Here is a 117,633-nt window from a genome sequence, read left to right on the forward strand (position 1 = left end):
AGCTCACAACCCTTCCAAGTGCAGGCTCCCTTCTCCAGGACGTAGCTGGAACAGACACCGTGTCCCCAGCCTGGGGGTCCTGGTGGACACCCTGACTCAGTGGTGCACCCCTGCAGCAAAGAAAGGTTGGTTACCACATGCTGTATTAACAAGAGTGCAGCCAGAGGTTTGAGGGAAGAGATTCTTACATGCCAAGTTTCAATGTCATGTTGTGGGGTTGTTTTTTTTTTCTTTGTTTTTCTCTTTTTTCCTTCTTCAGGGATGAGAACAGCTGGAGTTAAAGTGATGCTGAGCAGAACCCAGTGCTATCTGGGAAGGCAGAAACCAGCCCATATTGTCTGCCTCCTGTGCCTTTTGCAAAAACAATACAGCATGTGATGAAAAATCTGAAATCTAGGAGAATGTCCTTCAATTCTTTTTCATTATTGCTAAGATATTACTTCACACGCTGTTCACTGCACATCAAAGTCATGTGCTGCAAGTGGCACTTATTAGAAGGGAGCAATGGAAATATTAAGGGTTGCCCAGAAAATGCCATCTACGGGATCTGCTGAAGATGGTAGCAAAAGACTGAGTTAAGCATTAATCTTCAGATACACAAGGAGGTCTCTATGCAGAGGACAGAAATAACATAATGGTCCTGGAGGGCAAGGATTTACATCGCCTGTTACTAGCCAAGGGTAAACTCATTAAGGCTGAAATGTGTGTTGGGGCAGTTGTAGAATTTCAGCTGATGTTAACAACTGCATGTCAGCAGATGCATGCTGGGTTTGGTACAGGTGTGATTTATCATCCTGTGGACTGACAAAGGAGCACGTGGCCTCATGAACACCAGGCAGTCCTAATGCTTGTTGCTGACTTCCCAGCCTCTCAGTCATTGTGTACTGAATCATGAGGAATATATAGTATACAGTATAGTTGAACTGCAGAGGCTTCAGAAAACAAGTAATGGGTTTAGCTTTGAAAAGGAGATGATAAATACACCCTGTTATTTTCAACTAGCTGAAGTTAAATGGAAACCATGATGTCTTTCATTAAATGCCAATACAGCCCAAAGTTTCCATCAATCACATATTTATCTTTACTAGGGCTGTCTAGCACCACTAGTGAGTGTTTTATGCTGACCTGAATGTGACTGAGAAGCCTGAAAAAGCAACACTGGCACTGTCAGTGCTAGCTGCTCCAAAGCAGCCTGTCCTATTTCTAAGTGCAGTGTGGGGAACAGCTCACATTTTGCTCGGGGTGACAACTGGATGGCAGTTTTCCTGCTCTGAAACAAGATTCCGTATTTCACATGTGTTTAATGAACTGCCCTATACTAAGGCTTCTCAAAGCATTGTACATCTGGGAAAAAATAAAAATAAAAAATCTTAGATGAGAGTTATTTAATGTATGTGGTTCTAAAATCCTGTAGAGCATGAAAGGTGAAATATTCACCTAAATGTTTGAGAGCAGAATCGTCCACAGCTCTCAAATGCAAGTGAAAAAATCTGAATGAAGAGTGCTTGAACAGAGGAAGGAGGATCCCCAGTCCCTGGGGATTTACACCTTGCAGAATGCTTCCGAACTGAAGTCGGGCTTTCTAGAGGCGTTTTGAAATGGGAATGCAGCGGTGTTTCGCCACGAGGAGGCTCTGTCGGAACGCGAATTGCACAGCACGGCCAGCACGAAGGGAACGATGCATGGGGTACCATGGGCAGGCGCACACACAGCTGCTCCACACACCTTTTTCTCTTCTTTACGCCTTACAAATTGCCTTCCTCCCCCTCCAAATCTTTCACGACTGAAAACGTTTTAAAGCATCGGTTCCTAAAAGGATTGCAATTTTTAAATCCTACCAACTTTCAGGTTCCAAAACAGTGTAATTCTTCAACACAGACGCTTAAAGAATTTCTCTGCTGAACACTTTTACTAAAACTACGTGAAGTGATAATACAAAGACATCAAGGAAAAGAGAATATAGCAGCTGGTCTACTTCTTGCTGATAACATATTAAGAAGATCAAAGCCCTGAAGCAGTGCACCACACACCTTGTATTTATGTGTTTGTGTCTCTGGTTTGAATGAAGTTTTCTGACACTTATAACAGCAATATAACTGCCTTTCAATTTCCTGGTAATTGATTTTGATTTAAATTTGCTGTGTTGGCTCTTAAAAGTACAGTTTCACTTCAGAGTTGGGTTGTTTTTTTTTTCAGGTCTTGGGGTGTTTCGCTTTTTGGGGGACTTTTTGGAGGAGCAGTAAAACACAGGATTGCTTCTCCAAGAAGCAACAGTAAAGTAGACCAACATCTGCCCCACGTGGTGTAGTCCAGATGCCATCAGGAGCTTTTTGTAACTGTTGAAAGTGGTAATAAAAATCAAATTTTGTGACAGCACCTGCAGCTGCATAGTGCATATCTGTCTTAAAACTAAGTGACTGAGAACATGCATGGGTTGCTGAGCTTTGTGGCTGAATTAAGGAAAAAGAAAACAGAAGTCTACAAATTCAGTTAGATTGGTATTGATCCAAAGTAAATAAACGTCCTGCTGACAAAACATACACCCTTCAATAGCACACAACATTTTCTAATTTGTTATTATGAGTTTGCAAGCAGTATTTTCTAGTCCAGGCAAAAAGCTAAAGGAAAGACAGAAAAGAAGTATCAGCAAAATGCTGAACGTTAATACATAAATAAGAGATAACCTGTGACAATTCTGGTAGCTTGCAAACTATACAGTAGCAATTAAAAAGTTTCTGTATTTGCATGAAGGAAAGTTTGTATGAATTAGAAGCTGTGCATTTGGCTTGCTACCCTTGTTCAAATAACTGCTTTTGTCTCAGAGCCTGGATTTCCAAGCATGATCCACATCTTCCTCACTGGCAAGGACCCCTCTTTCTCCAGAGCTTGTTGAAAAATTCAACACTGCTCCTCCTCGTTAGTCTGAAACTGAAGGAGTTCCATGTGCAAAGTCCAAAGGTTGATGCACTGTCACAGACCCTTGCAGAAACTGAACCAAGTGTGCTCCCCTACACAGTTAATATTTGTGCCTGCTCCATGAAAACCTTCAGAATGGTATGTACAAAGTAGGAGGAGAACAAGCGAAATAAAGGTTTGACTTACTGTTCATCACAGGTTATTATCCTTAAGTACTTCTCATTTTAGAGCAATCTGTGGAAACCCACCTGTACTGCTGTCGTCCCAGTGCATGGGTGAAGCTTGGGTTGGAGAACATACAGAAGTTGGTGGCTTGTTTCTAACATTTCTCACATGATCAAGGCATTCAAAATAATCTTAAACACACAGCTTTTCTGCCAATGAGGAAAAGAAACCTTACTAGTAACTGTCTTATCACATGTGGGTCCTGCACTACATGGTAGCTATTCCTGTGGGACCATGCACTTACACATTAGTACACTGATGTTCTCTCTACTTACCTGAAAGCTCTTCAACAAATGACAGTACAGGCAGGAAGAGTTCAATTTTACCCGTTCATACAAATCCTCAACTATTTCTCATCCCAGCTTGTATAAATACACCCCAAGCTTAAAGACAAGGTCAGACTGCTGAACGTATTGAGCTTGCTAATACAAGAATTTTTAACTTTATTTTCATGTACAGTTTAATAATATATAGAGCATAGAAAACGGTATATTTTAAAGGCATATCAAGTAAAAAGAATATTCTAAAATATGTTTGTCCTGTTAAAACTCTTGTTCAAACTTTTTGGCATTTATTTTCTTGGTACTTCGAATATTGACATATGTTCTCTGTGTGGCACCACCTGCATGCTGCTGTTTGTACACTGAAGTGTGTGTGCTTTTTACTTCTAACTAAAGTGACAGAGCTTTCATTGTAGAAGTAAGCTGAGTTCATGTATATATACATCTTTATCTTAAATATCTGCTCTATAAATGACCTAAGCGCTATTAAGGCAAGAAACTGAAGAAGCATCTCTTCAAGTCAGTGGCATTTCAGCTTAATTTACAGTGTTACAGAATTATCTTCTAGATATAAAATAGCTTTAATGCACATTTGTTTTAGAATTTCACCCTTAATATTTCATGTTTGAATAAGACTAGCCAAACACCTAATTTACAGACTACTTTCAGCCTTAAACCCATATCTGTTTATTTAAAACAAATCCTGCTTGCTAGCAAAACTCAGGTTTTGAATCTGAAATGTATTCAGCAAACAGCAGAAACACTTTTTTAAAAAGTAGGGTAGTAATGCCTGAAATTCAGTGTTCCCACTAAGAGGAAAAAGATTAACAGAACAGTAGCATCATGCAAGACTGGGAAAGTGAGAATGCATTCCTCTCAGACTGATCTATTGTTTTAACTGCTGTTATTTTCACTTTTTATTTGCTGTTCTGCTTACTTGTCTAATTAATTTCTTGCTGGTCCTGTTGTGCTTTCTTTGCTCCCTAATAACAATGCTACTCGTTAGAGCATTTTAGGATGGTCAGGGAATGGAGATGGAACAGCAAGACCCATTACTCATGTCAGAGACAATTCCCATACAGTTCTGTGAGAACTCAAGGATGAATTACCTGCAGCAATGGCTCAGACTATCAGCTGCTGTGTAATAGGCTAAGTTATCAACATTAGTAGAGCTATGTTATTTTGTAATAGTAATTTTGTTCTACATTAAGTGTAAAATTTCATTTAAAATTCATTTATTTTTATTGCCTATATATTGGGTCAGCTGTAGTGAATATCATGAAATGAATACATGGTTAATGCTTTTACAAAGTTAAATCTACATTTTAACATCAAAGGTGTGACTAACCAGAAAAAGCTACTTTATTCCCCACACTGGTCTCCAAACCCTGAAATCACCACCAGCCAAAGCCAGTATTACATTGCTGAGCAGTTAAATCTGGTATTACAGTAATTCTCTCACAGAATTATTGAAAAGTAAAAATCACCAAAAATTTTGAAAACCTACCCTGGAACTCCTATGCATGGTAGTTACACTCTGATTTCTTTAGTAAGAATTTTTATTCAAATATAATCCAAGTAGGAACTTAGAATGAATTTTGTAAAGGCCAATTTCCTAGTGAGCAGACACAGAAAAATAAAAATAAAAATAAAAAAAGCTTTTCTAAATTACATATTAGCCAACATGATATATCTAGCCAGATCCCAATGTAATAAACATACTGAGTTTGGCTGCAAAAAAAAAAAAGTTAAATTTGGTACAGCACAATGCAAAAATAAGGGGCTGCAGGACTTGAGTGGAGCATCTCTTTCTGCTCAGACTCCTCCAGTCCCAAGCTGTGCGCTGAATTTCAAATTTGCTTGTAACTTTTCCTGCCAAAGGCTCTATATGCTTAAATTAAAAGTGAAGAAGAATAAAGAGAATCATTTGCTGGATTACAAAAAGGAGTTGCTTTCTTTTGCAAAGCAAGTGGTTTTAATAAAAGCTTGATGACACTTACTGCACGATATAAATAGCAGAACGTTCGTCCTCTGCTGGAACAGCCACATTGAGTGCAGCTCTGGGCTTTTATACTTGTTTGCTTTTGCACCATGATCTTGGCCTCATTTTTCACTTCCCCTGTATTTATCCCATCCCAAAGGGCTAGATCCAGGCCAGGAATATGCTTAGCATATTGCTTCCAAATTAATTTGCAAAGATTTTAATAGTAATCTGACAGAGGCCAGGAACTGTTTATGCCTAGAAAAGGGAATATGCCATTTCACCACAGATGATGGTGAAACAAGTAAAAGAAAACTAGGGTCAGTCTTGCTCAGATTGAATGCCAGGCATTCCATTAAACCTGCTGTTGGTTGGCTTTTTTTGTATTCTGTTTCGTATCAAGAACACAGTACATTTTTAGAGAAACAATACCTTTACTACAAAACCATGTAAATGATTATATACAAAATATTGGAATTTGGTTTTGTACTGTCATGACAGTAATAACTAGCTGCCAACATTTATTTACGTTTCCTTAATACTAGGTACATAACACCACTGATCAGAGTAAAGGCAAATGCAATCCAGGCTAAGACGAAGGAATAGCCATACTGGCCTTTAGAAACTTCAATGGCATATTCAATGCTCTTGTGCAGTTCTTCATGCCTATCTGTGTAAATGGAAGCTGCAATCATCACGCACAGACCTGGAGGAGAACAAACAGCAAAGGTTAGTAATTTTAGATAATATCAGTACGTATAATAACCATCCACTGACTCTCATCTGGCAGCCGCTTCCAGCAGTGTCTTTTTTGCAAACACTTACTTTCCATCTGCAAACTAAACTGGGGGCATTTCAGGACATGCTCTCAGTTTTTTTGGCAGGGACTGAATTTTAAGTGCTGCTGCATATTCATGTAATTTGCAATGAACACAAAATGATTCTTAACATCTGGATAGTTTTAAAGACTAACAAAAATTAAGGAAGTACCTGCCTGCAACATTTGCAGAGTTACTTAATTTGATCAAGATGCTCAGAATCTTAGATTCCTTCCCTCCCGGATTTTTACTTCTGAGCTGTGATGTTACCCATGTTTCCACTGCCTAAACAGTACAGAATTGAGCAGTTCCATGTTTAAACATATATGCAGGACAAGCTATGACCTCCAGAGCCCTACAGAGTTCTCATACAGCTCATTCTTTTTGAAACCTTTTTCCCCTTCCCTTTCGTACTTTCATGTAAACATCACTGAAGTCACAAGTGTTAAAAAATCACTCACATGACAGGAGCTGGATAACAGAGGTTAACACAAATCTTTCTCCTTGCTTTAGACGGAAAAGTTGGAGAATGAAAACCAGAAACGCCACACAACAGAAAATAGTAGATAGGACCATGGAGGCCTGAACAGCCTGAATTGATTGATATTCTGCAAAAATAAAAGCAGCTTTGATTAGAAATAGTTATCCCCCCTTGCCTATTCCAGCAATGAGCAGAAGGGCAGAGCTGCACTCTCTAAGCAGGAGTTCAGCAGACAGTAAACCAACTGTGCAAGCCTCAGAGGGTTCTTCTCACTTTCTTTTTATTTATACAGCCAGTGACTTAAAGACTTTTAAAAGCTTTTCAGAAAACTGAATAAAACACTGAAGAGACCATTTCTCACATACCACATCCTCCACTACCCTCTATATACTAAAACGGGGTGAAACTCAATTGTAGGCTAAATTCATATTAGATCAGATGTGCCTTACATAATGGGATTGTCTCCCTGCAATATAGATATGACCTGACACTCAGACACCAAAATTACTACAGGGCTACATGGCTCTTCATTTACCTATTTGAAATACATACTAACTGAAAGTGTGGGAACATAGTTAAAGTAACTCTTGAGAATAAAAAAAAATATATATTTTTTGGTAAAGCAGGGTAAGGTAGGTTGTACTGTATATTAATTCTTTGCATAGATATTAAGTACAATATCTATGTTAAAACTTCAGATTGTGTTCTCATTTTCTTTCCCTTTTACCCCTATGCCTGTAGAACAGTGTATTTATGTTCTTTTAAAGTTCAGTTCTGAGAGGCAAGTTCCACCGCTGCAGAGCTACCTTCAGATGTCTTCACCACTTTTACTTGATCCAGTACTTTAAATGTTCTGTGGCTCTTGCTCTTAATTCCTTGTGTTTAATCCCTCATATTGGGCTTTCAGTGTACCTAATAGTTCCTTCTGTTCTCCTATGAGAGAACCAGTAGGAACAGTTTGCTTTTCCAAAATGGAAATCCAGTATTGAAGAATTTAGAAGACATGAGTAGTTAGAACATACAGGTTTTTGAACAAGTATATATTCTTGTCCCTGTAAATTTTATGCTGGTTTCCTCTATCTCCTGCTAAAGGAATTGAGACATATGCATGCACAGATACTCACCTCTGAATTGAACAGTAATAGGTGTGCAGGTGCTATTATTTGTGGCACATGCACTCCAGACATCTGTAGAAAAATTATCTCCTACCCACCAGGCCTGCAAAATAAAAGTAAAGGCACATCCACTGTAACAAACACCTGTTCACTAATCTTTGAAACTAAATTTCAGATGTAATGGACTTAAAAGCATTTGTACAGGCTAGGTCTCAAGAACAAGAGGGCAAGAAACTTGTTATTCTTCCATATTTGGAGATGGGATGGCAAGCCAACAGCATTAAGAATTGGAAAATAATTCTGCATTCCCAGTAAAGAACTGAAAGCTTCAGTGCTTCTGCTTGAAATCAAGATCTAGGCTTGGGAAGTAATGAGCAGAAGAAAGAGGCCAGAGACCTTTCTACATTTTTTCTGATAAATTTGCACTGAGTCATGTACTGACCACAAAACTGAAGGCTGCATGTTATGTGCTCAATTTTGGAATAAAAGGTATTTCTTTATTCATGTATCATTTTCATTTTAGACCCATGTGAAGTAAGAAAGGAACCAGATAGCAACCCTGAAGCACAAGGGATTTTCTACTTTTCAGACAGAAGTCTTGGACGTTCAAAGATTGCTCACTCCATAAGATACCCCAACAAGCTGTAATTTGTTCACCCAGACCTTCTTCGGAATGTAAATTCCCTTAAGGCACAACACTTTTTTAACTCATGGGAAACAGCAGGGTAATAAACCAAGAAACAGAAACCCTGTTTACAAATTTTCTGGTTCCTGACACTGAATGAATTAATCTCAACTAACGTAGCTGTGCTGTCAATGTGCAAATGCAGTTCATGCACTGTGGCATCTGACTGGAAGTAACAGCAATAAATTAAGATCTCACTGTGGTATTTCTATTTCAGTGTTTTAACATTTAATGCAAAATAGTACTACAGTGACTGAACAGATTTTTACGGCAGCCTGGGAAATGCTGCAACCACTCCACACAAGTGGCATTTCCTCAGGAAATCCACTCCAATTCCAATAGCTACGCAGGCCTCAGTTTTGAGTAGTTTCTGGAAAAATAGGACTTTTAAATATGACTCCTGGAATCATCAGCTGCTTAAAGAGACGTACCAGAAACCTCACAGAATACCAGGCAGATTTGCAGCAGTACAGCAATAAGGACATCCGTGTATCACGACGGTAGCTATCTCCATCAGAATAACACTGCATTACTGTGTTAAGAAAAGCACTACTTTCTCAATAGCACTAAGCCATTCATTTTTTTGCTGTCCAAGTGGAATAAATTATTTTTCAGCTTTGAAGGCTTTTTCATATTTTGAGAGTGATTTTCTTGACAACATAAAATCTATGAAAGTGCTAAAACCAAGCAGAAGCTGGTTGCATAGTTTGTTACTGCTTAAAAGTAGTTAATGACACAAAGCAGAGCGCGTGGTTTTGGAATTCTGTAATCCTTTGTATGTAACTGACCTGAGCTAAGAATAATTTGCCTGTCCACTGTCCTAGTTTTCTAAATATTCAAAGGAGCGGGGCAATAAAACTTGGTTTTAGTGCTTTTAATTGATTATCTACTCCAGCATATCAACTAGTTGGCTGAAAAATAACATGTCAGTTCATAAAATTTTGCAATGAAGAGCTCTGGATATCTTATCATTTTACTTAAAGCACAGTCTTCGGAAAAACTATGGGATTCAAACCAGCTTCACAAGTAAAGTATTTCCAGTAGACTTCTTTTTTTTTTTTACATCCTAAAAGCCTGTGGACTCATTCAACCTGTCAGAGAAAGAACCTAATGCAGTTAAGAGTACCAGTCACTGCCAGCTGTTTTGGAAATAAGTCGTTCATATTAAGAGCTAGATGTAAACACTGGAAAGCAATCTTTTTCTTGTCACAAAAGTAATTAAAATAAATTTGAAAAGAAAGCCACACGATTCTAAAACTTTGAGCTGAAATTGCTTCAAGTGAATTGAAACTAATTCATAGCAGAAATTACACTCCTCTGAGGGTGGTTTGAAGAAAAGAAGCCAAATCTATTTTTCAGTTGCATAATTTTAAGTGTTATATAGGAACTAACTTTAGGATAACACGATTTTTTTCTTAAACAAACGTTTGTTTTAATAAAGTTGGTGGAAAACTTCTAAGGCTCAAAACACATCTAGCAAATTATCTGAAACACAGCAAGTAATAAAAGACTGTAAAAGCAAAGAAATAACTGGGTGCTTGAGGGACAAGAAGAAATGACACTTACATTGTCAATAGTTGAGATGAACAACAGCGCTGCTGAAGTTATGTGAAATATAATAATGAAAGCCAAAAGAATCAACATCCTTGATGCGAGGAGTATTTAGTTCGAGACAAATCTGTTAAAAAAAAAAATTGAAAATGATCATTCTTTAAAAGCTGTTAATTAATCAACCCATCATTATACTACTTCACTGTGGCTGTAAGTGCCCACGGTCATTGCAAGTGTATCTCAGAGCACAATACCATTGAAGAGTTTGAAAGGTTGTATGTAGTTTGGCTGCAAGGCATGTATTCTTTCTCCAGAGGTAAAAGACTTCACTAATCATGCTTTATACCAGTATGACAGCTTTCTGTTTGTTACATGTGATACGTAGCTAGCACCACGAGTGTTTAAATGAATTTCAACTCGAAGCAAAGCCAAGAGGTGTGTTTTCATAATATGCAAGTGGGATGGCTGCAACGAGTAAACACAATTTTTTTTCTGCAAGCTTCTCCAGCGGAGGTATAAAGCACTCTTTCACGTTGACTTTCAGATAATTACTTTTCAAATGACAGCCTCATTTCCATGCTATGCCAGAACTTCCACAGGCTTTTTGGTAAGGTCTTGTTTCAATCATGCTTTTGAAGTAGGGAGAACTGTAGATTTCAGTAGGATGCTGGTAGAACAAAATGAAGTGTTCCATGAACTATAATGTAGATTTAGGAATAGCTATGTTGTACCTTTGGCTTTGTACAGACTGTCCTTTGTACATATAATCACAAGATTTATCCATTGGCGAATGACTTAGGGCTACCATTTTCTCCAGTAGAGTTAAATAACCAGTTAGCAGTGCAACAATCCAGTCATCTTCTGTTTAGTAACTTAACACTCTCTCTAATGCCTCTATTATCTACTTACTATACATGGCCCATTTCATATCGTTTCACATCTCAAATGAAAAAAACAGATATCTTATACATAGTGGAACCACAAACATTTCTTGAAGTGTAATCCCCAGCAAATCTATGAGCAGGCAATAGTTATGGAAAACTACCATATTTTACACAGGAGTGTGCAATTACTTGGCACAGCCATTGTCTTTTTCTTATCGTACACAAAAGCTTTCCAGAAGCTATAAGGAAACCCCAGTCTTGCAGATATTTTCTTTGCATTTAAAGTAGCACTATCATTCGTAAGGACCTTATGTACGTTTCTTTACTTCCTTAGCTTTGGAAATTTTCTCCTATGTCAGATGCCCACATATTTGTAACACAGCCAATACATGGAAGAAAAGGTAATTATTTGAAGACTTCATTTTTTCATACCCAACCCTCTCTTCCTTACTGCTGATTCTAGATTCACAGGCTGTCACAAGTATGACAAGCAATGCAGATGGAGTGTGTAATCAAATAAAGGGACTACTTCGACAGCATTTTCAAAGAGAATAGCTGCTCCACTGGCATTTTTATCAATCCAAAATACAACTGTACTCTGCAAAACTCAAACAAAAAGATAACAGCATATAAACATGCTGGAAACAGACTAGAAGTTCCAGATCAATCCTTCACTGTACACACTGCAGCACAACATTTTGCTGCAGTACCATATTACAACGAGCAAAAAGCCAAAAAACATTAACGTGCTTTTGAGATGCGGAAAACTGATCTGATAATACTTATTTCTGTATCAAACTTGAATGACTGTACTGGAAAACTAAGTCAAATCCTAAAACAGAGAAAGCAGCTAGTCAAATTTTATTCCAATTTTCTCTGCTAACTTGCCTTTTCAATCACAACGAACAACAGAAGTAGTAACTTCTTCCAAAAAGCCAACTCTGCCACATGAGTCAGGATCTTCAAATCTAGCAGCCACATTCCGCTTCTAGAAATGTCATTCATGGCTGCCTACTGAGACTTTCTTGAATGAAAGGCAGGAAGAAGGAAAAGAAGCTATCTTGTGGGTTTGTGTAATGCCACATCAAAATATCTCCACCGTAAAATGTACCAGTCTTCACACACACTTCTCTTGTCTTGTGGTTAGGTTTTCTTCAGTTTCATTTGTTCACAGATGGTATCTAAGCAGACAATAGTCATCTGCCATATAAGGAATGAGAATCAAACTGCACTCTATTATTTTTAGGCTAACAATGCATCTTATTACATGATGCATCATAAAATGAGACAGAAAAAATGTAACCTAATTAAAATCAACCTTTCAAAATCAAGACTTGCCAGCTCAGAACTTGCTAGTTTTAATCAACTGAATGGTTTTGTTTTGCTTCTTTTAGCCATAAAGAGCAGATTTTTAAACAGGGTGGATGAACACACACAGTAGATGAGGAGACATTGTATGTTTGTCCAAAATAAAGCCAAAATTAAATGAAAGAGCATTATGTTTTATTTCACACATATGCACACACACAAAAAGGTAGTAAGAATAGCCTGATGCTTCCCAAGAACCTTCCTAAAAGCCATGTTTAGATAATTCCCACTAACTTGCTGGCAATGGCTCCTTTCCTGAGCTGCAAACACTAGCAAAGGCTACAAACACTATAAACAGTGTTTATTTTAATGGACATTAAGCCCTTTGGGGGAGCTAGGCTAATTCCAAGTAATTCATATCAGGGAAGACAACAACTTGCTCCCCACTCCCAGAAGAGCACAGATAAATCTGCAGGCTTCAGTCACTCCTGGCAACCTCTTCCTACGGACAGCAGGGAGGAGCATAAGGAATAATGAGAGAAGGGTCTTCCAGCTGAACCCATACATCTAGGCACAGGAAGCACACAGCAGCTCCTTCCCTTGAAGGTGTAGACAGCAAAGAAGCTGCTCCAGTATCTGCATCCCTTTCAAGGCAGAAAGACTTCATCTCTCAGCACACCCATAAGCAACCACTCTTCATTCGCTCCTGACAAATCTGGGATTTAAAAGTTTATTTTGATTACTGAAGATTCTTCTACTCTCTAAACAAGTTTTTCTTTCACTGGCTCTCTGAGGCCTGTCTGCGTACCTCTCCCAGAAGCAGGCAGCAACGATCCTCTCTCATAAGCTGGCAAATGATGTAGTTATGTTTTTTTTATGGAAACTTTCTGAGAACACTGTTTGCATTAGCATTCAGAATTCTTAATATTTTAACTATTTATTACTAACCAGATGCTTTAGTAGCTTCCTATTTCTGCTTGCTAGCTGTGAGTCTCCCTGATTTTTATTCACTGTTCCTCAAGGGTTCTTTCCCTTCAGGCTCCCAATTGGTTCCAGTTGTTCCAGCAGCTGAAGCTTGCCAAGCCAGCAGCGTGCCACCTGGCAGCATGATCAGCATCTGCCTTCTGCCTCGTCTGCAAAATGGAGGGCACCTGCAGGAACAGATCAGCCTGCACCACTGCTTAACCCGGCTGACCTAATTCTGCTCAGCAGAAGCACATATTCAGGTTAGATTAAAACTCTATCTTTCACATTTAATTTATGTAGCCAAGAAGATACTGGCTCTTAACATTGATTGCTAATAACAACAAAAAATACTTTTTCTAAAAAAGTCACATATATTCAATGCTCTAACACTTGTATTGTACATGAACAAGAATCTACAGTTACGTTAAGAAGATGCACAGAAATGATCAGACACCTCAAATAAAATTTTAGTATCGATGTGTGATGTAATGGAGGATTCTATACTTGGTTGTTGTTGTTCTTTTTAATTTTTTATTTTTTTGCAGAATATCCTACTTACCCACTGCTAGTACACGCTGACACGGAAAGCTTTCTTGCCCTTCCAGGATTCTTACTCTCAAATTGTTCAACATTTCTATTTTTGTCTCTTGATTATAGGGAAGAATACTGGCATTGATGAAGGCCGTGACTGGGTAGGATCACTTTTAATATCTATCATTTGAAGCAATGTGCATTATGCTTTCTAGTTGAGGTGCTTATAATTAGGTCCACTGCCTTGAGGCATGGATGAAGACCAGGATGGTGCAAAAGATATTGTTCATGTTCCCTCAAACTGGCTTGATTTCTTCTAGCAGTTCTTACACCGTGGACGCAAGTTTCAACAAGGAATGTCCCAATTGTGCAAATGCTTTTGATATATTCAATAAGCATGATTAAATACGGGAACACGGCCCAGAGGCTGTGGAATCTCCATTCTTGGACATGCCTGTAACTTAACTGAAGCAAGGCCCAGTGCACCCTGAGCCAGCTCCCTGCTCACAGCAGGACTGCTGTGGAAAGAGTGTCAGAGGCCCCTCCAGCTCTACTCTGCTGTGGTTCTGCAGCTGCCACAGGAAACCCCCAGGCTCATCTCCAGCAAGGCCCTGAGAACAGAGGGCCGAGTATCTGACTGACTTCATCACGTGACATTAAAAAAAAGAGATGTCGGGGTTGCGGTAAGAACGGTATTGGAAGTCAACATCAATTCTTCAACTGTCAAACACAGCATTTCATAGCACATCACTAAGTATGTAGCAAGGCAGAAATGCATAGGTACAGCTGAGTTAAAATTACTTCCTACCAGTGAATCCAGGAAAGATAAGTTATTAGAAACCTACTGATCACATCCACCCTTGCTGTAGCAATAAGGTTTCCCACAAATGCTGTTAAACTGCAGGACACCAGTTCTACATACACACATGCATCTACATATAAATATAGATTTCAGTTACCACAAAAGAACTGTCCCTGAGTAACGATCTAATGCCGCCTTATTTTGCAGAGGAAGGATAAATGCACCAGTCACACTCATCTCTAATCTTCTCAGTAATACAGCATATTGGAAATGATAATTTGCATGTTCGCATTAGAGCCTGATGTACTTTTCAAGAGGCTAAGGAGGACTTCTGTTATTATCTTCAAGACATGCAGAGACAAGAACTTTTTTTTTTTTTTTTTTTTTGGAAACACGGTAAAACGATGAAACACACAGAACACCACAAGGGGGGAGGAAGGGGAAGCATTCAATCCATGTTTCCCAACATTTCTGTTCCGTAATAAGCAAGCACATTACAACACTGACTCACTTCTCATTGTCTAACTCCCCCCAATCACTCCAACTTTAAGATAAAGTTTATCTTTATTGTCCAGCAGTATTGAGACATGCCTAAATGAATTTCTTCTGCTTAGTACAGAAAGCAAGAACAAAAATAGCCTTGATAGCTCTCAACAGCAGGTTTTATCACTACCTCCCAGCCCAGATGTGATCTCTGCAACCCATGTTTTTCTTTCTTCCCATGTGGTTACACTCTGCTGCCAAGCTACGGCTTGTGTTTGTGCATACTTAACTTCTGCAACCAGAGCACCATGTACGCAGCACTGTTTATCCTGCACTCGTCTGCACTGAGAAGACCAGAGCTTATCTCATAATATGGTCTCTAGCTCTCACTTCCTAACATCATTTATTTGTATCATACTCAGTTGAGTCCACGTATGTAGAAAATCTGAGCTCAGGCAGTCGTGGTGCACGTTCCCAGAAGCAGGGTGAGAACAGCACAGAACAGCTCCAGCTCTGCAATAGCATGGCTGAGGTGTGCAGGCTGCCAGTCACCCACAGCTGGTGTGCAGAAAAGGCACACCCAAAGCAGGGGCAGAGGATCCAGCCAAACAAGTCAGCATACCTGCAGCCTTCTGCCCTGAGATCTTTCACTGCAACCAGCGTGGCAGGTCCTGGGGCCATCAATAAGAATTTAATTCAGCTGAACCTTCTTGAGGTTACTGCTGTAGAACTGAATAAAGGCAGGCCTTCATTGCCAATTCTTCTGTCCCTAGGTGCTATAATTAAGACCATATATGTGAAGTTAGAAGAAAAATCTTGTATACTGGTCACATGAAAAGTCTATCATCTTGTGATACATCATAAGATGTTTGGATCTACATGACAAGTGCTTCATTCTGCTCAGAGCTCTTGTGCCACGTCTCATTGTGTCTCATGACAAAGACAGAGAACTCAGGAGTCAGTGCATTACCTCTAGCCCTGCCTAGTATTCTCTGCTTTATATGGAGGAGAGTGATACTGTAAAATCCTTTTTTTTTTTTTTCTTTTATCAAATACAAATTATTCTGTTTTTCCTGAGTGATTCTCAGAACTGGAACCTGAAGGGAACTAAGTTTAGACAGCAAAAGTATCAAAAGCTTTGAAAGTTTCAACAATGCCTAAACTACAAGAAATTCAGGAAATTTAACATGAAGAAAATAATTATACCAGTTGAACCAACCCACTTCAGTTTCATTATTCACTTCTGTCTGAGTTAATCAGGAACACCAACATTAGAGGACAATTACTGGGTGATATTCCTTAAAACAAGACAAATAATATTCAAACTCATACTCTGCCCTTCAGGTTCTCCATGCTGACTACACATAAAACTGGGCAGCGCAGTATTGTTTTTAAGCTTCACTCTCTGCTAACTTGCATTTTTTCCAGTTATTTCTTTTTATGCAGGAGACTCCAGACTCCTGCAGTCACTTTTCCTCCCTTGCCACCACTCACATTTGGTGAACCAGTTAGGTAAATTTTAGTGGTGCATATTGCTTGTTCTCACCAGCTGCTCTTTCATTTTAGTGATTCTGGATTAAAACCTCAAGATGCCTAGAATATCATTTGCTTCAGGCTAATTCTTCTAATACCAGTTACACTTCTATTTTCAACCTTCAGTGGCTTACGAAATACTGGTGCCCAAGACTGTATTTATGTTACTCTGACCCTACTCATAGTCCGTGGTACCTGTAGGTTGCTCCACCATTTGAGTAATTCCCATTGGATCGCTTCCCTGTTGATACTGTTGCCATGGACTTAGCAGGGCAGCTGGCATGTGCTGGAGCTGCCCTCCTGCCTGCTGCCATGTCTCTGCGCAGTAAGTCTGAAATGAATAAGCACATCCTTGCATCTGTCTTCTTTTTACCTGTATTATCAATGCACGCTGGAAAAGAAAACAGAACTTAAACCATCTAGTTCTATTTCAGACAATGACTTGGGAGCCTTACTTTAAAGAACCAACTTCTAAACATCTCACAGGACAGGAACGTTAGTCTTGAAGTTAACCCTGCAGGTAGATTTATAAACTGCATGTAAAGACTTTGCTGCTAGTAAACCCTCAAACACATACTGATAGCTCTGTGGTGTATGGTGTACTGTTAGAGATCACAGGTATACAAGTTGCAAAGAAAAACGAGTTTTCTCATTAAAATCTTATTTGTAAGAGTAATTCAGCACTTAAAAATACAAGTTTACCAACATCTGCAGTCTCTGCGTTGATGTTCACATATTCTTCATTATCAGGGAACTTAAAATACTGTAGAACTGGACAAATGTGAATCCATTAAATCTAACAAGATTCTAAATGCTTCTTTTTATATAAAGCCCATTAGGTCCATGTACTGAACATTTGTACGTAATGTCCATGTAGACTTGTTCTCAGACAGGTCTGAACTCTGCTTCTGTGGGTAGTACCCCATACAGCTACAGGAACACGTACTTAAGTAGTAGGTAGTAAAACAGGCAACCTCACTTGAAGGACTTTTTGGTCTTGATGCATCTTGAAAGATCTCCAGGGACCCCACATGACCTATTCTCCATGCACAGGGGTAGATTTAAATTGAGACTAGTTTTAATGCTCAGGTATTACATGGCTAATAGTCAACATGGAAACAGCACACACTTTTTGAACCAGGAATCCGGTCAACCAGCAAACAAACCTCTAAGTGCTGACTGGTTCAGATTAGACCTCCACAAGACTGAATGGGATCATGAAAAGGAAGTGCAAAGAAAGAGTAACAGTCTGCACTGCAGATAGGCTCTCATACCTTCATATTAGGAAAAGTTATACGTATGCTTGTTATGGAATTACACTTCAGGTGCTTGTTTGATATTGGACTTGGAATCAAGGAGGCAGAGCGTACTGCCAGCCTTTACATGGTACAGATGACATAAGATCTTGCTCAGGAGCAGCACTTAGAGAGCTCATAAATTGGGAAGTTACTCAAGCTTGCAGCTCCTTGTGCTATCAATTTTATGTAGAAACTTCTCACTCATGCTTCCAGCTGCTTTTCAAAGTCCTTCATCACAAAGCAGGGAAATCAGAAGGAAACGAAACAATGTTGCCCACATACAATGACTGAAGGCATGCAAAAATAATAAAAATAATACAGCAGAAATGAATGACTAGAGTTTGTTTCATGTAAGTTACACTACTTATGTCTTTTCAATTAAGTGGAAGAAAATGAAAATAGAATCACTCTCCTGACCTAGATTTTATGTACAGCAAGCTGTCTTAAAACCCATGAACTTCAGCTGAACTAAACCAGTCAATGTGTTGTATTTGACAGGGAAATACAGAGGCTTGGAGGCCAACTGGCAAGATAAAGCATGGAGTTTTTGTTCAACTTCCTTCAGGAGATCTTGCCTAGAAACCAAAGCCCCAAGGTCTGCTTTATCTGTGTCTTAATAAAGCCTTTTCTTATTATGGCAGTTAAGTGTTACCTGGGACTGCCTGAAGAATAGTAAACTTGGAATTAAACCCCCCGTCCTTTGCCTATCATTCACCTACACGTGAGTGGATCCTGAAGCACCATTTCAGCTCCATTTTACGTTAAACCTTAACTTCTCTTCAGACACCCTACTTGGCTACCAAAGGTAGAACAAACTGCTTACCTGTTAAGTCATCTCTCCTCATTAGATCTGTGCTATTAAGCCAGAACTTCAAAGACTGGGAAATTATAACCCTGCTATCCCATACATTTCCAATCAAAACCAAGAAAAAAAAACTGCAGCAAAATAGGCTAACTAACTGCTAGCTTTGAGTACCAAGAAACAAAGAAATTGATGCTTCTAATTTCTCAGGAATGTTTTTAATAAAGTTTTGACCTAGGAATGGCAGCGTTGCTGCCACTTCTGTAACCATGTCGGTCATTTATTTGCAAGCAAGTTCAGACTGGGTTTAGACTTGCCCTACTACTCCTTTCACTATGACCTTAACTATTGCTGCTTGAACTACAGAACAAAGTCAGTGTGCCATGAAAGCCATTGTGGGCAGACAGCAAAGCAATCAGGCAGTGCCTATGGGAAAACACAATCACAATGCCTTGCCACAGGGTGGGGAAGTGGCTCTCACAGAGAAAATGAGCCTTCTGACAGCGTACCTGAAAATCCTAAAACAGTCTTGAGCTTAAAAGATTCAAGATAGAGTTATTCAAATACTCCAGAGAAAAAAAAAAAGGAATGAGAAGCCCAACAGCCACCATGTGTTGAGAAGATCATTTAGCAGGTAAAAAGCTGCAGTCACAGAAACCAGCTTCCTATGGTGGGCAGACAAACCCTTGGCTGCAGGTACATTTGACCAGCACTGTTTAAGCTTTCATCCTTTCAAAACTGCTTTTTCGATGCTTTTGCATGTTCAGCAGGAAGACATCTGTCCTCTTCAAGCAGCACAAAGAAGCACTTTCTTCACAAGAAAATCTTTTCAATATTCTTCATTTTCCCTAAGACCACTATGTAACTGTATTTTTCTGCTGGGTAATCATAATCTGAGGTTTAAAACCATTCAGCACAATCCATGCTGGTATAAAGTAGGTGGCTGAAACACCATCTCTTAATCCCCATCAAGGCTATTGTTTGTGTCCTCCATCATCTGTTCATCCACCTTCAGCTTATGCTGAAATAGTCACATGCCTTTGGAGAAATGATAACAAAAACCTGTCTTTAGTGAAAGATGCCCCATGGCAGCAATCCATTGAAGAGATCTGTTGTACCTCAAGAGGTACACACTGTTTGGGAAAACCCAGCAGTAATGCGAAAGAAGGAACAGCTCGTATACTGCTGGCTTGGGTTTCTTACAAAATATGCATGTGTTCTCTTAGTTTTCACAGAGGCATCTAAAAGTACTACGAAATTCCCTAAATTACATATAGGTTGAGCTTCTTAATATACTTACAAAATTGGGAAAAAAAAATAAACAGTTTCTTACACGTTATGACACATAGAAGGGAAAAGAATAATGTAACCTAAAGATGAGAACAAATAGCTATAAATCAGGTATGAGCACATTCAGGAAGGACGTAATAACTCTCAGAGCTCTCAGGTTCTTGGAGCAACCTCACAATCACCACAGCAAGGAAAAAAAAAAAAAAGCCTGTCTTTTTATACTATATATGATAGTGTGTTAACCAAGGAGCAGGTCTGGGAGCCCAAAAGAGCCCTCTGGTTCTGTACTCCTGCAAAAGATTGTCCAAGCAGTCTGATTTAGGCCTCCACATTTTCTGCAGCATCCTTTTGCAGGATCAACATGGCCTTGGCACAGTAGAATTATCTCACAGTTTTCAAGAACTTCAGGTACTGCTGGGAACAAAGCCGACTGTTGGACTGTACACTGGAGTAATAACAGAGTGTGATCATGGGACCAATAGCAGGCAGCCCGCTTGAAGGCAGAACTCACTCCTCAGGTGGGCAGCAAGCTTCAAAGAGCAGTGAGGTCTGGCCTCGTGAAGGTGCCCTCAGGCCCCCACTCCTTCCCACATTCAGCAGAACTGGTCTGGAGCAGCCAAGCTCAGCACAGGCTACCAGCACATCCCCGCCTCCAGCCCCAGTGAGTGGGTGACCTCATGGAGCCAGGCAACGACACGGGAGCACCAGTAACGCTTTGCCAGCTGTAAGACGTGCCTGGGAACCCAATCCTGCAGCAAATCACTGAGCCAAGGTGTGGCCTGACCTCACCCGCACTCCATCACCACGCGGCCATGTTCTGGCACCGAGGCTGTCCCCACTCAGTACCTGCTGGGGCAAGGAGGCATACACCAAGTGTAACATGAGACCTTCTCATCAGGTCCACAGTTTAAATGTGTCATCGGTCTGATCCAATAAAGAGCAAAAAGAACAAAAAACAAAAGGCACCTGCAGCATTAATTCTAGACAATAATAGAACTCTGCAAGCAAATCTCAGAACCTGGGTTTCACTGGTTACAGGCTCCTGCTTATCCAAAGATTAATCCAGATACAACAGAACAGCTTGAGTGATTTATGTTGTTCCACCTAATTAACCAACAAACAAAGGCAGAAAAAGTCTGTCTTTCCAGATTGAAAGCGATTCATTTAATTCAGTAGAAACGAAAGCTGATATTGTTTTAACTTTGGCAGATGCTCTATGGAAATTGCTAGCAATTAAATGTGTTATATTCACTGTCGTAAAATTTTCAAACTGCTTGTTTTGATTTGGTGATGACTTGCTCTGTATTGAGAAATTTTAGTTGTAGTTATTTCAGAGTTTGCACATCATCTATCAGGAGATATATCCCTATTGACTGTAGAGCACTAGGCTATAACATGAAAAGAGCAAATTCTTCCTCTATTACTACTATTTTGTTTCACAGCAACATGGTAGCATTTAACTGGTCTTAATACTCAACCAAGTAATCAACTTTCTGAAGGCTGCTTTTACATTCTAATTTGCAACCAGCGCAACTGAAAGTAAAGCTTGAAGATTGCCAAATGAACTTTCCCAGCTCAGGTAGCAGCATTTTTCTAGCACCTCTTCACTGTAGAGTTTCATGCACCAGTCGGCTGCTTTTTTGTATTCTGGCTGCTCTGTGGCAACCGAGCCCAGCCAGCTCCTGCCTGCGTCAGCCTTGTTCTGCCCCACAGCCCCTCCTTGGCCAAACTGGCTGCCTATACAGGGCCTGCTTCACCACAGGCTGACCTGCCAAGTAAAGGCCCCATCGAGCATGCTAGCACACGATAAAATGGGCAGGCTCATTCTCTTTAGGCCTGCTTTAGGCTCTTCCTGCAGTCTCCAGACTACGGTTTGTTTTTGTGTTTGAATTACACTGCTGATTTGTTGCTCCCGTGCATTGAGAACTGTCAGCCCTAGAGACCAAGGGAGTCTGTAAACTGACTGAAGAGCTCAGCAGCAGCACACACATCTCAACAGGGATATCTGGGTACTTGGAAGGTCCCTTTCTGCCTGAAAGAAGGGCGTGAATTTCATGTGCCACTTAGCACCTCCATTACACACACTTTGTGTCATTCCAGACACCGTGTCATGTTTAAGAATTGGAGAAGTCACCCATAAATGTATGTCCCATAGCCATCTCTAAGGTGTGCCTGAGTCAGCCCACTTTCTGCCCAACCTAAAGTCTCCTTTGAATATCTCTCCACAGCCAGAGGGCTGTATTTTGAGGTCACACCCAAATTATGAGGCTTCATTTGGCATACGCATACCATCATTAAACTTGCCCATGAAACTTCATAGACAAAATAAAAAGGTGTAATTACATTTTCCCCATTTGGTGAAGAAACAAGAATTCCTTTGATGGATGAATTCAAACCATCAGGCTTTCTCTTGAATCCCACCCAGCAAGATCTATTTTCTGAAAACTGAGATGCTTATCTTCCTGATGAAGTCATGAACACTACCTGATGTACTGAGATACGTCCTACGAAATTATCTCCTCTCTAAAATAGTAATGCTTTCAACAAGGATAGTGAATACAGAGCCCACATCACAACAATCTTTAGTTTGTTTTGAGCATCCAAAAAAAAAAAAAAACAAACAAAACCTAACAAATGCTGAACAGCTCCACGAATGGAATTCCTCACCGCTGTGGCTTATGCTCCCCCCATTTTCCCTCTGAAACCAATGTGATTTCAGTAAGTGTGTTCCTTTCTCCTTTCACATTTGTCTGCTTTCAAGTATTGAGTGAATTTTATACACGAAGTGTTTGGTACACTGCAGGATAAATCCCTTTCTTATCAGTTCTTGAATAACACAGTGCCTTATTCTGCCAGGTCTTCTTCCAACAGGAACATGGCAGCAGGACCCGGAAAGTGCATCTTCTGCTGGCTAGCAATACAAGTGGTCTTGTCCCCAGAGACCTACTTATCTCTTTAACTAAAAGCATTCTTGTAGTGATTTATGGGGTGGTGTCATTCAAGGCAGAAACAGAACATGAAGTCTTACTGGAAAATCAGAATATATACAAAGTACTAAAGTGAAAAGAAGCCCCTTGTGCTGCCTAACACCTCATTTCTAAATGGACTGGCAAACAGCAGTAAGAAGAGACAAACTACAACTGATATAATTAGCAAAAACTGAGGAAGGCCTTCACTTCTAAATATCCGAATGGGACTCCTCAGTACAACATTCTTCTGATCATTCTAAGAATTTCAAGCCCAAGATGGGAAACAACCCTGAAATAAATAACACCATAAAAGAAAAGTCATGAAAATGGAAGAGAAAGACACAAAACAACTGTGAAGCAAGAGATGCTAATAAGTCATGAAGCAACATTAACCAGCAGTGGGTAATAGATGAAGCTGGTGATGTTGATTTCATTTAAGCTGTGTTTGCCAGAAGGAGTAACTACAGCATTTGAGAATTGCAGTAGAACTCATCTGAGAGCCTCCAACCTTGACTGGCTCTGTCTGTTGAACAATTTCCATTATTAGCAAGAGCTTTAAATCTGTGTAAGCAAATAGAATACAGTGCCTTTCCTCTCTGGCAGATCCACAGCATAATCAACACTGTTTGGGTGCTTACAACAGAAGTCCTTCCAGAGACCACAAATAAAGAATACACCACCAGCAGTGTCTTGTCTACTGGTATTATGTTGTTTTTATTTTAAATTATACCAACAGACTGTTTTCCTTCCCAAACAAGTATGCTAACAAGAAACCGGTCATCTTGCTACAGATCTCATGATATAATTGTATTTCACTTTGAGTTAATGTTGGTGACTCCCCGGCTGGCAGAATAATTCCTAGTTTCATCAGAATAAACCTAGCAGGGTATGCAGCTGACTTGGTAAATCCATGTCAGCCATGCAGTTGACACGAGACAAACTATGCACAACTGTATTCAGCATGAAGAATCAATCTTCTTCCAGGTACCCATTCTACAGATCTATTTTACAAGTTCACAAACGAGTGCAGAGGACAGCAACACAGCTTAATGCCTTTATAAAGTCCATGCCCAGGCACCCATCACACGCAGGCACTGCTGCTGCCTGCCCACCTGCAGCCACCTGCCATCCCACTGCCAGCAGGGCTTTTCTGGGGAGCAAAGCCTTCAAAATCAAAGCAAGAGAGCAGACAGAAGAATCACAACTTAGCACTTCATTTGACAGAAAAAGTATCTGCTCGGCAGGAAAGAAGGCTTATGTTACATAGCTAACGCACAAACCTTGTATGTATGGAGTCTGAAAGTAAAGGAAAAGAAAGTGTTTTTTTTTCTTTTTGATGGAGACCAGCCAACCCTAGCTGTTTCTTTTCAAAGCTCCTACAGAACTCCGTGAAAACGTGCCTAAGTGAACAGCTATTCTCAAGAGTTTCTCCACACACCTGTAATGAAGTCAGATACTTCTAAGATGTTCAACTGCAACAATCATTCATCATTTACGAAGTATTCCCGGGGGAAAAAATGATATATATACAAAAAAATAATAATCCAGCACCATGTGAACAAGTTAAGCTGCCAAGAGCTTAACGAGGAGGCTGAGCTGCGGGTTTCTCGGTGGCAGCAGGCTGTAAGCAGCGCCGGGGAAGCGAGCTGAGGCAAGGAGGCAGTGGGAGCTCTTCCTGAAGATGTCCAAACAAGGAGCTGACCTCCACAACTGCGTAATGAGAGCAACCCGCCTTGCTGAAAGCCGCCTGCCCGGAGCAGGCACCGAGCTCCAGGCTGCCAACACCGCCCTCCCGGTGCCACGGGGCTCGGCAGCCACCAACGGCCCCTCTGAGAACGTCGGAGCGGGTTTTTGAAACCATAGTTTGACTCAAGTGGAAAAAAAAAAAAAACCAAAAACCTAACGCTGGCAAAAAAAAACGAAACTTCACAAAGCGAAGTCTGCGCCGCGTTATATATAAAAGTTCTTCCACTAGGGGGGGTTCGGCTGCCAAAAACAATCAAGAGTTACTGTAGTACACGCAAACTCCACTCAAATAACATCAACAAAGAAAAAAAGAAAAAAGAAAAACGAGGGGGAAAAAGAAAGAAAGAAAGAAGAAAGGACCCTGAGGAGAGGGCGAACTCAGCACGGGGCGGCTCGAGACATCGTGGCTGCCCGCTCCCCCAGCGCCGCTGGGGCCGCGCGCCCAAATCGAGGAGCGGAGCGGGGCGGCGGCTGCTCACAGCCGGCACTGCAAGCGGCGACAGCCGGGCCCGGGTGGTAGTAAACAAAACCCCCTCAACTTTTTGATATACATATAAATTTTACTTTTTTTCTTTCTTTCCTTCTTTCTTTTTTTCGGTTTCTCCATCCCCTCGCCGGCACGGCCGCCGCCCCCCCCCCCCGCACAGCCCCGCGCACCCCCCTACCCCCACCGGCCGCGGTACTCACGGTGCGCGGGGGCCGGCGGAGCTCTCCGCGACCGTCTGGCGGCGGGGCTGCTCCCGCCCTCCTGCAGAAGTGATGTCAGACGAAGGCTGGGTGTGGAAAGAAAATAATTTTCAAAAGTGCCCCTCATCCGCCTGCGGAGGCAGAGGTGCGTGTGTGTATGTGTGTGTGTAGAGGGAGGGACGGGGCGAGCACGGGAGAAACTTTTCCCCGCCCGCTTCCACTCCGCCCCGCGGCCGCAGCAGTCCCGTGAGTGCGGCCCTGCGGGTTGAGGCACCTCGGTGAGAGCGGCGGCTCTGTGAGGAACCGCCCATTCTCCGTCCGGGGAGGGCAACGGTACGAGGAGCTCCGCGTCCCGCCAGCGGCTGTGGAGCGAGAGCCGCATTGAGGCAGAGCCTCCTTCATAGAGACCGTAGCTCCGCTGAAGGGGAGCCCGCAAAATTCTTGTCTTTTTTCATTCACGGAAAACAAAAACAAACTTGAATAAGGAGAGCTGAGGCAGGGTTTAGGAAGCCATCTCCGCGCATCCCGTTGGTGACCGCACACCTCACGAGCTCTGAGGAGATCTGGTCAGCGCCATCACCGCTAGTGAGTCGGTCCTGACACGTGTCCGTTCCCAGCCTTTCGCAAATTACATGACAGAATAGACCAAATAATGACTACTCACAGGTAGGCGATGCTGCTTTCAGTCACAAAGAAGACAACTTTTGGTTGCCTTGCAGATTTTTTAGAGCCTCTACGCTTGCTCAGATTGCTGAGAGATCCCATGTGCTGATCACAATCAGTTCTTACCACTGCTTAAGGTTGGCTCTTAAAGTCTTTGCACAAACAGCTGCTGTTCTGCAGAGCAAAGCCCAGTTAGTGCCTAACCAAAAGCTAACAGCACGACCTGCATTTCAGCCCCTCTGAAGGGCAGCACTGGTGGCCACGCGCTGCTGTCAGCAAGCTCATGCACTGCTAAAAAGCAGAATTACAGCCATGTGGTGAAAAGATTGCTTCAGCAGTCTAAATTCCATCAGCTTCAATCAATACGGGCAATTCAACTGAGAAGATGACATTCTCTGACATAGAAATCACTCTGGGTGTCTCATTTTCAGTCTGAAATTAGCTTTAACTCTGTTACAACTACAAACATAAAAAAAAAAAAAAAGAAAAAAGAAAAGTGTTCATTAATCACTTCAGAATCACAAATATGACCATCCAGTGTCATAAACAGTCCCATCTGTAAAACTTTGGATTTCTACTAGCAAATAAATTCCAAGTTCTGGGTAAGAGAGATTGGCAAAGTGCTCTAGTGACTGCTTCCTTTTGTTCTTCCAACTTGCCTTGTAGTTAAGACAGGATTTGGAACACCAAGTGGTTATAAGAGGGATGCTCATAGCTCTGAAGGAGCAAAGGGAGAAATTTGAGAGTGGCAGTGGAAGATGTGGCACTGCTTGCATATGCGCAGGGATTTTGGGAAGGAAATATGTCAGGCTGAGCACTGGGAGCGCAAGCACCTGACCAAAGCATTAGAGTTGAAATCATTCCAAATATTCCCCTCAGGTTTGCCAGTGGAATTGTGGTATTAACCAAAGTACTTGATTTTTAAACAAAAGATGTTGTTTCTTACAACTTAAGTGACTAAAAAGAGGAAAAGTGACTGTTCTACTTCATCATGTACTGCATTAAAAGCACTGCCTGCTGTTAAGTGTATAATACTGTTCCTATAAGAAAACAGAGCAATATTTAGTGGTAAAAATAGTCTCAGTTCTTCTTCTTCCTTAATTTCTCTTACCTGTTTTTTTTAATTGTTGTATAGTTGTCATCCATAGTTCATTCTTAGCTAGAAGCTAAGAATAAATATTTTTAAAGCAATATCAACACAGTGCCAGAACACTCCAGGCTTTAAATGGAAACAAATTATTCTTTTCTTCAGGTTCTATTCTTCAGGCTTAATGTTGGATTGATGAGCTTTGAGTTCTTTTTTTAGATAATGCTGTGTGTCCGAAAAATGCTGTTGACCTTTTTTCTGATTCTTGGCTCCCTTGCGTGAAGGATGGTACTGTGGAGGAAAAGGTGGAAGGCCTCCTTCTCCCTTGGCAAGCTTACCTGGAAAGATACACTTCTGAGAAAAAAACAAAACAGTAGAATTCGTACTGAGAAAGCACAAGACAATCATTCCATGTCAGTTCTTCCTGCTTGTCTTGTCATATCCTAGACTGCATCTTTAAAACCAGATGGGATTTGTAAATGAGCAGGTGTATCTCTCCCACTTCTCACTACCAGCTGCTGTACCATCAGCATTGGACACAATTTACCTGTATTTTGAGAGAAGCCTTTTTCCCAATGTATATAGTTCACTTTCATAATTGAGAAGCTTTTGGAACAGGGTCTTGAAGTGCAGGCCATCATGACCTGACCATCATGAGTCTATATAACATAAATTCAGGGTAAAACATTGGCCTTACTGGTAAATATTTATGTACTGAATGTTGAAATTTTGATGTGAAAAAGCTAGAGGATGACTGCAAATAGATAAAATGAGACTGTGACATAAGTGTTACTTTCATTAATTTCTAAGATAGAGAAAGAAATGGAATAGTAATAATTTTATTTTTATCTTTATTTGTTTATTTGCATACACAGCTACAGCCAATTTGTTTTTGTGGTTCTTATTGTATATCAGTGAGCGAGAGAATAAGCACTTCATTGCAATTTTTCCTCTTTTATTTTTTTAGGAGTAATTATCTCAAAATTAGAGTGTAGGTTGCTAGTTTTCTCTTTGTTTCTGTTTCCCAACAGAGCAGATGATGAATTACCTCCAAGTCATTAAGTCCTTGCAGGAAAAATAGAAGTGTTTGAGAATGAACTCACTACTTCTGTGTTTCACATGAAGAGGCAGTAGTTGGGGGAGCTGTAGAATGAACTTGAAAACGTTCTTAAGAGAGCACAGGCAGAAGAAATCTCATGTGTATTTCAGGTACAGTAATATGGAAAAAAGAACCATGCAGCTTTAGGTATCTGAAAGATCGATCTACAAATGTGTCCACTTAAAAAAAAAAAAAAAAATCCTCTGTAATTCTTTGTCTAGGACTTATGGGAACAGTAAATGTTGCCTGCTCTACATAGTGCTGCCATTCACAGAGCTTTCTATGGAGCATCTTTAATCCTTCCATTGCTGGTTATTACCTTTTCTTAATGTAAGTTCTGACAAGCATAAAAGCTTTGCAGAAGTACTGAGACACCTCTGTTGTTTTTCTTTATTTAAAGTTAAAAATCCTTACCGAAAATTTTGTAAAATAGGGTCTGGAGAGTTCAAATGTAATGTGAGTCATAGCCATGATTGCTCAGCATTGGAAAGTTTGGCAATCTGGAGCTGAGAAACCTAAATTGTTTGCTTGGGAAGTATCCACACCTTATCACATGATGCACACAGTGTAAGGAATAGAGATAGAAATAGCAGTTGATTTACTGTAAACTCTTTTATTTTGCTTTTTGGAGCAAAATCACATTCTTCTAATGCTCAAAATCCAGAGGAATGATTTCTTCTACCTTGGGAAATATGCTGTAGAATGCTTCCATCATTGGGCAACTAACTCTGTGAAGGAAGAAATTAACAAAACAATGAGAAAATAAGAAAACAAGCTTCTCCTCTCTCAAGGTTCTTAAAAGGCCACAGAGAGTGAGGTGCCAGACACAGAACATCATCATGCTGATTTCATTAGCCCTTTACTACCCACTGAGGCACACCTGGGTTCTCTTAGCTCTGCCCTCACCCCTTCTCCTTCAACACTGTAAGAGCAAGGAGGCTTTTTGCTTTCGTCCCTTAGAGCGCTGGTATACCTGTAAGAAGGGTCTCACACCTTTACAATCCTTGGTGTGTCTTTAGTAAACACATACTCCTACCTACTCCAGCCTTAGGAATGTTTTCACCACCCTCTTGCAGAATCGTAACGAGATTAAGTAAGAGCTGCAGCTTCCCAGCAATCTCTGACTTCTTGAGAGCTGAAGTCCATGTTTAGGCTTGCTGAGTTTAGAACAGGGCTGTTGGAAGAAGTTCTGAAAAACTTAGGAAATCTTGAGAAATGTGAAAAAAAATTCTTATTCCCCTCCTTAATTAATATCAATTAATACACTTCTACAACTGCCACTTATTTTGCTGTCACCCTCTGAACCAAATGATGTGTGAGTCCCTCCATCACAAAAAAAAAAAAAGAGCCAGAAAATAAATGAAAGCCTTTAGGTAGCTACAACAAGGCTTCACTGAAAAGAGTGGAAGTCTTGGACATAAACAGCACAGCATATTACAGAGCTCTGTTCCATTGTTAATGCAGCAAACATGTATGGTATATATTAATTCCAAGTTTCCTTTTGTTTCCCAAGCTGATCTGCAGAACCTGCAAATCAGTCAAGAGGATTTAAATGAAAAGGAAAAGCTCACCCTTCCTTTTCATCCCCACTCTTGTGTGTTCTCTTGAAAAATGCTCTTTTTGTATTAACGTTGTAATTACTTTAAGGAAACCAATAAAAATTCTGACAAAAACTAGCCAAAGCAAACTGTTGCGGCCCCTGGAAATGTTATTACTGGATCAGACAAAGCTATGTGATTTCATTAAAAGAACATTTTGAAAGCAGTATTTCAGAAAATGGTTATGGATAATGGTGACAAAAGCACTGATTCCAGGAGCCTTTAAGGCCGGAGGACATTTTGGTTTCTATAGCTGTTGGCTACAGTGTCACCTTTCTCAAGCCCATTCGCAGAGCCTTTCTGGGTCTAAAGTTGTAAGGACTATGGTAAATTACAAAATGAGCTCAGTAATTGGATCTAGCTATTAAAATTCTGTAATGTTAGGATTTGTCAGCCCTAGCTTTGTTTGGAAAAGGAAAGGAAAGAAATTGGCAAGGACTAAAGACAAGCCGCAACAAAAAATAAATTGTGGAGTCTCTGAAGTGCCGTACAGCACGTCAAGGACTTCATACATTACAAATAAATCTGTACATTGCTTTCAATCCTGCCAAAACAATCACAATAGCAACCCAACCGTCTAAACATATTAGCTTTACAAATCAAATGCAGAAGAAAACAAATTCTAACCAGTCACTATGCTGGAGAGATGAAAACTGTAGCCTAGATCTTGTTATTAACAAGAGAGGTAATAAGGACTTGGCCAGAGAAAACTTGCCATTGTTTGAAATCTGTAGAAGTGTGTGGTTAATGGTAAGACCAGGATGTGATTGGGCAAACAAAATTCAAAACAAGGTCAAAGTGTCCACAATAAAAAACTATTTTGAAAAGTAGCCACTTGTACTGCTTAGATAAAGGATCTATTTCGTCAGTTGGTTACTGACCTTGTCACCCAAAACAACACAAGCCTCGAACCACTCAGAAGTCCTTAAGAGTGAACTAGAAAACATGCCTGTTTGCTCCTGAAAAGAACTGATTACTCTCCGCACATTTCAAGTAATATGAAAAGTTTAGAATGTAAGAAATGAATAAATGATTTCTTCATCTGAACTGTAAAGTGAAATAATCTACTTAGCATTTTCATTTCTTAGTAAAGTCCAGACACATGAGGAGACTTAATCCATTCACAGCAAAAGATGTGACAAACAGCTCCACTCCTCACAGTGCTATCTTTCTGTATGAATCTGCTTAAAACATACCTGTAAATACACAGCTTTCAACTCTGACTTGCCTCCAAGACAGTTCTGCTGACAGGCCCATGCAGCAAACTATAGCATTCCTGCAGCTTTCTCACTTGAATGGCAAGTCTGCTGTGCAAACATACTGCTTCCCCTATAAATTGGTGCACACATACATATACACATTTCCAAATATCTGAACAACAAAATTCCAGTCCAGGAACCTGATCATCTGAAAAGAATTTTGGGTTAATATGTTGACTGAGGACTAACACACTCCACAGAGTCCATGCGGAAATTCATTATCCTTGTTTATTATTATAGCATGTCTCCATCAGAATATTGTGCCTACTTAAGTCTGATGTAAGTTTCAGTATTTTAATGACCACTTTGTTAAATCTCAAAATAAAGGCATTACAGAGAAGGGAGAAAACAGCTTCTACAGGTCTTAACTCACTGAAGTCAGTGCAATAAGCCCTTAACTCCTTGTGTGAGCATTCAGCAGTGAAACAGGTTCTGACCTCAGATACACATTTCTAAATCTCATTGTCTTAATTGGATGTTGCCACAGGCAGGATTTGAACCTGTGCGCTTTTAACACATTTCACAGAGTGGAATTTATTTTCGTAGTGATTGCAAGAATTAATACTAAATGGACGCAGCATGAGCCCTGCCATTAATAATCGCCATAGTTTTTAGTGAGCTACAGGCAACTCTAATAGAAAGCATAAATTAAAGGTATTAACAAATCTTGCAAATTTCACATTTTATCTTCTACTACATAAACGGTGCATAAGGGTATCGGGAGACGGCGGCGTGTTGTAACTCTTGCAACATTATTAGGAGTCTCAAGGCATTTAATGTTTTCTCAAAGACAATCATAGGAATATGAGAAAGCCTTTTACCCTCATATCCAATTAAAAAAAAGACAAAAATATGTTTGTCATATAAAAGAAGGCCCAAATTCATTTTTAAAAGCTGTCATTTTTTAAGCCAGTTTTAAAATGCATTGTGACTTGACTCCTGTGTTTTAAATGTAGGCACTTGCCAATGCTAAGATGCAATCATACCGGTGCAAATACAAAAAAAAAAAAAAAGAAAAATTCCCCCAATACAGCAGGCAAAGCTGTATTGTAATAACTGAGGCCTATATATGCATTCTAATTTTAAATAAACTTTGGGAAGGTAGCAAATGTTACAGTGCAGGAGCAAGCTGTAAAAATCAGTTTCAGATAAAAGATATGGGCAAGAGATACTGATTAATTTAAATACAGACTAGTGGAAGAAGGTTTGAAGCTGAGGAGGAAATTACTAATTGGAAAGGTCTGCCTGCATTGCTTGAAGAAGTGGCTGTGCGTAAGCCCTCCTCCTCTTTCCCTCTGACACTCCCTGTTTCCACTGGAAGGAAACACATACATGCAATTCAAAGGGAAATCTAATTGTGTTCCTCCAGACTGGCCATCAGCCTATAGCTGACATCTGCCTTTCATGACAGGTGTTCATTTAGCTGGGCAATCTGAACAGCAATCAGCAGGAGTGAATGGGACAGTAGCAGGATTTAGATCAAGGAGCAGGACTTTGTTGAAGGTAGGAGTAGCACTGTAAATTTTAAGTAAAAGCCATTAAAACTGTAATTTATAAGAGGTAGTATCATTATGATGATCAGGAAGTAAGATAAGAAAAAGTGTGGGGTTTGTGCAAATAAGTGAAATAAGTGTGGCATTTGTGCAAATAAGTGGTAACTGAAGGGGCATCAGGAAAATGCCTGAAAAAGGAGGTGAGAGTGACAGTGCAGGGCATAATCTGCTGTATTTAGCAGAAACAGAAAATGTTGAGTGAGATTAATGTAGATGACTTGTACAGTAGCTGTGTTCAGGACCCCGCTTTTCAATGCGATCTACACATACTTTTGTTGAGAAATGGGGAGTATTTGTCTAACAGAGACGAGAACAAATTCAGCTAAGCTGAATTTCTCCTTGATGGGAAGTGAATTCTTCTCTGGAAGTGAGTTCTCCACTGGAACCAAAAGCACTTCTGGGAAAGCTGTTTCTTCTTCCCTCCCTCCTTCCCACCCACCCCATTCTAGGGCTTGAGTACTTGCAACTGTTCCCTTGCCAGGCAAATGTCATCCACCACGCAGTTGGATCCACTGCTTTACTTCTTGCATTTAGCCCAAGATCAGTCTAGACTTGTCTAGTATTGCTTTGCATTCCTGGCAATTGTAAGGAAACATATGTCTTGCTGGCTGCATGTGGGCTGCTCAGATTGAAAGAGATGTGGCCAGAGTGCCCAGGCTGGGCTGCTTTCTGAAAACCACAACAGCTTCAGCTCTCTTCCTTTTAAGAATTCCATCTAGACTGTGTTGTTTTCTTTTCTCTGTGGTTAAAACATCACGTAGGGCAGTATTTACAATCCTCTGTGTGGAAAAGCGTATGCTCAATAACATCTAGCCTTGCAGTTCTTTCTCTTTTAGTAATGGAGAGACTCTGTATCTCAATTTTGCTCCTGCACAAAGCTCCTCTGTGGATGCATATTCCAGAACAATTAATAGCAGATAAAATCCTAATTGTTTCTTCAGGAAAGGAATAACAGGAGTAAACATCTCCACATGGGTTTTGTAGCTCACTGGATGTGCTTAGCCAGTAGAATTACCAAATGGGTCAAGGTCATTTCTTGAACCTGTTCTGAAACTTAAAAGCTTGGTAAAAGGGCACTTTTTTTTTTTTTTTTGTGAACTATTCTCTTGGCTTAAGACTGCACAGATTTTGTTAGATTTACCCTTTTTATAAAGCTTTGTTGATCACAGCACTTCTTACTTATGAAGTGGACTTTGCACCTACCTGCCATCCAGTTTTCTTATGAAGCTTTACCAGTCTGTCTGTGATGAATTCTGTGAATGTTTGAAGACAGTGGTTATAATTATTTCCATTGACCTGATACAGTTCTTACTGTAGCACATTTAATTTTCATGGTGATCTGAGATTTACTTACATCTGAAGAACGATAGAGTCTGAAAAATGTTGGTTTGAAAAGAAAGGTAAGACTGTCTAGTTATTTAAATCCTCCAAGGATGGAAATCCCACTGCCTCCTCTCTCTTGGCCCATTACAGTGCTGTATTACCCTTCTGGTAAAGCAGTTTTCCTAATATCCAATCTGAATCCTCAGTGCTGCCATTTGTTGTCATTGTCATTGCCTTTGCTAGCAGTGTGAAGGAGAGTTTGGCTCTGATGTCTTCATAAATCTATTTTAAAGAGTTGTAGGCAGTTATTAGAATTCCTGTTACCCTATTTCTCACCAGCTTAAACAAATGTTTTTTTGTAGGATGTATGCAAAATGTCCTGCACAATGAAATGTGAAAGAAGAAGGGAGAAGCAGGGAAGTCAGATGAGAACATGGTGCCACAGCAGCTGTGTCTGGTGAGTAGCACTGCAACACCTGCAAGGGTGAGCTGCATGACACTTTGCTCTGCAGTTCACCAGAACGTATCTGGTAGCGAGGTTGCCACGAGGTTTCCTGTCAGTGTCTATTTTTCAAGATCAAAGGACATATTTATTTCATCAGTTCTCTATTTAGTCAGGGTTTAGATGCAGATAAGTGAATCATTACAGATATCAGGAAGCTGAAAATTCTAAAAATGGCAGTCATTCCTAGAATGTGAGTGTGTGTCAACCATTTCCTGCTGTCTCTACTTCAGTGTGCTCACATGTGCAGAGGTTACTCTAGGAATTTAGATCTGTGAAGCTATGAAGCTGTGAAGCTGTGAAGCTAGGAATTTAGATCTGTGAAGGACCTATGTTCTGGAAATCTCTATGTGAAGAGAATAATATCCAGTATAAACCATTCAGGATATATGATAGTTTATGTTTTTGTATAACCTACATTATGTCTTAGGCATAAAGAAATTATAGCCTTCAATTGCACAACAGCAATAAGATTATCTTCCTCTCAGTTATGTATAAATTCTTAATCTGAAGCTTGGTGTTTCTTTATGTATGTCATAGTATACTCTTGAAAATTGTTCCCTGTGGCACAGGACTATTTGTTATGAGAGTGCTATAATAATGTTACATAAGATCTGTTTGGCTCAGTCTTTTTTAGTTGAATCTGTCAATTTATCATGATGAGATAATATTTCTGTTTTGTTAAAGTTTACATATTTTGATTGCACCTATTTTGTCCATATACAAGCATGATGAGCAAAAGTATAGTTCAGGAAATGCAAATGTAACATCTGAATATTTTGAGAGTGGATCAAGATTTAAACATCACAAAGGAAGGGGGAAGTTGAGACATAAGAATAGTCTCAACGAAGAACAGACATCAGAAGGTAACTTGGCACACTGCTGTTGACCTAATGTCAAGGGATATATAAAAAGTATAAAGTAGGAAAAAAAAAGTTTCATCCTTTATTTACAGTCAGCATTTTCTCAAAGAACTGCAAAGAGATTAATAATGCTCACGTGCTTGTCTGTATGGCAGGAAACAGTGATGCACTGTAGTTTTTTATGAGCAAGTGAATGTGGATGTGCTAGGATAGGAAGTCATAGACAGTAAATTATCTCCTGCAGTGCTTGGTAACTTTATCTATAAAGCTACCTTCTCATTTTCCTCTGTGACTTCATAGTTTATGCAGTACATGTGGTTATTTCATTTAGTAGCAGCACTTTGTTTTCACCTGATACACTAGGTAAGGTACATGTAAAACAACACACTTTTCACACTTTCACATAGAAGCCTTTGGAAAGCTGTTGAACATGGAAGTCACAAAAAAATGTCTGTGTGTTTTTTGGCAAGTATAGTGGTGCTTATAGTGAATTGATGCACTAATCATTTTTCGGAATTAGCTTTGGAAGGTTTAGATCAGTGATACCATTTATTAGTAACTACTATGAAAGTATTTACGTGCTACTGTAAGTTATTTTTCCAACATGCTCTGTTGATAAATTTACAGAGAAGGAAATAACCTTTTTGATAATCTGGCATGGAACTGCCTTTACTCCCTGTACCTCACAAGATTCAATGTGAACAAGTGCAATGAGTTAAGCAGAGCTCATAAATATTAGATGTTTTTGTTGAAAAACATTGAAAAATCTTCTCCTCTATGCTTTAATAAACTTACGTTAACCAAGAGCATGGTCCTAAATGTCATTCAGTAATTTTACTTCACATGCTTCAATTGTTTGTGACTGCTAACTATCCATCTGCCATTTTGTTTGAAGAGCAAACAGTGAAGCAGTTTGCAATCTGCAGTTCAAATTCACAGGAAGGGTGTTAAAATTCTTTAGGGACTGTCATGTTCAACTTTTGGTTGATAACAGTAATCCCTCTTTGAAGAGATTTACTCCTTAGCAAACATTTTTCAGTACATTAATGATTTATGAAGTCACTGAATGCACAAGATCTCTCGCCACTCACAGTGGAGAGCTGGACATCATCTCAGCGTAAAAGTAAGAATGCCTTTTGTAAAGAAACATGTACAAATCTTTGTTAAGTAAGTTTAAATTGCTTGCAGTGCACTTCCACAGTAACCCTTGTCTGCTGACAGGTCTGTGCCAGAATCTCTTGAATTATTTAGCTGGTGCAGCTACTATACTACAGATTTTCCTCTCCTCTTCCCGTCACACTCTTTCTTTTTTCCAGAGTGATGGTTTGCAAAGAACTGTGAACTCATCAGTGATAAACCACAATCCCTGAACAATACAGACACATACAAGCTCTATATGTACATGTATACAATGTCTTCAATAAAGATACAGATGGTGTAGATATAGACTGAGTACTACCAGTCTTCCATAATTCAGTCAATAGAAATTGCTCATAGGAACAAAATCTCAGGAGCACCATATCATGTTTAATACATGATACAGAGAGAGAGGAATACGGAGAGAGAAGTGCCCCAAGAACAGATCACAGAACAGAACTTCCCCCTACATAACAAGGCTATGTAATGACCAGCCTACTTTTGTGTCTGCCAGCTGCTGTCAGACAGGCTGCATAGTTGAGCAGATGTTGGAAGAGATTAGAAAGTACAGGGAATAAATAATAAAGTGTGGCATGAAATAGTCTCGTTGGGGTTTTTTGTGTTCATTTTTTTTCTGTTTTTTTTTTTTTTGTTTTGTTTTGTTTTTGTTTTTGTTTTAGTAATTTCCACTTTCTGCCCTTATGATGAAGATGTTGGCCAGTAAATGAGACATCTCACACTATCCATCTCCTTCAAGAACATGCCAGTTTGCATACACAGATTGAACAGAAGAGTACTGCTAGAAAATCAGACTATAATGGCATTCAGTCTGGTCAGTAATAGTGCAATAAATATCAAAATTTAAAATGTTTAAATATCAGAGTAAAATACCTGATTTTAGCAATGCTGCTAAGATGCAATCAGTTATACTAGTTATTACTACCATTTATTTAACCTCTGAAAGGCCAAACTTCTTCCCATTCCAAAGACAAAATGGTTCTGTCATTTTCAAAGTTCTGCCTATTTTGTAATACTTATTTTAGAACTATTCATACTCAGATAAACTGGTTAGTTAAACAAAAAATTCACTGTTGCTATTTGGTTGAGTCTCTAGCTGGAAAGAAGGAAGGAAGGGATTCTTCGTCTTCTGACCCCATTTGGTCAGAAGGTGTAAGCTCTTCCTGTATTTTCTCAGTCACTCTGTTTTATTTCTTCTGCATAAGCAGGACAATTTAGCCTGTTTCTCTACTCTCCTATGACCTTGCAGGACTTCTCTAGTCTCAGCTGAAGTGCTGCTCTGCAGAAGGTGCTAGAAGGTAAAGATCTTGTCCTTACCTTTTTGGTATGTGGAAGCCATTGTAGTTTGCAGATCAAAACAGCCTTAGTTGTTGTGAAAATATGGACCTAACAACGCTTTGTAGGTGCAAATGGTTGTGGATTTGGTGGGATGTAACAAGATTCTATTATTAGCTTTTAAATTGCTCAAGCAGTTCAAAAGCTGTATGGGATTTCTAAATTGTTCCTGAAAGAATATGTAGAGTCTCTTGGGTTGAGTCATTCATCCACTGTGTTCTCATCTGAGTTTTCCCATTACTCTCATCCATTGATGTTCTTTGTTTTAGGATTCTTCCTTCAGTTCAGGATGTCATTGCAGAAGCCCCTGGGGAATTCTTTACCACATCTTAAGAAAATGTAGCATTGGCTCCCAGCATGCAAACTTCTGTTTCTAGGTGCATTTCTCTGTTGTAACAAGCATTGTCTGCTTTGAACACAATACAAATTGAATGAAGACTTTCTGTGTGTTAGTTCCCCCCATTGGGCTCTGCATCAGAGCTAATGAGCATCTGTCTGATGCTGCACTACTTGTCCTGCTCAAGAAGCTGCTGTTGCATAGAAGTACCTCCAATCATCATCCCAAAAGTTATTTCACTTCCTCTTTACTCATGTCCCATTTTGTTAAGCACATGACTACCTTTTATTCAAACTCTGTGAATGTGGCTTAGGACAAAGCTAGTGCTGCCCTTGTAGTACTGAAGGTACAACTTTTTTATTTTTTACATCTATTTAGGATTAAATGTACCTGGTATTCTGCCTTTAATTTGAACAGGTTCTACCCAACCCAGTAAGAGCAGCTTTCTACTTATGCCCCAGAAGGGCATGAATATGAATGATCTTAGAGCTGCATTAAGTTTCTTCTGCATATATTATCTTTACTCACATGATCTAGCCATCTTCAAACCAGCTTGTTTCCCAAATGTGACTAAAACTAAGTCTGCTCTTCCCAATGCATTGGGAAGACTGTACTAGAGTTCATGAAGATTTGGAGTCCTTGAGTTCTTTGAGTCTGAGTGAACCATATCAAGCAGCTTATTCTCCTTTCATTGTAAGCCCATTTATTTTCTTCTCTCTATTCCTGTTTTAATTATGTACAACCTTGCTGCCGCCGTAGTGAATGCTTTCCTCAGTTTGTCTGTACAGCAAAGTGCTGATAACAGCTGCTGAAATTCAGTCCAGATGAATGCCCTTAAACTGCCTCAGTGGACAACTCAAGTGAGTGCCTCCCCACCTTGCCTGCAGGACTAGGCACTGAGCTGGCTTTGGCAGCTGCCTTAGGGTAAACAAGGGGTGAAAAGGAACCTGCAGCCCTGAAGTAGGAACGAAAGGAGACAGTGAGTCCACTGAGGTATACAACACTACTCATTTTCTCCAGTGAGGCTTTACTATAAACAAGAAGATTTGCTAGGACTGCTATCAGCACTTTGAAAATCAGCTTCATCTTTGGAGTTAGCTGACCTTAATGCTTGCTTCAGGCTCTCATTTAATCAAAACATGCACAGCAAGAGCTCTTATGTCTCTTTTTGCAAACCACAAAATACTGTACAGTGTCATTTTAGCATCTTCTGCCCAAAGCATGCTGGTGTGTGGCAGCAATGTGCATTTGCTAATTATTACTTACACCTGGTAACAACGATTTCAGACACCCCACTAAAACAAAAAGTACAATACTGACAAAAACATGCTTTAAAGAAAGCATTTTCTTTCCACAAATAGGAGTCCATCCATGAGTGAGGGCTGTTGCGATGTTTTCAGTCCATGTTTGTGTGTGTTTGAAATGCCCTCAGTTGCGCATCACATTCTGTACAAGATGATTCACTTTTTCCAACCACTTCAGTGTTGCACATATGGAATCTGTTGTATATTGTCAGCCAGTACTGTACAATGCTTCATCCCCTTGTGTATATAAGCCATGCTGAGACTTCAGCCACTCCTATAATGTGCTTATTTCTGCAATGTTCTTCACAGGAGACAGAAAGCAAAGATGTCGGATTTGGATATTTTATTCTGTAATCCCAAAATGTAATCTAAGAATATATTAAAATTTATTATAATAGCCACTGCAGGAACACAGAAGATTACTTGATGCTATGTTAACTTGCACAGTTTAGAGTGCTTAGCTTGTGATCTCAAAATCTCTTCATTTCTGAGATTTAGAGTTTTTTAGTATTAGAAAGATTATATCGGTGCTTTTCTTGAAAAAGCTTTTCAAACTTTCGACTGTCACATTTGTAGAAGATAAAAGTCTTTTTCCTGTGATGCAAGGCCTTCTCATCTGCCTTGCCCTTTCAGTGTTTGGCAATTGAGATTAAAGCTTTCGCTTGCAGCAAAACAAAAGTTCTGAAGTAAGCAACTGCCAATAAACATGTTGTCTATTGTTCCAGAATATTCATAATCACTTATAGATCGCTGTGGCTGATTGGCAGTACTCAGCGACTGCTTCAAGAGGTTAGAAGTGGCACCAGAACTTGTGGAAATGTCACAGGAGGGGAGCGGGGGCCTTGGGGATATGCATCTTTTCATTTGATCTGCCATCTAACCCGGCACTACAGCAAGCTCTCATCTTTATTCAAAATATTGGTTGTTACTCTTTGGACTATTTCTTTTTTTCCTATGCTGTAAGTGATAGAAGCATCCACTTCAGATTATTTTCCAGTTTTTCTGTGGCTGCCCGTTGCAGGCTCCTTCTCTTTCCTTTCGTTGGGTACAGGTTAAGCACTCTGAACTTCTTGTAGCATTGTTCGAGGAAGGTTATGGCAAGTATGTGCTGTAAGTCAAGGCACAGAATAATAAACTAAATCTCAAAATGTTGAATCACTTGTGTTGTGAAAACATAGATTCTAAACATGGGGACTGAGTGAACTCATTGAAGTGCTGGTGCTGGAGAGCTGTTTCCTCACCTTCCTCCTTTATGTGCGCTTAAAACCAGCCTGACAGGTGAGAAACAGGCTTTCTGGTGTGGGTTATGTTATGCCTGCAGCTCTGCCAGGTGCAAGGTGTGGCTGCATGGGAGCTGAGCTGCCTTGTGCTGAGTTGTTTATCTTTGCTGGGAAACCTGCCTTTACCAACTGGTGGTAGGGAATGCTGTGCTTAAACATCGCGCTCAAAGGAGACCACCTATGGTGAAAGAAGCCCCATCTGCCCCTGTATCGCCCTATAGTGAATAATTAAATCCATAATGAAGAAAGAAGAGTTCGTACTATTGGAATGCTGTGTTTTTATTTTCTCCTAATGCCTATTTGTAATGCCTTTAGAATCTGGAACCCTCTCCACCCTTCCAAGACAGAGTTGTTGCTTTGTAAACTTACTGTATTACTGTTTTCTACATATCCAGAATGGTGGTGGTGCTGTAGTGTTTGCTTGTGACAAAAACAATCTCACAGAGGCATTCTGTCTTGAGGACCTTATTTCAGACCCACAACCAGAAGTACAGCCAGCTGAAAAGCAATCTTTCAGTACCAAGCCCTGTACTAAAATGCTGCCATAGTTTTACTGTTGAATGGAATATCTGCATGTGCCAGTAGATACTGGAATACAAACTCCTGTTTCATAAACAAATGCAGTTTTTGATGCAAACAGGTTCCCAGTTTTAGAAAATGGTTTGTTGTGCTAATGGGGTTGAGGACAGCAAACATTTTAATTTGTCTTTTTTGTGATCTCTAGGTTGTGTCCTGTCTCCCCTCATTCTCTCCTTTCTTCTCTCATGGAAAGACAGCTTTTCTTTCTCTTTTCTGAACTGAAAACTTACACAGTGCTATGTAGTCTTGCTTTTCATGAATGTGAGGAAGCCATCCATGTGGGTTCATCCAGTAGATGAAAATATATAAAACACTTTTGTAAGTAGTACAAAATTTTATACACAATACAAAGAATTACAGGAGTTTGTTTCTTTGACATCTTGAAGAATGCATTACTGCCTTTCAGATCTTGAACCTGTGGTGCTATATTAATATGAATTTTGCTAATGGCTTTACCTAAAATGACTGCTTTACATAAAGTACAGGAGGGAAAACACTAACTTGTGAAAATTCAAATAATTTTGTGGGAACAAAATATACACTTGGCATTTTTTGACAAGGAAGAATTCTTAGTGGTTGAATGAGAGAGCTGTCATTACATGTGACTCTGACCAGTTAGTGTGGCTACCCTTGGTTTGCAGTTCTGCTGGCAGTGTTGCCTCCTGACTTTCAGATCTTCCTCTGTCCTACTGAATTTGTTTAATTTCTTACCTATTAAACATCCTCCAGGACACAATTGAGTCTGTGTACTGCATAGGCAACTCCTCTGGTTCAAATTCCTGTACTGCCACCCCTAGAATATGCCTGGTGTTTGGCAGTCATTTGGTTGTCAAATAGGGATGGAATGAGGACAGAATTCCTGTCCTGAACAGATCGGTCTAATTCATGTTTTACCTTACCCCTAAGCATTCAGCCTCTGAGACCATTTGGCATTATATATATTATAGACATCTGTTTCCTCTCATGTCATCCATTAAAAGAAAAGAAAAAAAAAAGGCTTTGCAGCATCTCTCCAGTGTCTGCATGGATGCATAGACAACAGGCTGGTATGCAGTCACCTGGCATCATCTTAGGGAATGAAATACGATGCCTTCAGAGTTTGATTATGTACTTTTGGACTCCATCACAGATCAGACCTGAAGATGCCAACATTTTCTTACAGTGCTAGTTTCCAAGTTCAAAAAGGTAACAGCTATTGCAGTTTTTCCTCTTAATTGAAGTCACGTGGTAGAATATGCTTGATAATTTAGGACTGCTTGATTCTTTCCAATAAAGATGCAGTTGGTTGGAATAGTTTTAGACTTGCTGTCTGGAGGACCTGCCAAAGAGCTGTTTTATAGATTTTAGCATTTCCATTTTGCAGTTTTCCATAAGACACTGCATTTTTTCCTCTATCCTGGATAAATACAAAGTCACACACTTGAAATGAAATCAAAACTGAGGAGTATTAAAAGCTGACTTGAGCAGGAAAGTCTGCTTTCAGTTTGTTGCTTTCTGTTCTGATCATGAAATCTGAATTAAATTTCAGCAGTCTCACTAATTAGTGTTTATGTAGCAATGTCTGCTAGCCCCTCTTTGAGCAAGGGACAACTGTAAACTGTCTTTTAGTGCTTTAGTTTACTTTGGTGAAGATGCTTTGTTGCCAAGATCTTTGTTCTTGTTCTACTATATTCAAAACAGGATGGAAAAAGTTTTTATGTTCTCGCTAAAATTCACAAATTAAGTTTTTGGTTTTGTGGTTTATTTTCTTTTTCTCTGGGAAAAGATGGTGGATATAATAGTGTGGAAGAAAAAAGGTGTCCTTACATACTGACGCTGACATTTTGATTGTATCAAGAAAAAACAGCTTTAAGTAAAAGAAAAAGAAATTATTTTATGTTTTACACTGAATTCTTTGAGTAGCAAGATTCTTCTGCTGCACTGTAAAATGTTCGTATGTGGAGAAGATTTCGAAGGAGATTCTAAAGAAATGCTGGTATTTACCACAGATGAATGAGAATCCTATAAAGCTCTACACTTGTTCTTTAAGTCACAGAAATCTTTCTTCTGGGATTCTTCATAAAGAAATGTGGCTGTTCTCAGCAAGGTAAAAGCATAACTTTCTATAGACACATAAACAGAATTGATCCCAGCCTTCCAGTCTTCCTTGGCTTTATGAGAAGATACTTGACTTATTAGTTTCCATGTTTTCTAAGTTAGTTTAAAAATCCAGAAGCTTAGAATGAAATATGAGTTTGGCCATTAGCAATTCCAAATTCAGCAACTCTATTCTTCTGTAGGATAAACTCACTCTTCTCCCCAAATGCAGTGTGCCCTGCTTGCTTTTGGATGACTCCTTGCAGTTCTGCTCCTCTCCAGTCACCAGGAATGGGAGTTTTATTGGCACTCTTACATTGTTTCATTTGAACACCTATTGGCTGCCAATCAAAAGTTGTGTAATGATAACCACAACCTACTTCATCAAGCCTTTGTGCATATAGTGGAGAGGAGGAAAGAATTCAAATTTTTTCATTGTATGGCAGTACAAAGTCTTCCTAAGAAGGTTTAGTATTAAAAATTGTTCAGGTTAAAGCCTACTGATATTCAGTACACCTATGAAAGCCAGACTGTTAGGTGCTGGGTTCCAGGATTGCCAAAAAGTCCTGTCATCCTAATCTCTGAGTGGCATTTTTAGATGCATAGAACCTGATATTTACGCTGAAATGAGAAGGGATGTGCCAAAGTGGTGATGCCTTAACTTTACATGCAGTGAGCTCCAAGTGGACGAGTTAACAAGATGTTAGCATAGTTCAAGGTACAGTCCCATTTAATATAGAATACAGAATTACAGGATTCTGAGCAGCAAGGTCTCTGTGAGATTTAATGAGTAGTAATGTTGCTAGATGTGGCACAAAAAATAAATTACATAGAGCCATTATTCTTGCTTCTCCTTTTTACATGTGTGGTTCTAGCTATTTGTTTGAATTTTCTGTAATGACTTCCATGACTTCGTATTTCGTCTGCAGAAACAATTAGAGGCTTCATAATCTCTAGAACCTCAGCTTTTACTTAAAAAAGGCAGAAGGTTTGTCACTGGTTCTTTCTGATATTGTAAAGCTGGAGAGAGTTTGAATGTGGTTTCTTCAGTCCAGTATGAGGACAGCAAGCTGTTGACTAAACACGTCTTTTTTACTTCTCTTCATGAAACTGCTTCACGTATTTTATCTTGGGCTGAAACTGATTTTCAGCACTGAAAGCTTACTCTGGTGGCAAATCATGACATGGCACAAACTTAAACAGCCTCTAGTGTCAGGACTCGCTGGTTTAAGCTGTGAACATTTTAGTATTGGTGTCTTTTCACTCAGGAAGAACCAGAGAAGATGAAGTAATAAAGGTCAGTGTCAGAGTTCTGGATCTGCACGTTATTTTGCTGGGCAGATGGCTGCAGATAGTTCTAGCAGACTTTACCTCCCTTTCTGATTTTCTAAGAATATAAGGTGGTTGGAATTCCTGTTACCTAACTGTTATAAAGAAGAACAGTGAGCATCTTGTTTTTGAGTGTCTATGCAGCCCACACCCACTCATGAGGCTGTGATGCCAAGAAATATTCAGCCAATTACATTTAATGTTATCGATGAATTAGATTGAATAGATGAGTGAAATCACAGGCATGTAGCCTTGTGTCTTGCTCTATACTACACAGAGCTGTGAATGAATATAAACAACACTCATGCCTGCAACTATCCGCTTTGCCAACTATTTTGTCCTATTTTTTGGTATTTTTCTTCAGTGTCCTACTAGGTGGTAGCAGTAGGCAAAAGACTGAAATGAGTAATGTCTGCTTAGTTATAAACTGCAGAAAACAAATAATGCAGTAATAACTTTTGAATAATGTTAAAAGTAGACATCTAAATTAACTCATTATTTAGATTGTGCCATAAAGATGTCTTATTTTGTTGTCAGTCTCCTTAACCCAGACAGTTTCTGAAGTACTGTCAGCATTCTGCCATCTGTATTTTCGGTAGTGTCCAGGTCTTTCAGGTCAAGTTTTCCCCTGTCAACACCAATGACTGAGCTCCCATGTACACCACAGAGGTGATGTTTGCTTATGAGGCTCTGTGTATACATTTTGAAGGACTGGCTTAAACAGCGCTTAAACGTCTATTCTGAAGGAGGGAACAGCATCATTATCAAGACTCCTTCTGGCCAGTTTCTGGGTAATAACTTCATGGCAGAAATTGCCTGTAATTACACAAGAGCAAAGAACTTCCTTGCCACTTGCCAAAGCTCCCTTAGAACACTTCCTTTATAAACTTAATACAGGTATTTGTCCAAAAACGAAGTTTAATTTGAACCCACAATAAAGAAACTTAAGCCATGTGTAGCAGTGCCACCTAGTGTAGTCTGCCAATCCCTGGTGTTCAAGACTAACACATTTTTACTCCTTTTGTGTCTTGAATCTATAATGGTACAGAAACCAAGCATTACCTCTTTGTTGTAGAAAGGCTTTTTAATTTTTTTTTCTCTTGAAATCTGGGCCAGAATATCATTTTACATGAGTCTGGCTCTTAGGATGTCTTTCATTTTTGTTTCACTCTTCTTTGGAGACTAATGACAAAATACTTTGAATTAATCCATATAGAACAAGTTATTTTCTTCAGGCCATGTTTACCTTTTAAAATGAAGCAGGTAGGTAGGGTGGAGCCATGATGAAATATCAGCTTGGTATTGCTGATATCGACTGAGTATCCCAAACATTTTATGAGATTATTCACTGAATAAAGCAGCAGTTAATATGATCCACGCAGGTAGAATTTTGCATACCATTCTATAGAAAATTCAACTGGGGGGGGAAGGGGGAGTTGACAAGAATTAAATTACACACTTCAAACAAATAGTAAATGGTTTTTCCTCTGTGAGAATTTGAAAAAGAAATGAGTTTAAACACGCTGTGGGTTTTAGCAAATTGTTGTAACTTACAAGTCGCAGGCTGAGAGCTGTTACTGCTCTCTATTGTCTCCCTGATGTCTAAGAATATCTCCTAATACTCTGAGTCTTATTATAAATAAAGCCATGGAGTGGATTTTTATTTCTACTGTAACTCTATTTCTACCTATTAACTAATGAAATCTAGAGTTCATCTGGATTTTCACCAGTCTTCAGGAAGCGGGTCTAGTTCTCTTTGCCTGTTCAGCTAAGAGGAAGTACATCACTGCAGCTGGGATTTGTGTGTTTTTTCTAGATTCCCAAAGGAAACGCTGTCAGCCAAAGTTAGAAATGGCAGGAGGACAGAAAGCAAAAGGCACAACTGCTGGATTTAGACGTACGTAGGATTTGCACTGTTTGGCATTCTGGCTTAGCTGCCTCAACGTTTCCAGTTTAGAACTGTTTATCTAGTGCTGTCTAGTTTGTTAGAAACACACTACTGAGGCCCACCCACGGAACATGAAAGGTCCTGTCTTGAGATCAGGTTGCAGATATGCCCTCCTTACATCTGCTGATTGCAGCCACCATGGGGGGAAAGCTCTGCCAACAGGAAATCTGAAGGAAAGATTTATACGAAAGGCTCTAAAGATTGTAGATCTATCATTACTCAGCATCTTTTGAGTAGATAATTTATGGCATATTGATTCTCAGAATATCAGAATGTTATGCGATGTGAATTACAAGCTCCTCAGAGATAATTCCAGATGCTAATGCACTTCAGTTCTTCCTTTGAAGGCAACATGAGACTGATTACTTCATGCTTCATAGGTTTATGCTTCTTCGTAAGTGATGAGATTCACGTTCAGCCTTGCATGTGCATCAACATGATTTTTGTTTGCTTGTTTCTCCTAATTTGGGGCTTGTTTCACCTAATTTGGGGCTTGCTTCTTCACCACTTTGATCAAGGCAAAAGTAGCTCCAAAACATTCCCCCAAGAGGATGTTATCAGTGGAGAAAATGGACAGTGTTTTTTACTGGGCTGAGTTCAGTATTTCAACATGCATCTATATAAAGAATGATTAAAATTAGTAATTCTAATGCAGTCCATTAACATCGGCAGTTTTGGAAGCCTTAGAATGGGAAGGCATCCAGATAGCTTCAAGTTTGTTGCTTAACAAACTTGTTTGTAGCCTAATTTATTTATTTATTACAAATATGTGACACACAAAGATGTCAGTGGTTCCATAGCTGCTGATTCTGGGCAAGTACGAGCAACAGCAGGAATATTTGAGAGTTTACTGGCCCTGGTGGGTCGGTAATGCCCAGGTCTTCAGGTGGCATTGAAGTGCCGAATGCAATTCACGAAGTGCATTGAGGGCATATAGAGAGAAGGGAATGCTGTCGATAAATGTGAAAATGTTTGATCTTACTCTGTGATCTTGATCACTGATTTAGTGGAAGGTGATTTTTGTGGTTTACACAAAAAACAGGTGGTTTCCCATTCTTCTATTCTTCTCATTCTACCAGCATGCTTTGTTGAGAGTTGAGTTTCATCATTAATACAGAACGTTTGAGGGTTCTAGTCACTATTAGTTTGAGGGTTTGAGTCACTATTAAAATGTTGATGTTGCATCACAAGCCCTTTTTTTTTTTTTCCTAGGTTATGTAATAAAAAGTTTTGAAAGTACACCAGAGGTAGAGATCCTAATGGCAATGTCTTCCCACTACTGTTGCAGACAACCTGGTTTGTTTTGGTGTCATAGTCTCAATTAGGTCCTGCTGTAGACCCCTCCAGGGCAGTCTTCTGCCACAGTCAGCAAAGCCAGTTAGCTTTGGAAAGGAACTTCTTGAAACCCAATCACTTGGCTTCGCTTTTATTACCAAGAGGCAGCCACATCAAATGGAAAATTTACTTAGGTGGGTTTTTCCAGATCCAGGGTTGATTTGTGGATGCCAGACTGACATATACCATAAACAAGAACTATGTATTTTGGCCCGGGGAAAATCAAAGTAAACAGTAAGTGCAAGTGCAAAGTAACCCCCAGGTCATGATTTTAGACTCTTCTGGATTTCACACTGGCCTTGCATCACCCATAAGAGGACTCTGTAACATCTGTATCGTGACCTAACACAGAGGGCTTAAGTGAAGCCTTGGTGGAAAGTAACTAAAATGTTATTTTTATGTTGTGTAATAATAAAAATCTTCCATGGAAACCTAGAGGGAATTGTGTGTAATAAAAATTTACCAGCTTTCTGGGTATTTCTGAAAGCTCATGCATTTTTTTTATCTTCTTCCAAATGAGTGTTCTGCTCTGTCCATTTAAATTCTGCTGGTGGCTTTTCCCTCCATTTTGTTCTGCAGTTTAAGTAAAGGCAAATAATGATGTAATTTTACCAACAGTTGTTGAATTTTATTCTTTTTAAGAATTTTAAGGACAAAGTTCAGATATGTAGGTATAAAGGTGAAGTGTGGCTGCCACTCTTAATCTCAGTGTTGGGCTTTGAATAAGAAACCTGTCTGGAGCTGTAACCCCTGCTACATGCAGTGAGTAGCTGTGTTTCAAAGCAGGCCATCCTTACCAAAGTAGTGTACAGAATGTACCTGTATAATTGAAACAAAATTGTAGGAATTGTAATGCATGCTTGACAGCTGTACTTGAGTGCAGAACAGAAATTTAATTACTTGTAAGATATTTTCTGTATCGAGTTCAACATAGCTGCTAATTTCCAAGAAGCAAAGTGAACAATATTTTGAGGCAGCACTCATTTACAGATTTTACAGGGGGCTTTACTGGAAGGAAATTGCTTCCCAGTCAAAACACAGCCTTCCTTATCTTGAAGATGTTGTGAGCTCTGCTGGATTTCAATGATGATGAAGTAGGTAGTGATTATTGTTGTTCAGTCCATGCTGTATTTTTTTCAGTCATACGAAAACATCTCAAAACTTCTCTAAATTAATAACAAGGAGAGACACAACAAGTTTTCATACAGGATAAGGCTGGAAAATATCCAAACCTGAAAGCCACATACTGTTCTCACACTTGCAAGCTAAGCACATACAATTGGAAAAGTAGAGTGTTGTATACAGTAAAAGACAAATGTCCTCTGCCTGATGATCTACAGCAGAAATGGGTATAAACAAAAGGAGGCAGTGTCCATACCTAGAATGCACCTCTTTCCTGAGGCCAGTTTGCTTTTTTCCTTTGGCTGATGGTTTGATAAGAAATAGTTACAGTAAGATCCCAACTGACTTCAGAGGGAGCTACCACAATCCCTGTCCTTGGCCAATTTCATTTTGACCCAGTGGAGCTGTGATCCTGTTTAATATTTCCAAGTGAGCAATGATTCTAGGGCTGTGGACAGCTGTAGTTGAGTATTTTCTTTGGCATTAGTATTGCCTAGAAATAAAAGTGAGAGAGCAAAATGAGGCGAATGGGTGATTCCTCCCTCTGGATTGGCATAACTTGTTTTCTGTGATTACCAACTCAGCTTTAAACTGCCTAGATTGTGTACAGCTTAATTTTGATTGATTGATTGATTTTGCCATTACCATATCCTTCGTCACAGCATCTTACTTGGAGATGCTGCTATGCATTTCAATTTGGTGTAATTTAACATTTAGATTTTCAGCTAAATTTAACATCCCTAGAGGCGTTAGAGTTTGCAGACTTTTTTTAATTAAAGTATTATGATGCCAGGCAAACAGTATTTTCCCAGGCTGTCTGCTGCTGATGCAAAGTGGCACGCTCTGTGTCTCCTGAGCGTAGGGGAATGTCCTACTGGGAGAATTGCACAATTCAGTGAGGAGCACCTTGATTATTAGTCATCTGTGTAATGGGAACTATTTAAAATCTTGGCTGCTAGTCTAAGAAACTACTGTTTAAAAATAAAAGAAACACCCCCACAGAAAGACATTCCAGTACAATATTTTGTGCGGAAGGACCAATCTTCATTCACATTTGAAACCCAGGTGGCCATAATATAATGGTTGCAGTTACAGTGTCATTACTTTTGTTGATGCAGTAGACAGTGAATTTTGACAGCTCTGTTGTGAATGTGTAGCAGAACTGTGTATCCACATTTGTTAGTCAGTCAAGCACAGCTGTGTTTATTGCTCAGAGCACTAAAGTCAGCACAATCCACACTCCTGGAAAACATTCAAGGCTTTGCATTCTGTGCAGAAAGGATTTAAATAAAATCTGCTGCTCACTAAAGACAGCCTATCCCAACTCTCTCTATGGCAAGCCAGCAGCCCACTGCATGAAAGCCAAGCCCATTTAATTGTGAGGGGAAAAGGGGGAGGACTATGAATTGAAAACTGTGAACAGAAATGCACGTGTAGAATTATGTCACATGATGCCAGTGAGAAATTTCAATGAATAAAACATTGAGTTCACTGCAGAGTCTTTTATCCAGTAAGAAATGGCAATGCACAAGCTTTGTGAAATATATGTTAGCTTAATTACTGGTAAAGGGATACCCAGAGTCCAGTCACTGAATAATAGAGAAGGTATGTGAAAAAACTCCCACTGTCCATTCTGTCGCTTTAACCACAAAGATGTACCCTTATCAGTAGAGATTCTGACAAGGTTCAACTTCAGAATGTGTTTAACATCTGAAAGGAGAAAGAATAACAAGTTAGTGGTAAGCATGCAGTAACACACAAGGATTTGGCTTCTTTCACGTCTTGACTGTGAGTTTATGCTATAGAGGTGGATGAAAAGTAGAGACCATCCACGACCAGTCCCACACTGCATCAGTTCTCCTTTTACCTCCTGTTTGTGGCTTATTTGCCTTTTAACTTGTAGGAGAAAGGGAACATTTTTGTGGAATTCCATTTCAATTTTGAGGAAAAAGTAATAGATTCAAACCTTCTACTAAATCACAAGTAAGACACACGCTTATTAATGATGAAATGAATCCAGTAAAGGTGACTAGTCCAGTAGAGTGCTTTCCCATGTAGTGAATGCCTTCATTTGCCTTTTCCAGTAACTTGTAGAGAAGTCTCAGGAAGATCTTTTCAATATAAGATTCATCAACAATAGATTAGAGCAAAGAAATAAGTTGCACAGTTTTTATTCTGCTTTGAAATACTTCTGGACAGTGTGACTATGTGAGACTGGGAATTTTCACAACTGTTCTATTCTGAATTCCCTAGTTAAAGTTCCCCTAACAGGTTCTCTTGAAACTGCTATTTAAAATAAAAGCAATTCATGTTTTTTAAGACAACAAATATAATGCAGTAATAAAATGTTTCTGTCTTAATGTGTACTTAAGGAAGTAGTAGTAAAAGTAACTGAGGTTTTGAACTTGGATTTTTGTTTCCTCTAACTGCTGTAAATTGACCAGCCAGTGAATAGTTTAAGTTCATTATGCTGATATATGGCTTGTGTTGAGAAACTGTAGATGTTGTTTTTGAAACAGGCCTGAGTACTTCTCAAATTTCATCATCATTTCCCAGGAGAGATCAGTACAAAGAATTACACAGAAAATTACTACTGGTCTGTTGTTCAACCTGAATGCATTCAAGTACCTACAGCACAGATTCTGCTGGTTCTTAACCCATGTTTCTATTGCTTTGTGGCAGTACTGTGAACTGTGCTGATTGAGAGCTCAGTCCAGGCCAATTGAAATCATTACTGAATTTTCGTAATTTAACATGAAACCAGTGCTTAGTGCTCAAATGATCTAGGAGATGGAGGGAAACAGAAGACAAATCATCAATAAGTAATCTTCATTGCACAGCAGCCTTGAAAACCAAGTGAGATCGTGACAAGGGATTTAATTTTGGTGTGAGGGGAACAGTGCCGGAGAGGGGAAGAGGTAAGGAGGCTTGATTTACTTTGTTTGCATATTAAAATAATTAAGCCTTCTGCTCATCAAAGGAAGCAGGTGGCTGGTGTTACAGAGTTAATGATTCTTTGCAGTTCATTATTAGTAAGAGCTACACTTGAAATGAGCTTTGCACATACTGAGAAAGAAAAAATGTAGGAACTTCAGTACAGCCATGTCTTTACTGTCTTAGTTCCACTTCTGCATCTGTACAATGCTGCAGAACGGGGCTGAGTACCAAAGGCTTAAGCTAAAAGGTTACATTCCACTTCTGTGTGGGTGTGGAAGGAGTTTGGCTGCCAAGGAAAGCATCTAGGACTTAGTAGTGGTGGTTAACAGAGGATCGCTGGTGAAACAGAGATGGTGCCAATTAGGTTCATGCACTCAAGATTGTTTTGCAATCAAGTCATTGCCTGAGCCTTCAGACTTAGGAGATTTTGGCTGGACTTTTAGAAAAAAAAAATCAGAAGCTGAGAACGTCCATACTGACCCACAAAGGCCCAGGAAGTCTTTGCTTAAAGACACAGGCAACTGGAAGCGTGCCAGCTGATGAAATGAAGACGGCGTGCAATGGAAACAGGGAGCCTACTGTCTGTGCTGCTATCCAGCAGTCCTGTTACCAGCTGCAAGAGGGTTTCTGACAAGTCATGCCTGCTTTACAGCCTAATGAAAGAAGTTTGCCTTATAAAAAATACCTCCTTTATGATGTCTGGACACCTACCATTTTTCTGCATAAGGAGGAAGAAAGAAACTTGTAATACTGACCAGGGAAAAAGCCACTGAATGTGCCACAGTTCCTAGCAAACTTTTTTAATGTTTTACCTTATTTAAAGAAGAAATTTAAACATAAATAATACAATGTTTTTCCATACAAAGGAACTCTGATGAAACTAACAGTTAAAAGTCAATCCAGTTGCTCACAGTAATTACCAGTATAGCTTTTTGTCAGTGCAAATGCAAAGTCCAAGTTCTCTGGAAACATTTTAAAATGTACAATTGCTGTCAGCCAGAAAGATTGAGTCCTTCTCTCCCTACCTCACTCTGTATTTTTAGCACAAATCCTGAATTCAGGAGCTGAAACGAATGGTTTGTTTTTCTTTTATCAGTCAGCATGGTAAAGTTATTTTTCATTCTTGCATTTGTTTGCCTACATTTCAGTTTTTGTAGTTTAAGTAGAATTTTCTTTTTGATTAATGGAATCAGTGCAGCATATTTATGTACAGCAACTTCTTCCTGATGGATATTCTTTGAGGAATGCATTAAAGTGGTGAGCGCTGTAGTGCCTCTATCACATTTCTTTGCCACTGGTTCTGTGTTGCTGTTGTTGAACAGCAAAAAAAAAAAGGCAGGGATTTGGATGTTGAAGACTTCAGACAACAGCAAATGGAAAACACACAAGAGTGTCAAAGCAGGATCCAAGGGCAGAGGCCAAGAGAAAAACATCCAGGAGCAACTGAAATGAGAACAGAATAAAACCTTAAATAAATCACTGAAGGCTTGATACCTGAATGGACCTCTGAACTGCAATTTTAAGAATGTAACACTTTAAACAGAGTTGTATCAATCAGTGTCCCTTTGTGATGTGATTGCATTGTCAAAATAAATGAGACGTTCATAACCTGCATGTTGTAAAGGAAAATTCAGCCAACTGCCAGTGAAAATAAATGGCAATGCAGTGAGATAGAACCTCTAAACTCAGTACTCTCTCTCATTAAGATTAATTGGTTGCCATCAAAAACACCAGAACAGTGTGCATAGACTCACTTAGGTCTCTAGGGCATGTGGAAAGATTAATGGCCTATATCAAACGTAATAATTTTCATTGACTGGGTAAGAAAGAATGTTCTTTTCTTTATCAGAACTGTGAACCACTTTGTTCTTTATATGATCTCTCCCCATGGACTCTTAGTGTCTTCCATTTGTCCTGTTCCACCTCCACTCAGGAAATGATGTCTCATTCCTTTTTTCTAGCATGTAGCATAGTTGTCATATTGCGACCAACAGCTAGATCTCATTTTCCCAATACTGTTTGTAAAATCTATCCAGTCGTGTGCTTTTGGACTATCAAAGTTAGAGGCTGTGGTGTGCTGACAAGAACACAGTGGATTTCTTTGTATCTTACTAAGAAATTTTAATGGCTATAAGATCAGTGCATCCAAATATTTCTTATTCTTCCTGTCTTTTGCCAGGTTTATTCTGAATAAAACTACTGTATTGAAACCTGTTCATGTAGCTATTTAGTTGAGGATAGGGAAATTATAAATATTGAAACATTTCTAATTGCCATTGTTGATTAGAATACTAGCAAATAGCTTTAGATGCACTCCTCCACCAAGTGATACAACTGTGTAACAGAGGTGTGTTCTTCCATCATCTGCAGAAATAAATGTTGACTATCAGCTGGAAACGCCATAAAATCTTTGCTAAAGTTTGTCTTCCATGTCTCCTGAAACTCAGGATTCAGTACAACTAAGTTAAATCTCCCTTATCTACTTTTGATACATGACTCAGAAAATGGTTCAGTCAGATGTTTCAACTTATGTTCTGAGTCTTTTTGTTTTGGTATTGATAACTTTTTATTAATCAGAATGTTACCCTCTGTTTTGCTATACTAAACTTGTTTGCTTTTTTAAATTTGTCTAGCATTAATGACAATGTCACACAACTGTGCCAAAAATCAAGCATGTTGTCTTTTCCCCCAAATGGCAGTATTCTCTGTAGTGTAAGAAAGAATTTTAAATCCAGAAGTTCAGGAAGTTTATTTGGGGGAGTTCAGACCTTCCTGCAGAGGTTGATTTGATAACTAATATAACCAAGGGTTGAAAAGGAAAGAGAAATCCCAGTTGGCAAGCCTGTTCTCTGACAAGGACCAGCCAGGACACAATTCCTCTGATGACCACTTCATATATTTCATACAGACCAGTTCCACTGCACTGTGTAAGCCCCAAAGAGTGAGAGAAGAGATGTAGCTGTTTCTATTTTTGATTTCCAAACATTTTTCAGCAGATGATGTGATACTTTTTCCAGATTCTGGGACAATGTATGCAAGTGAGCTTCATCTATTTGAGACTTCATAAAGGAGAACTGATAGGAAGAGACTTGTTGGGGAGTCTGAAAGCGTAAGTGGTAATAGATGATCTATTGAGTGAACTAGCCCAGGAAATAAGCCTGTTCTTCCATCAAAATGTATGTGCTTAAGTACAAGTGTTTATACCCCCATATAGTATCTCTCCACATAATGTCTGTTAATGACACCTCAAGGCAAGATTAAACAGGAGTAGCCTGGTGAGTGGTAAGGAGGATGGTTAGGGAGAGTTGTTTGCATTTTGTGTCTCTTTCTTTATCTCTTATTATTAAGGTTTTTTGCTTGTCCTCTAATTTCAAGCTTATCCTGTAATTTAAATGCATGTCAAGTGGATAAAACCTGTTGTAGGTAGGAAGCAAACAACACACTGTTCATTGCCTGCAGTTGTGCATTCACTGATATTCTTTATATCAGTCGAGGCACCCAGTTTCATTTCTCCTCATCAGACTGAATGTGTATTTTCAGAATTAAAGATAGTCTGCAGGAATGCAAATCTCTGCTGTATACTGGAGCTGTGGCAGGGATATTTCTGTGGATGGAACCAATGTAGACAAGACTGCTCTGACTTTCAAAGACGAGGAACCACATGAGTGTCGTGGATAGGATTTTGTATTGTTCCCTGCTAGCAAACTTGGTACTAAATACAACAAATATCCCAGTGTGAAAGAAAAGCTCATTGGCTACAGACTGAAACCCTCAAGATGGCAACTTTTCTTTTTCTATGTTGTATTTCTGTGTCTGTATTTACAACAGAAAAAGAACTCTCACGGTATCCTGTAGTTTCCCTGAGTATGTAGTAATGAGGTTAGCTGTATGATACTGCTGATAATGCAAGTTAAGTTTCCTGTGCATTCCCCTTAAAAGATATAACCCATTGGATTGAAAGAGACACCTGTTGGAGGTTGTAATGTAAGACTTAGGGGAGCCCTACACCTTTCTAGCACGGTAGCAAGAGGTGCAGTTGGACACTGGGCGTGTTGTGCACAGGCAGCAGGATGTTGGTGGTAGTGTTTGGTTTGAATATTAACCTGTGGGGCTCCTTTGAATTTACAAAGACTCTGAAAATAAAACCAAATGTATTCTACTAGTGCTCTTTATCACTGGGTGCATTGCATGATATGACTGTCATTGTATTGCTTTTCTTCTAAGCCTAGCACTGTGGTCTGTTATAAGTGCTACTGTTTTGTGGGTAGAACTTCTTTATGATTAGAACACTACAATAGGCAGATTGGGATTCATCCTTCTTTGCTGGATTCCTCTTTGGATGTCTGTGAATATCCTTATTAAAGGCTTATATTGTTGGTCCACTTCCATTAATCCAGTTGCCACTGCCCTTGCTTTGCCAACAACACGACTCCTGATGTGTCAAAGTAGCATTCATGGGGATCCAAAGTGTGAAGTTAAGATTGCAGAAGCATTAAATAGTAGGATTTGTCTGCAAAGAAGAAAGCTTGTCATCACAGCTTGTCAGTATAGACTGTGGGAGTTGCTTTATTCTTCTAATGCATATGCACTATTACAATAACTTTGACATGAGGTTTTCCCTGTTGAAAAGTAAAAGATCTAGGGGGCTGATTTCTTGAGACTATGGTTAAATTGTGTGCTGTTAGGATTTGTATATAAGCATAGTAATAATATGCTGTTGGAGATTCTTTTGCCTGAAAGTTTCTACTGGTATTTACTGACTCACTGCTTCATCGTGAGTCATATCCTTAAAATTCTGCACGTTTACTATGTTTCTTACCTAACCATTGCATATCTAGTAACAGTCAGCTTATGAACAGCTTTTGTCAATAGGGATATGGTAAGAGTGAATTGACTTGTAGTGGGTGGTTGAGAAATGTACAGCATGCTGCTTGAGAAAGGGTTAATTGAGGCATGCCAAGATGTGTAAGGTTTGAGGTCCAGAAGACACAAGAAGACCTTAAATAGTATGAGGGCATGGATTAGTCATGAGGTTGGTAAATAAGAGTTGTTGTCAGTAAAGCCTAGGGAACATCCATAGTAATGCTTTGATGAATTGGATATCTCACTTTAGGGCTGTATGTATTAGCAAAGCAAATTCCACTTGAAATATATCTAGATCCAGTCTCACAGCTGTTTCTCCAGGATAACATGCAGGGGGCGCAGATACCCAGTGTCACATGTCAGAGAGGCAGCAATGACATCTGAGAGAGGGGACAGTGCTACAAACAAGTACAGACTGTGCTCTGTTCAGTGACAATGTCTTGACCTAGTTGCTCAGACCTGACAGGTTTGTAACCAGCATTAAACAGCAAAATCTGGTTTAATTTTTCCATTTGCTCAGTCTAGCAGTAGACTGGTAAAGCCATGAATCCATGATCTGTACAGTAAACTCTATAATTCTTCTAATATTTGGTTGTATTCTGAATTCACAAAATGACACATCGTGCTAGGAAAATTCTAATACATTTTATAGTTGGAACTTGCTTCAAGTGAACTGTGAGCTGCAAAGGGAAAAGATGGTCAAAACCCTCCTGGGATGTTATCACATACAGATGTAATGAGCCAGCACTTAGTCTGAGCAAGTCACTTCAGAACATTCAGTATCATAAAAATGTAGCTTGGCTCTCCTTTTTTTGTTATTAAAGCTTGGACTTTATCAACCTGAATTGCACCTGCTGCTTTGGTGACAGAGTTAGTCTTATGGCTACACTTCTCACTAACTGAGCAGGTTGCAGATGTGTTGTGATGTTCTCCTGGGAGCTGTGAAACAACCTCAATTTTGAGTTCTCTGATACTCAACTATAATACTGACATCCAGTTTAAGTTTCTGCCTAACTTTTGGCACAGAATCACTTGTTGTTTTCTAATGCTGTGATGTTCATTGTTTTGAAATTCAACAATGCTTCATGAGAGAACTGGAATGCTATAATATTTTTTATTTAAAAAGATATATAGTAATAAAGAACGAGTGAAAACAAGCAAATGTAATAGCCCATTGTATCTTAGCTCAGCCCAAAGTCTATAAATCTTGCTTTTATCCAACTGAAAGAGGACTTTTTTTGAATGTCTGGGATTTGTTTCTTCTTGCCCAGCCAACAGATGACAAGCAGCTCTTGGAATTTCTCTGTGCATCAATAGAAACTCTGTCACCAAGATTTTGTCTGTTTATCCTGAAAAAGGATCCAAATCTCACCATGGAAAAGTAATCTGGTAGTATTTGTTTTGTCCATTTCAAGTTAGACTCTAAAAATAATTGAATGCAAAGATGGGAAGATAAGTCAAGTGGAAGGAAATCAGAAAAGCAAAAGAGCATGGCAGAAAACCTGCTGCACTCCTCTGTGTGTAAACCAGATCATTGGAGAGGCAGTGAGTCTTCTCCCTGGTGTGTGACAGTTGATTAAAAAGCCACAATTATTAGCATGGTGTTAGAATGGTAACTTGCTCAATCTCAAATAGCAGCTGTCTGTAGGAAGAGAAGAGTCATCCATTCAGGAAAAGGAAACTTTATTTGTAATTGTTTTTCTGTATAACTGTTGGTAGCTGTTAACGTCAGCAGCCTCGAGGTCTGATGGTTCTCTAAAAGAAGTTCAGAGCAATGACTAAAATGTAATCGCAGCTGGGAAGACTATGTGGCAAGGCAGTGAGGGCTGCCAAACACAATGTAATATCAGTAGCATGCAGCTTCCACAGATCTGCGCTGCATTCCCAGGAAGACCCTTCAAAACAAATTTTAGCCCTCGTTATAAATCAGAAGTTGAAATGCAGACAAATGAAATCTTCTCTTTTGCTTTCCTGCTGAAAGTATCATCCTGGAAACTTAGTGGCTCATACAATGTAGGAGACTTCTTCTACTTGGTAATGTGCCACTCATTTCTTTTGATGCTGCATGGTGTGAGGCAAAGCTATGTAAGTTTCCAGGACATGTAAAATCTTAAGGACAAGCACAAAGGCCTGTAAAATGACTTTGATACTGTTAAAATCTTGAAACCACCTGCAAATAATGCTATCCTTTCCTCTCATTTCCCTTCCCAGTTCTGAACTGCAAGACAGCCAAGAAAGCATTCCCAAGAGCTCTCCACAAAGTCTGAATCATTTGCAAACTTGTTTTAACTTCTTTTACAGATTTAAAATAACTTCTGAGACTCTGCATGTGCCAAAGAATACACTGCAATGGTTCATACAGTGTGTTTGAGAAGAACACAGAACACACACAAAAAACAGGTTGTGATCTTGCATGTACATCCTACATATTTGCAGGAGGAGTGAGAAAGCAATGCTGTGGTGGCTTTGTGTGAAAAATGGCATTAGAGGACTTGTATTTATCACTGTAAGAAGCTAAATACTAAGAAATGTATAAACAGAAAATTGGAAGCTTATTCTACACAGGATACTAATTAGACATTTAATGCTGGTTTAAGGTTTTCACTGAGAGGGGAATTTGATTCCGGAAGGTTTCTGTAAGTACAGAGAGGAATTAGCTGCCCCAAGGTCTGCTGAACAAATTCTAACAGCCAGCTTCCAGTTTTACCTTTACAATGATCAATTATTTGAAAATGAATGTTTTCCTAGCAGAAAATCATCCTGAATATTTCCCATTTAAACCCTGTTGCATAAATATTTGCCTTTATTCAGCGATGAATATTCAATATAACATAGTGCTGATTTGATTAATGCAATCATGGAGTTTACACAGACATACAGGGAAGGCAGAGCAGCCTCTGACCATCTTACATGCTTCATGTCTATGCTGCAGAAGAGAAATGTATGCTTTGTACTTCCACATGGGGAGAGTATGATCTGACTTATGGTATGGGGGCAGGATCTGTTTGTCTTGCATTACCTGGGTTAGTTTCACTAACGAGCTGTGTGTGTCTATGATTTTGATGTGCCTGTATTATACTCTCATCAGTAAAATTAAATAGCTTGAAAACAGTCTTTAAAAATAACTAAATAAATAACCTGCAGTGGTAAGGGGTCGTCTGAGAGAATGGAACTGGTTAACTGGCTATATTCTTTGTTAGGAAAGAAATTTACTTCCTGGTATTACTACTGCAGTTGGGTTATAAAGGATGAAAAAACTTTTATATAGTTACCTGAAGAAAATTATTCTAGTAGTGGGCAATGAACAAAACATTATTGACAACCTGAAGTGTCTAGTTTGGAGCTTGGAAAGGTATTCCAGAAACCAATTGAAGCAGAAACTATTTGTGTTAGTAGCCAGTGCTCTAATAAGGGCCCAGATGTAAATGCTGAATCCTAGCAGCCAGAGCCTTGGGTCCATTTCTGAATTTAAACTTCCTTTCCATGGATACCAGTGGTGAAAACCTGTCTCAACTATAGTATCTGTGAGACAAGAACTGTCACTTAACCTTTGGGGGCAACAGACGGTTTGTACTGTGATTTAATGGACTGAGGGGCAGCTCCAAATGCTGACATGCCATAAGTTTTTCAGCTATATAAACTTCAGTTTTGACAATCTAGGAGAAAGTGAGGATCAAGGATCTGATTTTGTATCGTACGGAATGAATCGTGTCTGGGAGGACTGACATGTATTTGCACGCCACTCCCGATCTGCCAGTTTAATGTCCAAATACAGCATGTGTGTATTTTGTATAGTTTTAACAGAAAATGCTACTTGTCGTGCTTATGAAGGGATCTCATGCCTTTTATCTGCTCTCATCTGCAAACTGCCATGTATGGTGAATATTCAGCATCATCTAAGGGAACTATACAAACTTTTCTTCTGTGTTTAGTACACAGTCCTCCTCTACATCTGAATGTAGCAGCACTCTAACGAGAACCAAAGTCCACTGCTTTTTATTTGCAGCATTAGCAACACAAGTATGTGAAAACTATGGAGTGTAGATCAAGGGAGTGCCCAGCAAATGCTCACAGAATCTGCCTGGAGCCAGTTCTGCTCCTTTCCTCTGTGTTCAGCAGCAGTGCAGCCACTTAAGCATCTCAAAGACCAGGGAAATGTGGTGTGAGGCAGCAAACTGAGGCTGAGGTTATGAATGTAGCTGATTCAGCATGACCAAAATGAGCAATAAACCCAGCTGGACTCAGGTGAGCTCCATACACAGGTATGCCTTTGTGGATGGTGCTGAGCAACAATTGCTGACTGTTTTATGAACTAGGGTTTGATGCAGCCTTACCAGGAACATCCTTTCTCTGGGAGCATGATAGATGTTCTGCTGTACTCTTTTATGTTTTCAAAATTGAAATAACATAAAGGAGATGTACAATGAATCCATGCAATGTGTATGTTATCCACTCTTCTTAAGCCTGTGAGAATAGATAAAGGCTTTTCTAAGCTATCAATGGATTTGTTTGCCAGATGCTTTCCAGATGAGTAGAGCGAGGATGGAGAAAGGAGGACTTTTGGCTCAATGCAATCTCTTTGAGTCCTTTCATATTTCTTTCAAAACAAGGTTTTGATTTTTGAGGAACAGGAAAAAAAATTGGCAAGTGGAAAGCTTTTTAGGGGGAACATTAGTTTAAGTAATATTTCAAAGAAACATTGGCATTTTTAGTCCTAGAGAGATGGAGAAAATTCCTCAAGGCTTTTCCAGATTCTTAGAAGGACCTTTCACTTTTTCAATACATGGATGTTAGTTTGCTAATGTTGAGGAATGTTCTGTATGTGAGAAGTCTGAAAATAATAAAATTGGCATTTTAATTACTTGCAACATTTTTTTCCCCACAGCCAGTATGTAAGAAGCCACTTGTTCAGTGCACTCTGCAAAGCAAAAATGGAAACAAGCTATTACTTTGTTTTGTGTTTACATCCTGACATTTCTAAACAGAAGAAGAATGTAGAACACTTGTGGAAGAGATGCTTTTCTCTTAAATTTGCAAGAAATAACAAATGAGAAGTTTGATTATGATGAATTTGATTGGGTAATCATACATTATACGAGAAACAGTCTGAACAAATAAACATCTCCAGAGAGTTGGACATTGTACCTAGTAAAATCCTATAAACAAAATACTTTCCTGAAGAAAGAAATGTCACAAACATTTCAGTACCACTTGGACTACTGGTGGACTATATTAGATAAATCATCAAGAGTACAATGAACAGAGAAGCAACTAGTGAAAAAAATGACTTCTCTTTCCTGGGCTGTCATTGCTGAAGTCATTGCTTTATTTAATTAAAAAAAAAAAAAAAAGACTGATAATAGAAAGACGCTTCATCACAGATAAGGTGTGCCTACAGCTACAGTCCTTGAGCCTACTGCATCCAGGATCAGTGCCCAGCATTGAGGAAGGCAGCCTTCTATAAGTCATGGCTCGACGGTTGACCACCATCAACAAAAGTTGTGAGTGGTTCCCACTGATCTGTCATTTCCTTCTTCTCATAAGGGAAGGCTATTGATTTCTTTTCTTTACAAATTGAACCTTGTACTGAGTATGTTACCTACATCTCCAGCTTCAACACACCTATGAAAGTGCTTTAAAATCAGCTGTCATTTGGAGCTGTGTACTTAACATAATTTGCAGCATGGTTATTTTGCTGTGAGGAAGCACACAAAAACCATTCAAATTCTGGTTTCCCTTGAATGCACTTTCTATGAGTATTTCTAAAGCACAGACTGTGCAGCAGGTTGGGAATGAACTGTAAAACATCTCAGCACAGTGAGTCTTGGGGTAAGGCCATGAAATGCTATTTGTTGAAATAGGGAACAGCACTTACAGTTTTTCAGTGAATGCTTAGCATAGCTATATACCACAGTGTGAGTTGCAGGTCTGGAACATCTCACTGTCAGTGCCTAAGACTGAGAAATCTGTATATTTATTCTGCTGCTAGTGCTGTTCATTGCAATTCTTCATTACTGAGTCAAGCTGAAAAGTTAAGGTCACATCTGGCTTAAGTTGCCATTGCTGAATTCATCAGGCAGGAAGGAAGTGCATTCTGCAAGAAAGAATTTGGATGGTAACTATTACATTCTCCACTTTCCCCATGTGTATGATAAAATTAAGCTGATTGCTGTAACTCTCTCTTCCCCACATCTTTTCCCACTGCATGTCCTTGACATCTAGCAGTGTACCAATTTTCTTCTCTCTTAAAGCCTTCTCAATGCCTTCTATGCTGCGAGTGGTAGCCACTGCTTGTTTTGCCAAGGCCACATGCCAGACAGCAGCCAAGGCAATCAGTGTGTGGCTGAGAGTGATGGAGAAGTGTGATTCCCTTGGGTAGTGAGCAGTTTGATTCACAACTCCAAACAGATTAACTCACTGTTAGAAGAGTAGGTCCCAGTCTTGGCACCTGAGAGAAAATGAGCTTGTAGGAAGATGGCTGTGAAAAGCTGTGGCTGGGCAATTAAGAGTTTGAGTCTGCTTCAGTACCAGTAAGAGAACTGCAGTTTTTAAAAGCAACTACTGTCTGCTGGAATGGTAAAATGCTTGGAGACCAGAAAAAAATCCAACTTTTCATGCAACATTACCGCAATTCTCCTCCAAGTCATTAAGAAACCTGCTGAGCCAAACATTACCTTGGATTATTCTCCCATCATTCAATCTTCCTGAAACATGAGGTTGGGTAATCTGATGATAAACACATTTTAAATTTCTGAAGTCCTAGCTTTGTCCGTACTGAATTCCGCAGTTGTTATCTGTGCCTTATCTCAGTTCTGTAAAAGGAAATCATAAATTAGTGCTGCTCTTGTAGTCTGTGCTGATTATTAGTTCTGAGGTGGAAGGAAATGTTGATTCCAGTGAAAGGCATCTTAAATGAGGAAGGCTGTGTATTTAAAGTTTGTCTTTGGCAAACAGTAGGAGTTTGACTGCACTGCTGTTCGAACACTTGTACATCTGACACAACTGAATCACAGCAATATTGACAGTTTCTGAAGAATCTAAAGCATCAAAACTTAATCCACAAAGGATACTTAAATGCTTTACTCGACCCTTGTAGGGGCACTCTTACCTGGATTCTGAGCTGTTCTGTGAAATCAGATTCACTGTTTTGGGATAGCATTGCTATAGGCAGGGTGGAAGTTAGGTAGCAGGGGGGAGAGGATGCCGTGATTCTGATAAGCTGAATTCTAGGCAGGCACCTTGAAGTCTCTACACCAGAAGTCAGCAGTCTCTTGAAAATGAGTTGGCCTCTTGTTCTAACTGTCTCACAAGCCCTCTAGAAGATGCTTTGAAAAGCAATGCATAGTTTCCTCATTTTATCCTTTTGGATAGTAGGTGTAAAAGGGAACTGCATGCTGCCGCTTGGAAAAAAAACCACTGTTCCCTCATTGTTCTCTCTGGAGAATGTGGGATATTTTCTGAGTTGAAGATGGAGAATTACAGGTATCTCATCTTTCCCCTTATTCCCAGACCTCTCACAAAGTTGTTTCTATAATGACAGAAAGTCTGAATGCAAACAACTGGGCACCAAGTTGTGTTGCTAAAACATTGATCATTGATCTTTGGAATTCTTGGTATATCTTAGCTTCAGAAACATATACAGCAGTAGCACACAAAACTAGTATTGTCACAGCAGTAACACAAGATGACTGACTAGGATTCACCATTAGTCTGATCATGCAAGCAACAAATTCGAGAATATACTTTTTTGCAATGTTATATTGATTTGCAATATTGTTTGCAATATCATTGTCTCCCTTATGGAAATGCAGGATGTAGCACCTCTCATTTTCACCTGAAAGGGTTTTTTGTCAATAGTAGTTGACTTTCTTAAATTTTTTCCATCTGTCTGTCTTTTTTCAGTTCTTTCTGTTGAATGTTTTGCTTGATATCTTACCATCAGCCTTGAAGGAGATTATTTGTTTTGTACCTAACTACAAAATAGTATATTGTTAAGAGATCTCTGATCGCTGCTTCTCAGAGGGAAGGGAAAAGGAGAAGCAAAATCATTCTAGAGGATGCATTCTGACAGCTCAGCACTGAGTTTTTTGACCAGTTGTCACCACTGTGGGAGAGACCTGCCTCTGCTTTCCTCGAGGTATCCAACACCCTTGCCTCCAGGCTCAGTGCCATGTGCCAGGACACGCTGCTAGACCGCAACAGGCCTAGATACCACAAAGTGTTGGCCTTGAGTAGATCAATCTGTCTGGCTGCATAAACTCCGTTGTGCTTTAGTACCCAGAATAGTTCTCTTCCAAGAATATGAAAGGTAAATGGACATTAACATGCTGGAGCTATCTACAGGTAATAAATCATAGCGCTTAAATGTTTATGTATAGAAATTCTCTCCAGCACACAGCTATGATTTAGCTGCCCCTGAGGGAAACAGGTAGTAGTTCCTTTACATAAGTACTTTCAGCTGGGGCACAAAAATAATGGATCATTTGGGGCTGTCTGCTTGGCAAGACTGTCAGTTCCACTGCACAAACTGCAGACGTTTCCCACCACCCCTAGTGATTTGTTTAGCAGCAAAGCCTTGCACATTGCTTGCAGACTAGCCAAGCAAGACCATATTATTCCAAGTTTCTCCTTGTATGGAGTTGTGACTTCAGTAAAAGAGCATTGTTTGCTCAGGCACATATTGTTTGCTCTGTGTTTAGGCCACAAGAAACCTCAGCTATGCCAGAAATCTGTGCCGAAGTATTCAGAATACATTTTTAAAAAGTGTTCTTCCATCTAACTGTAAGCCATTGCGCTCTCTACTCAGACAGGAGCACAAATATGTAAGTTGGTATTTTATTGGCAAAATCCCTTTATGCCCAGTACAATACAACTAATTAATTACTAAGTAACTTACACAGATGAATTTTTCCTCTTCTCCTGTACATTTAAAGAACAAGCACAGCTTTGAAGTTCTAGAATAAGGAGCATATTTGCGATGCATGATAAGGGACATACATTAGCAATTAGTCATTATACTCTCACTTTCTTCTGAACACAGATTATAATTGCTATAACACCACTGAGCCCGTGTAGCTTGGGTGACACTTTCCAATTATGAAATTCATCTGGAAAGCTGAGTGTATTGAGGGACTCACCCTCTTCATAGGAGTATGTATACCTTTGCAGACACCAAGGAGAACATTGCAAACAGTGTTTGGGATCCCAGCATCCCCTGAGCCCACAAGATAGTTGCTTTCTTGCACAAAATGGAAGCACAGCATTGCTCTTTCTGCATGTATCAGATGGCTGCAGGGAGAGACCTGGCAAGGGCTGTGCTGTTTTCTTACATGAGAAAGGTGAAGCGAGGACACTGAGCAAGCAGAGTATCAGCAAAAAGAGCAGAGCTCACATGCTACAGCTCTCAAGGAGAGGGGCAGGCCATGGGACAGGGAGCAGCAGTGAAGACTGGATCTTGCTAGTGGCAGGTTAGAACAAGCAGCTGCAATTTCAGCAGCCAGCTTAACCTAACTAAACTGAGACAGTAAGAGCACAAGCCCAGTTCTGCAACAGTTACATCCATAAGTGATTTTTCTTGGTGGGTTTGATCACACATGTACTCCTGCTACAGGAGGATGAAGAAAAGCTCTGTGTTGAAGTGAGTGCAGATCAGATGTATTACACAAAAGTCCTTGAGTCAGTGTCTCCAGATTCTGGGAACAACTTCATGGAGACACTGGAGCAAAACTGAAGCATAAGCTGCTGTGCAAGGGTCCTGCATTTCTGCTTAGCCATATAGATAAATGGCTTTTACAGGCAACCAACAGCAGCACAAACCAAGATGATGATTTGATTTGTGTATGTAAATGCTTTTGGTCAGCATGCCTGCAGTCTAGTAAAATGTGTGTCACGTCTGTGGGCAGCTGGCTCTGAATTCTGCCTCCTGGGGTTGGCCAACCATCTGCCATTCAGCCATCCTCTGACCTGCCCTGGGGCTGCTGCAGTGCGGAGCCCTCCAGCTGGCCTGTTTGTCTGTGAGGTGTGCTTGGGAGTAGACCCTGGGGCCAGTGGGGGAACAGCAGTAATGCTAATGCCACTTTAGGGTTAGGACCGCCAGGGCTAGGGAAGACTGATGCTGAAATGGACAGGAGGGCTTAATCACAACAAAAGCATCCAACAAAATGGCAGCTAGTGGAGAGAATGCACCAACCATGACAGCACAGAGCTCCGTTTTGACTGTAAAACACATGCAAAATCCCTGGTTTAACATTTAATGAGCTCATTGCACAGGCTGAAGGCACAGCAGCTCCACAGTGCACTGGTGCCATGGGCTGCCCGCACGGGGCTGCACCGAGCGGTGCAGGAGTGCAGTGTGCTCAGATCCCAGTGCCTCTCTGAAGGGAGAGCAAACAGACACAGCTGATGCAAATGAAACTCCTGAGCCCATTTTCATGTTCCCCTCGTTTTCCTGTATGGCGTGTTTGTAAATGCTGCTAGTTAAACGCAGGCAGGAACATCAGGGTCACGTACACACTTCTGGCACGGAGTCAGGCCCTGGGAGAGCCGGGGCTGAGGCGGTTCCAGGTGGAGCTCTCTGAGATAGCTGCAAGTGCAAGTTTCACAGACTTCTCTTGGAACATTGCCTGCAGGGCACAGATGCGATACTGGGAGATGAACGCACTCCTCTCTCTTTTGCATGTTTGTAACAAAATAGCTAGGTTTGTTTCTGATGCTTCTTCCTCCCAGGCCACAAGCAGCATTTTGCAGGAGCTGATGGAGGATGATGGCCGTCCTGCGTTCAGTGGGCAGCGTACAGGATGGCTCCTGTGGCTGTGGGGCTGCTCAGCACATCCATCCGTGCCCCTGGAGCTCCATGCCTGCTGTGCCACCCTCCTGGCTGGGAAATCTGTGGCTCAGAAGGGCCTGCAGGCCCAAGGACCCACTGCCAGCAGTGTGCCAGCGCCTTCCTGACCATGCTTTGCTCTGTGCCCTCTGACCTACAGAATATTCTCATCACTCCCTTTTTTTTGTATATAGCCTCATTTTCTTGTGCTCTATTTTCTTACGAATGTTTGTTTCACAACATGAAGAAATTTCCCACCAGAAGACAACCTCTGCCTTGTTTATTTAAGCATATTTCCTTTCATTTTTTTTAACTTTAAAAATTCCACTCAATATTAGCTACTTTGGTGATAGTAATAAACTAGTAAATGCCTTCATACAAACAAACAAATAAACAAACAGTGGTCAGGGCTGTCATTTGTATAGCCTAGGTTGGCTTTAGATAAAATGCTCTGGATTCTTTTATATAAACCTGAATGTCTTTGCATTGGCAACCAATGAAGGACTGCCTTTGTGTTTATAAATCCTCAGAGAAAATCCAAACAAACGTTCAAGCTACTGTGTTGTCTCCTCTTATTTGTCTAATAAGGATACAGGAATGTTATCTGTGTTTTTAAAAATAAAAAAATGTAAGAGATCAAAGGACATCATAGGAAGAGTGGGTAAACATTTATGAATTTCAGTTGAAAAATAACAAGAGTTGTAACGTACAAAGAGTTAGGAGGGTCTTTCCTATGACAAACAGTATTCAGACAAGTCTGGCTTGTGTCTTGTTCTCCTGAGCAGGTTTTAATAGAAGGTTTGTTTCACAGTACGGATTTCAGCAGGCCTGGGGCCAGAGAACAGATCTGAACTGGTAATGCACATAATAAGGAGGCAGCGGTTATTTTATGACTTAAGTTAGAACAGCAAGCGTGTTCTTACATGCTGTAGGATCATAACTCAGTGACAAGAAATTTCTGCCAATCCTTAACACTTCAAAGCAGTGCAGAGTGCAAGAAAGATTTGCTGTTTTGCATTGTCTGTAGATTTAAATTCCTTATTGCACAGTAAAGCATTATTTATTTATTTCTTTGTCATTTGGTTATTTATCTCTTTGTTGGAGTTGGTTGTGCTTTTACTGTAAGAATTGAATCTCTTGGTTTAAAAAAGAAGCCCCTGCTCTCCTTGACATGTATTTCCTTCAATTAAAAAAAAAAAAAAAAGAATTTGAGCCAAGTAATGCAGAAATAAACTGAAAATTTCACGGTCATTTATACATTACTACTTCGGCTACTGTTCTGTTGTAGAAATCCAGATCCAGAGCCATCTGTTTTTGTTATGTTTGCCTTTACTTTATTACTACCCTCATCTTCTAATTAACCTCTTTTATAGAAGCTGTTGAACTTTGCACTTTCTCTCACAATGATGGAGAGAAATGATCCAAAACCAAATGGTGTAGTGACAGTCGTGTATCATAGCTGCTTGTGGATTACAGTCTCAATCATCTAACAGATTACTTTTAATCGGGATTGAAGCAGACAGAAGTGCCAAACCTCATCTCTGATGAACATAATATAGATAAGTGCCATATTGCCATATTTGGGAGAGCAGGATCAGGTGAAAATACAGGAATTACAGGAAATGTGAGAAAATGTGGGGAAAAAAAACCTTCTTTACAGTGCATGGAGGTTATCAACTCTGGCACAGGCTGCCCTGTGGGGCTGTAGAGTCTCCATCCTCAGGAGTATTCAGAACCTGCATGGACGCAGCCTGCCAACAGCTCTAAGCTGACTGCTCTATGCAGGGATGGCTGGATTAGAAGATCTTCAGGTGTTCCTTCCAACATCAACTATTGTGTGGTTCTGTGAATTCAGTGTTTGCTGGACCGGCCGCATCATGGTGCAAATATTCAAACACTGAAGGTTTGACTCCAGATTTGCATTTTGAGATTCAACACTGCGGAGGTGTAAGTCAGAGCAGAACCCTACCTGAGACAGTAATTACTTACCAAACTATTGGCATGTATTCTTCATTTGATTTGCATATTCATATTACATCAATGGCCTTGCATGTGCTGTAAGTAAATGTGTAACTGGGCGTCCTTGGACTCTTGGTAAAATTTGGACATACCAAATGCACTGTCAGGAAGTGGAAAAAATATCAAATGTTGTGAAGGGCCCCTCACTCTGTCCTCCTTAACAAAATGGAAGTCCATTAATATTATAAAAAAGTGAAATTCTGTGTGACTTCAAACTCAGCACTTTTTTAATCTCCACAGTTAACATTCGTTCTTTGTCTCCTTAACACACCTTAACATCCCGTGCTGATTTCGTGCATGCCAGATCTTACCTGGCTCGGTGGTTCTGCTGGGATGACTTGTCTTACAAGAACCATCACATGCACTGACTGGGAATGGACACCACCTGTAAATTCTGTGGGGCACATTTTACTTCCTTGGTGTGATTTAATAAAGTAAAATAGCAGAAATAAACTACTGGTAGATCGGGGTAAAATGAGGTATCTTCACTGCAGTCAGTAACTATGTGGTTTAGTACTAGTGGTGGCAATGGTGATGAGGAGACGGTTGGACTGGATGATCTTATAGGTCGTTTCCAACCGTGTGATTCTTGTGTGATTCTTGTGACTGAAATGGCATTATCATTACTGAAGATACTTAGGTCCATTGTTTTCTTGCTCTGTGTGGAGGTTATAAAAGTCCATAAACTTTTATGAGGTATGGTTTAGATAATATTAGGAAATAGCTTGTCTGGAACTAAAATTATCTCATTGTCTGAAGCAGGCAGGGACAGGTTTTGGTCTTCTCTGCGTTACTTTGTCTGCTATAAAACAGATCTTATCTTTCATGTTCTATGGATCTGCTTATTAGATTTGTGGGTTAATTAAGGATCCAGTTCATAAGAGATCCATGAAAGGAAAGGAAAAAAATGCCTGAAAGGATGTTTATGTTCTGTTTTTGTTAGGGTTTTCTGAAGAGATTCTCAGATTTATGTAGATATCTTTATGCTTGTTAGAAATGTGTTTCCTTTGACGTATTCCCATCACAAATAATATTAACTGTGTTTTCAAGGCTGTGTAAATTTATTTATACATTAACTCAGTGACAAAACAAGATTATAATCTAGCTTTTCTGCCTTACCTATCAACTCAGCCTTCCAAGAACCAAATACTGACTTATCTCCATCCTCTAAAATTTAGTAAACAAATTTCAGCCTTTTCCAATCTATATAGGTTTATAACCTAAGCAAGTTTCCCTCTTTTCTTGGATAGCCGAAAGAAAACTGTATGCTTTTGCAATGAATGTGAACATTATCAGCAGACATAAATGTGCTGCTTATGGGGGTACTACTAATGAGAGACTGGAGCATTTTCTTTGCTAAGGCTTTTCCACTAGGTTGATATACTTTGTATCTTCTGGCAGCTATAGTTAGGGAATAAAATCATTTTCTATTCTGCTCTTATTTCGCAGAACCCAAGAAAGTTTATTCTTACTGATGGAGGCTGAACCTCGGGGAGTTACTGCTTTCATGCAGAACGCCGCTCTCAGAGAATGGGACTATCTGTCGTAGATCCCTGATTTGAGGCAGTCACTCCCAGTAGGAGTTCACACTGTGTTCAGACGAGTTTGGTGTTGTTTGCACTGACAATAAAGAGGGAACTCCACCCAAAAAGCAGAGCTGAGATCTTGCAGAGAACGTGGCTGAAGAAAAGCAGAGGGAGGAGCTGGAATTAGTGATATTCAGAGCCCTGTTCAACCCCAGCATCTCTATCCCTAAACCCCCAGATTTACAAATTCAGGACTTGTCAGTGATGCTGTCTGCTGTCAGGAAAAGATTTTTCCTTGTTTCTTTTTCTGTATAAAACTGTTCAAAGAATTTGACTCTGCTAAAAGTGCTTTCCTTCTACTGCATGCTTCTTAATTGGGTTTTTGGCATAAGAAGGGGAGAAACTATTTCTAGATATTAAGTAGTTGTGTGAACTGGGAAAGACTCCAACTTCTAAAAATTTCTTTGATGCCTTCAAAAATGTTCAAATTTCCAAATAATTTTTAGTCCTCCGCATGGTCAGCTGTCAGTATTTGATAAATAGGGTGGGGCCATTGTCAATATTTAACAACTCAGTGCTAATATTATTATTCTTACGCTGTAAAAATAACATACAAAATGCAAATCAAGGGCTTTACAGTTTTGTGGTAACAGAAGCAAGTGATAAAATTTCCCTCGCCTCTGTACCAGAGCATACAGAGGGAGGAAAATGTTACCAATGGAAACAGTCCTCCCTGCTGAGAAACAAAATATAGTGAGATTCCTCACTCTGCACTTGAAGGTTGTTGTGATGTGTTTTAGAGTAAGAGACAGTAAGATACGACCATTAATTCCAACCAGATTGCCAACAAAGTCTTCAGTGAGTCCCCCCTACCTCCATGAGCCCTGGAAATGCTCTGCACTGCTATCACTAACACATATAAACACAAACTGTGTTTTTGGAACTCTTCCCACACCTGGGGAATTCCTCCCAAAGAGCTGGAGACATAATGCTGGATGGAGCAGTCAGCGCTGTTCATGGCCATGATGCAGGAATTAATTTAGAAAATGAAGATGCAGAGCAGCCAATGTGAAATGAGTTTAACGAGTACCAGAAATACATCTAGATGTTACTCCCCAGTCACATCTTGCAAAATGTTTTCCTGTGATTTTGAATCTATAGAAACATACCATGTGTAAATGGTTTGACACTCAACAGGAAATGTTTGGGGTTTTTTTTGACTGAGAAGTAAAACGGAGTGTGAAATGGCTCAGCCACAACCACGCTCAGTGAGAGTCACGGTTAACTTGCCGGGAAGTGCAGAGTTGCACGGCTCGGTGTCCCCCAGCAATGTGACTTCTGTTGGGAGCTGAGTGAAGCCACCACCCCCGCAAAACAAAAGAGGAGGAACAGAGCCAGTTTGTTCAGGCAACTTTCAGACCAAGCATTGTTTCAGATTTGGCCTTGGTTCAGTTAAAATGTGTTTTATGTGTTCCTAGAGCTGTTACGTGAAGGGGACCCTTGTGGGACCAAGGTAGCAGGAAGCAGCTCAGTTGTTAGAACTGTGCATTGCTGATTATGCTGTATGTAAGGGCACGTAAACCCAGCACAGAAACACAAATAAGAGAAAAACATTTTTATTCCATTTGTTCAAAAATCAGATTGCTTTAACATGGGTTAAAACTAGTGCTTCCTCAAATCCTTCACTGTGATTAATGCACTGTAAACATTTCAGCCTTCACTGTCTTCACCTGATGAAGTGATGAAGAACTGTGGTACTGTCTGTGCTCATGAAGTCCTTTGACATCTACTGATAGTACACAGTTCTGTGTAGTTAAGACCTCTCAGTCTTAGGCAAACACTGGTCATAAATAGTTCACATAAATATACAAGATTTTCTTCTACGAATCAAGTTAGCTCAACCTCCTCTAATTTCAAGCAAACACCAAATTTACATCTGCTAAACAGAAAGAGAGTTGAAGGATGGGTAAGCATTCAAATGTGACTTTTCCAGACAAGGACTGAAACACAGGCGTCACAATATCCCAGACAGTTAAATCCTGTATTGTACTTATTCTGGTGAAAAGTGCGGGGCGTCAGTTTATAATTTTCTTTAGCTAGTAACTCACAAATCATGCAAAATTTCTCTAGTCATTTTAGTGTGGTCTGATTCTGTTAGAATAGATCTACTAATTCCATTCCATGGGGCAGCTATAGCTGAGATTACGCAGTTGATCGAAGGAAAGAAGCACAGTATTGATCTTGGTTGGTTTATTTCTATTGGATTTCAAACAAAGAAACAAAACCCCAACAAAATAATGATTTCCTTCAGGAAATGTTTGCAACCTTTGCAGCTTTTGTATCATGCATGAGAGGTATCAAAGGTTACTGCTCAAATGTAGCCAATGAGCCGTGGGGTGCAGGGGAAGGTTTTGCGCATCTCCATACACTTCTTGTCAATGAAGAAGGAGTTTGCCTTCACAGAAATGTCGTGTTCCAGCTTTGATTTGTTGTGAAGCAGCATTTGCAGAGTATCACGGGCTTCTTGCAGATGTTTCTTTAAGGTCTGTAAGGTGTCATCTATAGTATAAACTTCAGTGACAAGCCTGAAAAAAAGAGAAGGGGACAGGTTGCTCCAATAACTTTAGCAGTCTCCCACCACGTGCCTTTTTTACACAGAGCACAGATCAGAATCTCAGACAGAATTCAAACAGACCCTCTTGGTCTGAATCAACACGAAACCTATTCTTTGCCATACTGGCTTCCATAGCACCTGTAAGAAGCGTCAATTTCTGCTTACACTGACATTCAGCAGCAGTTAAGCCACTCAGCATCCTGAACGCTATCTTCCTCACCTGCAGTCTCCTATTTGGGTAGCATCTCTAAGGCTAGCATGGCCAGGTTGAGTTCTATAGTATGCATTTCTGGAGACCATCAGTGTAGTTCCATGGCCTACCTGTGCAGACATGGCAAGGATCCTTGCATAATCACCGAGTAAACTCTTTAATACTGTCAACCTGGTGTGCTATCTAATGTTCTATTAAATAAGCCAAGCACTGTAAGCTTTAAGAAACTTTTATTTTCTCCAGAATCCACGTCAACTTGTTTTGGGATAGTCCCAGCTTTTTCACCATGGAACAGCACAGAAAAACTAGACTTTATTAATTTGTTTTCTGTTTAATCCCTTAAACTACAAAGTTGGCAGCACACACAGAGAACAAATGCCAACATCAGCACTTCCTTTTAAATAAACAGCAAACTCAGATAACATTTACATGTTACAAAGAAGTGGTTCATTTGATATTTTCTTTCCCTATTGAGCTGAATATCTTTGTGCTTTAAACCAGCAGATAAATATGTGGAACAAATTATTTAAAAATGAATTAGTAAATGGTTTTGCATTCTCAGGTTGGAGTTCCTCAAAAAAATATATATTTTATCTGAGGTATAAGCTCAGCCAAAAACTGTGGTAGAAAAAGTGCTCACATTTCAAATACCCTCTGTCAGAATTTCAAGCTCCAATCCCAGTTAGGATGAACGTAGCATTCAAAGACTTAGATCAGCTAAAGCATCCAAAACAACATGATCTGGTTTAGGGAGCTGTGGCATAACAAAATTAATACTCATCAAAGCAAGGAGAATAAGATATGGTAATTATCAGTATAGCTGTCTAGCAAACAGTGTACTTGCATAGATATTTAGGTTGAAATATTGGAAATCGTATCAGACTGATGGAAAAATTATGTGTACGTTAAGGTTAAAGTACTTCTGAATACATGTGTAACTGCATGTTAAGTTCTTATACAACCTGTAAGCTGGTAAGAGCTGAACTGAATCAGAACCCCTACACAAATTTCATATTTATATCTTTTCACAATAGATGAAGAAAATATTCACTGATTTCAAATGAAGCTTTCAAACTTTCTGAGACACGATCCTTTGGAACATCAACAGTATCACTGGCAATTTTGGGAAGAAGAAGGAATAACATGACCCTCTGCTTCAGCACATTTTGATCCCAACTCAAAGAAGTTTTTTATTTTGGACACACAGTCCTGATGACTCGACTGATATCAATCATGATACTGCAGACATTTTGTGGAGATCTTCAGGGAGGAAGTGAGGAGAGAACAGACTTTGAGTGAGTAATAACTGAAGTTGTAGAGTAATATTTAAAGCCATCTTGGTGGTGGTGATTGGCTTTTCTTAAATCAATTGTTGATACTTGCTAATCTGTATTCCTAATCAATGGCACAAAGGTAACTGAAGTGTTAACTGATCTGCTCCCAGAGTAAAGGTAAGTGCTAAGTGAGCACTACTGTACACAGATCAGAAGCTTTTATTTATTCACAGCTGAACCGCATCTGGAACAGGTATGATTTGTGTGATATAAAAAGACAAACAAAACTATCCAAATGGTTTGAATAGAAGCTTTTGGAGCTGACAAAACAGGATTTGGAAAACTGCTATAAATCCTCAGACTAAGCATAATGTACTTCAGTATTCTCATAGTGTTGCATGTGGTAGGATTTTGATACAAATGTCAACAACGTATAGCTTCCTGCTTTCAATAAAATAAGCACAAATTCTCTAACTGGACTGCAAGATTCACTCCAGCTACAGTATTCCTTGAGAAATCTCCCACAGAATACTCTGAAGACTTGATGGGGAGGGAGAAAAATGGGATTAAAATTTAGAAGACCCTTCCTTTACTAGGGAAGGAAGACTAATATCTCAGATGCTGTTTTTTGTATCGAGAAAGACATAACTGACATTGTTCTATGAACCACAGCATAGGGATCAGCAAGCTGCTGCCAGCATGTTGGATAAGCTAATCTGTACAGTGATTCTGGACTCACTATATTGGATAAAAGCATTGAAAGCAAGTTCATGAAGAAAGAAATACTGCCTCTCTCTAATTTGCAAATAACTTTTAAAGGGGCCTGACCATTAGACAATTTTTGCATCAAAACAGAATTTTTCCTGGGAAAAAAAAATTCTTAAGTACGGTATTTCCCGAAGTAAATCTTGTTGTTTCATCCTGAATGGAATTAAACACAATTCCTAAGTTCCACTCAACATGAGACCAAATTCAGAAGCGTATCAGCCACCACCAAGCAATTGAACACCAATCTGTTCTGGGAAGGAGTCTCTAAACTCAACTACACTTCAGTATAACTGCTTGGATTTCAGTTCTTTCTTCCAGGATTTATAGTCACATAACGAATACAACTCTAATCCTGTTGAATCAATTCACGCTGTTGTTAAATTTCTTGAGTAGCTGACTGAGGAAGGGACGGGGTGGTCTGGCCTCTACTTACTGAAACTGAGGTGCGTCACGGCACAGTTCTATATTGGGTCGCCTAGTTCTTCCCTCCAGGCGTGTCTGAGCCACTTTCAGCGGGTATTCCTTCGCCATGATGGATCTCTCCAGTAGCATGATTGTATCTTCTGTCTGGAAGATTTCTTGAAGTACCTGAACAAGAAGAACATTTTCGTAAGCCTCGCATGCATCCAAATCAGAACTTAACTCTCCTTCAAGCAGTGCTATCGGAACTGCTTCCATCTGGCATGTCATTTTGTTTTGATTTAGGGGAGGAGATTTCTACAACCTCACAGCAATCAAATATATTTGTATAATCTGTTGGCTTGATCTTGCAATTTCTTTCAAAAGATATACAGCAATCACAGCTCATGGGAGAGCCAGAGGCCATTAAATGCTGCTAAAACATGTAATTAAGTTGTTCCTGCAAAACTGGGTATCAATGCTGGAGAACAACTTCCACTAAGAAATAAACCTTTTTTTTTTAATTATTATAACATGAAATAATTTTTGAATTGGAGTATAAATTGGAATACAAATTTATAACAAGCAGAAAAGAAGCACTGAAATACAGAGATGGGAAAATCCCAACTGTGTTTTTTTTGTGAAATGCCGTTTTTGTAGAGGCAGTGATAAAAGATAAAAGATAAAATTTCTCAACAAACTTTCATTTTCATTCAAACTTTCATTCAATACTTATTTCCTTTTCCTCCATAAAAATTCAAAAGCCATGAAACATGCCCCCTGAAATAGTGGCAGACTACAAGTATTTGGGGGACATTTGCTGTGTAAGTCATTTTTAAGTACTGAAACTAACTTCTGGAAGTTTTGAAAAGTCTCTGGGAGCTGTAGAGGAAATAACTTTTTTTTTTCTCTAAATGGAGACAGTATGGAGTGAAACAACCTCAAAAAGGAGAGCCTCACAGAATTAGAATAGCATAGTTCTTAGTTGCAGAGCATATTACCATATCATGGTATTATTCCCCAGCATACTGCAAGTGCTTTTTATTTGTTTTCATAGGTGTTAAAAAGTGGAAGAAACTACAAAGGAGAAGTTTTTTGCTCAGCCATAAAATAGAGAGCAGGAAAGAAATGTTTATGTTCTAATAATGTTCCCTAACTAGTTGATTATTACTTTACTTTCATTTATCACAATCAATTGCAGCCAATATAGGGAACAAATTCAAGCTTTTCCTGTAGACAGGTTTAAAATGGAAGAGAACAAACTGAACTGACATTGTTTCTCAGCCAGTTTACTAAAATCAATGCAACTTGAATTTCAGCAACCATTAAAAATGGCGTAATGTGCTTAAAGTTATGCTGCTGTTTTGATCTTGCCTACATATGAAGCTGTATCACGTTAAGCTAATGATGCACCTGGTTTGAAAATTGAGTTAGTTCTTGCTTCTGGAAGGTTATTTATAGGTAAAACCCAGAGGGCTAAGGATACCAGGAACCTGCACATCAGCCCAAATCTAGGAGCTTGGTTATGTGGTGTAGTAGAGCAATGTGAGAGATCTTTCTTAATTAAATAATCACCATAAACAAGCTGTGTTTTACAGGAAATATTTATGCAGATAGATCAGTGTGTTTTGGTAGCTATTTATTTTGCACACTAATTGCTTACAGTGAAAGCACATTGTTAGATCCACTGTTTTCTATATTGTCTACAATTTTACCAGTTACAGACTTATTTCTGTAGATTAAAAAAAATAAAACACAACAAAGGAATGAGACATAAAGAAGTCAGATGCCTTCATTATGCAGGAAGCCCACATCTTTCCTTTTCACTGAAAACACAGAGGATTTGGATCTTCTGCTGCCCAATTAGAAGGAGAAGCAAAATTTGATCAGCTTGTGCTGTTACAAGAATGTCACCATGTAGAAATGTTCTGTGTATGTTCACATCATGTGCAGGAGGTTATATGCAGCTCCCAGGTGTGCTGCTGGGGATTCTGTGAGCCTTTCAGTCCTACCCTTTGTGCACACCTTTCATCTTCATTGCCAACCAAAATATCAACCTATGGGGATGTGCCAAGGCTGTGAGGGGAGAGCGCGCAGTGCTTCTGGAGGTCACCCACTGCTTAGCACGGTCCTCCTTTCCTGTGTTTATGTTACAGCTTCTGTCTCTGCAGGAGTGCTTCCCATGCTACGCCTTGCTGCAAGTTATTGAGTGAGCCAAGTTCACTGGGGTGTGGTTATGTTACCTGCAGTGGGATTTTGTGAGGGTTTGGGTCTCCTACGTTAATTCTATTTACAGTTCATAGTAAATTGTGAGTAGATTTTTAAAATAATAATTTAAAAGTGTAAATCAAAGTAAAACCAATGAAACATAGTAGCACACATCACCTCAGCTCAGCAAGAACTGGACAAAGTTGTGTTTCAATTTCAGAAAGGATTTGGGAGGGTTATTTGTTTTCTGCTTAGAGTGAAACAGAGGACTTGTGTTCTCAGTCCTGTTTCTGAGTAAGGCCTGTTTGGTTCAGAATCTGAGCTTTATTGGTGATAATACTACACCATAAACCCATATATTTCAGCTGTAATTTATCAGTCCTGAGGTTGATTTCCTCCATGGCACTGACTGTGCTGTACTGTGAGTTTGTGTCCAATTGGACCTCACTGCCCACAGCACATGTAGAACACACATGGATGTTACCTGAGTGACACAGATGTGGGAGGCTGCACTGTCTTCTCTTTTTCCAGTATTAAGTTATACGTGCATTTACCATAACTGACATAAGCCAGTGGTCTTCTTGTATCTAGAAATGACTTAAAGTATTTAGAACTTGCACGGTCTGCAAATTCACACAATGACAGTGCTCAAAAAGGGCAGGCTCTAATTTCTGATTTCTCTTTATTGAGAATCCAGTTGTTTGTTGGTACCACGAAGTGAGCTAAAATCTAAAATTCACAGTTGTTATCTTATAACATCATGTCTGCATAATGCACAGTCACTACAAAGCACCATTGTGCCACATTACTTCACAAGTCCTGCTCAGAATGGTGCCAGTAGTGTGCAAGGGCATTATGCACAACCAAGACTACTGAGCAAATCCCTCACCATTTAAAAAAATAATAATAAAAACAATAAAATTATTTAAACCTACTTCCTAACTCAAAATTCAAATGTAAAGTCATGCAGCTATCTTCAAGCCTTGCTTGGCTGCATGTAAGTGGATGTGGTTCCTTGTATGTTGTCATTTTTTTCCTTGTTTTTTTTTTTAAGTGCTGTCATTTCAGACATGCAAAGTAAAATGGCCTCGGGGGAACCACCTCTAAAGCATCACAGAAGCTTAGTACAAACATTTTTTGATTACTCATTCGGGACACACATTGGATAAAATGACTTAGATAATCTACAGTGCATAAACTGATTGGTGGGGACGATCACCAGATAGTGTTGCACTGGTATACGTCATTTCTGGATGGCCTCCAAAGGCAGGAAGCAAAAACAACAAATGCTGAGCAGCATGTTCCTAAGAGACTGTGCTGAGGGATTGGCTCAGGCAGCTGCCCACCCGGAAACTTTCCCTTCCAGGACATGAGGAAAGTTTTGTGCTGCAGAATACTTGAGAGCTTCTAGAAAACTGCTCTCCTGCTGCTCTCTCACCTCACCAAGGCCATGATTTTTATAGTCTGGATACAGTACGACTTGGAAAAAGAGCCGCTAGGTCATACACGTGATCGGAGCAGTCTTACAAATCACACAAGTTGCCTTCCGTAGCAACGTCAGCAAAGGCTTGCTTTCTTTCAATACAGGCTGCCTTTACTGAGCAGCTGGGAGCATGTCCTTCAGTGTGAGAAGACACTGTGCAGCTAATGACACTGGATTCATGAGAATCCAAATGCATTACTCCAATTCCAGCCCACCCCCAAGTGAGTGCCGCTTAGCCTAACCCGTGAAGTAGAGCACTGCAGTGTGGCACACTGAGAAGCCAGGCTTCTCCTAAATGGTTTCTCCCCTTGGCCACAGTTCGTACTCTGATCCAGTCTAAGCAAGCCTTTATGATTTCATGGGACCAAGCAACCATTTTAGGAGACATAAATCTAACTTTGTTTTCCAGTTATTGCCTTACTTTTCATGTAAAATTTCTCTTGGTTTGTAAGTAAAAGTCTGAAGTATGTGCATATCTTTTTCCTCCTTCAAACAGGTTTTTCCAGGCATGTTTGAGCTGCTAAGACCAACCAGCACACACCTTCCCAACCACTTCTGAGTCACTCTTCATTAATTGTCTGAAAACTTTACTCTCAAACAGGTTCCCATATTAAACGATAAGATTAAGTGAATGAAGAATATACTCAGCCACCAGGAAAGGCATCAGAAACCATAAATTACTGAGTTTTTAAGGCATAAAATGAGGAAGAGAAAAAAGTAGCAAACAAAGACATGTATAAAAATATGAGGATACACCGGGGTCCAAGATGAAAGCCTATGTGGGAAAAGTGCCACAGGGAAAGTGCTCCCTCTCCTACACACATGCTCCATCCCTCAGCTCACAACCCTGCTGCACCCCTTCTTCATGCTTCTCATGCAGGCACCTCCTAAAATATGCCAGCCTTTCCAGATGCCCCTGCTCAGAGGAAGGCCGAGCTGTGTCCTTTTCAACAGCTGTAGGAGGGCTTCTCTCTGAATTTCACAGTTGAGGAGTTAGAAAATTATTTAGGAGGCTGGAGGGCAGTCCCTGGTTTTATTGCCACTGAGGTTCTCTTGGCTTTTGCTCTATGTTTTATACTACTTACAAAACCAAGTAGATTTATGTCTTGAATTAGAAGTTGATTGTGTAACTATAAAATGTATTCAATATTCAGTATTTCCCTCTAGCCATCATATAAATATATTCAATAGGTGTTAAGACAACAAGTTGCTTGGTTTTTAATTTATAAATACATTTGAATTTAATTAAAAAAAAATGTGTGATGGAAACTCATAGGATAATCTGTGTAAGTGATGGAACAACTTACTAAAACAAAATTCTATTGTTTCTTCAGGTATAGAGTAGAAATATATCAAGTAGAAAGGCAAGAAAGAATTAATTTCCATCATATACCGATGCAATATACTGCCTTTTCACACCGCAGGGGTAAAAAAAAGTAAGTAAGAGGGAACTATTTCTAAAAGCACTCATTCTCAATGAACTGAGTGGAAATACTCAGAATCGGGGCTGCTCGTTTACTGGAATGAGTGGTTATTTTTTCATGGTTTTACTGAATATGTATCTGTTTTTCTAGCATGTTTCTGATCCCTGTGCTCCTGGGTAGAGGAGTAACAAATCTTGCAGGAAGGGAGGAGCTGGGCAGCTCTGCCTCTGAGCATACAAATGCTCTGAGCACAGTGCAGGTGTTCTATCTTGTACAGTGCTAACTGAGATAATCTGGTGTTTAGGCATGGGATAAATACTGGGCTGTGTAAATATGTCACTTGCTGTCTGGTCTGATTGATTCTCAGACCTACTGCATGTAAACATCCTGTCCTATTGGTTATTTCCAGGAGAGGGAAGCCAAGGTAACTATTTACGTTAATATTAGCTTTATGGAAAATAGATGCAAACATATTAATGAGGGGCTGCTACCATGATTAAAGCTTTTCCTCCTTTTCCTAAAGATTTGTATAGATTTTATATCAGATGTCAAATATGTTTATCATATTTTCTCTCATCGTAAACTGAGTGTTTCTTGTAGCGGTGCATGCTGTAGTTACCATACCACCATCTTCTACACTGAATTGTGTGGGCTATATTTGCTGTTCACTGCCCTAAAATATTGGTCCCAGAACAGCTCTGTGCCTGACCAAGGTCACATTGTGATTAGAACCCTGAAAAATATCTCCATCCCCAAACAGCTACATTCTCTGTGAGCCCAGTGACAAGGAAACACAGCACAGCTGTGATAGCCTCTTTGGTGTAGGATTGAACCCTGGCCAGCAAGGGCTCCTTGTCTCTGGCCTCCAGAACCTCATGCATCTATGGTTCTGCCATCCAGATTCTCACAAGAATTCTCAGAAGACAAGATTAATCCCAGAATCAAGTAAGACAAACTAATCACAGACTTATGCAGTTGGGATAGAAATGGAAATAGGACATTTTCAATCTCAGGGTGAGAAGAAAGTCTGAGTTATTTAGCTGCCTACACTGCCTGCAGGACACTACTCTACCCTGTAGCAATTCCTCTTCATAAGCCAGTGCCTGTAGGAAAAGCAGAGCTTTCAGGGAGCACAGCGATCTTATCTTGATTTTCAGTTCCTCACACTAATGAAGTCACCCATCTGTGGTAACTGTTGCAGCGATGAATTCCGTTGCTGTGAAAAGGAAGTGTGTATGTTTTCCATCTGGATTTGTCTGGCTTCTGATTCTTCTTATGTTTTTGTCTGCTTCTATACAGCCGTTTGTAGATTTAGCAAGTGTTGTGCCCTTTCCCCAACAGTTATTTGAATAACCTAAATCTAGAGGTGTCATCTAGTGCTACTAACATCATCCTTTTCATCTTACTAAGGAGGAAGTTGAGGAACTCATTCAAGCAATTGCCCGGTTTCCACTCTTTTAATCCTTCTTGCAGTTGTGATGGCTTCCAGGCTTCAGAGTTGCAGTAGGAAATGCTTTATACCACACCCATACTTCCTGTACTGAGTTTCTGAAAAGATGGCAAGTTGTCTCAGCCTGCTAGAGAAAAATCAAGCAAAAGCGGGCAGAGGATAATTCATCATGGAAGCCCTATCATGAACTAGAAACAGAGACATATAAAGCAAGTTTTTAGGAAAAGCATTTCCTTTCTGCATTCAATAGATTCCTGTTCAGAGTCATACAGAAGCACTTCAATCCGTTTTTACTGTTTCCTTAGGCAAATCGCTTCCCAGATTTCTGATAGAGTTGGGGTTTGTGAGCCTCACCAGCCAGCTTCCCCAAAAGAAATGTCAGGAAGGAAAAGCAGACAATAAAAATTTGAAGGAAAGAAAACTCAGACAGTTTCCTGAATACATCAGTGGAGTAACAGTGAGAGCAGACAGCAGCTGGACTGCGAACGCAGAAAGGCAAGCTGGAATCACTGGCAAACAATGCGCTTTGGAGACCTCTCACACTGACTTGGAAACCTGATCTGAACTTGGAGCCCTTTCAAGCACCGACTTCCAGGCTGAACTCCAAGTAGAATAAAAGATAAAGTCGCAGCTGATCTAACCCAAGATGATACATCTGTAAGTCACTAAGCCATTCCTCTAAATAAATGAAAAGGAGTGGAGGTTCATAGTAAAAAATGTAGTGGAGCAGGTGATCTGTATTGTAAAGTGGTTTGTTTGGACTAATTTATATACAAAAAAGCAGAGTGCCAAGCACTTTCATTATTGAGGGTTCTGCTCTATTCCTCTTATATAATAATTTTCTCATGTCTGTTTATCAGATGCCTTACAGGAAGAGTTCTTCACTGCATCCCTTGGTCCTGATTGCATTGGGAAGTATGTAGTGAAGGCAAACTATATGAAGTATTACTCTCAAGTGCGTTTTGTTCATGCACTTTTAAACATGATGCACGGACATTTTAGAGTACAAACCTAGTTTAAAAGCTGTGTGAGAATCTCAGTCAGTTGCAACAGGGAATTTCTTCAGATCTGTTATTCAACTGTATATCAGTAACTCAAGGTAAATGGTGCAGGAATGTGGTGGAAACTGAGGTTCAATTCCACCCACCATGCTAGCAGCAAAAAAAATGCTTTAAAAAGCAGATGTACTGCTGTGTAGTTATTGCTCTGAGACTTGTACAGTTTGTAACCTGAAATGGAGACATTATGTCATTGATGGAGAAGGTCCTGGCAAAACTCCTGGCCTAACTCTTGATAGAAGTGAAAACAACAGGATGCCCTTATTACATAGAGACATTCGGCGTCTTTTGGTAAATAGAAAACACTTATCTGGACATAAAGGAAGATGATATTCTACAATAGAACTAAACAGAGTAATAATGAATTGCTGATTTTCTTTGCATTTGGGGTTTTTTTTTATATGCTAATTTGGTACTTTTTTAGGAGGAGGAAGAACATGCTGAGACCACAAGCTGAGGCATTAGGTTCATAATCTTATCCAGCTGATCTTCTGCATGTAAGTGATATAGACAGAAGAAAATGTCCTATTTCAACATGTGGTTATTTTTTATCATCACCATATTCACACTATTTACTCTTGTATGGTTTTTTTAAATTATTCTTTCCTTTCTGATTTTGGAAACAAATGATTACAGGAAGTTCCCTGCGTAGCTTTTTGTCTGGAAGAGATTTGGCTGTTTCACAAAGCAGAAAATTATTTTTTCATTCAGAAATGAACTTCAGATCTCATTAAATATAAAACTTTTCCTGGTTCCAAGGAAACTTTTTCTATCCTCATTCTCCCAGTTCATGGAGGTAGACTGCTTAGCTGGGAAAAGAATTTGGCAGAAGGAAGGATGTCTCTAATACTGACATTCATTGCTTGTGAAGCCAGTGCAAAAACAGCCTTTGAAAGAGTGATCCATTTTCTAAACACAAGAAAATGAAATTGTGGCACCCGCTGTGGTGAATAGGTTGGTATTGCGTGTGAAAGGAAAAGGAACTGTAGCAGTGTGGTAGTGTTTAAGGGACAGCCTTGAGCCCTAGCTGCTCCTGTGGCTGTCTTATTAAAGCATATCCAGCCATACTTTTTTCTCTAAGTTCTACAGACAACACTGCAAGCTTGGAGAAAGAATAAAACGTAATCAGCTCTGCTTAGCTATAGATGGCCATTAACTGAGCATTCATTCCTTACTCTCTCTCTTTCCTCCTGTCCTTTTGAGGTATCACGAGCAAAAGAATTAATAGGCTTTCTATCATATAGCTTCATCCACTCCTTAACCAGCAGCATTTCTGCTCTGCAAGCCTACAGCATTTTGTTTTTACATCACTATGGAGTTTGAGATGAAGGTCTCTGCTGTGTATGTGCTGTCACTTTGTAACTCATCACTGCATAGCAGCAGGAGCTCATGGAATGCCATCCTGCATGATGCTTTTTTAATCCATGCACACCACACAACCTAATTATTCTTTATGCAGTAAAGATCTTCATATACGATTACTTCAGTTTCTCCCAGTCACTTCTTATTGCAATCCAGTAGTGTGACAGCATGGGGACACAAGTCACTTTTTCCTCTATTATCTACAAGCTGTCAGCGTTGCGTCAGCTGGACGCGATGACCAAATCTTTGATAGTGTGTTGCTATTTCACACTGCAATTTGTGGTTCCACACGTGGCCCTATTCTACCTTCTGTATTTTATTCTACCTTTTATAAAAAGTCACTGGAAAGTGCGAAGCAAGAATTCAAAGATTAAGACCGTGAGAAACTTAGGTGAATATTCAATTCAGGATAAAATGCTATAGCTGGCTTCATTTATATAAGATCCAAACCACACAAAAACTACATTCAACATCTTTTGTGCTTCATAAGCAGGAAAAAATAGAAGAAAACATTATGTGCTGTGACTTCACACATATTTAGCTGGTTGGTTTGCACTTTCCTTCAAGTCCCTAAAAATAAACTGAAAACATCTTAAAACAACTTATGACAAATAGAATGGCAGGAAAACTCTATTGTTTCCAAATGTGCATTGAAACAAATGAGTGAGCACGAGCCTCCTCTATAAGAGAAGGAGTCTTAGTAGAAGAACTCAGTGAACTCTGACTGAAGTCACATGAATGACACAGAAAGTCTTGATAGTTTAACAAGATTTTATCTGTCAGTACAAAGGCAGCACCTCTTATTAACTTTAGAACATGTTTCAAAATTCCACGAATACATTTCCAACAAGTCACATTTTTCCATGAAAACTGACTGAAAAGGGTTTACAGATGGAATTTAATACAGGTCTGTCACCTTTGGTGCTATTTCTGCTTTTTATCACATGAAAAGAAAGAAGAAATATTTGAGAAGTTAACTGTCTGAACCACCCCAAGATATGAGACTATTTTCAAGCACAATCAAGGCTAAAATTGAGGTTAAAGATGTAAAGGTATATTGTATTAGAAGGAGAAGGACAACTGGGAACTTAGGTTTCAAAGGCAGACTGATAACATTTTGAATGGAAGGATTTTTAAGTTCTGAACTTTTACTACTGCAGAAAAAAAAGTGCAAAAACTTGAAATATCCTCTTTCTTCTAAAAGAAAAAGAATGTTACAATGTTTGTGGGCCTTTTTATTTGTGTGCTTTCCAAAGTCATTTCACTGTTTACCAAAAAAATAACAACACTTTCTTTGCTCAGGAAATCACCAGGGAATAACCTCAATAAATGAAAAATAGGAAAACAAAGAAAACTTAAAACATTTTTCCCCACTTTAGACATGTAAAGTGCAAATGAACATAAGCACAGTGATTCTTTGTATGGGACAGATGTTGTATGGTTTGTTGTAAAATTCTGTCATCTTCTCAGGCTGCTCATCTTCGAGTGAGCTCTCCTCAGGCTGCAAGTGATGCAAATGCATTGCCTGACGAAAGCTAATATAGCTGACTTTTGATGAGGTGCTTATTCAAGAAGGATGTAAACTCTAGAGATTTCTGTGCCTTTCATGCACATTTAGGATTATACACAGCTGCCAATGCTTACTGGGTCTTACCTTAGCCAGCTGTGCTTGGAGTTTGTTCTTTGCATCAGCTACTTCGGCAATGCGGCTGTTAAAGGCCAAGTTGGTGCTGACAAATTGATTCCACAGCTCCTCAGATGTGCTCTCCAGTGCAGCCTCTGTATCCTCCCGGAGCTTGACAGAGTTGGCCCTTGCATGTTGAGAGCACCTGATATTGTCTTCACTGAATTTAGCCCATGTTGCAGGAACTGAAACACTAGTAAGGAAAATAAAGGTACATTGTACATCATCAAATTGGATTCACATTCTGCCTGAGACAACCCAAGGCCTTTATCATGGAGAATCTGAGCTGTGTGTCAGCAACTGCCAGAAAACATGAGAAGCCAACCTATGTGATGCAAATGACCAACTAGCCTTGAGAGCAAGATTGTTACACATCAACAGCCCTACATCTCGAGAAATGCATGACCCATGCAGCAAAGCACGTGGCTTTGATTCTCCTAGTGCCTTAATCATCAGAAGGAATGGTAGCAGGAGGATGGACAACTCACTGACTGACCTAGGATAGAGTAAGGAGAACTGCAATTTCTTCCTGCTCCATCACTGGCCATCTTTGCTATTTGTAGGATCTCCATCCTCTTTCTTTTCCATGCATTATAATGAACACTTCTGCTTTAATTTTTGGCCCTATTATTCTTAAACTTATTAATATATACGAGACATACAGAAATGACATTGCTATGGGAAAGTCTACAAATAGACATAGAAAAACTGAATAAAGGTCTCCTGCACAGAAAAAACGAAAGCCAAGAATGTTTCCTCTGCAATGTCGTGTAGCCAAAAAAACTTTGGGACTCTTGGTTTTATGTCAAGCCTTCACAGATGGCCTTAATTACCTTAATTGAACATACATCTCAGACTCAGATTTTTCCAAAGTGGGAGTCTGTAGGGCCCTAAGATTGCTGCCTGAGCCCCCAGCAAGAAGTGGTACTCTATAAGCTGCCCTCTTTGGAGTTAAATTCACTGCCTTCTTTAATGCATTGCTCAGCCTACCAGATCACTCTGCCCTTCAACCAGACAAAAATCAGAATATTTTATGAAAAGGTTTATCTTTTAGTTGCCAAAAGGAAAGGCTGAGAAAAACTTCTGCCTGCATTTAAACATCCTGCTTTATGCAAAACTTCCCTCTAAGAACGATGCTTGTGTGTTAAATCTGCAGGGAAAGTTTTGCCATTTTTTCAGTCTCATATTTTTTTTCTTTAGATTTTAACTGAAAACTGAGATTTAATATTAAGGGATGAAATAATTGAATTTTGTGATATCTTGTTTTCTCAGTGGCTCCCCCCTTTTTTTTCCCAGTTTTTCATAGGGTATCCCTGTCTCTCTAAACTGAAGCACTGATCTTCCCAAGGTATTTGGAAATCTTTAGTACTACACATTTGTTTCAGTAGTTGCCCTGAAAAGTCTCGGGCACCCAACACGATTTCAAGACTGCATAAATCAGTGCATTAAGGCTGAGCTGACAGTGCTTACAACTTACCCAGCCAATCTCAGTGTACTTTCTGTAGGGTGGTTTCGTGGTTTCGGTGGCTGTTTTTTTGTTGTTTTTTTTCTTTTTTCTTTTTGGTCTGATGTATTATATTCATTTTCTGCTCAGAAAATTGAGTTCCCAAGCAGGTTTCCATCTTGATGGTTTGAAATACTTAATACCTGATCTGGTTTTTAACATTGTTTTTCCAGACTGTAATTTATCTGGCTGGCTCTGTTGAATGATTCAGGCAGAATACACCTGCTCTGCTCCCAAGTGCTGCATGCACGTCTCAGTTTGCCAGATTACTTCAGTTAGATGTTAATGAAAAATGGCATTGCTTTGGATTATGGTTGGTGAAAAAGGAAAAGGGCCGTAAAACTTATCCACAAGCATATTTTTATTTTCATTGCTAATACTAAGAGTCGGTAGTATGACTGGAGTCAGCAGAACTCCTGCCAAGTTTTTCTCATTTACTCCCTTATTTCAGTAGTGAATGAGGTGATCTTATGTTCTGTTAGTAAACAAATAGTGCACATTTTTTCCCTCCACTGTTCAGCAAGACAGAGTCGCCATCATCTGAAATTGTGGAGTATGTTCACCATTTAGATACTGCTCTGTTCAAGTGAGCAGTGCATTAACAAGTCATTAGCACAAAAACACTGCCCTCTATTGCATGTTGTTTTTCTTCTGCTATTACTTTAGAATCGGATGCAGGTGTTCATAAGTAAACTATGATATGCAGTTTTAAAACTGTATACAACTGCAAAATTTCAGTCATGCTAAAATCTATTAAATCCTTTCAGTCATACTGTTTAATGCATGTCCTGTACATCTTGATGGGCTAATTTCCAAATAATCCAAGCTATTTTTATGAAAAGATATATAGTCTTTGGTGTTCACCTGCATGCTGCTCACCCCGCTGCACGTAGCTGCACACCACAGTTATATTTTGCTTTGATTTCATGGGTTTTGAAACCTGAAGAACACAGAAGATTATAAATAAAAACCAAAAAGAGAGATCTGCATGAAGCAGTTTGAAGGCGAGTCAGCTGCAACATGTTTGTAAGTGATTGCTCTCTCTGCAGCAGCTCAGTGCACAGTACTGTGGGTGCTGCAGACTGTCAGCTCCTGTCTGCTCTCCAACCACGGCAGCTGTTAGAAAGCAGGCACTGACTGAGGATGAGGGAGGGTTCACACCAAGGAAAGACGTAGGGCCATACAGAGACACTTCTTTTCCTGCCACTTTTCCAATATGAGGCTAGAACTTGTGCTGTAATCAGGCTCCTGCTTGGAAAGACAAGACAGCAGCGACCACTCGTACTCACGTCCCATCTGCTTTCTCCACTCCATGGTAGAAGTTGATGCTGTCTGATGTGTTCCTCAGGTTAAAGCACTTCGTGTCAATAAAATGGGCTGAGTTTTTGTCAGAAAGGTCCTGCTCCAGGGCATGCTGCGCATCTCTGTTGATACTGTGAAGGGGAAAGTCTTACTTTAATCTAAACTATCTTCGAAGCTTTAGTACTCCGTACTTTAGCTAACTGCCTTCATTAACACCCTTCCATGCTTCAGTGTATCATCTGCTGGCACTTACGGTGGCATGAAAATGCTTTGCGCTGTAATTTAGCTAGAGGGAGCTGCTGTACCATTTCACCCCGCTCACCTTTTAGCTTCAGAACGCTCCCCGAAGAACTGCATTTAACTCTGCGCATGGAATGACGCTTGTCATTTTGATGGCAAATGACCACATGGGTGAAAAACATGAGATAGTTGTGTGGCATGCAGGACAGCCTCAGAGCAAAAGAGAGCAGGCATTCAGTAACAGCTCTCATGTTAGCAAGGCTGTAAGATGAGAGAAATCTTTGAAGAAGATGGCAAATTGTCTTGGTTCACTTGGTGCTTTAAATGATGGGTATTGCTCTTCTGCAGCTTAACAAATTCTATTGTTAGTAAGAATGAGAAGTGAAGGGCAAGGAGCATCTAACAGGCTAAGCCTCTGATTTTGCAATTGCTATTTTCAATGTCATTAGATCCCAGCCAACGCTGAATTTAGCTTCTTGTCTTTAAAAGAGGAATTAAACGTAAATACTTACTCCAACTGATGACTGATTCTTTGTGCAAGTTTTGCCAGTATTTCTTGACAATCTTTGTATAGATCAACCTCCTAGAGTGAAAAATACCCAGATGTCAATGCTTTCCTTAAACTCCATTTGCTTTAGTGAATATATCCTTTTAGTTCTGCATTCTAGATGCTGAAATCATCTCATGTGTGGATGTGTGGAGAAGGAAAGGATGTGTTTTTGTCCCTCTCTTCCTCAGTGCCACAAATTTGTATCTTTGGAGTTGGTTCTGTATGGCCTTTTATATTTTATCAAACATTCTAGTAGATGTTAATGGATAAAGTCATTCTGATAAATGTAAGGACAAATTTTTCTTAGGCTGGGTATAATGAATGTACTTGAAACATGAGCCTTAATCTATTAAACTACCCTCCAACTACTGTTACATTTTTCTACAATAATATAAACACTTTGTTAAAAGAACAGCAGAGCAGGTTGAAAATATATCTGATTTCAGAAGTAGGCTCCTTGATATAAAAGAGTTTTGCACTCTTCATAAGTGTAAATATTAGTCAAAGAAATTCAAAGCCAAGTTTCCACTCAGATTACAATAAATAAAAAATACTGAAACAAACCACACTGGAAACTATGCAAACGTGATACTTACAGTCCTTCAAACAACCATCCATTCTCTTTCCTTTTCAGAAACCCTTTTTTTGGCATAAGAGACCCTCTTAGAGGTGTGAACAGCTTTTTTATATCATTAAGTTTTGAAACAGCAAATAAAAAGCTTTGAATTATTTGGAAGTCATTAAGACACCCCAAAATTAAAATGCCAAGTTCTGTCTCTGTACCTGCACCATATACAATTGACAGAGGTTACAAGTGGCTTTGCTGTTACTACAAAACAGGCCTCTGTTGGCCCTCATCGACTCCATTTAGCTCATTCCATAATCAGAGCAGCGCCCCAGGAGATCAGACAAATGGTCTTTATTTTTCATTTTTTAAAATATTTTTTTAATCTGGTCACATTGGAAGAGTAAGCAGTGCTTCATCCTGCCATTCATTCTCCTGCTGAGCTGGCTGTTAGTACAGTTGCACACTGTAGGCGCTGAACAAACATTCTGGTTATTCAGCTGGTCTGCAGATCCTTCTGTAATCTTCTAATCCAGAAAAGTACTTGAAGAAATGGCATTGTCCCATCATTTGCTTTCCTAGTATTAGTTTTCTTATGCTCCCAATATAACTTCTTTCAAATCTTAATAAAATGGTACTCATTTGTGGGCTTTTTCTTTTAGCAATCACTACAATCCTCATGTTCCTTGTTCAGTAAGACTATACAAACAGCAAGGCAGTAAACAATAATTTTATACTGTAAGCCCTGAAGGACTTCACAAATTTTATAGAACATGGCCTAAAAAACAATTTTGAGATTGTTTCTACATCATTTTGTAGGAGAAGACAAAACTGGAGAGCACCTCAGACAGACGCATGGCTGCTCCTCTTGTTCCAGGGAGGATGAACAGAATATCAATCATTCCCACTACATGTAGTTTAACCCATTTTTTCTCCTCTCTCACCTTCAGTCTTCCAAATGAGCTATGAGCTAAATGCTTTTGCCCTGATAAGCACTTAGTTGGACTTCAGTTATTCTCACAGTTTAAAACATAAACGAGTAAGTCCAGTCTTACCTTCATGAGGTTTTTTTCCACATCATCATGAACCAAGTCTATTTCCTTCCGCTTCTCGCGGTAGTACAAGCATTCCAGGGCTGTCTGCGAGCAAACCAAAGAACATTTGCAATGGGCACAGTACTGCACTGTACAGTGGAAAACTTTGCTGAAGGAACCACGGAGCTGACATGACAAATGATATCCAGTGAGGGTGAAACAGAGTAGGAGATGGCTCCACTGCACAGAACTATGAGTCTTTGTGGTTCATTACCTTACCTGTTAATACATACTTCTAGGGATTAGCTGCCACCAAAGCTTTCATTTGATTAGCTGCACAGTAAAGTCAGCAAGGCCTACATCACAACTTGCCCGTTTTGTTTAAAATTGTGTTAATTAAAACACCTCTGTTCTACACTTCCATGGCAAAATCCCTGACTCTCATCTCTCCTAACTCTTATACTTTGACCCTTTGACCCTTACTCAGTATCAAAGTTTGGAAGTTTTGCATCTACATTCTAGAGAATGACTGCGTAACTACCATTAGTGAACAGGGAGCCCAGGAGTGCTGCAGCTCACTGAGCCACTGCGTGCTCTCCTGGAAGGCACAGAGATGACTGCCTGGGCCTGCCGGAGCCTCTGCCTCCTGGAGCGGGAAGACAGGGGAAGAAGGCTTAGAAGCATCCTGGTAGGTTCCTGTATTGACCTGTGACCATGGTGGCCAAGCTTCCTTCCTACCAAGGGTAATGTTTGACCGCGGTCTGTCTTGGTGACAACGGTGGAAGTTCTAATAGTATTCAACAGAGAGAAAAATATTCTCTTTACCCATTTAGCCATAGTCATGAAGTAAGCAGCTGTGTCAAACCTACCTTCAGCGGTCCCTGCATTTCTCCTGCAGCACATTCAAGCCGCTTCTTGGCCGTTTCCAAGGCCTGGGTCTCTTTGAGCAGACACTCTAGCTCATAGGCGAGCTCAGATCTCCAGAAATCAATGTTAGAGATCCTCTCTCCCAAGTTTCTGCTACTGTCTTGTTGCATCTGATGAGTCAATTGGTCCTTATCTTGCATCAGTCGCAAGGAATCAGTGTTCAGCCTTCCAGCCCAGTACCTGGAGGCTTCAGAGCCTTTTAGCTGAACCATGTTTGCTTGGTGCCAGTCGCGAGTGCTGTAGCGGGAATGGAGGGAGGAACGCAAGGTGGGCAGAACAGTGGGTGGCCGCCCAGTGGGACTGAACAGCTCAGCAGAGCTGGGAGGGACCGAGACCACTCTGTGAAGCAGACTGGGCCTCCAGGAACTGAGGTAGCGGCATCCTGGCAGGTAGTAGGACTGGTAGGTGTCCTTGGTGGTGCTGGTGGGGGCTGGGTCCGGGAACAGGCAGCTCTTCCGCGTGCCACAGTAGCTGGCAACCTGCGTGGTCCCCAAAAACTCCATCGTGCCCAGGGCTCAGGCAGCTGCCTTCAGGCAGCCCCACTGCAGGCTGTCCTGGGCTGCGGGCACCCAGTGATACACAGTGGTGTCACAGGGCGCGTTCCATAGCCTTTGCTCCACCCTTCAGAATGTTTACTGAAGGCTCTCTCCAGATGGGGCTGTGGGCTTGCCTTCACTGGGTCTGCCTTGAGTGAATTGCAGGTTGCATCCAAGCAGTATAAGTGTGACAGACAGTTGCAGACATTAGAAACAAGCCTGAACTGAAGCACAGGCTCTGGGTGTTGCCTTGGGCTGTCCTGATGATGTTTGCAGATGGTTTGCTCCAAATGCGCATGCAAACAACAGTACCTTCCTCTCCTGGTGATTTTTCCCATGTTTTAAGCATTGGTTGCTTTTCAGAGAACTTACTTTTGTAGTTTTTCCTTTCAGGCTTCTGGCAAAAAGCTCCTGCAATCCAGTGCTCTAAGATCACATCGTAACCCATTTTCTGTGCCAGGGATTTTGAATATAAATAATTATTTATATCTAGGCTCTAAGTGTACTATCCTAAGTGTCCTTAAATCAGTGCAGATTTCTTCTAGGTTGAATGCAAGACAGCTGCTATCATCACTCCTTCTCCAGATACATACGTATGAATCACAGAATTACAGAATGGCCAGGGTTGGAAGGGACCTCAAGGATCATGAATCTCCAACCCCCCTGCCACATGCAGGGCCACCAACCTCCCCATTTCATACCAGACCAGGTTGCCCAGGGCCCCATCCAACCTGGCCCTGAACACCTCCAGGGATGGACGGGGCATCCACAACCTCTCTGGGCAGCTGTTGCAGCACCTCACCATTCTCTGTAAAGAATTTCCCCCTGACATCCAACCTAAATCTCCTCTCCCTCAACTTCAAACCATTTCCCCTTGTCCTGCTGTTATCTACCCTTTCAAAGAGTCGATTCCCCTCCTGTTTGTAGGCTCCCTTTAGGTACTGAAAGGCTGCAATGAAGTCACCCTGCAGCCTTCTTTTCTCCAGGCTGAACAAGCCCAGCTCCCTCAGCCTGTCTTCATAGTGGAGGTGCTCCAACTCTCTGATCATCTTTGTGGCTCTCCTCTGGACCCTCTCCAACAGCTCCCTGTCTTTCTTGTACTGGGGGCTCCAGACCTGGACACAGTGCTCCAGATGGGGCCTCACAAGAGCAGAGGGGGACAATCACCTCCCTGTCCCTGCTGGCCACCTCTCTTTTGATGGAGCCCAGGATACCATTTCCCTTCTGAGCCACAAGGGCACACTGCTGGCTCACGTTAAGTTTTTCATCTATCAAGATCCCCAGGTCCTTCTTCACAGGGCTGCTCTCAAGGTCTGCTCCTTCCAGTCTGTATGGATGCCTGGGATTCCTCCAGCCCAAATGCCAAACTCTGCACCTTGCCGTGCTGAACCTCATCAGGTTTACCGGAATCAGCTTGTTTTTGTGTTTTTGTTTTAATTTGGGAAAACAAAAAGGTACATATTTATATGCATTATGATGCAGACCACTAGCATGATATTACACTTCAGCTGAGAGAAAAAAAAAAAGGAGTGAGAATTTCAATCAAATTATAGTTAAGTTATATTTATCTTCCCATGAGGTGTGAGCTGTATCTGAACGGACGTGGCCTCACTGCCTCAGGAGGGAGGGGGTTCCAAGGAAGAGGTTTATTTTGCTGCTCTGTGTGGGGAATTTTCTATATAATCTTGGGAACAGGAAATGATCTGTTGGCCCGAGAAGAGAAATGTTTGCACACATGCCTCACTGTATGGTGTGGAAAGGCTTGCTGACATCAGCAAATCTGATCCATGTTTGAAGGAAGCACAGACCCAAAGCACTGCTCTGAGCCCTGGCCTCAAGTGGAGCTGCTGTTTCATCAGGAATTCTGCAAGTAATTCTGCATGTAGCACATGGTGATCAGCATTTACCTGAGGTCAGTGCCCTGTAAATGGAAATGCTGTAACAGGCAGTGGTCAACAGCCGACCCCAGAGGCCAGCTCCCCATAAACTAACAGTGCTTCAAGACTTCTGTTCCTAGTCTGCCTTTGGCATGTGGACAGTTACTTAGAGCGGTGTTTTATTTTCCCCCAGGAAAGAAGAACGGTGCCATGGCTCAACGCTCGGCTCTGTCAGATCGCCTGTCCTTTGCTAACACACAGGATGCCCAGCTGGGGTCCTTCGGGTTCTCAATTTTACCGCTGCGGTTTCCACAGATACTCAAAACTGCCGCAAATTGTACCAGTGGCCTTATTTTACTGGAACGGCACATAACGTCGCGGACACACAACTCCCAGCACGAGCACCCGCGCAACGGCGCAGCGCGGCCACTATCGTCCTGCAGCGCCCCCTAGCGTCCAGGCGGTATGGCCACCCCCGGCTGCAGGCGCATGCGCGTAGGGCGCCGCGCTCCCGGCGGAAGTGGCGTATGGCCGGCGCCATGGCCGAGGTGGCGGACGGGTCGCAGCCGGAGGGTGAGGGACGCGGCGCCGCGCGGGTCCGGCGTGTCGTGGCGCTCGCGGCCGCCGGCGGGACTCGTGCCGCAGCTGTCGCATCCCCTTGCAGACTGCCCGGGAACCGGCAGCGCCCAGGCGGGTCGGGCCGCCGCATGTCAGGGATGCCCCAACCAGAAGCTTTGCGCCGCCGGCGGCGCCGCTACGGACCCGGGTGAGAAAGGCGGTGAGAGGGCCGGGGGCGCGGGACGGGGCTCCGCGCTGCGGCGGGGCTGACGCGGCCGCACTGCCCGCAGCCGAGGCGGCGGAGCTGAGGGAGCGGCTGCGCGGCGTGAAGCACATCGTGGTGGTGCTCTCCGGGAAGGGCGGCGTGGGGAAGAGCACGTTCAGCGCGCTGCTGGCTCGCGGGCTGGCGGCCGACGAGGGCAAACAGGTGGGGCGCGATCGGCTTTCCGCTTATTGCGCTGCGGTGTGCGCTGCGGGGCTTTGCATTGAGAGCCCTGCTGTGCAGGCGCGTTTCCACGGGCCTTCGTTGCTTTGTGTTCCAGGTTGCTCTGCTGGACGTCGACATCTGTGGGCCGTCCATCCCTAAGATGATGGGTCTGGAAGGAGAGCAGGTGCGCTCTGACCGCTGCTATAGCGAGAGGCGAATGTGTCAGATAAAAGCATCCCCAGTGTGTCATTAAGACTAAAGCTTCGCTTAGATTTAAGGGTTCTATGTGGTCGTTTATTGGGAAGCCAGGGGAGCAAAAAAGCTGAGATGGCCAATGTGCAGCGTGGTGTCATTTGTTAGAGAGTCACAGGCAGTCGGGGTGACCAGTTCTGCCAGGCAGGTGCTGCTCTGAATCTACTGCTAATCCATGAATACTGAACCTGAGTCATACCAGCATAGTGCTCTTTATCAGCTCTGAAATGTTTAATGTGTTTATATAAAATCATGGTTATGTTTCCAGCAAGAGCGTTCAAGCAGTTCACTTATTAATGGAGATGTAACTTCTGCAATTTTTAATTAACCTGCTCCAATACAGTGGCACCACATCCGTAGGCAAGGTCTTTTTATCCTCTTTGATCTTCTGTTCATCTTTTACATAACTTCTGCATTAATTTCTCGTGTGACTTTGTACGTATCTCTTCAATTTTCAGGTTCATCAGAGTGGATCAGGATGGTCTCCAGTGGTAAGCTGGTGCAGCTGTTCCCAGAGAGGTGGCTGGCTGGGTTTGACACTGTTGTAAGGAGCAGAATGGCTGGGGAAGAAGCACAGTGTGCTTTTGTATTAATTGTAGTGGACAGAGGGTCTTTTACACCCCCCAGAAAACACCTCATTAATCTTAAAAATATGCAGGGAAAATGCCAGGTGTTTTTTGTCTGAAGGTCACCTGCAGTGTATCCCCTCTACCCTTTCTCTCCTGTTCTGCATGGAGTTTCTCTTCTCTTTTAGTATGTTGAGGAAAACTTAGGTGTCATGTCAGTGGGGTTCTTGCTCAGTAGTCCTGACGATGCTGTCATCTGGAGAGGACCAAAAAAAAATGGTACGTGTTCAGGGTTTTCAGCAACAACTTACATGGTTGGAAGAGTGAATACCTGAAGATGAGCTTACTTGGCTAAAGCACAAATCTAATAAAGTAAGCGATGGCAAGAAGCAGTGAATACTGCACACTGTTCAGTAGTAGTTAGCATGCCTTCATCATTTTTCTTGCACAGTAGAGCCAGAGCTGCACAATATAGTTGTGTTCCTGCTTCCGCTTTCATCACAGAACTTTTTCTCAATATCTTCTCTAGTTTCTTTGAATAATGGCTACAGTGGGTCAGGTGCTTTATTGGGTTTTGCCTTTTGTTTGTTTTAATTCGTTGCAAAATAAGCACTTCTGCACTTGGCTGTAGTCAGAAGAATTTGCATATCTGGGCTCTAAAATTTGAAGCAGACTGAAATATACAAGGATTTTTATTTCATTTAATCCCACGTTCTTGTCCTCTCTGCTAGGGCTGATCAAACAATTTCTTCGTGATGTGGACTGGGGTGAAGTTGACTACCTGATTGTAGACACCCCTCCAGGGACGTCAGATGAGCACCTCTCAATTGTGCAGTACCTCAGTGCGTCGCATGTAGATGGCGCTGTTATAATTACCACCCCTCAGGTAAGAGATCTGCATTTCCATTCACAGAAGCAGCACGGCAAGTGCTTGGTTTACAATCAGTGTTTAATTTCAGAGAAGGGAGCTGACTGACTTGCTTGTGTGTGCAGCTGGCTGCTTTATGAGCTAGGTGGATGCCTTGGTGGAGTGATGGAGTGAGCTTCTGCACAGCTGAGTGGTTCACGGTCAAAAGCTGTCTGATCTGTGTTGTGAAGTGAAATGCATTAATTCACTTCTTCAAGATATGAGTTGGCATCACTGTGCATTTGTAATTTGGTCACCAGTGGCTTAAAGCTCAGAAGTCAATAAGTTTTTAAATAAGGTGTGCACTGTTTGACAGCAAATGAAGTGCTGCCTCCCAGCTGCTTGGTGCTTTCCATAAATCATTTGGAGTAGAGAACAGTCGCACAAAGACTTAAAATCTGGGGGATAGCTTGACTTGCACATAGAGAAAGGCATATTTATGTGATGTACAGTTTTAAAAGAAAAAATCAGAGGTCTGAAATTCAAATTACATCAAATTCACAGGTATTGTGATGAACATAAGCAAAGGGAACAATGCCAGTTGATTATAAGCAATTCATTATAAAATCCAATTGTTTCTTCATGTTTGTAGGAAGTCTCACTTCAGGATGTTCGGAAAGAAATCAACTTCTGTCATAAAGTGAAACTGCCAATCATAGGTGTTGTGGAGAACATGAGTGGCTTTATATGTCCAAACTGCAAGGTAAGGCTGTCTGTATCTTAAAACATTTCTTTACCTCGCTGTTTCTGGAAAAATACCTTGTTCTCAGAATTGGAGCACTGTAACTCTTATTTTCATGTTGTCCCAGAAAGAATCTCAGATCTTTCCCCCAACTACTGGAGGTGCAGAGAAGATGTGCCAGAACTTAAATGTTTCCCTCCTGGGAAAAGTGCCTCTAGATCCTCAAATAGGTAACGTTACTGTGTTGCACTACAACAGCTTTAAAACTGTGCTGGTGTTCTTACAGGGGAGTCTGACAGAATGTTACATGTTTTGTGTCTCAGGTAAATATTCTTTTTTACATAGAGCGTCTGTTTGAATCACGCATACCATGGTGTGAAAAGTGCTGGGTAATTTACTTAACCTGATGTTTCATTTTGATGAGGATTTTATTACACGTCTTTTCAGCTGTATAATCCTTACTCTAAATACATGGTGTCTTTTTTATGTAATCACCTGAAAACACAGCTAGTAAATTCTTCTGTGAAGAATAGCAACTTGTAAATGATAAGCATTAAAATTAGTGCTCTTTCTTCACTGTCACTGGCATGACTCAAATCCTGTTGTGGATTGTGAGATGCCTTGGTTCCTCACTGGCTATTAGAAATGAACACTTGATTTAATGACTTGAGGAACAGGTCAGTACTTCCAAAGTAACGGCTGAAACCTCCTGCTGATGGTGGTCCTTTGTACAACTGTGAGCTGCTGCTCTGTCACTGACGTAACCATTTCTTAAAAGGAATGGATACCAGTGGCTCCTCGGAGGAATATAACTGATAGTGGGATGAGCAGTAAGTAAAGACAAGTTCTTTTCTTCTTGTTGCACTGTTTTCATGCTTTTCCTGTCCTTCCAGGAAGAAGTTGTGACAAAGGTCAGTCTTTCTTGTCTGAAGTGCCTGAGTCTCCAGCGACATCAACTTACAGGAACATAATTCAAAGTAAGTCTTAAAATCACCATGAAGGTGAATCCCTGCTGCAGTGCATTAAAGGTGCCAGAAATTGGTTTTCTGCCGCACGTAATCAGAAAACAAACCAGGGTACACGTGCATAGTAATTAAGAATGTAACGTGCAATGTAATCTTTTGGTCGTTAGTTATGGCAGACTTACAAACTGGTGACTGAGTTGTATATAATAACTGTTTTCATTCTTTTGCTTAAATCATTAAGAAAAGATGTGTGTTTGCTTGCTCTCAAGCAGTTTTTAGGCAGGCCACTGAGGGGAGCCTACTAAGTGTGATACAGCTGGGTAATATTGCCTCCTCCTGGTTGTAATTGCATATAAATACCCCCGGAGCCAATGATGTAGTTTCAAAATACCAGCAAAATTCCGTGACAAAGGCCCAACCTGTGAGAGCAGCAGCGGACAGCAGGATTGGTATTTATGTATAACTTTTTCCCTGTCTCTCCAGGGATTCAGGAGTACTGTGATCAGCACCATTTTCAAGAAGAAAAGATTATCTGAACACAATAAAAATATGCTTCATGTGTAATTACAGAAAAGTAACTTATACCTTGCCTTGACTTAATATAAGGAATGTATTCTTTTTGTATTCTGCAAATAAATTCTTAGTATTAATGTCATTCTCTTTTTTTCCATAAAGATTAATCAAGATTACTGAAATTCACAACTGGTCTCAGAGCTTGCTATGAGGTTAATTAGATAAAATAAACAAACCTTCATCTGCGTTACAAAGGTGCAGTTTGCATCCAGTCAACATACTGATAACCTGAAGTTGGCTTTTGAAATGTGCATAGACAAAAGTCTTATTCACAAAGCTGAATGTAAAATAGGCTTCAGTGACACTGGGACATTCTATCTAAACTCTTACATGCAAGTGCAGTAGGCTCTGTCCTGCCTTCTGCTGTAGGATGAGTTGCAATGCCAGATGTCTCTTACTGAACATCACGTAAGTATCTTTGTCAGTGGAAAAGATCTGTTTTTAGAGTGGAATTTTCGAAGTGATGTCCTCTTTCCTTACACTTGGCGTTGGTTTTAAAACACCTAGATGTTAGGCAGCTTACAGTTAACAGCACAAGTACAGAATTGTATTTACGGCACCAATCAGAATAAGATTAATGGATTTTCATTACTTCAACATAACTGTGGCTGCATGACACTGTTTTTTTTCCTTGTACTGACTCTTAAGCCTGAGCACTGTTAAAATAACAATAACAGTCCCTAACCAAGCTGCCCTTATGCAATTGTATTTCCTCTTCTTTTTACCGAGTAATCAAAGACTTAGGAAATCTGTGTTGTGTACAGGAGGAAAAGGTACTTTCACTTTATTGATTTTAGTTTCAGAATTAAACAAATGATCATCATCTGGCTGCATTCTAATGCTCAGGACAATCTAGCAGTTTCAGTTGAGTTTACAGGTTTTTCTCATGATAATGTCTGCTTTTTGAACTTCTGCACAACTACAAGCAAACTGCCTTTTGGGGAATGTCATTTTGGAGTAAATTGAGAGGTTTCGGAGACTTAAAACACAAACACAAATGATAGAAAATCATTATTTCATGCAGGCAATTCTAGAAGAGCTTTACTTCAATAATTTCATATGAAAAACAGCTTTTATAAGTGAGTACTCCTACTGCTCCTCCTTTTGTTTTTCCTTAATTCATTATCTGGTCCGTGTCTTCCCATGTCCTTCAGTGCGGTCTTCTGAAATCCCCCTGCTCTGTCCTGTTGAGTGAAAACATGACAGGCAGGTGTTAGCATCATTTAATATACACAGGGAAGAGGCTGTTGGAAACCCGAGGGTTTAAGGTAGCTCTTTCAGCAATGCCCACGTGCTGTGCTAAATCAGCATGGTACTGAGCACTTCACTTGGAGAAAATTCGTCATGGGGTTTAGAAGCTGCTCAGCCATGGGGCAGCCAGCTCCTGAATACAGAGCAGTGACTTTGGTGCAGCCCCGTGGTGGGAGCTCACAAGATGGACGTGCTGGAAGCCCTGCCAGAAGATATGTTAGGAACCAGTATCTGGAAGAAGCCAAAGCCTGTAACAGTATGAGGCAGGTCAGCATTTGATACTTCATGGGCTACTGCTGGCAGACCAACTTAATACTTACTCTTGGCAACATCTGCTGTGACAAAAAACCTCGAAGTTATTTTGCTGATGCTTTTCTGTCCCCCTAATTTGCAGTGGATGTATCCATATAAATTAGCAGTCTGAAGGGAGATACCAGCTATGACAAGAGCCTGCAGACAAACAGAAGTTTAGCAGAGATGAATGTGCTGCCATATAAGTAGATTGTATGCAGGAAAAATATATGCATACATATGTTATAAGAAGGATGTTATATATATAAAAGAAATATATTGCTTCAAATAATGAATAACCTTAAAAGAGATACATTCATATTAAACACAGCAATCCCTTTCTGTAAGAAAATACATTTTTTAAAAAGTGTTAAAATTTTTGGCTCAAGTCATTCTGTATCTTGAAATATTTAAGCTCCTATTCAAAAAAAAAGAAAAAAGCACCTATCCAACTGATTCTATAATCATTTCACTTCTTCTAAGCCTGACATATCTAATATCCTCATAAGCAGATGCACAGCAAGCCTGCAGATACGTTTGCTGACAAATGCCTCGCTGTAAGTAAGATCCTGAAACTCGCAGGTTTGCAGAGAGCATCAATAGATACAAATCAGTATCCACCATTAGCAGGCAGTAAAAATAAGTGGAACCATCGGTGCTTATAGGCTCAGAGAAACTTTGTTTCCTAGAAGCTACTGCATTTTCATTTGTGGAACTTGCTTCCCAATGTATGAGCAACATGCATCTTCATTGCTAGCTTGGGTCCAATTCTGGTTTTCAAAACTAAGGGTGGAGAACAACTGCTGGTTTAATTTTAACTGTTGTTTCTTTAGTGATGCCATTTGAGCCACGATAAAGCAGTTAATTATTTGCAATCAACTCATACCCACAGATGAATTTCCTGTTCCATTAAGTAATAAAATGCAATCTCAGGTATTGTTTGTTATGTAGCAGTATGTATGCAAGGCACTTTACCTCTTAAAAATCAGTAACAAAATCATACTTAGCACAGCAACGTAACAAAATGTATTCTGTGGTGATGATGCAGACACAATAGAAAAGTTTACAGGGGAAAGCAATGATTTCTTAAAGTCTGTTAGCACAGTGCAAGTATGGGGTACACAGCTCTGGGGAAAAGTAAGCTGCTGTAGTTAAAAGTGAAGCTACAATTCTGCCAACCTTTAAGATGCCCTTCTTGAGACAGGTGAAACTGTCAACAGTTGATAACACAGTAAAGCCAGGCTGAAAGTTGCATTCCTGAGCTCAGGGCTTCACTACAGAAACCTCAGATTTCAAATTCTTATTGGGATTTTTGTAACATGAGAGATCTTGATGCAAAGATTTTTGCAAAACTACAGCTCTGGGTTTTCTCTCAGCTAACACTGCTTGTCAGCTATCGTTCATTCAGTAACCCCAGACTTACCAGCCATTTCAGCTTCAGGGAAAACAAGGTGCTGAAAAAAAACACTGTCCAAATCACTGGGCAGATGATGAGGCCAAGCCAAAAGATTCGAGCTTCAGCTTCAGTTGAGGCAGCTATTGTAGGCACCTACAAAGGAAATTATTGACATTTTAGTCACAAAACCAAAACCCACAATAATTAACAGATGAACAAAGGAGGAACTGACATAAATCTTTACATGAATTTATTACATTTAATTCAATTTGGCATCAGATTCCTACTATCTCTCAGATTCCTGTGAGATGTGTGACACAGAAGACAGTGTTACAAACAGAATTTTAATACATGTAACCATAATTACCAACAAATTACCAGCAGAGATGCTGCACTAGCACTTACTGTTCAGGGGAAAAAATAAGTCCATACAGAGAGAACTCCACACCTGAAAGACCTAAAGGGCTGGCAGTTGTGATGTTCAGGGTGTGGTACTGTCTTCCAGCACACCTCAGCTGCTGGTAGGATTTCTAGGTTGAGCTTCTGTCCCAGCAGCAGCAGTGCACCAGGAATTGGTTGCTGGTTGGTGCTGAATGACTCGTCACACTTCTAAGCAAACCCACCCCACAGAGGAGATTTTAAAAAGCTGCCAGAGGAGTGGCAAGAGATGGAGCCCCAGACTGGGAAGTCAGAGAACAGTGGGTACCCCCGGCTGTGCCATGATCAGTAAACCAGGACAAAAATACAATTTACCCTATTTATACCTTCCTTCCTCTGTTGTGATCCCCACGTTAATCAATCTATTTGCCAGAAGTTTTTGAAGGCTCGAGCCCACAGAGGTGAGCGGACTTTGTACTGACTGACAAACTGCAGTAAGTGAAGTAGGCAATGCACTTACTCATTTTACAGTAAGTGCCAAGAAGGCTCTTGCTGTCTTTCTCAGCTCCACAAAACTGTGATACACTGGAGGTCTTCCAGCTTCCTTGCTTTCCTGCAGACTTGCTTGTATCCTAGATTTCACTTAAATTACAGGCAGAAAGCCGACCTCTGCTCTCCCCTTACTGGTGTGCAGCCTCACTGCCTGCTGCATTCCTGCACGTACAGCCCCAGCTGCACACAGGGCTGCTAGAGGGCACTGCTGGCCTGCATCTCTGGGGCAGTTCTGTTGGGCTCAGCACCTCAGCTGTGTGCAACTCTGGCTTTGCATTAAAAGGGTGACCTGCTGTGCAACACTTGAGTGTTGTTGGACCAAACTCTTGTCTGCTGGGTGCTGGACACTGTGTTAGCAAACAAATGTGGAACTGGCAGTCTTGACTCTAGCAGCAATGCCAAGTGCCATTTGATGGGGCTTCTTTGCTCAGCACTAGCAGTGTTAGAATGCTCCAGGATCTGGGTGCTGCTGCCCATGAGCATGAATAAAAGAAACTAACTTTTAAGAAAATGAATTTGAACTATTCAGCCTTGCTTTCAACATAGTTCCTTCCTGAAGATAATTCTGTTTTGTAAATAACTACGGGAAGATGGATTCATTATAAGTTGTTCTCATTTGTTCTTTTTTTTAATTAGTATGGATATGACAAGCTTTTCACACGCTTTCTGCTTGTCATGTGCCTTTAATTATCATTCTTACCCTTTTTGCTTCAAATACCCAGTGACTTTTTCCATCTTCATCAATCTGGTTCCACCAACGTAAACCAACCAAGAGTCTTCCTGTCACATTCTAGTGACAGAAACAATTATTTGCATTAAGCAGCTGCATCACTCATTTGTCAGAAAACATTTAAAATAAAGACAAGCATGTCTGAAAATGGTATTTCTTACCAAATACTAAATTTATTTCTAAAGCCTCTTGTCAATTTGTGCACAACAGTCACTAAGAACAGATGAGTTAATAGAAATGGAGAGACCGTTCTCCTAATCTGATCATTAGCACAGTAATATTAACTTAGGTAAGAAATGATAGGGTGCATCTTTCCTAAGTCAGTTACTTGGAGAAGACTGATAAATTCTTACTGAGAGAACACCAACCAAAAACACACTGGAAAAAAAATGGAAAATAAATTATAAACAAGTGAGCTGCTTGGAATCAAGCAAACAATTAAATTAAGAAAGTATTTTTGAACCTGGATCAATACATTTTACATCAATACATATAATTTTACTGTAAGTTGGAGACACATCAGTGTTTCACACAGGACTTAAACTTTGTTCTTTGCACCCCTGGGGACTCTGGGCTGGCCCCACCAACCCCCTGGGCCATCACGATGGTGCTGGTACCACAGCTGGGCCCTCTGAGGGCTGTGAGGCACAGCTATAGGCATCCTCTGGGTCCTTTCCCATCCTTATTGAAAACTACTATCTATTTTTTCCTAAGGATACACAAAGTATACAAACAAATCTGTCTGTGGCAAGGCTGCTTTCCTACCAGGTTAGTAACTTACACCAGTGACTATGATATATAAAAGCCTTGTATGAAACAGGATTGACCCATTTACTAAATCAACAGATCACAATGTCTGTCTCCCTTTCAGTATATATCTTCCTTTTTACTAATAGTATATATGTTTGTTAATGGCATAACAATACTTTCAAAGGTAATTACTGTTCAGGATCATCTTACCTTAACTGACCAAAAGTCAAAGGATAGAAGAAGGAGAATAGTGACAAAACAGGCAACAAAGCTGTTGCTGAACCAGTCACAGAACAAGTAGGTAATAATAGCACTCACTCGGAAAAACAGGTGGAAAAAGGTGGCCAGTGGGTGCCTGGAAAAACAACACAGAGCACTTAGGAAGTTATGGGACAAGGAGGACAGTTAGTGTATATGCTGACAGTGCAGTACAGCAACTATTGCTGGTCTACAGTGACATCTCAGTTTGTAGTTGTTATCTGAGCTGTTGATAAATGATCAAAGTGATGATACATCCAATAACCAACCTCCAGCCTACAGCTAAGAACAGCAATTGTTGTATTAATGCTTCCTCAAAGATGGAACAAAACCTGCACAGCCATGAGCTTCGTGGTGCTGTGTAAAGGAATCTGGTGAGTGGTTGCATTCAGCACTGCAGTCCCAGCTCCTCCATCTGTATGGCAGAGCACAAAGGAATTAATTGAGACAGATCTTGTCTTTCCAAAACGCTTTGAAAACAAGACCAGCAACTCTCTGGAATTAAAATGATATAAAATAAGACAAAATGAGCTTTCATATGGAATAACTGAAAGTGAACACTTCCTTTTACAGAGGGAGTACAATTTAGGAAGTTTACAGTTCTTCTGAATGAACAGTCATTAATTGCACAGCATATCTGTGCTGTGCTTCTCAAAGGAAATTTGGCCTACAACAAAACTGAGGGAAATTTCAGTAGAAGAACCAACTGCACAGAGTTAAATGTTGGTCTGTACAGTAGGACGTGGGCTTGGAGGAATGCTGTAAGATGCACAGTCCAGGTAATATGCCAAGTGCAAAGCAACAGAAACAGCTGGTTTCTGTGAGTTTAAAAGGACAGTTAATTAAAAGCCATTCCACCTGAGTAACGTCCTCCCTTGAAACCACAATGAATAAAATCTGTTTTCCAAATAAGATGGTTTGTTTCCATCTGTGATTGTTTCACATAGCCCCTCTATCTCTTCAAGCAAGTAAGAGTAGTATGGCCCAAACCTTCATTAATTATCTATTTTATTTCTTATTCTATTAGGTATAATTAAAAATTTCATATGCATATTATAAATCTTCGTAAATTTGACTGGAGTTTAAATTATAGTACTTACTATATGTATTCCTTCATTACAATATCATTACTCCATACCTATTTATTTACCTATTTATTGTAGAAGTCAACTATTATATAATGGAAATATTGTGCTTGTAGTAAAGATGCCTGACTGGAAAAGCAAGAATGACACACAGCTGAAGCTTGCATGTACTGCTGTGCCCACACTAACCACAGACTTTCCAAAAAACTTCTGACTTACAGATAAACACGTGACGTGTGAAATGAAAGGGGTTTTTTCTTACACAGGCGGAAGGAATCCTGTGAGCTGCCAAAAGCAGATCCTGCCTTGGTGCTTCTTGTTCAACATGATGTAAGAGTTCAGCTGCACAAATAGTAAGTTGAAGTAATAAGGGCTACTTGTAGGCTGCAACCCTGGAGACCATCAGGGCAGACAGCTTTTATAGTTATGCTGGGGGCACTCTGGAGAAGCAGGAGGCCCACGTTTGGTACAGCCCTGAATGCTTTTTGTGGGGACTACAGAGAGTCAAGCCCCTCACAGACATACAGAAATAGAGCTGCTCAGACCAGAGACACATCTGCAGGTCCAAGGGGAAGAAGAGTTAGACTGCTCAGCACTGGCATGTTGTTCCCTGCATGACTCCCTCATTCGCAGAACATGTGCACATATATATGCTAACAATAAATATGTTTTCTGATTCTGAATTCTGAAGCTAAACAAATCCAGTTCATACTGTTTGCTTCCTCATCTAGCAGAGCAAACATGCATTTCCCTAACTTGCAGCCACCAGGTGAAGCTTACAGTTTCTACCATATAGGAACAGAACTTTGAACAAATAATCTGAGATAAAGGAAACTGTTCAAGCGTGAAGGCGAAGCCTCTGCATGCTTTTTGACATAAGCTATACAGCTCTCAGTGAATACATTTTCAACTGTACTTGATATATTTTTTTAAAAAATACAGTTCCCAGAAGTATGGTAGCAATTAAGAAATTGTATGAACTAACATGATTTCTTGTACTAACGGAAGACAGTGTAGGCTTTAAATGCACACCAACTTCTCATAAGACTAAGCTATTACCAATTATATCATTAATAACTTTGTTATAGGATGATGGCTGTCAGGATAGGAATGAACTGCTATGAATTTAGTTGGACCCTGCATTAAGGGATCAAACTGGGTCAGCCCTACAGTGTACCACTGAACCAGTGTTGCCCAGGCACCTGCGCCAAGAGCCACGGCAGCTCTGCATGCCACTCTTTGCACCTCCTGTCCAGAACTTCAGATATATTTAGGCCAATTTTGAGCAACCAGACCCTTTCTCCATCATCTTGTGTTACCTGACTAACGTGAAACAGATGTGAGCATATGCTCCTGCTTGATCCTGATTAAATGTTTTGATACTGCACAGAGCTGCAAGTTGTGCAAGGTTGTGCTCTCCTCCTAACAGAAGCAGCCACCAACCACACCATTATCTGTGCACCTTTTGGTTCTAAAGAGCACTTGCACACATGCTAGAGAATCACAAATGTACAACTTGTCATGGCTTGTGCAAACTGAGTAAGTCCAAGATGTATGAAAGTGGGATAAGGTTTAATAAAAGCAAACATCCAGAATATGTCATTATGACTTCTCACAGGCATTGAAGTTCTGCAGCTCATGGCTTTGTACCAGGCTCATTTGCACAATTGCTCACAGAGAAGTTTGTTTTTCTATTTCCAAAGAATCTGAGCAGTTTCATTTCTGTATTCTACAGCACAAAATATTTCAATAAGAGATTATCCTTTAGCAGTGTCACAATGAGGGTAAGAAAGAAGAGCAGTCTTCGGTGAAATAATCATTTAAACAAAGTGAGCCCACTGTGGTATGGTTATCAGGCAGCATGAACCTGCAGAACAGAGCTGGTTTTACTGTACAAGGCTGGTGCCACAGGTCTGAAGCAAGCACTTGAGCACAGTTCCAGTTCCCACCAGACTCCAGTCTGGTTCCACTGTCTGCTGCATACAACACTTGCAAGTTTTAGTTCCCAGTTTAGTCACCTCCATTCAAGCCATGCGCTCCAGAATCACACCATAACACAGAACAGAATGCAGACCTTCCTCAAACCTGCTGCCATGGCAGAGAACACAGAAAACAGTTCTGGGGATGTTAATGCTGTGTCATGGCAGCTCACCATGGAGCCAGACTGCAAGTCTAGTGCAGTGGAAGGGCTGAGACGTTCCACCAGATACTGGTAGAGCTGAGCAATTGTATTGTAAAGCTGCACGACTGCTTGTGTGCCTCAGATAAGCTGTGCAGGCTTAGTGTCCCTTATTTTATTTATGCCTGCAAGACATGCTAATGTTGCAATATACCACAGTCATCTGGAGCTTGGTGGGAGGGAAGAGATCAGTATCAACAGAAGCTGATTATATGAAGTATTGATGAGTGTGTATGGGCAATTCGCTTTGACAGCTGTTGGAGCAGATCCAGAGGAGGGCCATGAAGACGATCGGAGGGCTGGAGCAGCGCTCCTGTGAAGACAGGCCGAAGAAGCTGGCCTTTATTCAGAGGGCGGCGAGGCACTGGCACAGGTTACCCAGAGAAGTTCTGGAGGCTGCATGGGCCTGGCAGCTTGATCTGCTGGGTGGCAACCCGCGATCAGGGGGAAGGTTGGAGCTGGATGGTTTTTAAGGTCCCTTCCAACCCAAACCGTTCTATGATGCTACGATACACCTCATCTTGTGACAGCCTTTGGCTGGGGGCCCTTCGGCTCCAAGCAGCAGAACGCTGCGGTATGGCGGTGCTGCGGTGTGGCGGGCGCTGTGTCGGGGCCCTCCCTGCAGCGCACAACGCGGCCCGAGCGCAACGCGGCAGCAGCGGCCGGCGGTGGGGGGGCGGGGCCCAATCCGCTCCGCTCCCCGTTACCTGATTTTGGCTTTCCGCAGCGCCAGCTCCTCCTCGCTGCCGAAGTCCAGAGACACGTCCTCGGTGTCGTCCACCAGCGCCTGCGGCGGGGACCCCCACAGCGCTCCCGTCAGCGCCGAGGGGCGGGGAGGCCGCGCCGCCGCCGCAGCCCGCCGCCCCGCGCCGCCCGCCCGCGCCTCTACCTGCTTCATGCCGCGGTTGCGGGGTGTGGCAGTCGCCGACGCCCGGAGGTGTCAGAGGGTGAAGGATCCCGCCGGACCCGGGCGCGGCCCGCTCAGGGCTGAGGCGCGGCGGAGCCTCGTCGCCCGCGCTGAGGTGCGCGGCGGCGCCTGCGGGCGGGCGGCTCGGGCTGAGATGGCGCGGGGCCGGGGGCTCCTCCGCTCGCACGGCCGCCCCCTCAGGGAACGGGGCCGCCCCGCAGCCCGGCCGAGCGGCGGAGAGCTGCGGCTGCACCGCGAGCCTGGCGTAGGGATTCCCGTCCTGTAGTTAAAGGTGTTTCAGCCTGCTTTTGTTGAAGCTGCAGGATGGTTGTAAGGCGGCAGCACGGAGAAAGGCTTCCGAATATGGACAGGGGAACCGAAGTGTGCTCAGAATGACCGAGAAACGGGTCGGTCGGGTGGGTACGAAGTGAAGGATCGAGGGACAGCTTTACTGATGTTACATAAGCCTGCACTTAACATCTTACCTGTCCTGTAAAATAGAATCACAGAATCACAGAATGGCCAGGGTTGGAAGGGACCTCAAGGACCATGAATCTCCAACCCCCTGCCACATGCAGGGCCACCAACCTCCACATTCAATACCAGACCAGGCTGCCCAGGGCCCCATCCAACCTGGCCTTGAACACCTCCAGGGATGGACGGGGCATCCACAACCTCTCTGGGCAGCTGTTCCAGCACCTCACCACTCTCTGTAAAGAATTTCCCCCTGACATCCAACCTAAATCTCCTCTCCCTCAAACCATTTCCCCTTGTCCTGCTGTTATCTCCCCTTTCAAAGAGTTGATTCCCCTCCTGTTTGTAGGCTCCCTTTAGGTACTGAAAGGCTGCAATGAAATCACCCTGCAGTCTTCTTTTGTCCAGGCTGAACAAGCCCAACTCCTTCAGCCTCAGGTACAATTATTAAATAATTTTATGTGTGCCTGAAGTTTACATACATAATTAACATACCAACAGGCACTGTGGTTTACGAGAAATGCATTGCAAACAACTTAAACAGAGCTGGCTTCTAACTTAGAAGCAGCTCCAGAACTGCGGTAGTGAAGGTCTTGCCTCTCTGTCTGACAGCTTGGTTACCTAAGCTTCTGTATCAGCTCTTCTTTCGTGTGTCACACAGAATCACAGAATTGTTGGGGTTGGAAGGGACCTTTAAGGATGGAGTCCAACCGCCTGCAACGTTGTGCCAGCAAGCTGGATTGTTTGAATCTAGTGACTTGAGAATACTGCTCTATTGTCTGAGTCACTGAATTTTTATTCCGAGGTCAAAGAAAATACCACATGCTGTGTTCCTTGTCAGGAAAGACAATACTTCCGTGGGAGAGGTGAGGATTAGTCAGTTACATTAAGTATCTGATTTAGTACTCTGCTACTGCTATTTGACTTCAGTAGTAGCATCGGAATGATACAACTGGAAACAAGAAAAAGAACACATGGTTTGGTTTGTTCTTTTTGTTTTGAAGTGGATAAATGGTTATTTACTTTTCCCTCTCTCCAGTTCTTGTGCCAGCAATTCACTGCAGGGATTGTCTGCTTTCCTGACAAACTCTGTTCAATAATCCCACAGATGACTGTCATTATACCATGCAAGTGATTTTATTGATATTCTTTTTAAAGATCTGTCAAAATATGTTCTGATTATTGAAGGTACTTTATGGGTTATCATCTTCTTTTAAAATAACTTAGAAGCTAGAAAGAATCCTTGGTCACTAGAGGAATCATTGGACAAATGACTTCCTCAGCTTTAGAAGTGGTCTACAGTTTACTGTTGTAAAGGAATTAATTTGGGGATTATTAGAAAAAGATTCTTTGTTAAACATTTCTGGTGTTTTCTAGGATTTCATAGGACTACCAATTTTGCAGTAATTTTAAGTACAAATTATTTCAATTCTGGAAAGATCAGCAATACAGTAAAGATTGCAAATCTTCAAATGCTGCTTCAATGGCAAGTTGAAGACGTGGTTACACTGAATTAAGAATTGTGGTTTGGTTTTGAGGGAAGACTGGTTTGTGAACAGTACAACCTTGGCCACTTATGAAATAGATTAAGATTTCATCTAATTGCTAAGATTTATAGCATGAAGTGGTATGCTATACCACTTTGCGGGTACAACTTGCTACAGGTACAATCACTTGCTGCTGTGAATTTGCCATTAATCAATGAGCAGTTCTCACCAAGACCAAATAGAGGCCTTCCTATCCTAGTCCTGTAGGATCCTCCTGAAAAGACATGCTGGAGGAAAGGAAGGCGTAGTTGGGCGAGGGGTGGAAAACAGGACCAGCCGAAGGTCTGGTAGTGGTTTTCTGCTTAGTCATCTTGTTTACCCTCTTGGTGCATAGCCTGTAGCAATTGTGTTGCTGGGAAAACTGATAAACCTGACTCTGCCCTTCCTGATCATGGCCTAAACTAATATCAAGAGCCTGACCCAGCAATTTCTGTGGGGACATCGTGCCACTCTGTTGCCATTTCGTGTCAAGGTGGTGCTGTGCCAAGACAAAAACATGTTACAGCACTCACAGATGTGCTTCCATGGCTCTAGGCTTAAGTAAAAGAAGTATAACCAACTCCTGCAGGACCCAGGGGAGGCCTTCTCATACAGCAGAAGCAGCATGCACTCCTGCCATTGAGTAACAATATCGGCAGAGACCACATGCTAGCAGGATACAAAATAGTGCAGGGACCACTTTTGAGTGGAATCCCCCCTCAGCTGCACTGAGACCCCCACACCATGCACACCAACGTCTGCACTGACCATGGAACGTCAGACTGTATTACCCTTCCTAACAGTCCCTCTCCTTTAGCACGGTATTTGTTGTATGCTTGGAATTGCTATCTGTTGAGCATTTGCCAACTGAGATTGTAATTGCTTAAGGACGTTGTATAAAACAAATGTATAGTTAACTGCCTGACTTGTGGTGAGTGAAGTGTGTTAACTGAGCTGTGTGACACTGCTGACCATCAGGCAGGGAACAGAACGGAGCGCAACAGAAAATCTGCGCGACACCGCTGACCACGGTGTGCAGTGTGGACCTGGTACAGATCTCTCTTGTTCTTTAAGGTCTGTTCACATCCAGTAAATAGAACCTGCTCTAAGGGTAAGGTGGTGCTTTGTTGACTTGGCTAACTGAAGTCAGCTGGTTTCTCGTAATGCTTTGGAGTACTGCCTGGAATCTACGCTGGCATAGAGACTTGCCCTTTAAACTGCATAAGGATATTTTGAATAACTCTATAGTAGTAATTGTGCCCTAAGTATCTCAGTTACAGCTTAATATTCAGAGGAACCGAATGCTTGAAGATATTGTTTAAGAATGACTTTTGCCTCACTTGTATTAAATGCACAGATGCAGTTTGATGGGGGATTGGTAAAATGCTTAAATTTTGAGGAGATAGATTGGCCAAATTACAGAATTTATTGAATAGATAAATTTCTATTATTCATAGCTCTGTTTAGATCTCTGACGTGCTTGCTGGACAGATCTTCAACCACAGCTTTCAATGGCAAAGTCTACTTCATCTTTTGTTGTAGACGCTGTGGTTAAGTGGCTTTTGCTATGTTTGCTTGAGTTTGTTCTTATTTATTCCAAATTTGTAGCTTTGAAGGGAGAAATAATTTTTCTCAGGAAAAAGAAGAATACAGAAAAAAAAAAAATATATTAAAAAAGAGAAGTGAAAAAGAGTTCCTAATCTGGTTACACAGTGAAGAGGGAAACCTCTATTTACAATTCTTAATTTGTTTGACATTCAGATTTCTGTGAAGCAGACCAGTGCTGCAGTGTTTCTGTTCAATAACATCTTTTCTTAATTTGTTAATCTTTGGTTCATTGGATAGCTTCAGCTCCTTAAAAATCCTTGAACTCAATCACAGAGAACTTGACAAGGTGTCAGAGAAATTCATGCTGTTTCTATAAGCCTGCATCACACCCAGAGGTGAAAGCATTCAGGATTGTTCAATCCTTTACATAAGCCACAGAAATATTGCTTTGAAGCAAAGTCCAGCACACTGACTTGCACATTCTTTTACACTGAATTACACTGAATGCTACTGGAGATGTCTTGCCCTAAATGCAGCACACAGCTCAGCCTCTCCTGGTGATAGGGGCCCAACATGGTGTGGCAAAAACAAAAGCATGGTGCATGTCTGTCTGTTAACAGTGGCCTATGAGCCACTCCTTTTCAATGGAGTCTGTGCTCAGGAAGAGGCTACAATTTCTTCTGCTGCTTCAGAGATACTGTAGTTCAGCCTCCTGGCTTAGGAGAGAAGGAAGCTTAAGGATGCCTTTGCTGTTCCTATGAAAGCACTTCTGCCTGATCCCCAGGCTGGATGCTGAAGCATCTGTTTCTCTCATGGATGGGCTTCAGTTCATGATCCACAGATTTATTTTTTTAAACCAGAATCTGTAAATAATCACCAAATGAAAGTATTGAAATATATCGTGGAAGAAGGGCAATGCCCAGCCTTGCTTGTTTCTCAGAAGGCATTAACTTCTGTTTTCACCCTTTGGGCAGCATAGAACAGATTCAAAAAAAGGGTTTGAGAGCTCCATGTCCCTCTCAGCCAAGCAGCCCTGAGGTCACATTGCAGAGCTGTAGAAACATGAATCTGAAGCTCCTGAAGAAGAAAACTTCATCTGATCATCAAATTCACTGGCTGCTGTTACAAGAAAATGAGCACAGCTACTGAAATGAAAGTAGCATTAAGGGCTTGTTTTTACAAGTGGCTAAAGATAGAGCTACTGTGACTGATGTGTATTTTCGTGTCTTTTGTGTCTAAAATCTGCTAGCTGACAAAAATCAGAAATGCTGTAGGGAAGCCCCTAAAATACATGATTTTACCAACTGTCAGTGGAGTGGTTTTGCCCAGTTTTCTCATCTCCATCATTGTGAAACTTGAACTGTGGTTTTGAACTTGTGCTTTTCCTTGTTGGTGTAGGTTTGAACTTGTTTTCTGTTTCCTATTCTTGCTCTCTTGTATTTCAGTGTAAAGAGAAATTACAGTTTTTGTCACCTGTTCAATGCTGCAGTGTATGGGGCTAATTAAGTGAAGTCCAAGTGATGGTGACAGAAAGTATTAATTCCTTTTTTCTTCTGTTTCTTCAATTTCTGTAATTGCTCTCAGCTATAGAAGACAAAATAAGATAATAATTTAGATAACATTTCTGTAACAAGATCAGTACTGTTGTGTGCCACTTATCCCAAAACTATTGGCAAGAGGTTTGCATGACTGTTACATGACACTTGCAAACTGGTGGAAACAGTTAACAGCTAACAGTTAACAGGATAACAGCTCCTTCCTGTCTCTTCCTCAGTCCACAGGCCAGGAGGCAATTGGATGCTGCCACAGGTCCTGGTGCTCACAGTGAGCTTGCAGAGCATGCAGCTGCAGCCAGCTGCCACTGAAGATGCTTTGCACTCCATGGCATGCTGACAAAATACCTTGTCCCTAAGGTGTTACTTTTCCTGCATGTGACAGATGTTATCTTCTTTTCCTAGGACAAGTAAGAAAGGCACATCTGCATTTACAGCTATGGTTTTCCTACCCTCAGAAGCGTCACAATTTCTTCCTTGTTACCCATCTTGGCTATGCTGCTCCTGTGGAAATTTTTCTTAAAAGTCTGCTGAAATTTCTTACCTTCTCTCTACCTCTTCTCTTTCATCAGTGAGACTTGCACAGCTACTGTTAATTGTGATAAAACCTGCAATGGTGATGCTGCAGTGGAAAACAAGATAGATAGATCTTCAACATCTTCCAAAGAATGAGAACAAGTTATCTTAGGAATGTTACCCACATGTAACTGTTCCTACAATGCAAGTGTGAAAAGCTACACTTCCCCTTCTAGAGCTGCCATATGTGGACAGGACTGGTTATCCAAGAGGTGAGGTTATAGGGCTGTGAATAAACATCAGACAGCTTTTAAAACAAAGCATCTCTGAAAGAGAATACCTAAGGATGAAAGACTTTGCTTGGGTGAACTACAAATTAAGGAGTAGGTGGGCAGTTTTTCTGTAAACTAGAGTAAATCGTGTAATGATTTTCTCTAGGAAGTATTTCCTTCCAATACAACTTACTGGGACTCTACAAGTGAGCAGTCTTATAAGGATCAAAGACTGATGATCCCTTTAGGACATCCTCACATTTCACTTTCCCAATCACTTGTTTGAGGACATGGAGAAATACACGAGAAGTGATAGAGCCGCTCTGCAGTCAGCTCTGGAGCTCCTCTCAGGCAGAACAGATCACTTGGAACAGGCACTGAATCTGCTGACGTTTAGGTCATTGAGGTAGTAAAAGTAACTAGTAAAAGTTACCAGTAAGAATTCTGTGGTAGGATAACAACATGCTTATAAAGGATTAGTACTTGTTCTGAACACCAGCAAATTTTTGTTAATTTAGTTTTCAGTTGTTATTTCACAGACATTTGCAGTCTACTCTTTGCACTTGCTAGACTGGAAGTATCCCATCTTCTGAGTTCCTAACCTCAGACCTCAGCTTAGAGAATTATATTCTGGGGAGGCAATCAGCATGACCAGCTCCATACAGTATCTTATCTGCAGTGTGTCTGGTATGGTACTGCGGCCCATCATAGTGTCTGGGAAGCAATATGGTAGGTCCTAGAGCTGTCAGGATGGAGGGATGCTGAAAAACTTCTGCACATCAGTAGAAGTTCAGTTGGTTTCTGAGGTGAAATTAGGGATGTAGGGAAAAGATTTGATCAGATATGTTTTATAAATAACCTCTGGGAAGAATAACTAATTGTGTTTAAAACATCTTACACGATATTGCATCTGTACTTCCCTACTGGAAGTTTTCTTAATAGACATTTATTTTTTTATCTTAATAGACATTTTTTCTTAATAGACATTTAAATTAAGAGCTGTAGACCTTGGAAGAATTACTTAGGAAATCCTGTGTGCATGAGCATGATGAAAAATACACTGATGACAAAAGTCACCATTCTAATACACAAAGTAAGTTTCCACAGACCAGATTGCAAAATGTAGCAAAGTTAAGGGCAACTAGACATTCATTGAGGGAACATTCTCGAATGATGATGGAGTTGCTGCAAAGTCCTGACTGATTTCTGTGTATACTTGAAATTCCTTTAACAGTCTGAGCTGTTGTCTCTGGTTTTCCAATCAGCTAGCAACTCTGTCTTCTCTGGCCATAAATTGGATT

At 40.6% G+C, this 117,633-nt stretch overlaps 4 protein-coding genes and 1 long non-coding RNA gene across 11 annotated transcripts; 2 read left to right on the plus strand and 3 right to left on the minus strand.

Moving 5' to 3' along the window:
* Window positions 1–3,554: 3,554 nt before the first annotated feature.
* On the minus strand, window positions 3,555–25,528 carry EMP2 (epithelial membrane protein 2). Its single transcript, XM_052680410.1, has 5 exons — window positions 25,353–25,528; window positions 10,069–10,180; window positions 7,827–7,920; window positions 6,683–6,829; window positions 3,555–6,109 (listed from the first exon to the last, which is right to left on the minus strand). Exons 2-5 carry the CDS (start codon window positions 10,144–10,146, stop codon window positions 5,925–5,927), a joined length of 504 nt encoding a protein of 167 aa, XP_052536370.1. The 5' UTR covers window positions 10,147–10,180; window positions 25,353–25,528; the 3' UTR covers window positions 3,555–5,924.
* A 61-nt stretch (window positions 25,529–25,589) lies between these two features.
* Window positions 25,590–93,133, plus strand: LOC128079337 (uncharacterized). Of its 3 annotated transcripts, none has more exons than XR_008206072.1 (6): window positions 25,590–26,018; window positions 28,134–28,311; window positions 34,297–34,391; window positions 75,126–75,386; window positions 84,580–84,652; window positions 92,944–93,133. It is a non-coding gene; the product is annotated as an uncharacterized LOC128079337 (long non-coding RNA). The 3 variants fall into 3 exon arrangements; XR_008206073.1 differs by having other exon boundaries at window positions 25,590–25,937; XR_008206074.1 differs by lacking the exons at window positions 75,126–75,386; window positions 84,580–84,652; window positions 92,944–93,133 and adding an exon at window positions 61,785–62,491 and having other exon boundaries at window positions 25,603–26,018.
* On the minus strand, window positions 73,502–93,851 carry TEKT5 (tektin 5). The gene is made up of 7 exons (XM_052680416.1): window positions 93,266–93,851; window positions 92,418–92,501; window positions 90,760–90,830; window positions 89,995–90,138; window positions 87,172–87,394; window positions 76,567–76,721; window positions 73,502–73,851 (listed from the first exon to the last, which is right to left on the minus strand). Exons 1-7 carry the CDS (start codon window positions 93,824–93,826, stop codon window positions 73,638–73,640), a joined length of 1,452 nt encoding a protein of 483 aa, XP_052536376.1. The 5' UTR covers window positions 93,827–93,851; the 3' UTR covers window positions 73,502–73,637.
* A 2,335-nt stretch (window positions 93,852–96,186) lies between these two features.
* Window positions 96,187–100,743, plus strand: NUBP1 (NUBP iron-sulfur cluster assembly factor 1, cytosolic). 2 transcript variants are annotated; one of them, XM_052680404.1, is made up of 11 exons: window positions 96,276–96,309; window positions 96,401–96,502; window positions 96,585–96,721; window positions 96,837–96,905; window positions 97,432–97,464; window positions 97,728–97,818; window positions 98,271–98,425; window positions 99,039–99,149; window positions 99,256–99,358; window positions 100,022–100,105; window positions 100,577–100,743. In XM_052680404.1, exons 1-11 carry the CDS (start codon window positions 96,276–96,278, stop codon window positions 100,627–100,629), a joined length of 972 nt encoding a protein of 323 aa, XP_052536364.1. In that variant the 3' UTR covers window positions 100,630–100,743. The 2 variants fall into 2 exon arrangements, with proteins under 2 accessions (XP_052536365.1, XP_052536364.1); XM_052680405.1 differs by lacking the exon at window positions 96,585–96,721 and having other exon boundaries at window positions 96,187–96,309.
* Window positions 100,744–101,420: 677 nt separating this feature from the next.
* TVP23A (trans-golgi network vesicle protein 23 homolog A) lies at window positions 101,421–110,566 on the minus strand. 4 transcript variants are annotated; one of them, XM_052680408.1, is made up of 7 exons: window positions 110,426–110,564; window positions 110,244–110,323; window positions 106,225–106,369; window positions 105,235–105,324; window positions 103,632–103,757; window positions 102,238–102,367; window positions 101,421–101,850 (listed from the first exon to the last, which is right to left on the minus strand). In XM_052680408.1, exons 1-7 carry the CDS (start codon window positions 110,432–110,434, stop codon window positions 101,789–101,791), a joined length of 642 nt encoding a protein of 213 aa, XP_052536368.1. In that variant the 5' UTR covers window positions 110,435–110,564; the 3' UTR covers window positions 101,421–101,788. The 4 variants fall into 4 exon arrangements, with proteins under 4 accessions (XP_052536368.1, XP_052536367.1, XP_052536366.1 ...); XM_052680407.1 differs by lacking the exon at window positions 110,426–110,564 and adding an exon at window positions 106,542–106,687 and having other exon boundaries at window positions 110,244–110,333; XM_052680406.1 differs by having other exon boundaries at window positions 110,244–110,549.
* Between the last annotated feature and the right edge of the window lie 7,067 nt (window positions 110,567–117,633).

The sequence above is a fragment of the Tympanuchus pallidicinctus genome, unplaced genomic scaffold (genome assembly GCF_026119805.1).
Source record: "Tympanuchus pallidicinctus isolate F22 unplaced genomic scaffold, pur_lepc_1.0 scaffold18, whole genome shotgun sequence".
NCBI classification, from domain to species: Eukaryota; Metazoa; Chordata; class Aves; order Galliformes; family Phasianidae; genus Tympanuchus; species Tympanuchus pallidicinctus.

Coding starts and splice junctions, on each gene's coding strand:
- EMP2 (XM_052680410.1), bottom strand. CDS start 10,146: ATGTTGATTCTTTTGGCTTTCATTATTATATTTCACATAACTTCAGCA. Junction 7,921..10,068: donor TCATCTCAACTATTGACAAT/GTAAGTGTCATT, acceptor TTTATTTTGCAG/GCCTGGTGGGTAGGAGATAA. Junction 6,110..6,682: donor TGTTATCCAGCTCCTGTCAT/GTGAGTGATTTT, acceptor GTTCTCCTCCAG/GTCTGTGCGTGATGATTGCA.
- TEKT5 (XM_052680416.1), bottom strand. CDS start 93,826: ATGGAGTTTTTGGGGACCACGCAGGTTGCCAGCTACTGTGGCACGCGG. Junction 92,502..93,265: donor AAATGCAGGGACCGCTGAAG/GTAGGTTTGACA, acceptor GTTTGCTCGCAG/ACAGCCCTGGAATGCTTGTA. Junction 73,852..76,566: donor CGTGACGCACCTCAGTTTCA/GTAAGTAGAGGC, acceptor TCTTTTTTTCAG/GCTTGTCACTGAAGTTTATA.
- NUBP1 (XM_052680404.1), top strand. CDS start 96,276: ATGGCCGAGGTGGCGGACGGGTCGCAGCCGGAGG. Junction 96,503..96,584: donor CGGCGCCGCTACGGACCCGG/GTGAGAAAGGCG, acceptor CACTGCCCGCAG/CCGAGGCGGCGGAGCTGAGG. Junction 97,465..97,727: donor GATCAGGATGGTCTCCAGTG/GTAAGCTGGTGC, acceptor CTTCTCTTTTAG/TATGTTGAGGAAAACTTAGG.
- TVP23A (XM_052680406.1), bottom strand. CDS start 110,434: ATGAAGCAGGTAGAGGCGCGGGCGGGCGGCGCGGGGCGGCGGGCTGCG. Junction 106,370..110,243: donor CTGCGGAAAGCCAAAATCAG/GTAACGGGGAGC, acceptor TTGTTTTTCCAG/GCACCCACTGGCCACCTTTT. Junction 102,368..103,631: donor CCCTGAAGCTGAAATGGCTG/GTAAGTCTGGGG, acceptor GTTTGTCTGCAG/GCTCTTGTCATAGCTGGTAT.